General features: G+C 41.2%; 2 protein-coding genes across 2 annotated transcripts; one reads left to right on the top strand and one right to left on the bottom strand.

The window, feature by feature from the left end:
• Nucleotides 1–2,132: 2,132 nt before the first annotated feature.
• Nucleotides 2,133–86,318, bottom strand: LOC115149614 (zinc finger protein 2 homolog; the record flags this gene model as incomplete). Its single annotated transcript, XM_029692566.1, has 4 exons — nt 86,268–86,318; nt 81,405–82,271; nt 77,039–77,681; nt 2,133–2,803 (listed from the first exon to the last, which is right to left on the bottom strand). Coding segments are annotated over exons 1-4 (2,232 nt in total), but the record flags the coding sequence as incomplete, so codon positions are not given.
• A 3,592-nt stretch (nt 86,319–89,910) lies between these two features.
• LOC115149615 (zinc finger protein 850-like) lies at nt 89,911–138,476 on the top strand (the record flags this gene model as incomplete). Its single annotated transcript, XM_029692567.1, has 3 exons — nt 89,911–90,672; nt 116,698–117,625; nt 137,807–138,476. Coding segments are annotated over 3 exons (2,325 nt in total), but the record flags the coding sequence as incomplete, so codon positions are not given.
• Nucleotides 138,477–144,179: the final 5,703 nt, after the last annotated feature.

Below are 144,179 nucleotides of genomic sequence, written 5' to 3' on the forward strand. Positions count from 1 at the left end.
CAAACGAGCTAGACGTGCTAACGAGCTAGACGCGCTAACGGGCTAGACGTGCAAACGAGCTAGACGTGCTAACGAGCTAGACGGGCTAGACGTGCTAACGTCTACGAGCTAGACGTGCTAACGAGCTAGACGTGCTAACGAGCTAGACGTGCTGACGAGCTAGACGTGCTAACGGGCTAGACGTGCTAACGGGCTAGACGTGCAAACGAGCTAGACGTGCAAACGAGCTAGACGTGCTAACGAGCTAGACGCGCTAACGAGCTAGACGCGCTAACGAGCTAGACGTGCTAACGAGCTAGACGAGCTAACGGGCTAAAGTCCAAACTCAAAACATAAATGGAAAAAACAAAGACAGTAACACCGTAAGAGAATTTTTGTTGGACAAGTTTGCTCACCACCAACAGAAAGCTTCGATTTGACATTATAATCAACTACAATGCTTCACCTCCTACAATATAAACATGGTGTCTACTGACTGTCAACAATTAAAAACAGGAAAAAACATATTTCTAAATATATATTTTTCTACAACCTTATTTTTTTAAAAACTCACTAGCTTCTAGAACTCTCATCACCCCAATCAGGAACCAAGTCGTCCAAAAAAGGAAAACACAAAACTATTTAACTGCCCACCCTTGAGACAATCAGAAACCAAGTTGTCCTCACCACGGACATGTCTGATTTCAAGAGGAAACTCCTGCAATATCCGTAGTAACTTTCCACCTCACTGCAGAGCTTCTCTCCCTTTTCAGGGTTCACTAGATAGGCATGTTGTTGGATCGAGGCCCAGTCCCCAATGTCATGCTCTAGTACATTTGGGTTGGCACATCTGAGAATGAACCCTGATATTCTAAAAGCAGGGCAGCAATGTCAATATTATTCTACCCAAAAATTGTCAGTTGGTTGCATGAATAATTTTCATTACCAAATGTTACATGTAAATATGAAATATTTGATTGTCTTATTTTCAATGACATGTTGCTAGGTGGGATATCCCCAATGTCAAAACACAGTTTTAACGTGTCCAAATCAACAACCAATATCCAGAAACAGTTTGTGATAAATTGAAAACCTAAACATAAAATGTGCTATGTACACAAACATCTGCCACAATAATCATATTACTTGGATTTTTTAAACAAGCACTTTATAAACTGCACAAGCACCAGAAACGCTGTTGTTTTGACAAGTAGCAATAAATCACTGATATCCATTAGGGGGAAATCAGATTGTACGTGCTGTTGAAACTAACACAACTAAACAAACACATGGAAATGGGAGATATATTTTATCTCACTGGTTACATGGCAACCTGCAGAAGATAGTCAGCTACATTTTGGAGTGATGCATTTAAATGAAGGGGTCGCTAAACAAAGGAACGCAACACTTACTTGTCATCACTCATCGATATCACGTTGAAATCAATTGCGCAAGAGGAGGGAGATGAGGTTGCACGTCCTGTAAAAACTAACAGCTCAAAAACCACACGGAATCTAGGAATAATGTGTACATCCCTGGTTAGAGGACAATTTGTAGAAAACAGCTAGCTACATTTTGATTCAAGTGGGTCACCAATGCTGTAAATGTAACACAGCTCTTTTTTTGTTAGTCACTTTTTGTTAAATCTCATAAATAGTTCTCCTCCAATTCAGAGCCTGGATTTTCCCCCTGAGGCTAATATCCATATCATGTTGAAATCAATAGAACAGGGGACAAACGTTTAGGGTTCTACATTGTGACATAATTAAAATATATTGATATCATTTCACAACTCCTTCATGTATTTTCTGATATTTGATCAGAGGCCTTTTATCAGATTATCTCTGGTCACAGCTATAAGATTTCTCTCCTGTGTGTGTTCTCTTGTGTACTGTCAGCGCTCCAGATCGACCAAAACTCTTCCCACATTGATTACAGCTATAAGGTTTCTCTCCTGTGTGTATTCTCTGGTGCACTGTCAGCTCTCCAGATCGACCAAAACTCTTCCCACACTGATCACAGCTAAAAGGTTTCTCTCCTGTGTGTGTTCTCTGGTGTCGAGTCAGTGTGCTTGGTGCAGCAAAACTCTTCCCACATTGACCACAGCTATAAGATTTCTCTCCTGTGTGTGTTCTCTGGTGTAAAGTCAGAGAGCCAGACATACTAAAACCCTTCCCACATTGATCACAGCTATAAGATTTCTCTCCTGTGTGTGTTCTCTGGTGCACTGTCAGATCTCCAGATTGACCAAAACGCTTCCCACACTGATCACAGATATAAGATTTCTCTCCTGTGTGTATTCTCTGGTGTCGAGTCAGTGTGCTAGGTGCAGCAAAACTCTTCCCACATTGATCACAGCTATAAGGTTTCTCTCCTGTGTGTGTTCTCTGGTGCACTGTCAGATCTCCAGATTGACCAAAACGTTTCCCACACTGATCACAGCTATAAGGTTTCTCTCCTGTGTGTGTTCTCTGGTGCACTGTCAGACCTCCAGATCGACCAAAACGCTTCCCACACTGATCACAGATATAAGATTTCTCTCCTGTGTGTGTTCTTTGGTGTAATGTCAGCTGGCCAGATTGAACAAAACTCTTCCCACATTGACCACAGCTATAAGGTTTTTCTCCTGTGTGTGTTCTGTGGTGTGATATCAGGCTGGTTGACTGAGTAAACCTCTTCCCACATTGACCACAGCTATAAGATTTCTCTCCTGTGTGTGTTCTCTGGTGTTGAGTTAAATGGCCAGATGTAGTACATCTCTTCCCACATTGAGTACAGCTATAAGGTTTCTCTCCTGTGTGAATTATCTGATGAATTTTAATGCCTGATGAGGTGAATCTCTTCCCACAGTCAGAGCAGCAGTGAGTTCTCTTCCCTGTGGATCTCTGCAGGTGTTTCTTGAGGTGTTCTGATCTGGAGAGACTCTTCTCTGCCTCGTCAGCATCATGAGGTTGTTGAGGCTCCCCAGAGGATCCAAGATAGTGAAGTATCTCTCCTGTGTGAAAAACAAAGTCAGACAGATGATTTAAAGGCCCACAACAGCAGAAATCCACTGTAAAATGTGATGCCAACAGCATAGCCATGATGTTATACAACAATTGATATCTGTAATGAATGTTAACATGATTTAACAATTGTCTTAAAATGAGCAAGAACATTCATATTTTGTCTTGTTTTCACATTAGTAGTAACATCTAAGATTGTAGGCTAGAAATAAGTTATTCATGTTGTTGAAACTCTAAGCAGTGTGCCAGACGACTTTTGGTCTCCAATATTGGCCCCTTTCTGTTTTTCCTAAAATTGCAGCACGAGGGCGATGCGCATGCAATTTGATTGCAGAAACTCCTCCCTGCTAATGAGGAAACCGATAGTTATGGATGTAGTATATCTGCCTGGAGCAAAAATGGTGAGCAAAGATTTTAGTTTTTCACAATGTATTCTGAATGTGAATGGGGGAAAACTCAGGGGAGTAACATCCATTTCCAGGTTGCTTATGAGTGCATTTCACACTACTTTGGATTATAATTGTAAAGCTCGCTTGAATGTCCTGCTTAATATAATGTTTGCTACAGTATTAAGAACCGAGTTAATGACAGTATCCATTTGGGTGTTGTCAATAAAGTTATGATTTTTTAAATGTATTTTTAATTACATTTTGTTTTTCACCTTTATTTAAGCAGGTAGGCCAGTTGAGAACAAGTTCTCATTTACAACTGCGACCTGGCCAAGATAAAGCAAAGCAGTGCGACACAAACAACACAGAGTTACACATGGGATAAACAAGCATACAGTCAATAACACAATAGAAAAATCTATATGCAGTTGTGCAAATGGAGTAAGGAGGTAAGGCAATAAATAGGCCATAGTAGCGAAGTAATTACAATTTAGAAAATGAACACTGGAGTGATAGATGAGCAGATGATGATGTGCAAGTAGAAATACTGGTGTGCAAAAGAGCAAAAAAGTAAATAAAAACATGGGGATGAGGTAGGCAGTTGGATGGGCTATTTACAGATGGGCTGTGTACAGCTGCAGTGATCGGTAAGCTGCTCAGATAGCTGATGCTTAAAGTTAGTGAGGGAGATATATGTCTCCAACTTCAGCGATTTTTGCAATTCGTTCAAGTCATTGGCAGCAGAGAACTGGAAAGAAATGTGTCCAAAGTAGGTGTTGGCTTTGGGGATGACCAGTGAGATATACCTCTTTGAGTGCGTGCTATGGGTGGGTGTTGCTATGGTGACCTGTGAGCTGAGTGAAGGCGGCCTAGCAAAGACCTATAGATGACCTGGAGCCAGTGGGTTTGGCGACGAATATGTAGAGAAGGCCAACCAACGAGAGCTTACAGGTCGCAGTGGTGGGGGGTATATGGGGATTTGGTGACAAAACGGATGGCACTGTGATAGACTGCATCCAGTTTGCTGAGTAGAGTGTTGGAGGATATTTTGAAAATGACATCGCCGAAGTCAAGGATCGGCAGGAAAGTCAGTTTAACGAGGGTATGTTTGGCAGCGTGAGTGAAGGAGGCTTTGTTGCGAAATATGTAGGGGGCAGTGTTTTCACGTCCGGATGAAAAGCATGCCCAGAGTAAACTGCCTGCTACTCAGGCCCAAAAGCTAGAATATGCATATAATTAGTAGATTTGGATAGAAAACACTGAAGTGTCTAAAACGGTTTGAATAATGTCTGTGAGTATAACAGAACTCATATGGCAGGCAAAACCTTAGAAAAATCCAACCAGGAAGTGTGGAAATCTGAGGTTTGTAGTTTTTCAAGTGATTGCCTATTTAACACACAATATACATCCAATATACAGTGTCTATGGGGTCATATTGCACTTCCAAAGGCTTCCACTAGATGTCAACAGTCTTTAGAACGTTGTTTCAGGCTTCTACTGTGAATGGGGAGAGAATAAGAGCTGATTGAGTCAGGTGTCTTATTTTAGTTACGTGCGCAGCCATGAGCACGAGCTCAGTTCTCTTTCCTTTATGAAGACAAAGGACTTGTCCGGTTGGAATATTATGGAAGATTTATGATAAAAACATCCTAAAGATTGATTCTACACATCGTTTGACGTGTTTCTACAAACTGTAATAGAACTTTTTTGACTTTTCGTCTGGACTTTAGTGCGCGCGCCTTCTGCATTTGGAATAGTGAACCTAACACGCGAACAAAATGGAGGTATTTGGACATAAACATGAACTTTATCGAACAAATGTACATGTATTGTGGAACTGGGATTCCTGGGAGTGCATTCCGATGAAAATCATCAAAGGTAAGTGAATATTTATAATGGTATTTCTGACTTCTGTTGACTCCACAACATGGCGGGTATCTGTATGGCTTGTTTTGGTGTCTGAGCGCTGTACTCAGATTATTGCAAAGTGTGCTTTCGCCGTAAAGCTTTTTTGAAATCTGACACAGCGGTTGCATTAAGGAGAAGTATATCTTTAATTCTATGCATAACAGTTGTATATTTTATCAACGTTTATGATGAGTATTTCTGTAAATTGATATGCTCATTCACCAGGGGTTTTGGAGGCAAAACATTTCTGAACATTACATGCCAATGTAAAATGGGGTTTTTGGATATAAATATGAACTTTATCGAGCAAAACATACATATATTGTGTAACATGAAGTCCTATGAGTGCCATCTGATGAAGATCATCAAAGGTTAGTGATTAATTTTAGCTGTATTTCTGGTTTTTGTGACGCCTCTCCTTGCTTGGAAAGTGGCTGTGTGGTTTTTCTTGTCTAGGTGGTGTCCTAACATAATCTAATGCTATGCTTTCGCCGTAAAGCGTTTTTGAAATCGGACACTGTGGTTGGATTAATGAGAAGTGTATCTTTAAAATGGTGTATAATACTTGTATGTGTGAGAAATTTGAATTATGAGATTTTTGTTGTTTTGAATTTGGCGCCCTGCTATTTCAATGGCTGTTGGCGAGGTGGGACGGTTGCGTCCCACCTACCCCAGAGAGGTTTTAACATGCCGGTACATACTGCTGTAATAACATGCAAGCAAATTGTCAGCCAAAATATTGTGTAAGGTAACTTACTTGAAAAGAAATGTCTTTATTACATTGCTTAACATGTTCTTAACATTTGTCATAATTAGTTAAAGCAATGAATTTGTTTCGGCTCTCGTTGGACTTCTGGCTGCATATTTTCCGCCATTTTCTTCAAATCTGAAAATGTTGTGAAGCTACGTCCATTTCATGAAGAATTGCATTATGGGCCCTAAAGTACTGCGTGTATACGTCGTATTTTGGCAAATTTAGTACGACATCCGGGAACTTTTGGCATACTAACTACATCAACGACATCATAACCGCCATCGATAAGAGACATTACTGTGCAGCCGTATTCATCGACCTGGCCAAGGCTTTCGACTCTGTCAATCACCACATTCTTATTGGCAAAATCGACAGCCTTGGTTTCTCAAATGATGGCCTCGCCTGGTTTACCAACTACTTCTCTGATAGAGTTCAGTGTGTCAAATCGGAGGGCCTGTTGTACGGGCCTCTGGCAGTCTATGGGGGTGCCACAGGGTTCAATTCTCGGGCCGACTCTCTTCTCTGTATACATCAATGTTGTCGCTCTTGCTGCTGGTGAGTCTCTGATCCACCTCTACGCAGATGACACCATTCTGTATACTTCTGGCCCCTCTTTGGACACTGTGTTAACTAACCTCCAAACGAGCTTCAATGCCATACAACTCTCCTTCAGTTGCCTCCAACTGCTCTTAAACGCAGGTAAAACTAAATGCATGCTATTCAATCGATCACTGCCCGCACCTGCTCGCCCGTCCAGCATCACATCACAGCAGCAGGTATATCTCACTGGTCACCCCCAAAGCCAACACCTAAAATTGCGACAAGGGCGATGCGCACACAATTTGATTGCAGAAATACCTCCCTGCTAATGCAGAAACCGCTAGTTATGGATGTAGTATATCTGCCTGGAGCAAAAATGGTGAGCAAGTGGCCTAAGCTGTGCCATTAGAGATTCTGGGTTCGAGTCCAAGCTCTGTTGCAGCCGGCCGCGACCGGGAGGCCCATGGGGCGACGCACAATTGGCCCACCGTCGTCCGGGTTAGGGGAGGGTTTGGCCGGCAGGGATATCCTTGTCTCATCGCGCACTAGCAACTCATGTGGCGGGCCGGGCGCAGTGCACACTGACCAGGTCGCCAGGTGTACGGTGTTTCCTCCGACACATTGGTGCTGCTGGCTTCCGGGTTGGATGGGCATTGTGTCAAGAAGCAGCGCGGCTAGGTTGGGTTGTGTTTCAGAGGACGCATGGCTCTCGACCTTCGCCTCTCCAGAGTCCGTATGGGAGTTGCAGCGATGAGACAAGACTGTAAGTACCAATTGGGGAGAAAAAAGGGGTGAAAAAAATATATCTATTTAAAAAATGGTGAGCAAAGATTAGTTTTCAATGTATTCTGAATATTACAGCACTAGATCAGGAGTGCTACTCAAGGAAACTCACATTAAGCTCTGTGTCTATTCACTAATTCACCACCGTGGGGGAAAACTCAGGAGAGTTCTCATAGGCTGACAGCAAATATAGCCTCCATTTACTGGTTGATTATGATTATTATTATCATCATTTGACACTACTTTGGATTATAATTGTAAGGCTCGTTTGAATGTCCTGATTTAATATAATGTTTGTGTTATTGTCAAATGTACTACTTTATATTTAAAAACGACTTCAACCAGTAAAATGCTCATTGGCTAGTTTTCCATCAGCCTGACAATGAGGTTTTGTCCATTAAGTGTATGCCAAAATGGTCTATAATCTCACCTAACAATAACATAGACCTACTGTAGGACCCATAACTTCACCTAACAACAACATAGACCTAGGACTATAAATCATTTAATATTTCAGGTGAAACATGGAAACTAAAATGTCTTTGTCATGACATTTCATAACCGGATCACCAGATCATTTTGTGAATAATCCCACTAGGCTACTCTGTAATGTGTTGTCATTCTAAATGTCCCGAATGAAGGAAAATAGCTCTGTGTGTTGTACAATAGCCTATCCATCAAGGAACAGTTCTCTACACATTATGAGCTAAGTATCTCCGTTTCCAAACGGACTAACGAGACCCTACTGTAAATCAAGTAAACAATAACACATTATAAATATCGATTTGTTTGGGATGTTGGATCCAACGTGGAGCACGGCATAACTGTCTTTACCGGTGTAATGAATGAAGAACTACATTTGACTGGCATGCAGAAAATGATTTCCTGGATCAGCTGATGATAGTTGAACATGTGACTGTAACTAAACAGCTACAGTATTAAGTATTATGTGTAATTATTGAAGAACCGCATTAATGACAGTATCCATTTGGGAGTTGTCAATAAAGTTAAGGTGACTCTCGGTTAGAACCATTGGATTTAGTAAACTGAAATGATTTAGGATTTCTGTGCCCATGAAAACTGTTTTCCCAGCGTAATATAAGGAAACACTAAAATTTACGTAGTTAGAGAGCATTTCAGAGATCTGAATACAAAAAACTGTCCGACAGCAAGATCCAGTATTTAAGTTAAAGTTCATCATATGACAAGCTTAACATTATGACTATAACTACTGTTCCCTGAAGGAGGGAAACTAGGTACCCAGGTCTGCCCACGTATTCTCGCATACCCCTAGAGCATCGAGCCAGCGGGGTGGTGGCACTGGAATCCTCATCTCTCCCAAGTGGACATTCTCTCTTTCTCCCCTGACCCATCTGTCTATCTCCTCATTTGAATTCCATGCTGTCACAGTTACCAGCCCTTTCAAGCTTAACATCCTTATCATTTATCGCCCTCCAGGTTCCCTTGGAGAGTTCATCAATGAGCTTGACGCCTTGATAAGTTCCTTTCCTAAGGATGGCTCACCTCTCACAGTTCTGGGTGACTTTAACCTCCCCACGTCTACCTTTGACTCATTCCTCTCTGCCTCCTTCTTTCCACTCCTCTCCTCTTTTGACCTCACCCTCTCACCTTCCCCCCCTACTCACAAGGCAGGCAATACGCTTGACCTCAGCCGAGCGGAAATGGAGGAAAACTCGCCTCCCTGCGGACCTGGCATCCTTTCACTCCCTCCTCTCTACATTCTCCTCTTCTGTCTCTGCTGCTAAAGCCACTTTCTACCACTCTAAATTCCAAGCATCTGCCTCTAACCCTAGGAAGCTTTTTGCTACCTTCTCCTCCCTCCTGAATCCTCCTCCCCCTCCCCCCCCTCCTCCCTCTCTGCGGATGACTTCGTCAACCATTTTGAAAAGAAGGTTGACGATATCCGATCCTCGTTTGCTAAGTCAAACGACACCGCTGGTCCTGCTCACACTGCCCTACCCTGTGCTTTGACCTCTTTCTCCCCTCTCTCTCCAGATGAAATCTCGTGTCTTGTGACGGCCGGCCGCCCAACAACCTGCCCACTTGACCCTACCCCCTCCTCTCTTCTCCAGACCATTTCCGGAGACCTTCTCCCCTACCTCACCTCGCTCATCAACTCATCCTTGACCGCTGGCTACGTCCCTTCCGTCTTCAAGAGAGCGAGAGTTGCACCCCTTCTGAAAAAACCTACACTCAACCCCTCCCATGTCAACAACTACAGACCAGTATCCCTTCTTTCTTTTCTCTCCAAAACTCTTGAGCGTGCCGTCCTTGGCCAGCTCTCCTGCTATCTCTCTCAGAATGACCTTCTTGATCCTAATCAGTCAGGTTTCAAGACTGGGCATTCAACTGAGACTGCTCTTCTCTGTGTCACGGAGGCTCTCCGCACTGCTAAAGCTAACTCTCTCTCCTCTGCTCTCATCCTTCTAGACCTATCTGCTGCCTTTGATACTGTGAACCATCAGATCCTCCTCTCCACACTCTCCGAGTTGGGCATCTCCGGCGCGGCCCACGCTTGGATTGCGTCCTACCTGACAGGTCGCTCCTACCAGGTGGCGTGGCGAGAATCTGTCTCCGCACCACGCGCTCTCACCACTGGTGTCCCCCAGGGCTCTGTTCTAGGCCCTCTCCTATTCTCGCTATACACCAAGTCACTTGGCTCTGTCATATCCTCACATGGTCTCTCCTATCATTGCTATGCAGACGACACACAATTAATCTTCTCCTTTCCCCCTTCTGATAACCAGGCGGCGAATCGCATCTCTGCATGTCTGGCAGACATATCAGTGTGGATGACGGATCACCACCTCAAGCTGAACCTCGGCAAGACGGAGCTGCTCTTCCTCCCGGGGAAGGACTGCCCGTTCCATGATCTCGCCATCACGGTTGACAACTCCCTTGTGTCCTCCTCCCAGAGTGCTAAGAACCTTGGCGTGATCCTGGACAACACCCTGTCGTTCTCCACTAACATCAAGGCGGTGACCCGATCCTGTAGGTTCATGCTCTACAACATTCGCAGAGTACGACCCTGCCTCACACAGGAAGCGACGCAGGTCCTAATCCAGGCACTTGTCATCTCCCGTCTGGATTACTGCAACTCGCTGTTGGCTGGGCTCCCTGCCTGTGCCATTAAACCCCTACAACTCATCCAGAACGCCGCAGCCCGTCTGGTGTTCAACCTTCCCAAGTTCTCTCACGTCACCCCGCTCCTCCGCTCTCTCCACTGGCTTCCAGTTGAAGCTCGCATCCGCTACAAGACCATGGTGCTTGCCTACGGAGCTGTGAGGGGAACGGCACCTCCATACCTTCAGGCTCTGATCAGGCCCTACACCCAAACAAGGGCACTGCGTTCATCCACCTCTGGCCTGCTGGCCCCCCTACCTCTGAGGAAGCACGGTTCCCGCTCAGCCCAGTCCAAACTGTTCGCTGCTCTGGCACCCCAATGGTGGAACAAGCTCCCTCACGACGCCAGGACAGCGGAGTCAATCACCACCTTCCGGAGACACCTGAAACCCCACCTCTTTAAGGAATACCTGGGATAGGATAAAGTAATCCTTCTAACCCCCCCCCCTTAAAAGATTTAGATGCACTATTGTAAAGTGGTTGTTCCACTGGATATCATAAGGTGAATGCACCAATTTGTAAGTCGCTCTGGATAAGAGCGTCTGCTAAATGACTTAAATGTAATGTAATGTAAATGTACAACATACTATTAAATCCACTGGCTTAATGGTGTTCTTCCATGCCATCCATGGGAGGGGTGCGTCACTTGAGTGGGTTGAGTCACTGACGTTGTCTTCCTGTCTGGGTTGGCGCCCCCCCTTGGGCTGTGCCGTGGCGGAGATCTTTGTGGGCTATACTCGGCCTTGTCCCGGGATGGTATGTTGGTGGTTGGAGATATCCCTCCAGTGGTGTGGAGGCTGAGCTTTGGCAAAGTGGGTGGGGTAATATCCTACCTGTTTGGCCCTGTCCGGGGGTTTCATCGGATGGGGCCACAGTGTCTCCTGACCCCTCCTGTCTCAGCCTCCAGTATTTATGCTGCAGTAGTTTATGTGTCGGGGGGCTAGGGTCAGTCTGTCACATCTGGAGTATTTCTCTTGTCTTTTCCGGTGTCCTGTGTGAATTTAAATATGCTCTCTCTAATTCTCTCTTTCGGAGGACCTGAGCCCTAGGACCATGCCTCAGGACTACCTGGCTTGATGACTCCTTGCTGTCCCCAGTTCACCTGGCCATGCTGCTGCTCCAGTTCAAACTATTCTGCCTGCAGCTATGGAACCCTGACCTGTTCACCGGACGTGCTACCTGTCCCAGACCTGTTGTCCCAGACCTGCTGGAACCCTGACCTATTCACCGGACGTGCTACCTGTCCCAGACCTGCTGTTTTCAACTCTCTAGAGAGCAGGAGCGGTAGAGATACTCTCAAAGATCGGCTATGAAAAAGCCAACTGACACTTACTCTTGTGTCACCCTCGACAACTACTATGATTATTATTATTTGACAATGCTGGTCATTTATGAACATTTGAACATCTAGGCCATGTGCTGTTATAATCTCCACCCGGCACAGCCAGAAGAGGACTGGCCACCCCTCATAGCCTGGTTCCTCTCTAGGTTTCTTCCTAGGTTTTGGCCTTTCTCGGGAGTTTTTGCTAGCCACCGTGCTTCTACACCTGCATTGCTTGCTGTTTGGGGTTTTAGGCTGGGTTTCTGTACAGCACTTTGTGATATCAGCTGATGTAAGAAGGGCTATATAAATACATTTGATTTGATTTGTGACTATAATTACTGTTCCCTGAAGGAGGGAAACTAGGTACAACATACTATTAAATCCACACCTCGCTGGAAGCCCCGCATTCCACAGGTGATGAGCGTGAGACTCGGATATATTCCTTAAATGATTTAATCCTTAAATTTAATACCTCACTTCACCGACCCAGGAAGTGGCGGAGCCAAACAGGTGTTGTAACTCGTTCATAACTGGCACGCAGATCGGTAGAAATGGTAAGATAAATTGGCACTTCAAACGGAAATGGAAAAAGTTTGCCTATTTTACCGGAAACTCCAGGAGCATAACGTCAGAATTAACTAAGGCCAGCAGCAGGTGGGGAATTGGTTATTTTCTTCTGGTTATATTGACCTCTGGCTTCCTCAAGTCATTTGTGTGTGTTAATTATTTAATCAAACGCTTGAAGCATCAGTTCAGTTCAAGTTCTGCACATACAGTTGATTTTATTAAACACATGGGGTGTGTCTATATGAACAAATACACGTCATAAAATTTCAACCAATCAATTGGTAGAAAGAAAATACTATTTTTAAAACAAAATCTGCCCTAGAACATACATGCATTCAGACCCCTTCCCTTTTTACACATTTGGTTATTATAATATATATATATTTTTTTTTTCAATTATCAATTTTCAGACAATACCTCATAAACACATCACAATACCCCATAAAAGTGAGAAAAAAAAAGTTTAGAAATGCTTGATATATATATATATATATATATATATATATATATACACACACACACACACACATCTCTCTCTCTCTAGGTCATGCCAGTAGGCTACAGTAGGTTTGATCTCTCTAGGTCATGCCAGTAGGTTACAGTAGGTTGTATCTCTCTAGGTCATGCCAGTAAGCTACAGTAGGTTGTAACTCTCTAGGTCATGCCAGTAGGTTACAGTAGGTTGTAACTCTCTAGGTCATGCCAGTAGGCTACAGTAGGTTGTAACTCTCTAGGTCATGGCAGTAGGTTACAGTAGGTTGTAACTCTCTAGGTCATGCCATTAGGTTACAGTAGGTTGTAACTGTCTAGGTTATGCCAGTAGGTTACAGTAGGTTGTAACTCTCTAGGTCATGCCAGTAGGTTACAGTAGGTTGTAACTCTCTAGGTCATGCCAGTAGGTTACAGTAGGTTGTATCTCTCTAGGTCATGCCAGTAGGTTACAGTAGGTTGTAACTCTCTAGGTCATGCCAGTAGGTTACAGTAGGTTGTAACTCTCTAGGTCATGCCAGTAGGTTACAGTAGGTTGTAACTCTCTAGGTCATGCAAGTAGGCTACAGTTGGTTGTATCTCTCTAGGTCATGCCAGTAGGTTGTATCTCTCTAGGTCATGCCAGTAGGCTACAGTAGGTTGTAACTCTCTAGGTCATGCCAGTAGGTTACAGTAGGTTGTAACTCTCTAGGTCATGCCAGTAGGTTACAGTAGGTTGTATCTCTCTAGGTCATGCCAGTAGGCTACAGTAGGTTGTAACTCTAGGTCATGCCAGTAGGTTACAGCAGGTTGTATCTCTCTAGGTCATGCCAGTAGGTTACAGTAGGTTGTAACTCTCTAGGTCATGCCAGTAGGTTACAGTAGGTTGTATCCAAGTGGAAACAATTATCAACCCAATGTGGAAAGTGTTGAATTTCGTCAACAACAAAACGAATGGCTTATTTGCTACGTGAGGTTTACTTGATCCAACAGAAGTTTCGTACTGATTAAGTTGTTATGTGGACACGTGACATACCGACAACTTTGATAAAACACTATAGGAGTTGTCTCCAGATCGCTATGCATATTCATGCTAGTAGCTAAGCATCTCTCTCCATTGAATACAGGCGGTTGACGTCAACAACCCTCATAGAATATAAACAATAGATTACAATAATAAGATGTATCCACCAATCCAAAGACAGGATAGGTGGGAGATAGACAACCCACAGTGCAGCTTTGTGGACAACGACTCCCCTTGTTAGGACGGAGAGACATCTTGTCAGTATATCCATAATCTTTGGTGTAGCCAACCCAACTCTCACATGGCTCTATTGGGGCGCACGGTGTGTAGTAAAACATCACTACATTAAAATCACTACATGCCGTGGCCCCCCAGTCTGCGGTCAGCAGATAGATCCTTCTCAAATATATATGTTAAGTCACTTTTTGGAAACGGAACGGAGAAAACAAGGGGTAGCTTGTTCTCTACGTCGTCTGATTCTAGACATATCAGTCATCATCCCAGGACCCTCCGTTGAAGAGGTATTGACGAGCCAACTCCGAATATCCAAAGTTAAAAACTAATTGAAGGCGGTACTTACTGGTGTTACTCAGATCTCCTGTCTCCTCCTCTTCATCTTCCAATGTGACAGTAATCTCTCCTTCCTTCTTCACTCCAAAAACAGCATCCTCCTCTTCTTCCTCTTGTTTAACTGAAACGTCTTTCTCTTCATCTTTCACTGTAACAGCCTCACCCTCTACTTCTTGTTTTACTGTAACATCCTCCTCTTCCTTCTCCTCTTTCACGACAATGTTCAGCCCCAGAGCTTCTTTCTCCGTCCAGCAGACCTCCTCTTGTTTAACAGGAGGGGAGTAGTTTAGGGAGCTCATGTTCGGGGATGTTAGCTAGCTAGCTATCATTAGCGACTAGGCTAATGCTAACTTAACCAGCCAGCTACTATAGCTGACTAATACAAAATAACGTAATATTAAATTAAATAGGTTAACAAGTAGATACGACAGAAGTGTGTCTAAAACACAGTAGGTAATATAGACCGAAAGCGTATAAATAGGTTGAATCTTTCGGCTATGTTGGCTAGCAAGCTACCGAGGTGGTTGACGAGCTGTTTATGAAGAACCGTCCACTAGATTATACGTCACGCTGCAGCATCGCCTGAAAGACGCACATCGCCGTCTGCTGACTGGAGGGAAACGCAGTTGAGGATCACATTTTATTTTCAGACAAAGATTATTTTACATGGATTTAATTAAATAATACTATTGAGACATACAAAGACAGGAATGTGTTGGTTGATTAGTGAGAATAAAAAAACGTTTACTACAGCACATTTAAGGCAGTTTCACTAAGTCAAACTAAATCTAAATAAGTAGCCAGCTACTGTAGGTCTATACTGCTCCTACATGGTGTAACAATACATCATGTAGATGTATATAATGAACAGACTAGGTCTATACTGCTCCTACATGGTGTAACAATACATCATGTAGATGTATATAATGAACAGACTAGGTCTATACTGCTCCTACATGGTGTAACAATACATCATGTAGATGTATATAGTGAACAGACTAGGTCCATACTGCTGCTACATGGTATAATAATACATCATGTAGATGTATATAATGAACAGACTAGGTCTATACTGCTCCTACATGGTGTAACAATACATCATGTAGATGTATATAATGAACAGACTAGGTCTATACTGCTCCTACATGGTGTAACAATACATCATGTAGATGTATATAATGAACAGACTAGGTCTATACTGCTCCTACATGGTCTAACAATACATCATGTAGATGTATATAATGAACAGACTAGGTCTATACTGCTCCTACATGGTGTCACAATACATCATGTGGGGCTTTAAATAGATGTTAGTGTGACGTATAATATAGTGGACGGATATTGTGTCATCACGGAGTATTGTGTCATCACGGGGTATTGTATCATCATGGAGTATTGTATCATCATGGGGTATTGTATCATCATGGAGTATTGTATCATCATGGGGTATTGTATCATCATGGAGTATTGTATCATCATGGGGTATTGTATCATCATGGAGTATTGTATCATCATGGGGTATTGTGTAATCATGGTGTATTGTGTCATCATGGTGTATTGTGTCATTATGGGGTATTGTGTCATTATGGGGTATTTTGTCATCATGGGATATTGTGTCGTTATGGGGTATTGGGTCGTTATGGGGTATTGGGTCGTTATGGGGTATTGGGGTATTGTGTCATTATGGGGTATTGTGTCATCATGGGGTATTGTATCATCATGGGGTATTGTGTCATCATGGGGTATTGTGTCATCATGGGGTATTGTGTCATCACGGAGTATTGTGTCATCATGGGGTATTGTATCATCATGGGGTATTGTATCATCATGGAGTATTGTATCATCATGGGGTATTGTGTAATCATGGTGTATTGTGTCATTATGGGGTATTGTGTCATTATGAGGTATTTTGTCATCATGGGGTATTGTGTCGTTATGGGGTATTGGGTCGTTATGGGGTATTGGGTCGTTATGGTGTATTGGGTCGTTATGGGGTATTAGGGTATTGTGTCATTATGGGGTATTGTGTCATTATGGGGTATTGTGTCATTATGGGGTATTGTGTCGTTATGGGGTATTGTGTCGTTATGGGGTATTGGGTCGTTATGGGGTATTGTGTCATTATGGGGTATTGTGTCATTATGGGGTATTGTGTCATTATGGGGTATTGGGTTGTTATGGGGTATTGGGTCGTTATGGGGTATTGGAGTATTGTGTCATCATGGGGTATTGTGTCATCATGGGGTATTGTGTCATCATGGGGTATTGTGTCATCATGGAGTATTGTGTCATCATGGGGTATTGTGTCATCATGGAGTATTGTGTCATCATGGAGTATTGTGTCATCATGGGGTATTGTATCATCATGGGGTATTGTATCATCATGGAGTATTGTATCATCATGGGGTATTGTGTAATCATGGTGTATTGTGTCATCATGGGGTATTGTGTCATCATGGGGTATTGTGTCATCATGGGGTATTGTGTCATCATGGAGTATTGTGTCATCATGGGGTATTGTGTCATCATGGAGTATTGTGTCATCATGGAGTATTGTGTCATCATGGGTTATTGTGTCATCATGGGGTATTGTGTCATCATGGGGTATTGCGTCATCATGGGGTATTGTGTCATCATGGGGTATTGTGTCATCATAGGGTATTGTGTCATTATGGGGTATTGTGTCATTATGGGGTATTGTGTCATTATGGGGTATTGTGTCGTTATGGGGTATTGTGTCATTATGGGGTATTGGGTCGTTATGGGGTATTGTGTCATTATGGGGTATTGTGTCATTATGGGGTATTGTGTCATTATGGGGTATTGTGTCATTATGGGGTATTGTGTCGTTATGGGGTATTGTGTCATCATGGAGTATTGTGTCATTATGGGGTATTGTGTCATCATGGGGTATTGTGTCATTATGGGGTATTGTGTCATCATGGGGTATTGTGTCATCATGGAGTATTGTGTCATCATGGGGTATTGTATCATCATGGGGTATTGTATCATCATGGAGTATTGTATCATCATGGGGTATTGTATCATCATGGGGTATTGTGTAATCATGGTGTATTGTGTCATTATGGGGTATTGTATCATCATGGAGTATTGTATCATCATGGGGTATTGTGTCATCATGGGGTATTGTGTAATCATGGTGTATTGTGTCATTATGGGGTATTGTGTCATTATGGGGTATTTTGTCATCATGGGGTATTGTGTCGTTATGGGGTATTGGGTCGTTATGGGGTATTGGGTCGTTATGGGGTATTGGGGTATTGTGTCATTATGGGGTTTTGTGTCATCATGGGGTATTGTATCATCATGGGGTATTGTGTCATCATGGGGTATTGTGTCATCATGGGGTATTGTGTCATCACGGAGTATTGTGTCATCATGGGGTATTGTATCATCATGGGGTATTGTATCATCATGGAGTATTGTATCATCATGGGGTATTGTGTAATCATGGTGTATTGTGTCATTATGGGGTATTGTGTCATTATGGGGTATTTTGTCATCATGGGGTATTGTGTCGTTATGGGGTATTGGGTCGTTATGGGGTATTGGGTCGTTATGGTGTATTGGGTCGTTATGGGGTATTAGGGTATTGTGTCATTATGGGGTATTTTGTCATTATGGGGTATTGTGTCATTATGGGGTATTGTGTCGTTATGGGGTATTGTGTCGTTATGGGGTATTGGGTCGTTATGGGGTATTGTGTCATTATGGGGTATTGTGTCATTATGGGGTATTGTGTCATTATGGGGAATTTTGTCATCATGGGATATTGTGTCGTTATGGGGTATTGGGTCGTTATGGGGTATTGGGTCGTTATGGGGTATTGGGGTATTGTGTCATTATGGGGTATTGTGTCATCATGGGGTATTGTATCATCATGGAGTATTGTGTCATCATGGAGTATTGTATCATCATGGGGTATTGTATCATCATGGTGTATTGTATCATCATGGTGTATTGTGTCATCATGGTGTATTGTGTCATCATGGTGTATTGTATCATCATGGTGTATTGTGTCATCATGGTGTATTGTATCATTATGGGGTATTGTGTCATTATGAGGTATTTTGTCATCATGGGGTATTGTGTCGTTATGGGGTATTGGGTCGTTATGGGGTATTGGGTCGTTATGGTGTATTGGGTTGTTATGGGGTATTAGGGTATTGTGTCATTATGGGGTATTGTGTCATTATGGGGTATTGTGTCATTATGGGGTATTGTGTCGTTATGGGGTATTGTGTCGTTATGGGGTATTGGGTCGTTATGGGGTATTGTGTCATTATGGGGTATTGTGTCATCATGGGGTATTGTGTCATTATGGGGTATTGGGTTGTTATGGGGTATTGGGTCGTTATGGGGTATTGGAGTATTGTGTCATCATGGGGTATTGTGTCATCATGGGGTATTGTGTCATCATGGGGTATTGTGTCATCATGGAGTATTGTGTCATCATGGGGTATTGTGTCATCATGGAGTATTGTGTCATCATGGAGTATTGTGTCATCATGGGGTATTGTATCATCATGGGGTATTGTATCATCATGGAGTATTGTATCATCATGGGGTATTGTGTAATCATGGTGTATTGTGTCATCATGGGGTATTGTGTCATCATGGGGTATTGTGTCATCATGGGGTATTGTGTCATCATGGAGTATTGTGTCATCATGGGGTATTGTGTCATCATGGAGTATTGTGTCATCATGGGTTATTGTGTCATCATGGGGTATTGTGTCATCATGGGGTATTGCGTCATCATGGGGTATTGTGTCATCATGGGGTATTGTGTCATCATAGGGTATTGTGTCATTATGGGGTATTGTGTCATCATGGGGTATTGTGTCATCATGGGGTATTGTGTCATCATGGAGTATTGTGTCATCATGGGGTATTGTATCATCATGGGGTATTGTATCATCATGGAGTATTGTATCATCATGGGGTATTGTGTAATCATGGTGTATTGTGTCATTATGGGGTATTGTGTCATTATGGGGTATTTTGTCATCATGGGGTATTGTGTCGTTATGGGGTATTGGGTCGTTATGGGGTATTGGGTCGTTATGGGGTATTGGGGTATTGTGTCATTATGGGATATTGTGTCATCATGGGGTATTGTATCATCATGGGGTATTGTGTCATCATGGGGTATTGTGTCATCATGGGGTATTGTGTCATCACGGAGTATTGTGTCATCATGGGGTATTGTGTCATCATGGGGTATTGTATCATCATGGGGTATTGTGTAATCATGGTGTATTGTGTCATTATGGGGTATTGTGTCATTATGGGGTATTTTGTCATCATGGGGTATTGTGTCGTTATGGGGTATTGGGTCGTTATGGGGTATTGGGTCGTTATGGTGTATTGGGTCGTTATGGGGTATTAGGGTATTGTGTCATTATGGGGTATTGTGTCATTATGGGGTATTGTGTCATTATGGGGTATTGTGTCGTTATGGGGTATTGTGTCGTTATGGGGTATTGGGTCGTTATGGGGTATTGTGTCATTATGGGGTATTGTGTCATTATGGGGTATTGTGTCATTATGGGGTATTGTGTCGTTATGGGGTATTGTGTCATTATGGGGTATTGGGTCGTTATGGGGTATTGTGTCGTTATGGGGTATTGGGTCGTTATGGGGCATTGTGTCATTATGGGGTATTGTGTCATTATGGGGTATTGTGTCATTATGTCATTATGGGGTATTGTGTCATTATGGGGTATTGTGTCGTTATGGGGTATTGTGTCGTTATGGGGTATTGTGTCGTTATGGGGTATTGGGGTATTATGGGGTATTGTGTCATTATGGGGTATTGTGTCATTATGGGGTATTGTGTCATTATGGGGTATTGTGTCATTATGGGGTATTGGGTCGTTATGGTGTATTGGGTTGTTATGGGGTATTAGGGTATTGTGTCATTATGGGGTATTGGGTCATTATGGGGTATTGTGTCGTTATGGGGTATTGTGTCGTTATGGGGTATTGTGTCATTATGGGGTATTGGGTCGTTATGTTGTATTGGGTCGTTATGGGGTATTAGGGTATTGTGTCATTATGGGGTATTGGGTCATTATTGGGTATTGTGTCATTATGGGGTATTGTGTCGTTATGGGGTATTGGGTCGTTATGGGGTATTGTGTCATCATGGGGTATTGGGTCATCATGGGGTATTGTGTAATCATGGAGTATTGTGTCATCATGGGGTATTGTATCATCATGGGGTATTGTGTCATCATGGGGTATTGTGTCATTATGGGGTATTTTGTCATCATGGGATATTGTGTCGTTATGGGGTATTGGGTCGTTATGGGGTATTGGGTCGTTATGGGGTATTGGGGTATTGTGTCATTATGGGGTATTGTATCATCATGGGGTATTGTGTCATCATGGGGTATTGTGTCATCATGGGGTATTGTGTCATCACGGAGTATTGTGTCATCATGGGGTATTGTATCATCATGGGGTATTGTATCATCATGGAGTATTGTATCATCATGGGGTATTGTGTAATCATGGTGTATTGTGTCATTATGGGGTATTGTGTCATTATGGGGTATTTTGTCATCATGGGGTATTGTGTCGTTATGGGGTATTGGGTCGTTATGGGGTATTGGGTCGTTATGGGGTATTGTGTCATTATGGGGTATTGTGTCATCATGGGGTATTGTATCATCATGGGGTATTGTGTCATCATGGGGTATTGTGTCATCATGGGGTATTGTGTCATCACGGAGTATTGTGTCATCATGGGGTATTGTATCATCATGGGGTATTGTATCATCATGGAGTATTGTATCATCATGGGGTATTGTGTAATCATGGTGTATTGTGTCATTATGGGGTATTGTGTCATTATGAGGTATTTTGTCATCATGGGGTATTGTGTCGTTATGGGGTATTGGGTCGTTATGGGGTATTGGGTCGTTATGGTGTATTGGGTCGTTATGGGGTATTAGGGTATTGTGTCATTATGGGGTATTGTGTCATTATGGGGTATTGTGTCGTTATGGGGTATTGTGTCGTTATGGGGTATTGGGTCGTTATGGGGTATTGTGTCATTATGGGGTATTGTGTCATTATGGGGTATTGTGTCATTATGGGGTATTGGGTTGTTATGGGGTATTGGGTCGTTATGGGGTATTGGAGTATTGTGTCATCATGGGGTATTGTGTCATCATGGGGTATTGTGTCATCATGGGGTATTGTGTCATCATGGAGTATTGTGTCATCATGGGGTATTGTGTCATCATGGAGTATTGTGTCATCATGGAGTATTGTGTCATCATGGGGTATTGTATCATCATGGGGTATTGTATCATCATGGAGTATTGTATCATCATGGGGTATTGTGTAATCATGGTGTATTGTGTCATCATGGGGTATTGTGTCATCATGGGGTATTGTGTCATCATGGGGTATTGTGTCATCATGGAGTATTGTGTCATCATGGGGTATTGTGTCATCATGGAGTATTGTGTCATCATGGAGTATTGTGTCATCATGGGTTATTGTGTCATCATGGGGTATTGTGTCATCATGGGGTATTGCGTCATCATGGGGTATTGTGTCATCATGGGGTATTGTGTCATCATGGGGTATTGTGTCATTATGGGGTATTGTGTCATCATGGGGTATTGTGTCATCATGGGGTATTGTGTCATCATGGAGTATTGTGTCATCATGGGGTATTGTATCATCATGGGGTATTGTATCATCATGGAGTATTGTATCATCATGGGGTATTGTGTAATCATGGTGTATTGTGTCATTATGGGGTATTGTGTCATCATGGGGTATTTTGTCATCATGGGGTATTGTGTCGTTATGGGGTATTGGGTCGTTATGGGGTATTGGGTCGTTATGGGGTATTGGGGTATTGTGTCATTATGGGGTATTGTGTCATCATGGGGTATTGTATCATCATGGGGTATTGTGTCATCATGGGGTATTGTGTCATCATGGGGTATTGTGTCATCACGGAGTATTGTGTCATCATGGGGTATTGTATCATCATGGGGTATTGTGTCATCATGGGGTATTGTATCATCATGGGGTATTGTATCATCATGGAGTATTGTATCATCATGGGGTATTGTGTAATCATGGTGTATTGTGTCATTATGGGGTATTGTGTCATTATGGGGTATTTTGTCATCATGGGGTATTGTGTCGTTATGGGGTATTGGGTCGTTATGGGGTATTGGGTCGTTATGGTGTATTGGGTCGTTATGGGGTATTAGGGTATTGTGTCATTATGGGGTATTGTGTCATTATGGGGTATTGTGTCATTATGGGGTATTGTGTCGTTATGGGGTATTGTGTCGTTATGGGGTATTGGGTCGTTATGGGGTATTGTGTCATTATGGGGTATTGTGTCATTATGGGGTATTGTGTCATTATGGGGTATTGTGTCGTTATGGGGTATTGTGTCATTATGGGGTATTGGGTTGTTATGGGGTATTGTGTCGTTATGGGGTATTGGGTCGTTATGGGGCATTGTGTCATTATGGGGTATTGTGTCATTATGGGGTATTGTGTCATTATGTCATTATGGGGTATTGTGTCATTATGGGGTATTGTGTCGTTATGGGGTATTGGGTCGTTATGGGGTATTGTGTCGTTATGGGGTATTGGGGTATTATGGGGTATTGTGTCATTATGGGGTATTGTGTCATTATGGGGTATTGTGTCATTATGGGGTATTGTGTCATTATGGGGTATTGGGTCGTTATGGTGTATTGGGTTGTTATGGGGTATTAGGGTATTGTGTCATTATGGGGTATTGGGTCATTATGGGGTATTGTGTCGTTATGGGGTATTGTGTCGTTATGGGGTATTGTGTCATTATGGGGTATTGGGTCGTTATGGTGTATTGGGTTGTTATGGGGTATTAGGGTATTGTGTCATTATGGGGTATTGGGTCATTATGGGGTATTGTGTCGTTATGGGTATTGTGTCGTTATGGGGTATTGTGTCATTATGGGGTATTGGGTCGTTATGTTGTATTGGGTCGTTATGGGGTATTAGGGTATTGTGTCATTATGGGGTATTGGGTCATTATTGGGTATTGTGTCATTATGGGGTATTGTGTCATTATGGGGTATTGTGTCGTTATGGGGTATTGGGTCGTTATGGGGTATTGGGTCGTTATGGGGTATTGTGTCGTTATGGGGTATTGGGGTATTGTGTCGTTATGGGGTATTGGGTCATTATGGGGTATTGGGTCGTTATGGGGTATTAGGGTATTGTGTCGTTATGGGGTATTGTGTCATTATGGGGCATTGTGTGTAGATTGATGAGGAGAAAAATGTATTTAATCCATTTTAGAATAAGGCTGTAATGTAACAAAATGTTGGAAAAAGGGAAGGGGTATGAATACTTTCCGAATTTACTGTATATTTAAAACCAAATTTAACTATCCATTGTTTTGCAAAGTTGGTTTCTGTTAAAGTGTTTGGTCCTGTTCGTGCGGGTCAAACAGAAACACCCTGATGATTGGTTGACAATAGAACCTTCCACAATGCAGCCAATGGCTGTAAGTTACAGCTGGTGATGAGGAACTGTCTGCAGTTGACTTTATGATCTTTGATCAAATGGTTGATTTAAAGTTCATGTAGTCAACATGTAGGCGCAAGTTGGACACTTTTTATCCCCATAATGCGTCACAATTTGAAAGCCGGTGACTTGACAAAAGTGGCCCGCTCGAACGAGCCCATTGCTATGACGTGCAAATATCTGTCCAAGCGTTGTAATATCTGTCAGGCGTCAGCAACGTCTGAGCAGAGAAACGCGTCTAGACTGCCCCTTTCAGGTTGATTGAGGTGTGGCAACCAAAAATGCTGTGTTCGTAACCAAGTGGGAGGTCGGGATTTTCCAGTTGTGAAGTCGTAAATACCAGTTGGATGGCCGTTCATGTGAATTTTTCACAGTCGTATGTGGTAAATTCCCACTTGGTTATGAATGCAGCGTACTGATAATTAATCCCAGATGTGTCATTGGCGTTGTTTCCAATGAGAGAAGTTGTATCGTGCCTCACATTCATCACACATGACATAGCTACCATCTTGCTCTTTCAGCACTTCAGCAAATCTTTCTCAAACATTACTTTTGTGGTCCTCCCTTCTTTATTTTCAACTCTCCATTTCGCACATTTTCTTAATAAATTAAAAAACAATTATCTGTTTGTTTGACTGAGTGACGAAATATTGCAGATGTGAAGTGGTATAGTATGTTTTAAATTGTCATGAAGTCTAATCAATCAACACCTGCTTGCTTCTCTTTGTACATGTCAATATAATATTAGTATCTAATGAAATAAATGATATATATAAAAAAAACGTTCTGAAAATTAAATAAACGTATGACACCAGTCAGCAGATGACGATGTGCTTCTTTGAGGCGACGCTACCAGCGTGACGTGTAATCTAGAAGACGGGACGCTTCTTCAACAACAGCAGCTAGTCAGCCACCTCCATCCAGTAGCTTGCAATTTAAACATATATATTTAACCTTTAACTAGGCAAGTCGGTTAAGAACAAATTCTTATTTACCAAGACGGCCTACCAAAAGGCCTCCTTCGGGACGGGGGCTGGGATTAAAAATAAACGAGATAAAAGAAAAATATAGGACAAAACACACATCTCGACAAGAGAGGCAACACAACACTACATAAAGAGAGAAATAAGACAACAACATAGCATGGCAGCAACACATGACAACATATCATGGTAGTAACACAACATGACAGCAGCACAAAAACATGGTATAAACATTATTGGGCACAGTCAACAGCACAAAGGTCAAGAAGGTAGAGACAACAATACATCACACAAAGCAGCCAGATCTGACAATTGACATTATATTGTCAAGATTTGAGTTAAGTCCTTAGCTAGGACACTAAAAAAAAATCTGAATTTATTAACATTTTATTAATTAAGCAGACGCAGATCGACTTACATTAGTGTGTGCATACATTTTCGTACTGGTCCCCCGTGAGTATCAAACCAACAACCCTCGCGTTGCGTGCGCCATGCTTTACCAACTGAGCTACACGGAACTATTCTAACAGTATGTATTCATAATGTTCATATTCACATGTAGCTACAGGTCTGCATTATTAAACTATTCTAACAGTATGTATTCATAATGTTCATATTCACATGTAGCAACAGGTCTGCATTAAACTATTCTAACAGTATGTATTCATAATGTTCATATTCACATGTAGCTACAGGTCTGCATTAAACTATTCTAACAGTATGTATTCATAATGTACATATTCACATGTAGCTACAGGTCTGCATTAAACTATTCTAACAGTATGTATTCATAATGTTCATATTCACATGAAGCTACAGGTCTGCATTAAACTATTCTAACAGTATGTATTCATAATGTACATATTCACATGTAGCTACAGGTCTGCATTAAACTATTCTAACAGTATGTATTCATAATGTACATATTCACATGTAGCTACAGGTCTGCATTAAACTATTCTAACAGTATGTATTCATAATGTTCATATACACATGAAGCTACAGGTCTGCATTAAACTATTCTAACAGTATGTATTCATAATGTTCATATTCACATGTAGCTACAGGTCTGCATTAAACTATTCTAACAGTATGTATTCATAATGTTCATATTCACATGTAGCTACAGGTCTGCATTAAACTATTCTAACAGTATGTATTCATAATGTTCATATTCACATGTAGCTACAGGTCTGCATTAAACTATTCTAACAGTATGTATTCATAATGTTCATATTCACATGTAGCTACAGGTCTGCATTAAACTATTCTAACAGTATGTATTCATAATGTACATATTCACATGTAGCTACAGGTCTGCATTAAACTATTCTAACAGTATGTATTCATAATGTTCATATTCACATGAAGCTACAGGTCTGCATTGACGAACGTTTTGGCTGTAAGAAGTCAGACAAAACATATTTGCTCATCTTTAAATGAATAAACAATGTAGTGAATATTTTTTCTAAACTGCGTTACCCATTCCAGTCAGCTGACGGCGATATGCGTCTTCAGATGGTGACGTCATATCTAGTGGACTAATCGACACCGGATGCTGTTTCAACAACACGGATACTGACTCATTCAACCACCTCCGTAGCCTGGTAGCCAACATACAACCGAAAACAAGCTCTTTGGACCATTTTTGTGTATATTGATCTCGGTGTTTTTAACACAATCCTCTTTACGTATCTACTATTTAACTTAAAGTAATTTGCTTGTTAAATGTACAAATGTGTTGATTATACTAAGTCTAGCACTAAGCTTATCGCTAATGCTAGCTAGCCCGGCCATGAGGTCGCTAAGCTACTCTCCTCCTGATGAAGAAGAGGTCTGCTGCACGGAGAAAGAAGCTATGGGGCTGAACATTGTCATGAAAGAAGATGAGGAGGATATTACAGTAAAAGGAGAGGAAGAAGCTTTCAGAATGAAAGAGGAGGATGAGGAGGCGATCAGTATCACATTGAAAGAAGAGGATGTTACAGTGAAAGAAGAGAAAGAACCTTTTAGAGTCAAAGAAGAGGAGGGGATAGAGGCTGTCACAGTGGAAGAAGATGAGGAGGATATTACAGTGAAAGGAGAGGAAGAAGCTTTCAGAATGAAAAAGGAGGAAGAGGAGGATGTTATAGTGAAAGAAGAGGAAGAACCTTTTAGAGTGAAAGAAGCTATGGGGCTGAACATTGTCATGAAAGAAGATGAGGAGGATATTACAGTGAAAGGAGAGGAAGAAGCTTTCAGAATGAAAGAGGAGGAAGAAGAGGCTATCAGTATCACATTGAAAGAAGAGGATGTTACAGTGAAAGGAGAGAAAGAACCTTTTAGAGTCAAAGAAGAGGAGGGGATAGAGGCTGTCACAGTGGAAGAAGATGAGGAGGATATTACAGTGAAAGGAGAGGAAGAAGCTTTCAGAATGAAAAAGGAGGAAGAGGAGGATGTTATAGTGAAAGAAGAGGAAGAACCTTTTAGAGTGAAAGAAGAGGAGGGGATAGAGGCTGTCACAGTGGAAGAAGAGGAGGAGGATATTACAGTGAAAGGAGAGGAAGAAGCTTTCAGAATGGAAGAGGAGGAAGAGGAGGATGTTAGAGTGAAAGAAGAGGAGGGGATAGAGGCTGTCACAGTGGAAGAAGAGGAGGAGGATATTACAGTAAAAGGAGAGGAAGAAGCTTTCAGAATGGAAGAGGAGGATGTTATAGTGAAAGAAGAGGAAGAACCTTTTAGAGTGAAAGAGGAAGAGAGGATAGAGGCTGTCACAGTGGAAGAAGAGGAGGAGGATATTACAGTGAAAGGAGAGGTAGAAGCTTTCAGAATGAAAAAGGAGGCCATCACATTGATAGAAGAAGAGGAGGATGTTTTGGGAGATGAAGGAGAGGAAGAGGAGACTGAAGATCTGATTAACACCAGTAAGTACTGTCTTAAAAACACAGCCAGAAACTCTGCAGTTGTTGAACTAATGTGTGGTTTGAAAGCCAAAGGGTCATTGCACTGAAATGTGCTCCTCACCAGAACCCCAAATATGAGCTTGTAAAACTCCCGTTGTGTGTAAACAATGCAAATGTAAACAAACACTGTATTTGACTCAAAACGTGGTTAAAACAATCATTTTGATCTCATTATTGGTCCTTGCATCACAGCTCTGTCTATGAATTAGAGTTGTTCCATTTCTTCACATCCTCAGCTACTCTCCCCTATCTGTTTATTAGGACAGTGGAGATATAAAACGTTTAAGTACCAATAAGGTGTATGATATTTATGGCTCTACCTTTCTCACTCATTATTATTCATGATCCATTCATGATTATCCCCACCAAAAAAATATTTGTATTTTATTTAACCAGGCAAGTCAGTTAAGAACAGATTGTTATTTACAATGACAGCCTACCGGGGAACAGTGGGTTGTTCAAGGGCAGAAGGGCGGGCAGAACGACAGATTTTTAACTTGTCAACTCGGGGATTCGACCCAGCAACATTTCGGTTACTGGCCCAACGCTCTAACCACTAAGCTACCTACCGAACCCATCATGTTAGCATCCACAAAGTGTTAAGAAACATATTCTATTCTTGTGTGACTCGTATGACACAATACATTATTTACCGTTGTTAGGTTCTAATTCTCAGAGTGAAAACCCAACGGAAAAAGCTGAACCAGTTTATTCTTCCCAGAGGATCAATCCAGTTGGATTAGACAAAAAAAACTCCTCCTGCACATCTGTACAAACATTGTATTTTTACTGCACTTTACTTCACTTTACTGGACACTAAATAATACAGGCCATAAACTTTTCTTCCTCCCTTAACGTGACCTGACCTCGACCCCCCTTCATCACTAATCCGTGGCTCTCTCCCCTTATCAATGCCTGCCACATGTGACCGCTTCCCTGCACTCAGTCTTTCAATAGGATCCCTGATATAATGTAAACATTATACATTACTTCCTCCCTTAACGTGACCTGACCTCGACCCCCCTTCATCACTAATCCGTGGCTCTCTCCCCTTATCAATGCCTGCCACATGTGACCGCTTCCCTGCACTCAGTCTTTCAATAGGATCCCTGATATAATGTAAACATTATACATTACTTCCTCCCTTAACGTGACCTGACCTCGACCCCCCTTCATCACTAATCCGTGGCTCTCTCCCCTTATCAATGCCTGCCACATGTGACCGCTTCCCTGCACTCAGTCTTTCAATAGGATCCCTGATATAATGTAAACATTATACATTACTTCCTCCCTTAACGTGACCTGACCTCGACCCCCCTTCATCACTAATCTGTGGCTCTCTCCCCTTATCAATGCCTGCCACATGTGACCGCTTCCCTGCACTCAGTCTTTCAATAGGATCCCTGATATAATGTAAACATTATACATTACCCTCTCGCCCTCATGTTCATGAATAAGTATATTTCATATTCTCAGAACCCAACACCATTCATTTCTATTGGGTACAACATCATCTGAAACACAACCAAAACAAACTGCAAATGTATCCAACAAGTTTGTAGAGTCACAAGCTTGATGTAGTCATTGCGTTCTAGGAATATGGGACCAAATACTTTAATTCACATAAAAGTGAATTTATCCAAATACTTATGACGCATTCAAATGGGGGGACTAGATACATGAAGTGATTTTATTTCTAAATGGTAAAACAGATGCCCTGAAAATACCCTCAAATAAAAGGTGATGTTCTGTACTGTCTCATATGAAACATTTGATCTAAAATGCTGGAGTACAGAGCCACATTAAACGGTTTATCTTCCCTGTCCAGATAAATACATAGAGGAGTACAGAGCCACATTAAATGGTTTATCTTCCCTGTCCAGATAAATACATAGAGGAGTACAGAGCCACATTAAACGGTTTATCTTCCCTGTCCAGATACATACGTAGGGGAGTACAGAGCCACATTAAACGGTTTATCTTCCCTGTCCAGATAAATACGTAGAGGAGTACAGAGCCACATTAAACGGTTTATCTTCCCTGTCCAGATAAATACATAGAGGAGTACAGAGCCACATTAAACGGTTTATCTTCCCTGTCCAGATACATACGTAGAGGAGTACAGAGCCACATTAAACGGTTTATCTTCCCTGTCCAGATAAATACATAGAGGAGTACAGAGCCACATTAAACGGTTTATCTTCCCTGTCCAGATACATACGTAGGGGAGAACAGAGCCACATTAAACGGTTTATCTTCCCTGTCCAGATAAATACGTAGGGGAGAACAGAGCCACATTAAACGGTTTATCTTCCCTGTCCAGATACATACGTAGAGGAGTACAGAGCCACATTAAACGGTTTATCTTCCCTGTCCAGATACATACGTAGAGGAGTACAGAGCCACATTAAACGGTTTATCTTCCCTGTCCAGATAAATACGTAGAGGAGTACAGAGCCACATTAAACGGTTTATCTTCCCTGTCCAGATAAATACGTAGGGGAGTATAAATAGTTTAAGCAATAAGGCCCGTATACCACAGGTATGACAACCTGATCTACATGAATGCAGCTTCCACTTCATTAAAGCCGTTAGATGCAGTTTATCGTAGCGCTCTTCGTTTCATCACAGGTGACAGGTTTTGCACTCCACCGCTCGCTCTATCAGAAAGTAGGATGACCCTCTTTGACCTCACGTAGGTTGAAACACTGCATTTTATTCATTTATAAAGCCCAACACTTGCAACGAGATTGGTCAAGTATAACTTGTGTGCAGTGTTCAGTGCCTCTTTGTATGTAGTCTGGTGATATACCAGGGACTGGGGATGCAGTTAGGTTTGTACAGTCTGGTGATATACCAGGGACTGGGGATGTAGTTAGGTTTGTACAGTCTGGTGATATACCAGGGACTGGGGATGTAGTTAGGTTTGTACAGTCTGGTGATATACCAGGGACTGGGGATGTAGTTAGGTTTGTACAGTCTGGTGATATACCAGGGACTGGGGATGTAGTTAGGTTTGTACAGTCTGGTGATATACCAGGGACTGGGGATGTAGTTAGGTTTGTACAGTCTGGTGATATACCAGGGACTGGGGATGCAGTTAGGTTTGTATACAGTCTGGTGATATACCAGGGACTGGTGATGCAGTTAGGTTTGTATACAGTCTGGTGATATACCAGGGACTGGGGATGCAGTTAGGTTTGTACAGTCTGATGATATACCAGGGACTGGGGATGCAGTTAGGTTTGTATACAGTCTGGTGATATACCAGGGACTGGTGATGCAGTTAGGTTTGTACAGTCTGATGATATACCAGGGACTGGGGATGCAGTTAGGTTTGTATGCAGTCTGATGATATACCAGGGACTGGGGATGTAGTTAGGTTTGTACAGTCTGGTGATATACCAGGGACTGGGGATGTAGTTAGGTTTGTATACAGTCTGGTGATATACCAGGGACTGGGGATGCAGTTAGGTTTGTACAGTCTGGTGATATACCAGGGACTGGGGATGTAGTTAGGTTTGTACAGTCTGGTGATATACCAGGGACTGGGGATGTAGTTAGGTTTGTATACAGTCTGGTGATATACCAGGGACTGGGGATGTAGTTAGGTTTGTATACAGTCTGGTGATATACCAGGGACTGGGGATGTAGTTAGGTTTGTATACAGTCTGGTGATATACCAGGGCCTGGACATGCAGTTAGGTTTGTTTTCCTCTAGCTATTCTCCAGTTTGCTCCCAGCAGCGTTCATAGAACATAGATCCCTGTTAAACTAGGCTGCAGAGTTCCTAGTTTGACAGATAATTCAACCAGTGTGTGACCAGTGTTTTTTTTTAAATGAATGAATATCAAACTGCCTTAAATACAGATGTGAAGCACAGTATGTTTTAAATTCTCACTCAAAATATGCACTGCTCTTTTTGAACGTCTCAATATAATTGTATTATTTAATGAAAGGAATGAAAATACATTTGTCCGCAAAAAAAATAAGTATCTTAACGCCGCGGTTCCGTCCCTCTCTTCGCCCCAACCCGGGCTCGAACCAGGGACCCTTGCACAGGGTATTTCTGACACCCACCGAAGCATCGTTACCCATCGCGCCACAAAAACCACGGCTTAAATCCGATCCTCAACTGCGTTTCCCTCCAGTCAGCAGAAGGCGATGTGCGTCTTTCAGGCGATGCTGCAGCGTGACGTATAATCTAGTGGACGGTTCTTCATAAACAGCTCGTCAACCACCTCGGTAGCTTGCTAGCCAACATAGCCGAAAGATTCAAGCTATTTATACGCTTTCGGTCTATATTAGCTACTGTGTTTTAGACACACTTCTGTCGTATCTACTTGTTAACCTATTTAATTTAATATTACGTTATTTTGTATTAGTCAGCTATAGTAGCTGGCTGGTTAAGTTAGCATTAGCCTAGTCGCTAATGATAGCTAGCTAGCTAACATCCCCGAACATGAGCTCCCTAAACTACTCCCCTCCTGTTAAAGAAGAGGAGGTCTGCTGGACGGAGAAAGAAGCTCTGGGGCTGAACATTGTCGTGAAAGAGGAGAAGGAAGAGGAGGATGTTACAGTAAAACAAGAAGTAGAGGGTGAGGCTGTTACAGTGAAAGATGAAGGGAAAGACGTTTCAGTTAAACAAGAGGAAGAAGAGGATGATGCTGTTTTTGGAGTGAAGAAGGAAGGAGAGATTACTGTCACATTGAAAGATGAAGAGGAGGAGACAGGAGATCTGAGTAACACCAGTAAGTACCGCCTTCAATTAGTTTTTAACTTTGGATATTCGGAGTTGGCTCGTCAATACCTCTTCAACGGAGGGTCCTGGGATGATGACTGATATGTCTAGAATCAGACGACGTAGAGAACAAGCTACCCCTTGTTTTCTCCGTTCCGTTTCCTAAAAGTGACTTAACATATATATTTGAGGAGGGTCTATCTGCTGACCGCAGACTGGGGGGCCACGGCATGTAGTGATTTTAATGTAGGGATGTTTTACTACACACCGTGACCCCCAATAGAGCCATGTGAGAGTTGGGTTGGCTACACCAAAGATTATGGATATACTGACAAGATGTCTCTTCGCCCTAACAAGGGGAGTCGTTGTCCACAAAGCTGCACTGTGGGTTGTCTATCTCCCACCTATCCTGTCTTTGGATTGGTGGATACATCTTATTATTGTAATCTGTTGTTTATATTCTATGAGGGTTGTTGACGTCAACCGCCTGTATTCAATGGAGAGAGATGCTAAGCTACTAGCATGAATATGCATAGCGATCTGGAGACAACTCCTATAGTGTTTTTATCAAAGTTGTCGGTATGTCACGTGTCCACATAACGACTTAATCATTACGAAACTTCTGTTGGATCAAGTAAACTTCAAGTAGCAAATAAGCCATTCATTTTGTTGTTGACCAAATTCAACACTTTCCACATTGGGTTGATAATTGTTTCCACTTGGATACAACCTACTGTAACCTACTGGCATGACCTAGAGAGTTACAACCTACTGTAACCTACTGGCATGACCTAGAGAGTTACAACCTACTGGCATGACCTAGAGAGATACAACCTACTGTAACCTACTGGCATGACCTAGAGAGATACAACCTGCTGTAACCTACTGGCATGACCTAGAGAGATACAACCTAATGTAACCTACTGGCATGACCTAGAGAGATACAACCTACTGTAACCTACTGGCATGACCTAGAGAGATACAACCTACTGTAACCTACTGGCATGACCTACAGAGATACAACCTACTGTAACCTACTGGCATGACCTAGAGAGTTACAACCTGCAGTAACCTACTGGCATGACCTAGAGAGATACAACCTACTGTAGCCTACTGGCATGACCTAGAGAGATACAACCTACTGTAACCTACTGGCATGACCTAGAGATACAACCTACTCTAACCTACTGGCATGACCTAGAGAGTTACAACCTACTGGCATGACCTAGAGAGATACAACCTACTGTAGCCTACTGGCATGACCTAGAGTTACAACCTACTGTAACCTACTGGCATGACCTAGAGAGATACAACCTACTGTAGCCTACTGGCATAACCTAGAGAGATACAACCTACTGTAACCTACTGGCATGACCTAGAGAGATGTAACCTACTGGCATGACCTAGAGAGATACAACCTACTGTAGCCTACTGGCATGACCTAGAGAGTTACAACCTACTGTAACCTACTGGCATGACCTAGAGAGTTACAACCTACTGTAACCTACTGGCATGACCTAGAGAGTTCCAACCTACTGTAGCCTACTGGCATGACCTAGAGAGATACAACCTACTGTAACCTACTGGCATGACCTAGAGAGTTACAACCTACTGTAGCCTACTGGCATGACCTAGAGTTACAACCTACTGTAACCTACTGGCATGACCTAGAGAGATACAACCTACTGTAGCCTACTGGCATGACCTAGAGAGATACAACCTACTGTAACCTACTGGCATGACCTAGAGAGATGTAACCTACTGGCATGACCTAGAGAGATACAACCTACTGTAGCCTACTGGCATGACCTAGAGAGTTACAACCTACTGTAACCTACTGGCATGACCTAGAGAGTTACAACCTACTGTAACCTACTGGCATGACCTAGAGAGTTCCAACCTACTGTAGCCTACTGGCATGACCTAGAGAGATACAACCTACTGTAACCTACTGGCATGACCTAGAGAGTTACAACCTACTGTAACCTACTGGCATGACCTAGAGAGTTACAACCTACTGTAACCTACTGGCATGACCTAGAGAGATACAACCTACTGTAACCTACTGGCATGACCTACAGAGATACAACCTACTGTAACCTACTGGCATGACCTAGAGAGTTACAACCTACTGTAGCCTACTGGCATGACCTAGAGAGATACAACCTACTGTAACCTACTGGCATGACCTAGAGAGGTACAACCTAATGTAACCTACTGGCATGACCTAGAGAGATATAACCTACTGTAGCTTACTGGCATGACCTAGAGAGATACAATCTACTGTAACCTACTGGCATGACCTAGAGAGATACAACCTACTGTAACCTACTGGCATGACCAAGAGAGATACAACCTACTGTAACCTACTGGCATGACCAAGAGAGATACAACCTACTGTAACCTACTGGCATGACCTAGAGAGATACAACCTACTGTAGCCTACTGGCATAACCTAGAGAGATACAATCTACTGTAACCTACTGGCATGACCTAGAGAGATACAACCTACTGTAGCCTACTGGCATGACCTAGAGAGATACAACCTACTGTAACCTACTGGCATGACCTAGAGAGATGTAACCTACTGGCATGACCTAGAGAGATACAACCTACTGTAGCCTACTGGCATGACCTAGAGAGTTACAACCTACTGTAACCTACTGGCATGACCTAGAGAGTTACAACCTACTGTAACCTACTGGCATGACCTAGAGAGTTCCAACCTACTGTAGCCTACTGGCATGACCTAGAGAGATACAACCTACTGTAACCTACTGGCATGACCTAGAGAGTTACAACCTACTGTAGCCTACTGGCATGACCTAGAGTTACAACCTACTGTAACCTACTGGCATGACCTAGAGAGATACAACCTACTGTAGCCTACTGGCATGACCTAGAGAGATACAACCTACTGTAACCTACTGGCATGACCTAGAGAGATGTAACCTACTGGCATGACCTAGAGAGATACAACCTACTGTAGCCTACTGGCATGACCTAGAGAGTTACAACCTACTGTAACCTACTGGCATGACCTAGAGAGTTACAACCTACTGTAACCTACTGGCATGACCTAGAGAGTTCCAACCTACTGTAGCCTACTGGCATGACCTAGAGAGATACAACCTACTGTAACCTACTGGCATGACCTAGAGAGTTACAACCTACTGTAACCTACTGGCATGACCTAGAGAGTTACAACCTACTGTAACCTACTGGCATGACCTAGAGAGATACAACCTACTGTAACCTACTGGCATGACCTACAGAGATACAACCTACTGTAACCTACTGGCATGACCTAGAGAGTTACAACCTACTGTAGCCTACTGGCATGACCTAGAGAGATACAACCTACTGTAACCTACTGGCATGACCTAGAGAGGTACAACCTAATGTAACCTACTGGCATGACCTAGAGAGATATAACCTACTGTAGCTTACTGGCATGACCTAGAGAGATACAATCTACTGTAACCTACTGGCATGACCTAGAGAGATACAACCTACTGTAACCTACTGGCATGACCAAGAGAGATACAACCTACTGTAACCTACTGGCATGACCAAGAGAGATACAACCTACTGTAACCTACTGGCATGACCTAGAGAGATACAACCTACTGTAGCCTACTGGCATGACCTAGAGTTACAACCTACTGTAGCCTACTGGCATGATCTAGAGAGATACAACCTACAGTAGCCTACTGGCATGACCTAGAGAGATACAACCCACTGTAACCTACTGGCATGACCTAGAGAGTTACAACCTACTGTAGCCTACTGGCATGACCTAGAGAGTTACAACCTACTGTAACCTACTGGCATGACCTAGAGAGATACAATCTACTGTAACCGACTGGCATGACCCAGAGAGATACAACCTACTGTAACCTACTGGCATGACCTAGAGAGTTACAACCTACTGTAGCCTACTGGCATGACCTAGAGAGTTACAACCTACTGGCATGACCTAGAGAGATACAACCTACTGTAGCCTACTGGCATGACCTAGAGATACAACCTACTGTAACCTACTGGCATGACCTAGAGAGATACAACCTAATGTAACCTACTGGCATGACCTAGAGAGATACAACCTACTGTAGCCTACTGGCATGACCTAGAGAGATACAACCTACTGTAGCCTACTGGCATGACCTAGAGAGTTACAACCTACTGTAGCCTACTGGCATGACCTAGAGAGATACAACCTACTGTAACCTACTGGCATGACCTAGAGAGTTACAACCTACTGTAACCTAATGGCATGACCTAGAGAGTTACAACCTACTGTAACCTACTGGCATGACCTAGATAGATACAACCTACTTTAGCCTACTGGCATGACCTAGAGAGTTACAACCTACTGTAACCTAGTGGGATGACCTAGAGAGATACAACCTACTGGAATCTACTGGCATGACCTAGAGAGTTACAACCTACTGTAACCTACTGGCATGACCTAGAGAGATACAACCTACTGTAACCTACTGGCATGTCCTAGAGAGATACAACCTCCTGTAGCCTACTGTCATTACCTAGAGAGATACAACCTACTGTAACCTACTGGCATGACCTAGAGAGTTACAACCTACTGTAGCCTACTGGCATGACCTAGAGAGATACAAACTACTGTAGCCTACTGGCATGACCTAGAGAGTTACAACCTACTGTAGCCTACTGGCATGACCTAGAGAGATACAAACTACTGTAACCTACTGGCATGACCTAGAGAGATACAACCTACTGTAGCCTACTGGCATGACCTAGATATATGTATATGTGTGTGTATATATATATATATATCACAGGTGATGAGCGTATATATACACAAGCATTTCTAAACTTTTTTTCTCACTTTTATGGGGTATTGTGATGTCTTTATGAGGTATTGTCTGAAAATTGATAATTGGGGAAAAAAAATCAATTTTATAATAACCAAATGTGTAAAAAGGGAAGGGGTCTGAATGCATGTATGTTCTAGGGCAGATTTTAAAAAAAATATATATTTTCTTTCTACCAATTGATTGGTTGAATTGTTATGACGTGTATTTGTTCATATAGACACACCCCGTGTGTTTAATAAAATCAACTGTATGTGCAGAACTTGAACTGAACTGATGCTTCAAGCGTTTGATTAAATAATTAACACACACAAATGACTTGAGGAAGCCAGAGGTCAATATAACCAGAAGAAAATAACCAATTCCCCACCTGCTGCTGGCCTTCGTTAATTCTGACGTTATGCTCCTGGAGTTTCCGGTAAAATAGGCAAACTTTTTCCATTTCCGTTTGAAGTGCCAATTTATCTTACCATTTCTACCGATCTGCGTGCCAGTTATGAACGAGTTACAACACCTGTTTGGCTCCGCCACTTCCTGGGTCGGTGAAGTGAGGTATTAAATTTAAGGATTAAATCATTTAAGGAATATATCCGAGTCTCACGCTCATCACCTGTGGAATGCGGGGCTTCGAGCGAGGTGTGGATTTAATAGTATGTTGTACCTAGTTTCCCTCCTTCAGGGAACAGTAGTTATAGTCATAACGTGTGGATTTAATAGTATGTTGTACCTAGTTTCCCTACTTCAGGGAACAGTAGTTATAGTCATAACATGTGGATTTAATAGTATGTTGTACCTAGTTTCCCTCCTTCAGGGAACAGTAGTTATAGTCATAACGTTAAGCTTGTCATATGATGAACTTTAACTTAAATACTGGATTTTGCTGTCGGACATTTTTTTTGTATTCAGATCTCTGAAATGCTCTCTAACTACGTAACATTTAGTGTCTCCTTATGTTACGCTGGGAAAACAGTTTTCATGAGCACAGAAATCCTAAATCATTTCAGTTTACTAAATCCAATGGTTCTAACCGAGAGTCACCTTAACTTTATTGACAACTCCCAAATGGATACTGTCATTAATGCGGTTCTTCAATAATTACACATAATACTTAATACTGTAGCTGTTTAGTTACAGTCACATGTTCAACTATCATCAGCTGATCCAGGAAATCATTTTCTCCATGCCAGTCAAATGTAGTTCTTCATTCATTACTCTGGTAAAGACAGTTATGCCGTGCTCCACGTTGGATCCAACATCCCAAACAAATCGATATTTATAATGTGTTATTGTCTACTTGATTTACAGTAGGGTCTCGTTAGTCCGTTTGGAAACGGAGATACTTAGCTCATAATGTGTAGAGAACTGTTCCTTGGTGGATAGGCTATTGTACAACACACAGAGCTATTTTCCTTTATTCAGGACATTTAGAATGACAACACATTACAGAGTAGCCTAGTGGGATTATTCACAAAATTATCTGGTGATCAGGTTATGAATTGTCATGACAAAGACATTTTAGTCTCCTTGTTTCACCTAAAATATTAAATCATTTATAGTCCTAGGTCTATGTTATTGTTAGGTGAAGTTATGGGTCCTACAGTAGGTCTATGTTGTTGTTAGGTGAAGTTATGGGTCCTACAGTAGGTCTATGTTGTTGTTAGGTGAAGTTATGGGTCCTACAGTAGGTCTATGTTATTGTTAGGTGAGATTATAGACCACATACACTTAGTGGACAAAATCTCATTGTCAGGCTGATGGAAAACTAGCCAATGATCATTTTACTGGTTGAAGTCGTTTTTAAATATAAAGTAGTACATTTTCGACAATAACACAAACATTATATTAAATCAGGACATTCAAACGAGCCTTACAATTATAATCCAAAGTAGTGTCAAATTATGATAATAATAATCATAATCAACCTGGAAATGGAGGCTTTATTTGCTGTCAGCCTATGAGAACTCCCCTGAGTTTTCCCCCACGGTGGTGAATTAGTGAATAGACACAGAGCTTAATGTGAGTTTCCTTGAGTAGCACTCCTGATCTAGTGCTGTAATATTCAGAATACATTGTGAAAACTAATCTTTGCTCACCATTTTTTAAATATATATATTTTTTTCACCCCTTTTTTCTCCCCAATTGGTACTTAGTCTTGTCTCATCGCTGCAACTCCCATACGGACTCTGGAGAGGCGAAGGTCGAGAGCCGTGCGTCCTCCGAAACACAACCCAACCTAGCCGCGCTGCTTCTTGACACAATGCCCATCCAACCCGGAAGCCAGCAGCACCAATGTGTCGGAGGAAACACCGTACACCTGGCGACCTGGTCAGTGTGCACTGCGCCCGGCCCGCCACATGAGTCGCTAGTGCGCGATGAGACAAGGATATCCCTGCCGGCCAAACCCTCCCCTAACCCGGTTCAATTGTGCGTCGCCCCATGGGCCTCCCGGTCGCGGCCGGCTGCAACAGAGCTTGGACTCGAACCCAGATCTCTAATGGCACAGCTTAGGCCACTTGCTCACCATTTTTGCTCCAGGCAGATATACTACATCCATAACTAGCGGTTTCTGCATTAGCAGGGAGGTGTTTCTGCAATCAAATTGTGTGCGCATCGCCCTTGTCGCAATTTTAGCAAACACAGAAAGGTGCCTATATTTGAGAACAAAAGTCGCCTGGCACACTGCTTAGGAGTTCAACACCTTTTACTTATTTCTAGTTACTACTAATGTGAAAACAAGACTAAATATGACTATTGTTGCTCACTTGACTGTCTTAAGACAATTGTCAAGTAATTTTAACATTCATTACAGACGTCAATTGTTGTACAGTATCATGGCTACGCTGTTGGCATCACCTTTTTCAGTGGATTTCTGCTGTTGTGAGCCTTTAACTATCTGTCTGACTTGTTCACACAGGAGAGAGACGTGACTATCATGGATCCTCTGGGGAGCCTCAACATCATGATGCTAACGAGTCAGAGAAGAGTCTGTCCAGATTCTATCATCTCAAGAAACACCAGCAGAGACCCACAGGGAAGAAATCTATCTGCTGCTCTGACTGTGGAAAACATTGCAAATCTTCATCAGAACTTAAAATACACCAGCGAACACACACAGGAGAGAAATCTCACCACTGTTTTGATTGTGGGAAGAGTTACTTAAGATTAAAAGCACTAAAAGTACACCTGAGAATTCACACTGGAGAGAAACCTTATAGCTGTGATCAATGTGGGAGGAGTTTTACTACATCTTTCTCTCTGACTCTACACCAGAGAATACACACAGGAGAGAAACCTTATAGCTGTACTCAATGTGGGAAGAGTTTTACTCAGTCAAGCAACCTGTTATCACACCAGAGGATACACACAGGAGAGAAATCTTTTAGTTGTAATCAATGTCTGAAAAGTTTTATTTCATCTAGTTACCTGACTGTACACCAGAGAACACACACAGGAGAGAAACCTTATAGCTGTGATCAATGTGGGAAGACTTATATTTCATCTTGCCATCTGACTAGACACCAGCGAGTACACACAGGAGAGAAATCTTATAGCTGTAATCAATGTGGGAAGAGTTTTACTCGGCCAGACAGCCTGATATCACACCAGAGAACACACACAAGAGAGAAATCTTATAGCTGTGATCAATGTGGGAAGACTTATATTTCATCTTGCCATCTGACTAGACACCAGCGAGTACACACAGGAGAGAAACCTTATAGCTGTGATCAATGTGGGAAGAGTTTTGCTGCATCTGTCTCTCTGACTCTACACCAGAGAAGACACACAGGAGAGAAACCTTATAGCTGTGGTCAATGTGGGAAGAGTTTTACTACATCTGGCTATCTTACTCTACACCAAAGAACACACACAGGAGAGAAACCTTATAGTTGTGGTCAATGTGGGAAGAGTTTTACTACATCCGGCTCTCTGACTAGATACCAGAGAAGACACACAGGAGAGAAATCTTATAGCTGTGGTCAATGTGGGAAGAGTTTTACAACATCTGGCTGTCTCTCCAGATCAAAACACCTCAAGAAACACCTGCAGAGATCCACAGGGAAGAGAACTCACTGCTCCTCTGACTGTGGGAAGAGATTAACCTCTTCATCAGGCATTAAAATTCATCAGAGAATCCACACAGGAGAGAAATATTTTAGCTGTGGTCAATGTGGGAAGAGTTTTACTAGGTCAACCAGCCTCATATCACACCAGAGAATCCACACAGGAGAGAAACCTTTTAGCTGTACTCAATGTGGGAAGAGTTTTACTTCATCTAGCCATCTGACTCTACACCAGAGAATACACACAGGAGAGAAACCTTATAGCTGTGATCAATGTGGGAAGAATTTTGCTGCATCTGGCTGTCTGACTCGACACCAGAGAACACACACAGGAGAGAAATCTTATAGCTGTGATCAGTGTGACAAGAGATTCTCCGGTAAAAGACATCTGATCAAACATCAGAAAATACATGAAGGAGTTGTTTCATGATATCAATGAATTAATGTCACAATGTAGAATGTTTTAACATTGTAGTAGGAGTATTTTAATGATGTCACAATGTAGAACCCTAAACGTTTGTCCCCTGTTCTATTGATTTCAGCATGATATGGATATTAGCCTCAGGGGGGAAATCCAGGCTCTGAAATGGATGAGTACTATTTATGAGAGTACTATTTATGAGATTTAATAAAACTTGAATCAAAACACAACACTTCAAAATGTTTAGGTTTTCAATATATCGCCAACTGTTTCTGCTTATTGGTTATTGATTTGATTATAAGATTTGTGTTTTGCGTTTAGCCAGTGCTTTGCCATGGATCTTTATTTATTTTTACTGCACGTTTTTCCTATTGGAGATGAATTTTGTTTGGGCTCGTTCCAAGGGGACGAGAATTCTAGAAGCTAGTGGGATTTAGAAAGAGGAGAGTTCTAGAAGCTAGTGGGATTTAGGAAGACGAGAGTTCTAGAAGCTAGTGGGATTTAGAAAGAGGAGAGTTCTAGAATCTAGTGAGTTTTAGGAAGACTTGAGTTCTAGAAGCTAGTGAGTTTTAGGATTCTATAGAAAGAAAAATGAGAAAAATAACTATTATAATACTATTGTATATTATTATTTAGAAATACGTGTTTTTTTCTTGTTTTTAATTGTTGACAGCCAGTGATTATATTGTAGAAGGTGAATCATTGTAGTTGATTATCATGTGAAATGGAAGTTGTTTTCTGTTGGTGGTGAGCAAACTTTTCCAACAAAAATATAGGATATATTTGTTGTCTTAAGGGGGAAGGTGTTACAGGCTTTGGTTTTTCCATTTATGTTTTGAGGTTGGACTTTAGCACGTCTAGCCCGTTAGCACGTCTAGCCCGTTAGCACGACTAGCTCGTTAGCACGTCTAGCTCGTTAGCACGTCTAGCTCGTTAGCACGTCTAGCTCGTTAGCACGTCTAGCTCGTTAGCACGTAGGACGCACTGATTGGTGTCACCTCGTTAGTCAGTATGTGTTACACCTGTGCTGGCTTGTCCATCTCGTTAGTGGGAAGGTGTTTCACCTGAGCTGGTCCAGGTTCTATTTAAGAGTGTCTGGCCCAGTGCTCCAGTTGTCTTGATACATGTGGAGAGTCAACACCTTTAGTTGCTCCACCTTTTTGGTTTGCTTCCTGTTTTTAAAAGACACCCACCATGAGACCCACTAAATCTGCCCAAGAAGAGGCAAACAAAATAAAAACCCACACGGTCCCAGTTGTTGTTACTAGTCAACTTTCAGTGGACACCCCCATAGTGTCTTTCAGAGACCCTCCTAAAAAACAAGTTATATTTTGGGTTGGATATTGCATCATATTGTTGATATTTTAATCAATGGCATTTCCTTACAATGCTCATTAGTCTTTCAGTTGTTATTATTGTTTTTTATCCTCATATTTGTGTACTAAATATTTCTGATTATTTTCATCGTTTTTTCCTGTGAAGCCATTGTGTTGCATCCATGTCTGACATGTGCTGTATAAATAAAGCTTGATTTGATTTGAACATATTGTAAAACAAATTAACCCAATGACTGACCAATCAACAAACTCTTGGTCCACCTTAGTATGAAAAACTGTATCAATCCCACTTTTCCAGCCTGCTGAAGGCGTGGTGGAGTGGTAAACACCACCCCCGGCTCTACCAGGGGCTTGAGGTGGTCTCCCACAGCTCTGCTTATGTCATGTTCTGTGGCCTTGCTGTTCCATTTATTGACTGTCCCTGCAACACAGAAACACATTTAGTCATATTATATAAAACACTCAAAGTAATGGATATGGAGCATCTATGGCCTCAGTTACACCTGGCACCTAAATGTGACTTCTGTCATCTGATCACACCAAGCTGCATTAGGTTCAGATCTACCAGGATGGGCCTTTGACACAGTCAGGCCACTGATTATGCATCAGGAATGTAAAGAGATGGGGTGAATGAGGGGAAAAGTAAATTTGACACAAATTACCTTCATAAATCAAATCAAATGTTGTTGGTCACATACAGGTGTTCAGCAGATGTTATTGCAGGTGTAGTGAAATGCTTGTCCTTCTAGTTCCCACAGTGCAGCAATATCTAACAATTAATATCTAACAATTTCACAACAAATACCTAATACACACAAATCTAAGTAAAGGAATGGAATTAGGAATATATAAATATATGGATAAACAATGTCAGAGCAGCATAGACTGAGATACAGTGGGGGGGAAAGTATTTGATCCCCTGCTGATTTTGTACGTTTGCCCACTTACACTTTCACTGACAAAGATATGATCAGTCTATCATTTTAATTGTAGGTTTATTTGAACAGTGAGAGACAGAATAACAACAACAAAAAATCCTGAAAAACGCATGTCAAAAATGTTATAAATTGATTTGCATTTTAATGAGTGAAATAAGTATTTGACCCCTTTAACTTGTTGTCTGAAGATAAAATGTACATTTTACTGAACCGAGTCCAGTCAGCAGATGGACTAGATGCCTCTTAGGCCGCCCATTGTGACTCCATCAAGAATTCAGCAGAGCAAGTTTGTATGAAGGTCTGGTTCTTAAATGGGTACATAGTTCAATAGTAATATCCTCTAAAACGCTCTGGTGACAAACTTTACTGCCCTGTTTCCAGTTGTCCACATGGCTGGAAGAACCTATTCAAGTAAGTAAATATATTTTGAAAATGTAAAAAAACGATGTATTATTAGCTAACTAGCTACATTGCAGGCTAACTCAAATGAGCTGCTAAATGAGCTATCTAGCCAACTTCAAATACTGTATAGATAGATAGCTAGATAGAATTAAATATCGCCAGCTACCTAACTTCTTATTAGCTAGCTGTCTTGATGTATTTATCACTGTAAAAAACAAACTCCAAATGCATTTGTAGGTAGCTAGCTAACAGCCATGGAGGAGGGTGAAAGGATAGCAGCCCCAACTGTCAGTGAGAGGAGGCTATTCTGGATAGGGCAGGTACTTTTGTGTTGTTCCTGTCCCTATAAGTGAGGACGGAGATAATAGTAACATAATATTCAGTGTGGTGTAATTTGACTATAATGAAGTCTGTTTCTTGTGAGGTTTTCTGTCCTCAGATAAAGAGCTCTATGAAAGCCAGTCTACATATGAAGAGGTCCCAATGAAGAGCAGTGGTTCTCAGTCCTGGGGACTCAAAGGGGGGCACATTGTTGTTTTTGCCTTCACACTGCACAGCTGATTCAAATGATCAACTCATCATCAAGCTTCAAGTGGTATTTATGTATTCATTTGTGATGCCGTCCTTGATATGATCCTGTTATTGTCACATGCTACACATGTACATATGTGTGCTCATGCATCTATCAATCCAATGTTATCATGATTTGTTATCAGGGATATTATACTTTAGTAATCCACAATGACCTGGTGATGTAACAGTCTAATAATTACATTGTCTTCCATATTCCTACAGAGACCCTGTAACTGGAGATTCCTTCAAAACGATTGCCTACAGTTACCTTGTAGGGCACTGCAAGGTTGGGTGACCAGGGTCATCTGGGACTGTCTCCTGGAGGAATTCAGGTGTGTGAAGGCTACCTGTGTCCTGCGTAACTTCATGAGGATGGACACGAGGACCCTAGACTACACTATGCACAACCAAAGGCTCTTTTAAGAGCCATTCACATTGCAATAAGAATATTCTTCCATTTACTGAGCTATGTCAACTGCAGTTATTCAATTCATAGTTTCTCTCCCTTTGATTTCTACTTCTCAGGTGAGGGTGCTGTTTAGATAAGGGTGTGATGTCTGTGCAAAAACAAAACAGGCTATTTTAAATCACCCATATTGAAAAAAATTTGAACAATTAGACACCCTATAACCCACACCTATACACTCATGAATCAATCTGATTGATGGATTGTGTTGTGCAGTAAACAGGCTCAGGTGTATAACTGTGGATCCTTCCACCATCAAAGAATAGGCAAGAGGGCCAACCATGGAGAATAGTAAGACACTTCATTATTTCTATAACTACGTTATATTGTTTGTCCTTGTTGGTCCGTTCATGTTTTTCAGCATAAAGTACTCTGCAGCCACTTAGTGTGGTGTGGACACCAGGTGAGGCCACACAGAGATTCCTGTTGAACACTGTCACTTTAACTACCTTATTTTCTCAATAACAGTCTCTCTCCTTCACTTCATCCCTCTCTCCTCTTCTCCCTAAATCCTCTAGGTTATATCAGCTGTGTCGGTGAACCCCTCCTGCATCTGAACTGGCTACATAGAGGGCACAGCATGATCAGAGGTGAGAGGTCACTTGGTCAGGTCAACAGGAAGTATTATTAAAGAGATGCTTTACATTGAAATACAGATAGAGATGCAGTAGTCCCAGAGTTAATGATCCAAGGTCAGTTTTTTATTTCACCTCCTGATTGATGACTAACAATGTTAGAATAAAAAATAAAAACACAAGGTTTAAACATGCTCTCTCTCTCCATCTGTCTCTCGTCTGCAGGTATGTTTTGATGTGAGAGGATGCCAACCCCCAGTCCCATCATCGCCACCTCACCTGCTTTTAAGAACCTTTGGGCCGACGAGAGACACTATGCAATTGTGATGAACTGAGAGAATATTTAGGTAGCACTGTGATTCATTAATCATGTGCTACCTTTCCTGCTCCTATGTGCTTACCTCTTTCCCTTTCTGTCTTTTACACCTCTCTCACCACCTCCTCTTTCTTCCTCTGTTTTTATAATGCACAACAGATGTGCATTGAAGGACAGATTAAACTTGTATTTATAACACTTGGATAATGAGCTTTTCAATAAAGCGTTTCACATTCTCTACTGGTTGAAATGAAGTGTAATGTGATGAAATACTCCACCTATCCTGTGTTTATCAGATCAATGCAGATGAAGGACATTAGATGTTGAGATGAACCAGTGTTAGAGTATTTACATGATGCATAGGAAGTGTAGTGTTCTGTTTTTTAAAATCTATTTCAGTATATATGAATTAACTAGTTAAATCCTGTTTCTAGTCTATTAGTTACAATGTGTAACCATTGATGTCCCAGGACCAAGATTGGTAAACACTGTTGAAGTGTATAATTGTAATCCATACACGCAGACACAGCGTCATTCAAAGACTGGAATTTGATACTCCTGGAATTGGATATGACTGAAAAATAATCTCAAAGACATTCATACCTAAACTGTACCTTTATTTGCCAAGGTAGAGTACATGATCAGTGAATATATTAAATGTACAGGCTACAATGTGGGGATCTCATGCATGGTAATAACTACATGTATATACGACTTGCATCCTTGGCACAACATGATATTATATTCTACTCAATCCATAGGCTTCATTAATGTCATTCAGGCTGTTTTGAAGTTGATACAACTGGCTATGATAGCTGAGGTTCATAGGTTCTGAACTAATATGTATACCAAACGTTTGGGTCCATACACAGATCGGCTAGATAGCTAGGTACACATCCATAGGCATACAGGTATTTTAAATAATCCACTGCACAATATGCAAGAACATAGCTAGCTACGTTATTTCATCTATCTGCATGGCAAATATCAGCAAGGCAAGCTAACACAATTGTACATTCAATTTGCAGTAAATTCTTCAGCTAGCTAGATTCTATACATCCACTGTTTCGCAAAACGACAGCCTGGTTTGCTGGTTGTTTCAGGAGTCCCTAAAACAACCAGAATGACAATTTCATACTCATGTCACAACACCCATAAAGCTAGTCAGCTAGCTGGCTAATGTTAGCTAGTCAGCTAGCTGGCTAATGTTAGCTAGTCAGCTAGTTGGTTAATGTTAGCTAGTCAGCTAGCTGGCTAATGTTAGCTAGTCAGCTAGCTGGCTAATGTTAGCTAGTCAGCTAGCTGGCTAATGTTAGCTAGTCAGCTAGCTGGCTAATGTTAGCTAGTCAGCTAGCTGGCTAATGTTAGCTAGTCAGCTAGCTGGCTAATGTTAGCTAGTCAGGTACATTTACATTTACATTTAAGTCATTTAGCAGACGCTCTTATCCAGAGCGACTTACAAATTGGTGCATTCACCTATAATACCCAGTAGAACAAACACTTTACAAACACTTTACAATAGTGCATCTAAATCCTTTAAAGGGGGGGGGGGGTAAGAAGGATTACTTTATCCTATCCCAGGTATTCCTTAAAGAGGTGGGGTTTCAGGTGTCTCCGGAAGGTGGTGATTGACTCCGCTGTCCTGGCATCGTGAGGGAGATTGTTCCACCATTGGGGTGCCAGAGCGGCGAACAGTTTTGACTGGGCTGAGCGGGAACTGTGCTTCCTCAGAGGTAGGGAGGCGAGCAGGCCAGAGGTGGATGAACGCAGTGCCCTTGTTTGGGTGTAGGGCCTGATCAGAGCCTGAAGGTACGGAGGTGCCGTTCCCCTCACAGCTCCGTAGGCAAGCACCATGGTCTTGTAGCGGATGCGAGCCTCAACTGGAAGCCAGTGGAGAGAGCGGAGGAGCGGGGTGACGTGAGAGAACTTGGGAAGGTTGAACACCAGACGGGCTGCGGCGTTCTGGATGAGTTGCAGGGGTTTGATGGCACAGGCAGGGAGCCCAGCCAACAGCGAGTTGCAGTAATCCAGACGGGAGATGACAAGTGCCTGGACCAGGACCTGCGCCGCTTCCTGTGTGAGGCAGGGTCGCACTCTGCGAATGTTGTAGAGCATGAACCTACAGGATCGGGTCACCGCCTTGATGTTAGTGGAGAACGACAGGGTGTTGTCCAGGATCACGCCAAGGTTCTTAGCACTCTGGGAGGAGGACACAAGGGAGTTGTCAACCGTGATGGCGAGATCATGGAACGGGCAGTCCTTCCCCGGGAGGAAGAGCAGCTCCGTCTTGCCGAGGTTCAGCTTGAGGTGGTGATCCGTCATCCACACTGATATGTCTGCCAGACATGCAGAGATGCGATTCGCCACCTGGTTGTCAGAAGGGGGAAAGGAGAAGATTAATTGTGTGTCGTCTGCATAGCAATGATAGGAGAGACCGTGTGAGGATATGACAGAGCCAAGTGACTTGGTGTATAGCGAGAATAGGAGAGGGCCTAGAACAGAGCCCTGGGGGACACCAGTGGTGAGAGCACGTGGTGCGGAGACAGCTTCTCGCCGCGCCACCTGGTAGGAGCGACCTGTCAGGTAGGACGCAATCCAAGCGTGGGCCGCGCCGGAGATGCCCAGCTCGGAGAGGGTGGAGAGGAGGATCTGATGGTTCACAGTATCAAAGGCAGCAGATAGGTCTAGAAGGATGAGAGCAGAGGAGAGAGAGTTAGCTTTAGCAGTGCGGAGAGCCTCCGTGACACAGAGAAGAGCAGTCTCAGTTGAATGCCCAGTCTTGAAACCTGACTGATTAGGATCAAGAAGGTCGTTCTGAGAGAGATAGCAGGAGAGCTGGCCGAGGACGGCACGTTCAAGAGTTTTGGAGAGAAAAGAAAGAAGGGATACTGGTCTGTAGTTGTTGACATCGGAGGGATCGAGTGTAGGTTTTTTCAGAAGGGGTGCAACTCTCGCTCTCTTGAAGACGGAAGGGACGTAGCCAGCGGTCAAGGATGAGTTGATGAGCGAGGTGAGGTAGGGGAGAAGGTCTCCGGAAATGGTCTGGAGAAGAGAGGAGGGGATAGGGTCAAGTGGGCAGGTTGTTGGGCGGCCGGCCGTCACAAGACGCGAGATTTCATCTGGAGAGAGAGGGGAGAAAGAGGTCAAAGCACAGGGTAGGGCAGTGTGAGCAGGACCAGCGGTGTCGCTTGACTTAGCAAACGAGGATCGGATGTCGTCAACCTTCTTTTCAAAATGGTTGACGAAGTCATCCGCAGTGAGGGAGGAGGGGGGGGGAGGGGGAGGAGGATTCAGGAGGGAGGAGAAGGTAGCAAAAAGCTTCCTAGGGTTAGAGGCAGATGCTTGGAATTTAGAGTGGTAGAAAGTGGCTTTAGCAGCAGAGACAGAAGAGGAAAATGTAGAGAGGAGGGAGTGAAAGGATGCGAGGTCCGCAGGGAGGCGAGTTTTCCTCCATTTCCGCTCGGCTGCCCGGAGCCCTGTTCTAGCCCGGAGCCCGGAGCCCTGTTCTAGCTTGCTAAATCGCGATTTTCGTAAATTAACTGATCCAGTTCAGTTCTGTGTAGGGGTACCCCTCTCTCCTAGTATTTCTGTCCGCCATCTTTGATCCAGTTCAGTTCTGTGTAGGGGTACCCCTCTCTCCTAGTATTTCTGTCCGCCATCTTTGATCCAGATCAGTTCTGTGTAGGGGTACCCCTCTCTCCTAGTATTTCTGTCCGCCATCTTTGATCCAGTTCAGTTCTGTGTAGGGGTACCCCTCTCTCCTAGTATTTCTGTCCACCATCTTTGATCCAGTTCAGTTCTGTGTAGAGGTACCCCTCTCTCCTCGTATTGCTGAAGAAAGTCTAACAGTCACTAGTGCAGCAGCAGCCTCCCCTGGTCCTAGTGTCGGCCTGGTAGGAAGTTTAAGATGCGATGGAACGGTTGACGAAAAAAATAAATCACAGAAAAAATATATTGACTGATATTCATTTATTTAGGGGGGGGGGGGCTAATGAATATTTTAGTACCAGCGATGTCCCTTATTCCTACCCTTTAACTTTTTGTCTGACAATAAAATAAACATTTTACTCAACTGCGTTACCCACTCCAGTCAGCAGATGGCGGTCTGGGAATTTAAGGCGATGCTGTTGGTGTGACGTATAATCTAGTGGACGGAACTCTTCTTTCAACAGTAGCAACAGTTATTCAGCCACCTCGGTAGCTTGCTAGACAAAATAGCCGAAACAATAAAGCTCTTTAGACGTTTTCGAGTATATTAGCAACTGTGTTTTAAAACCACTTCTGTCGTCTAGTTAGTTATCAGATTTAATTTCATATTTACGGTGTTGTTGTTACTAGTCAGCTAGCATTAGCATAGCTAACATCCCTGACCATGAGTTCACTAAGCTACTCTCCTGCTAAAGAAAATGAGGATATCACAGTAAAACAAGAAGTAGAGGGTGAGGCCGTTACTGTGAAAGAAGAGGAAGACGCGTTCAGAGTGAAAGAGGATGAGGATATCACAGTAAAAGAAGAGGAGGATGCAGTTTATGGAGTGAAAAAGGAGGAGGAGGAGATGACCGTTACATCGATAAAGGAGGAAACTGGATATCTGGGCCCGGTTTCCCAAACACATCTTAAGGCATCCAATGGTTCTAACGGTGAACTTAGACATAAGACCTGTTCCCTGATTAACACTAGTAAGTACTGTCTTAAATACAGAGGCACAAACTCTGCAGTTGTTGAACTGATGTTTGGTGTTAAATCGGAAATCTGAAATTGCTACATCCATATTGTGACTTTTAAATTATTTATTTATAGCCATTGATTCTTGAAGAATATAACACATGCCTCATGAGCTTAGTTCAACTGTAGTACCCCATCAGAACCCCAAATAAGCTTTTTTTTTACTCCAATGTTTAGAAATGTAAACCAACACTGTATAGCCTCAACATGGTTAAAACTATAATGTTGATATCATGGATGGTCAGTCCTTGCATCCATAGGTCTGTCTATGAATTTTGAAAGTAGTTACATTTCTCCAGCCCCATAGTCATCTTATAACCAAAACAGTGGAGGAATGACAGATTTGTTATTGTTTGAACTGCAGATTGCTGGGTTGTGTGGGTTTTTTAAACAGCAACAAAATGGCTGCCCAGAGGCTTGGCTTGGTAAACAGCTGAGGGATGGGGGAAGGAGAAGTGTAACCACTCTCAAATTCATAGAGAAAGCTATTGTAGCAACCGTAACCAAACACCTAGCGACCTCTTCAAGAAGTTCAGACATCTTGGCGTAACAGTTATAAGGTGTTGGCTTGACAGTTGCTGGACCCAGGTTTGCGTTCAGCTCAGGGCAACCCCCTGAATTCACTACACTATGAATACAAGGACTGGCCCTCCATGATGTCATAATGATAGTTTAACCAGGTTTCTAGGCTATATAGTATATTCTAGAATTCATCCATGATGTCATAATGATAGTTTAACCAGATTTCTAGGCTATATAGTATATTCTAGAATTCATCCATGATGTCATAATGATAGTTTAACCAGGTTTCTAGGATATATAGTATATTCTAGAATTCATCCATGATGTCATAATGATAGTTTAACCAGGTTTCTAGGCTATATAGTATATTCTAGAATTCATCCATGATGTCATAATGATAGTTTAACCAGGTTTCTAGGATATATAGTATATTCTAGAATTCATCCATGATGTCATAATGATAGTTTAACCAGGTTTCTAGGCTATATAGTATATTCTAGAATTCATCCATGATGTCATAATGATAGTTTAACCAGGTTTCTAGGCTATATAGTATATTCTAGAATTCATCCATGATGTCATAATGATAGTTTAACCAGGTTTCTAGGCTATATAGTATATTCTAGAATTCATCCATGATGTCATAATGATGGTTTAACCAGGTTTCTAGGCTATATAGTATATTCTAGAATTCATCCATGATGTCATAATGATAGTTTAACCAGGTTTCTGGGCTATATAGTATATTCTAGAATTGCCAGTGTAGATTTCCTGTGGAGGCAAATTATTAGAGCTGTTGATAAGTCATTGTATAATATTCAGCCAATTGTTTTTCATGCCATTACATTAAAGGCAAGACAGACCTAGATTCAATTACATTCATGAATTGGTTTGAAACCTTTGTTTTAAACCCGTCTCAAAATTGGTGCCTTGCCGGATTTGTAAAAAATGGTTTGTCATGAAACTCTATTTTTTAAATGTATTTAAATGTAACCTTTATTTAACTAGGCAAGTCAGTTAAGAACAAATTCTTATTTACAATGACTGCCTACCCCGGACAACGCTGGGCCAATTGTGCGCCGCACTATGGGACTCCCAATCACGGCCGGTTGTGATACAGCCTAGATTTGAACCAGGGTGTCTGTAGTGACGCCTCAAGCACTGAGATGCAGTGTCCGCTGTGCCACTCTGGAGCCCCAAAATCATGTTCTAGTGCTGTCCACTCTGGAGCCCCAACATCATGTTCTAGTGCTGTCCACTCTGGAGCCCCAACATCATGTTCTAGTGCTGTCCACTCTGGAGCCCCAACATCATGTTCTAGTGCTGTCCACTCTGGAGCCCCAAAATCATGTTCTAGTGCTGTCCCCAACTAAAATACATCTTGGTCAACCAAGAGTCATCTGTTCTTTCTACCAATCACCCCATGTGTTTTTATAAAATCTGTATGTACTGAACTTGTCTGATGCTTTAAGCACGTTGTTTGATTAAATAAATAAGACACACAAATTACGAGGGAGCCAGTCGTCAACATAACCTGACTGGAGGGAGCCAGTCGTCAACATAACCTGACTGGAAAGAGCCGACCAGTTCTGAAAGCCTTTTGCCGTACCCTCATCCTACTCCTCGGGTGATGTAGACGTTATCCCAGGCCCTGTGTGTCCCCAGGCGCTCTCATTTGTTGACTTCTGTAACCGTAAAAGCCTTGGTTTCATGCATGTTAACATCAGAAGCCTCCTCCCTAAGTTTGTTTTACTCACTGCTTTAGCACACTCCGCCAACCTTGATGTCCTTGCCGTGTCTGAATCCTGGCTTTGGAAGGTCACCAAAAATTCTGAAATTTCCATCCCCAACTACAACATTTTCCATCAAAATGAGAGGAGTTGCAATCTACTGCAGAGATGGCCTGCAATGTTCTATCATACTTTCCAGGTCTAAGCACAAACAGTTCGAGCTTTTAATAAAAAAAATGAATCTCTCCAGAAATAAGTCTCTCACTGTTGCCGCCTGTTACAGACCCCCCTCAGCTCCCAGCTGTGCCCTGGACACCATATGTGAATTGATTGGCCCCCATCTATCTTCAGAGTTTGTTCTGTTAGGTGACCTAAACTGGGATATGCTTAACCTCTCTAGGGGGTGTGGGATGCTACCGTCCCACATGGCCAACATCCAGTGAAATTGCAGAGCACCAAATTCAAAAACAGAAATACTCATTATAAGAATTCATAAAACATACAAGTGTTATACATCGGTTTAAAGATTAACTTCTTGTTAATCAAACCACGGTGTCAGATTTCAAAAAGGCTTTACCGTGAAAGCATACCATGCGATTATCTGAGAACAGCGCCCAGCAGACAAATCATTACAAACAGTTACCAGCCAAGTAGAGGAGTTACACAAGTCAGAAATAGCGATAAAATGAATCACTTACTTTTGATGATCTTCATATCGTTGCACTCGCAAGACTCCCATTTACAGCCTAAACACATAGTCACAGTACAATAATCAATTATATGAACAATCCTACATCACTCCAGTATTTATTTACAACATTCATGTGTTAATTGTCTTTATTCCACTACTGAAGAAGCATGACTCAAATCACCTCATATTTCAAACATCCAGCCTGACAAAAAATACATCTTCTGTTTTTTATCCTCTTATGTTTGTGTACTGAATATTTCTGTTTATTTTAAATGTTTTTTTAAATCTTTTTCCTGTGAAGCCATTTTGTTGCATCCATGTCTGAAATGTGCTGTATGAATAAAGCTTGATTTTATTTGAACATATAATAAAACAAATGAACCCAATGACTGACCAATCAACAGACTCTTGGTCCCTCTTAGTATGAAAAACAGTATCAATCCCACTTTTCCAGCCTGCTGAAGGCGTGGTGGAGTGGTAAACACCACCCCCGGCTCTACCAGGGGCTTGAGGTGGTCTCCCACAGCTCTGGTTATGTCATGTTCTGTGGTCTTGCTGTTGCATTTCTTGACTGCCCCTGCAACACAGAAAGAAACACATTTAGTCATATTATATAAAACACTCAAAGTAATGGAACTGGAGCATCTAGGGCCTCAGTTACACCTGGCACCTAAATGTGACTTCTGTCATCTGATCACTCCAAGCTGCATTAGGTTCAGATCTACCAGGATGGGCCTTTGACATAGTCTGGATGCAGTCAAGCCTCCAAATATGCATAAGCAATGTAAAGAGATGGGGTGAATGAGTGGGGAAAGGTACATTTGACACAAATTACCTTCATAATATCAAAGAACATATGTGTGTGTCTGAGGGGAAATTAACTTTCATTCAGCCAAAAGGGGTGAGAAATTACACCAATATCAGTGGACAGTTTGCACTAATGTAAATAAACATAGATGATGGAACATATTCCCTTTAGCTGACGTGATGAACCACTAAGGGGACATAAATATTTACCATCTAAACCATGTGTGACCTCTCACCTCTCTGGCTGTAGAAGTGTTCTTCCTAACCAGTCCCTCAACAGCTCTCTGACTGAGCTCCACCCTCACTGGGTCTTCAGAGGAGAGGAAGGCTGAGGAGGGATGGAAGGATGAATGGATCAGTCAATAAAGTGTAGAGCTGCTGTCTATGCTGTCTGACAAAATCACTATTTTAGTAGTTTATTAAAGTAAATTAGGCTTTATGACTGCTGAATACCAACTATCAATCACTTAGATCATGTATTTTCAGGTAGAGATACATCCTTGGGACGTCCCTAGCCCGTTGAAGTTAACATTTAAAATGGTTAAGGTAGGGGTTAAGGTTAGGGTTTAGGATTGGGATGTCCCAAGGATCCCAGATAGCATTGACCATTGTGCATTCTTCTGTCTCTTTTACATAGCAGGTGATGGGCTCTGACTTCTGACTTCTGAACTTGAAAATATGAAATATCCTCATTCATGTCACTGTTTGAGAGAAGGGGATGTAGAACGTTTACATTCTGTCAGAATGTGTTATTGTTAGATGTCAGGGATCCTACGGAAGGAGAAGGGCCACGGTCTGGAACAAGTCAACAGGACAGCCGTGAGGTGGGGAGGAGAAGGGCCCCAGTCTGGAACAAGTCAACAGGACAGCCGTGAGGTGGGGAGGAGAAGGGCCACAGTCTGGAACAAGTCAACAGGACAGCCGTGAGGTGGGGAGGAGAAGGGCCACAGTCTGGAACAAGTCAACAGGACAGCCGTGAGGTGGGGAGGAGAAGGGCCACAGTCTGGAACAAGTCAACAGGACAACTGTGAGGTGGGGAGGAGAAGGGCTACAGTCTGGAACAAGTCAACAGGACAGCCGTGAGGTGGGGAGGAGTGAGGAATTTAGGCCGAGGTCAGGTCAGATGAAGTGAGGAAGAACTGATACCACAAAAGTTCTGCCTAGCAACAGAGGTGTAAGGAGGAGACTCAGCATAAAGGGTTAAATACCAGTAAGGAGGAGACTCAGCATAAAGGGTTAATACCAGTAAGGAGGAGACTCAGCATAAAGGGTTAATACCAGTAAGGAGGAGACTCAGCATAAAGGAGGAGACTCAGCATAAAGGGTTAATACCAGTAAGGAGGAGACTCAGCATAAAGGGTTAAATACCAGTAAGGAGGAGACTCAGCATAAAGGGTTAATACCAGTAAGGAGGAGACTCAGCATAAAGGAGGAGACTCAGCATAAAGGGTTAATACCAGTAAGGAGGAGACTCAGCATAAAGGGTTAATACCAGTAAGGAGGAGACTCAGCATAAAGGGTTAAATACCAGTAAGGAGGAGACTCAGCATAAAGGGTTAATACCAGTAAGGAGGAGACTCAGCATAAAGGAGGAGACTCGGCATAAAGGGTTAATACCAGTAAGGAGGAGACTCAGCATAAAGGGTTAATACCAGTAAGGAGGAGACTCAGCATAAAGGGTTAAATACCAGTAAGGAGGAGACTCAGCATAAAGGGTTAATGCCAGTAAGGAGGAGACTCAGCATAAAGGGTTAATACCAGTAAGGAGGAGACTCAGCATAAAGGGTTAATACCAGTAAGGAGAAGACTCAGCATAAAGGGTTAATACCAGTAAGGAGGAGACTCAGCATAAAGGGTTAATACCAGTAAGGAGGAGACTCAGCATAAAGGGTTAATACCAGTAAGGAGGAGACTCAGCATAAAGGGTTAAATACCAGTAAGGAGGAGACTCAGCATAAAGGGTTAATACCAGTAAGGAGGAGACTCAGCATAAAGGGTTAATACCAGTAAGGAGGAGACATCGGCATAAAGGGTTAAATACCAGCAGCTTGTGTGAATATGTCTTGGTCTTTTGCAGCTGTGACTCAGTGGGTAAATAAACTTGGTTTGAGCTTCACTTATCATCTGAGTTTTTACTCTTTATTTAGAACTTAACACAGGTGTAAAAGAAACACAGACAAGACAAGTAGGCGCTCAGTGGATTATGGTCATTGTAGTTAATTACAAAGTTTTATGCGCTAAACTATGTAGAATATTGGCCTGTTGGAAACTACAACTCTACTATATCGCACAGTTCAGTCTGGGTCTGATTTATCTCTAGAGAAACTACAACTCCCTACTACATCACACAGTTCAGGCTGGGTCTGATTTATCTCTAGACTTGCTCTAGACACTCGCTTGCTTTTCCCAATTCGGGGAACCGTTGATCTACTTCAGAGGAACTGTGTCTAGAGTGATTTCCTGTTGTTTTGACACCTCACTAGAAGACTAGAATAACTAGCTGTTGCTACAGAACGAGACGACTAATTCACAGTTAGTCTGTGTCTCGTTCTCCACACACGTACACATACCAAGATCACGTGTTTTCTATATGCACAAGATAGTTTGACTATATAAGGCTTCTGAACTCCTTGTGTCATCGAGCTCTCGGCCTTCCACCTCAGAGTGTAAGGCTGACCAGCTACATTATTGCAATTCTTATCAAATAAAGGTTGATTGTTTGAAGAAATGACAAAGTCTCTCCTGATTGGTTAGAATTTCCACCACAATGTGCAGTAACAATGACAGACCAGACTCATATCAGTTCACCGTCTCACCTCATACTGTATTGGAGCAGCAGCAGCTGACTGCCCAGTTCAACATCAGTTCACCGTCTCACCTCATACTGTATTGGAGCAGCATCAGCTGACTGCCCGGTTCAACATCAGTTCACCGTCTCACCTCATACTGTATTGAAGCAGCAGCAGCTGACTTGATCGTTGATGCTAATCATCATGTTTGAATCTGAGAGTAAATAGAGCCGACTACACTCTAAAAATGAAGGGTTCAACTGGAGTTGTTCTCAGATCCCCTAAGAACCGTAGGATTCTTGGTCAATAAAAAACAGCCCCAAAAGGTTCTTCAAAGAACTTGTTTGAAGGTGGGTTCATCGAGGAACCTCCGTTGTTGCTGGACTTCTTCCGGGAACTTCGCAATTACAACTGAAAACGATGGTGACAAGTTTGGATGCTGTTTGAATTTTAAATGACGAGACAGAGGCATGGATGCGAGTAACCAGTCTTGTTCAGTATGTTGCAATACATCCGGGTATTTCAAGCACACCGGTAAAACACTGGAGGTATTATTATTAACATTTACCAACGGATGGCATCACTGTGCCATCTTACACCCATAACAGATAAAAGAGTTAAAAAGGTTAAGTTGGGTTAATGTTTGGCTCTGAATATGTCTCGAAATAATTTATTATAATAATATAACATACTAATAATGAATATCGAAGACAATTCTGGTTTTCTGTGAATATCTTCCATAACGTTACTATAGTTAATTAACGTAAATATTAGAAAGCCGGGTTTGACCGTTGGCGTTGTATGAGCTACAGTACAGTACCGTTAGCTAGCTAGCTAACGTTATGTCCTAACTAGGCACAACTAGGTTTGGATTATTTCCTCAACTATATTCTTTCCCATATATTGTATATCGTTTCCATAAAGCCAACATGGCTTTACACTCATTAATGTAAGTTTCCAATCTAGAGCAGTTCTCACTTTTGTGATTATGAACTAGCTAACGTTAGCTTCGTTAACTAACTAACTAACTAAGGACGTTATATGTACAATACTATCCCATTTTGGAAACGTTACATGGACAATACTATCCCATTTTGGAAACGTTACATGTACAATACTATCCCATTTTGGAAACGTTACATGGACAATACTATCCCATTTTGGAAACGTTACATGTACAATACTATCCCATTTTGGAAACGTTACATGTCCGCCCCCTTGTGGAGGGAAATTAATATCTTAGATGGTAGCTGTAGATGGGATTCAAATGCATAATGGTATTAATACAGTGTCTAGACTACCTCTTTTGTATAAATGCCCTTCAGAATCCCAACACAGTATTGCCACGCAGCAAAATGTTGCATATAATATATAACACTTACTCTTACTCTTGAGTTGCTGACTTGTTGCACCCTTGACAACTACTATGATTATTATTATTTGACCATGCTGGCCATGTTCTGTTATAATATCCACCCGGCACAGCCAGAAGAAGACTGTCCACACCTCATAGCCTGGTTCCTCTCTAGGTTTCTTCCTAGGTTCTGGTCTTTCTAGGGAGTTTTCCCTAGCCTCCGTGCTTCTACACCTGCATTGCTTGCTGTTTGGGGTTTTAGGCTGGGTTTCTGTACAGCACTTTGAGATATCAGCTGATGTAAGAAGGGCTTTATAAATTCATTTGATTGATTGATTGTACAACTGAATGCATTCAACTGAAATGTGTCTCAGCGAACTGATTGGTGTCACCTCGTTAGTCAGTATGTGTTACACCTGTGCTGGCTTGTCCATCTCGTTAGTGGGAAGGTGTTTCACCTGAGCTGGTCCAGGTTCTATTTAAGAGTGTCTGGCCCAGTGCTCCAGTTGTCTTGATACATGTGGAGAGTCAACACCTTTAGTTGCGCCACCTTTTTGGTTTGCTTCCTGTCTTTAAGTTTGGTGTGGGTTTTTCTTTTGTTTTCCTCTTCTTGGGCAGATTTAGTGGGTCTCATGGTGGGTGTCTTTTAGGTCCCAGTTGTTGTTACTAGTCAACTTTCAGTGGACACCCCCATAGTGTCTTTCAGAGACCCTCCTAAAAAACAAGTTATATTTTGGGTTGGATATTGCATCATATTGTTAATATTTTAATCAATGGCATTTCCTTACAATGCTCATTAGTCTTTCAGTTGTTATTATTGTTTTTTATCCTCATATTTGTGTACTAAATATTTCTGATTATTTTCATAGTTTTTTCCTGTGAAGCCATTGTGTTGCATCCATGTGTGACATGTGCTGTATAAATAAAGCTTGATTTGATTTCAACAAATGAACCCAATGACTGAACAATTGACAGACTCTTGGTCCCTTTTAGTATGTATCAATCCCACTTTTCCAGCCTGCTGAAGGCGTGGTGGAGTGGTAAACACCACCCCCGGCTCTACCAGGGGCTTGAGGTGGTCTCCCACAGCTCTGCTTATGTCATGTTCTGTGGCCTTGCTGTTCCATTTCTTGACTGCCCCTGCAACACAGAAATAAACACATTTAGTCATATTATATAAAACATTCCAAGTAATGGATATGGAGCATCTATGGCCTCAGTTACACCTGGCACCTAAATGTGACTTCTGTCATCTGATCACTCCAAGCTGCATTAGGTTCAGATCTACCAGGTTGGGCCTTTGACAGTCTGGATGCAGTCAGGCCACTGAATATGCATCAGCAATGAGTGGGGAAAAGTACCTTTTACACAAGTGACCTTCATAATAAATCAAATCAGATGTTATTTGTCACATACATGTGTTTAGCAGATATTGCAGGTGTAGCGAAATGCTTGTGTTCCTTGCTCCAACAGTGATATCTAACTAAATGCTTGTGTTCCTTGCTCCAACAGTGCAGTAATATCTAACAATTTCACAGCAAATACCTTATACACACAAATCTAAGTAATGGAATAAGAATATATAAATATATGGACGAGCAATGTCAGAGCGGCATAGACGGATACAGTAGATAGTATAGAATACAGTATATACATATGAGATGAGTAATACATAGACTAAGATACAGTAGAATAGTATAGAATACAGTATATACATATGAGATGAGTAATACATAGACTAAGATACAGTAGATAGTATAGAATACAGTATATACATATGAGATGAGTAATACATAGACAGATACAGTAGAATAGGATAGAATACAGTATATACATATGAGATGAGTAATACATAGACTAAGATACAGTAGAATAGGATAGAATACAGTATATACATATGAGATGAGTAATGCCAGATATGTAAACATTATTAAAGTGACTAGTGTTCCATTCCTTAAAGTGACCAATGATTTCAAGTCTGTGTATGTAGGCAGCAGCCTCTGTGTTAGTGATGCTATTTAACAGTCTGATGATCTTGAGATTGAAAAACAGCTTCTGTCTCTCAGTCCCAGCTTTGATGTACCTGTACTGACCTCGCCTTCTGGATGATAGCAGGCTGAACAGGCAGTGGCCCGGGTAATAACAAAGAACAAATGTGTGTGTCTGATGGGAAATTAACTTTCATACAGCCAAAAGGGGTAAGAAATTACCCCAATATCAGTGGACAATTTGCACTAATGTAAATAAACATGGATGGAACATATTCCCTTTTGCTGACGTGATGAACCACTAAGGGGACATAAATATTTACCATCTAAACCATGTGTGACCTCTCACCTCTCTGGCTGTAGAAGTGTTCTTCCTAACCAGTCCCTCAACAGCTCTCTGACTGAGCTCCACCCTCACTGGGTCTTCAGAGGAGAGGAAGGCTGAGGAGGGATGGAAGGATGAATGGATCAGTCAGTCAATAAAGTGTAGGGCTGCTGTCTATGCTGTCTGACAAAATCACTATTTTAGTAGTTTATTAAAGTAAATAAGGCTTTATGACTGCTGAATACCAACTATCAATCACTTAGATCATGTATTTTCAGGTAGAGATACATCCTTGGGACGTCCCTAGCCCATTGAAGTTGACATTTAAAATGGTTAAGGTAGGGGTTAAGGTTAGGGTTTAGGGTAGAGATGTCCCAAGGATCCCAGATAGCATTGACCATCATACATTCTTCTGTCTCATTTACATAGCAAGTGTAAAATAAACAGACAAGACAAGTAGGCATTATGGATTATGGTCATTGTAGTTAATTAGGACACGGTTGATTGGCTATCAGACAAGGTTCATTACACTGCTAGCTGGTAGGACTGCTTTGCTGGATTATACTATAGCTGAGATCCCAATACCCATGTAAACATAGCTTACTGACAGATCAATGAGGTTAGATCCCAATACCCATGTAGACATAGCTTACTGACAGATCAATGAGGTCAGATCCCAATACCCATGTAGACATAGCTTACTGACAGATCAATGAGGTTAGATCCCAATACCCATGTAGACATAGCTTACTGACAGATCAATGAGGTCAGATCCCAATACCCATGTAAACATAGCTTACTGACAGATCAATGAGGTCAGATCCCAATACCCATGTAAACATAGCTTACTGACAGATCAATGAGGTTAGATCCCATGTAGACATAGCTTACTGACAGATCAATGAGGTCAGATCCCAATACCCATGTATTGCGAACAGGTTGATTATAGCGGTAGTTGTTTCGATAGTGAAGTACTTTACAGTTATTTTGACCGCGGTGGTTATTGGAGTCGTGGTTTCCTGGAAGAAACCGTTGTTGTGCATCATCTTTCAACGCTCCAATATCTGATAATGACCAAAAATGTAGAGGCTATTTGGGAATTAAACTTTTATTAACCTGAAAGCGTTGCTTCATAGTGGAAACATCTGTTGGGTTGGTAGAATGTGGAAAGACCCACCTCATTGGTTAATATTCACTGTAGTAGAAACATCTGTTAGGTTGGTAGAATGTGGAAAGACCCACCTCATTGGTTAATATTCACTGTAGTAGAAACATCTGTTGTGTTGGTAGAATGTGGAAAGACCCACCTCATTGGTTAATATTCACTGTAGTATTACCATCTGTTGGGTTGGTAGAATGTGGAAAGACCCACCTCATTGGTTAATATTCACTGTAGTATTACCATCTGTTAGGTTGGTAGAATGTGGAAAGACCCACCTCATTGGTTAATATTCACTGTAGTAGAAACATCTGCTGGGTTGGTAGAATGTGTAAAGACCCACCTCATTGGTTAATATTCACTGTAGTATTAACATCTGTTGGGTTGGTAGAATGTGGAAAGACCCACCTCATTGGTTAATATTCACTGTAGTATTAACATCTGTTGGGTTGGTAGAATGTGGAAAGACCCACCTCATTGGTTAATATTCACTGTAGTATTAACATCTGTTGGGTTGGTAGAATGTGGAAAGACCCACCTCATTGGTTAATATTCACTGTAGTAGAAACATCTGTTGGGTTGGTAGAATGTGGAAAGACCCACCTCATTGGTTAATATTCACTGTAGTAGAAACATCTGTTGTGTTGGTAGAATGTGGAAAGACCCACCTCATTGGTTAATATTCACTGTAGTAGAAACATCTGTTGGGTTGGTAGAATGTGTAAAGACCCACCTCATTGGTTAATATTCACTGTAGTATTACCATCTGTTGGGTTGGTAGAATGTGTAAAGACTCACCTCATTGGTTAATATTCACTGTAGTATTACCATCTGTTGTGTTGGTAGAATGTGGAAAGACCCACCTCATTGGTTAATATTCACAGAAGTAGAAACATCTGTTGTGTTGGTAGAATGTGTAAAGACCCACCTCATTGGTTAATATTCACTGTAGTATTACCATCTGTTGTGTTGGTAGAATGTGGAAAGACCCACCTCATTGGTTAATATTCACTGTAGTAGAAACATCTGTTGGGTTGGTAGAATGTAGAAAGACCCACCTCATTGGTTAATATTCACTGTAGTAGAAACATCTGTTGGGTTGGCAGAATGTGGAAAGACCCACCTCATTGGTTAATATTCACTGTAGTAGAAACATCTGTTGGGTTGGTAGAATGTAGAAAGACCCACCTCATTGGTTAATATTCACTGTAGTATTACCATCTGTTAGGTTGGTAGAATGTGTAAAGACCCACCTCATTGGTTAATATTCACTGTAGTAGAAACATCTGTTGGGTTGGTAGAATGTGGAAGAAGGTTATTATTACTTATTACAAATCTGCAGTTGTCTGACTATTATATTATTATTTAATGAAATAAATGTAAAAATGCACTTTTTGTCTGGAAATAAAATCAACATTTATCTGCGTTTCCCTCCAGTCAACAGACGGAGATGTGCGTCTTTCAGGCGATGCTTTCAGCGTGATGTATAATGTAGTGGACGGAACACTTCTTCAACAACATCTAGTCAGACACCTCGGTAGCTTCCTAGCCGAATCATTCAAGCTGTTCAGACTGCTTCGGTGTATATTTGTCACTGTATTTTAAACATAATTCTGTCTTATAACTATTTTCTCCATTTAATGTCATATTTCCGTTTAGTCAGGTAACGGTAGCTGGCTTGATAAATTAGCCTATCACTAGGCTAGTCGCGAGGGGGCGCTGAAGATGGCGGCGAGTGCAGACGAGATTCCAGCTTGCTCCGAGTAACCTTAACTTTTATCCCTCTCAAACTTACTTAAATGTAACGGAACTTGGCTTATAGTAAACACAATAGAGAACAACACTTAGTTGACCGATAATTTGATTCATAACTTTGAGAAATGGAAGGAAAAAATGTGCGAAAGAGCAAAGGGAGGAGAAGGCAGTTGCTAGCTGAGCACTCATACGGTGGAGAAAAACCGCCACCTGACTCCTCAGGAGAAGAAATGGAGGATTCTGGACATTCGGTTGATTCTGAAAATGCAGTCAATAGTCCTGCACCCAAAAAGACACAGAAAGAATTGTCTTTGCGCGAACTACAGATCAACATAATCGATGCTGTAAACGAAAGAGCCGACGGTCTGGAGAAAATGATACGCGAAAACACATCAAAAATAGTTGACCTCGAGACCTCTCTGAATCATGCATACAAGAGTATCGAAGCGCTTAAACTTGCAAACACTGCTACGTCTGAGAAATGCACTGCTCAGGAGAAGACCATCGCAGACATGCAAGAGCGCTTATCTGAAGCAGAGCGATACCGGAGAAGGTGGGGGCTACGGCTTTACAGTGTCCCCGAGGACCAGGATGAGAATGTGAAGCGCTTAGTAAGAGACATCTGTAACCGTGTGGCACCGGACTTTCCCGATGGATATATGGATATGGCTGTGGATGTCGCTCATCGTATTGGGAAGAAACAAGATGCCATCGTCAGCCGATCGATCATCATCCAGTTTGCTTTTCGCACAGCGAGAGATGCAGTTTGGAAGAAAGCAAAGGAAAGCGCCTTTCTGAAAGAGAGAAAACTTAGATTCGGGGAGGATTTGACTGTAGCAGACAAGGCAGCAAAGGCAAAATTGTGGCCTCTCGTACAACAGCCCCGAAATCAAGGAAACGGTGGATACTACAGGGGAATCAGAGCCTTTTTCGCCAACGGTAAAGAAATACGACCGGGGTGATTTGTTCTGTCGGTAGGTTTACAAGGTAGTTCCTCCCTCACTGCAAACTGAACGTTCTACTTTTGAAACACGGTGTTACTATTTTACAAGTTAAGACTTCTGTTAATTACTACATATATGAAGCAACTTTTTATAGAGAGGGTAAAGTTGAGATTGCATAGGATTTTTCTTTCTATTCTATAGATATGGACTTGAAGTTTATGTCAATCAATGCCAGGGGGATACGTAACCTGTTGAAGAGAAAATACTTTTTTTTGTTTTGTAAGGACTGCAACGCAGATCTTGTATTTGTTCAAGAAACACATTCATGCAAAGAGGACTATAATTATTGGAAAAATCAGTGGGGCAGTGACATTTTTTTGGGCCCAAGGGACTAATCATTCAGCTTGGGTTGCAATTTTAGCACACAATTTCAAAGGGAAATTTTTGTTTACTCAAATGGACTCCAATGGACATTGGCTAGTAGCGGTCATCAACCACATGGACAGATTATTTGTGTTGTGTAATGTATATGGATACTGTTCTAGTCCTCCAAATAACTTACTTCTAGAGGAAATTGAAGAAATTCTTAAAAATCTTCTGAGAAAATTTCCATCCAGTCAGATAATAGTTGGTGGAGATTTTAATATGGTTTATTCTAATGAGACTGATAGATTGCCTCATAGGCCTAACATTGGTGTGAACAAGTTGGTGAATTTCTGCCAAAGCCTGGACTTAATTGACATATGGAGAGTAAAAAACCCTGGAGAGATACAATACACATGGAGTAATAGAGATCGTTCCTTACAATCAAGAATTGATTTGTGGGTGATAACCTCTAGTCTTGTGCCCAACACTGTAGAGGTAAAAATACTGCCTGCAGTCCTGACGGATCATAAAGTCATATGGTTGACTGTAAGAATGTGCAGTAATGATGGTAAGAAATACTCTGCTGGTTATTGGAAACTAAATAACTCATTGTTATTGCATGATGATTTAAAAAATGTGATTAAGAATCTAATCTCTGTTTACTGGAGTTTAGCTACATCTAATGCAGATTATGGGAAATATTGGGAACTGCTGAAATTTAAAATCCGCTCAGCCTGTATTACTTATGGAAAACGGCTTGCTTTAAGAAGGAGATGTGAGGTAGCTGAACTCTCTAAGACAATTGCCGATATCACAGAGATTGAGCATCTTGATCTTAATGAGAAAGCTAAATTGAATGATTTACAGAATCAACTAGATACATTGTATGAGGAAAAGGCTAGAGGAGCTTTCATAAGATCTAGAAAACAATGGCTTGAAAAAGGCGAAAAGAACAGTAGATACTTTTTTAATTTGGAGAAGAGGAGAGGGGAACTCAACACACTTCGGAAACTTAAGATTAATGGGGTTACCACTGAGGATAGAGAGTTGTTATCAGAATTTACCACTAAATTTTATGAAATCTTTACTCCTTAGATAACAATTTGAGTGACTCTAAGGATCTCCTTGATTCTATAGAGAATGTTAATTCGATTAGTGAAGAACTCAATCAGTCTTGTTGCCAAGATTTATCCATTATGGACATCCAGTATGGGGTTGCTCAGTTAAAAAATAACAAATCTCCAGGTTGTGATGGATTAACCTCTGAATTTTACAAAACCTTCTTTGAAGAAATAGCACCTTTTTTACTTGAAACCTTTAAGGAGGCTATAAAGAAGGGAGAACTACCTGCCTCTCTGAAGCAAGGGGTTATTACTCTTATACCTAAACCACACAAGGATCTCCTAAGTATTGATAATTGGTGTCCAATCACACTCCTAAATAACGACTACAAAATTATAGCCTTAATCTTTGCAAAAAGATTAAAGTCTTGCTTAAATGATCTGATTGATGAATGTCAATCAGGGTTTATGAAAGGGCGCCATATATCTAATAATCTCAGGCTGGTGTTAGACTTGGTTGAGTATTGTGATCTATTAGATGACTTCCCTGTTATCCTATTTTTGGATTTTCAGAAAGCATTTGATACAGTAAGTCACAATTTTATCTTTGATTGTCTTAAGCATTTGAAATGTTGTCGTTTTTTGTTGATGCTATTAGAACTCTGTATAATGGTGGCAATAGCTGTATCAAACTCTGTCATGGAACATCCTCGAGGTTAAACATTTACAAAGGAATACGACAAGGTTGTCCAATTTCACCTTTTTTATTTTTGTTAGTATCTGAAATGCTATGCTCATTAGTTCATGAAAGTCAATTTGAAGGCATTACATTCCAGGCCAGAGAGATCAAGATATCCCAACTGGCGGATGACACCTCACTTTTTTTGAAAAATGTGTCTCAAGCTAGATCAGCATTGGATATCGTGAAGCAGTTCTCCAAAATCTCAGGTTTGGTTTTAAATCTTTCCAAATGTGAGATATTTGTTTTGAAAGGAGCTGTCAATCCAGCAGATTGTAACATCTCTGAAAAAGATACTGTAACCTACCTCGGTGTAAAGATCACCAAAAATCTTAAGGCTATGAAAGATCTTAATTTGAACCCTGTAACTGAATCTGTCAAAGAAAATTATCCTCATGCTTAGGGAGGGATTTAAGTCTTCAAGGAAGGGTGCTTTTATCCAAAGCTGAGGGGCTATCTCGTGCATCCTATCTTTTTTCATCTATTGACATTCCCAAATCCACTTGCTGTACCTTAGATAGGCTTATGTACAACTTCATATGGAAAAACAAGCCACATAAGATAAAAAGAGATGTTATCAACAACAGGGTTTATGATGGCGGTCTAAATGTCTTAGATTTCACTCTCTTCAATCAGATATCAAAGGTCAACTGGATTAAAAGGTACATTAAAAATCCTCATAGCTTCTGGAATATTATACCTCATTTTGTTTTTCAGAAGTTCGGCGGGCTTAATTTTTTACTACAATGTCCATATATTGTGGGTAAAATTCCTGTGAAACTGGCGGTTTTTCACAAGCAGGCTTTAATGTGCTGGGCTTTGTTGTATAAACACAACTTTTCACCTCATAAATGTTTTATATGGAATAATGGGTCAATATTACATAGAAATAAGATGTTATTTAACCATAAATGGTTCTCGAAAAACATTGTTTTTGTCAGCCAATTGGTTAATAACAGTGGGAATCTATTTACAAGGAGAGAATTTATGGAAATATACAACTTTGAGGTTTCAAGCAAGGAATATGACACTGTTATTAAAGCTATACCTAGTGGGATAAAAACTTTACTTCAGAATAATGCATATTTTGGAATATCTCCGATTGTAAGCGATATTCAGGTGAATGGCATTGGTCTACTAGATACAAAATTCAACAATCGTTTAAAAAGGGATATTTTCTACAGGAAGTCTATTCCCTCTGCGATATTTTGTTGGGCTTCATCATTTGATGTAAACTGGCGCCGTGCTTGGCTCACTCCACACAGATTTATGGTGACCAATAAAGTAAAGGAGATCTCCTTTAAGATAATCCATAGATGCTATCCGTGTAATAGCTTGATTTCTAAATATATATTTGACGTTACCAGTGAATGCAGTTTTTGTGAACTAGAAACTGAATCTTTTGAACACTTATTCTGTAATTGTTTATATAGTGAAGTGTTCTGGACTGATGTAAAACTATATCTTAGCCGCAAATTGCATACAACCATTGATATTACTAAGTTTGACATATTATTTTACTACACTGATTCCACAATTGGACGTGAGTATGTCATAAATCTCTTTATTTTATTAGGAAAATCTTTCATCCATAAATCAAAATTTATGAAGAAAAAGCCCCTTTTCTTAATTTTTTAATCTGATTTGGAACAGTACGTAGAATGTATTCGATATATGTCTGTATTTGATTTGATATAATAGTTTTTTTTATTTTTCTCTAATTTCTTTGGATTCCCTCTGGCTGTTATGTTATGTTATGTTATGTTTATGTTTTGCATGTTACTGTTATTTACAACAAGTTAAATAAAGATTTGTGCAAAAAAAAAAGAAAAAAAAAGAAGTGTTCCGTCCACTACATTATACATCACGCTGAAAGCATCGCCTGAAAGACGCACATCTCCGTCTGTTGACTGGAGGGAAACGCAGATAAATGTTGATTTTATTTCCAGACAAAAAGTGCATTTTTACATTTATTTCATTAAATAATAATATAATAGTCAGACAACTGCAGATTTGTAATAAGTAATAATAACCTTCTTCCACATTCTACCAACCCAACAGATGTTTCTACTACAGTGAATATTAACCAATGAGGTGGGTCTTTCCACATTCTACCAACACAACAGATGTTTCTACTACAGTGAATATTAACCAATGAGGTGGGTCTTTCCACATTCTACCAACCCAACAGATGGTAATACTACAGTGAATATTAACCAATGAGGTGGGTCTTTCCACATTCTACCAACACAACAGATGTTTCTACTACAGTGAATATTAACCAATGAGGTGGGTCTTTCCACATTCTACCAACCCAACAGATGGTAATACTACAGTGAATATTAACCAATGAGGTGGGTCTTTCCACATTCTACCAACACAACAGATGTTTCTACTACAGTGAATATTAACCAATGAGGTGGGTCTTTCCACATTCTACCAACACAACAGATGTTTCCACTACAGTGAATATTAACCAATGAGGTGGGTCTTTCCACATTCTACCAACCCAACAGATGTTTCTACTACAGTGAATATTAACCAATGAGGTGGGTCTTTCCACATTCTACCAACCCAACAGATGTTTCTACTACAGTGAATATTAACCAATGAGGTGGGTCTTTCCACATTCTACCAACCCAACAGATGGTAATACTACAGTGAATATTAACCAATGAGGTGGGTCTTTCCACATTCTACCAACACAACAGATGTTTCTACTACAGTGAATATTAACCAATGAGGTGGGTCTTTCCACATTCTACCAACACAACAGATGTTTCTACTACAGTGAATATTAACCAATGAGGTGGGTCTTTACACATTCTACCAACACAACAGATGTTTCTACTACAGTGAATATTAACCAATGAGGTGGGTCTTTCCACATTCTACCAACCCAACAGATGTTTCTACTACAGTGAATATTAACCAATGAGGTGGGTCTTTCCACATTCTACCAACCCAACAGATGTTTCTACTACAGTGAATATTAACCAATGAGGTGGGTCTTTCCACATTCTACCAACACAACAGATGTTTCTACTACAGTGAATATTAACCAATGAGGTGGGTCTTTCCACATTCTACCAACACAACAGATGGTAATACTATGAAGCAACGCTTTCAGGTTAATAAAAGTTTAATTCCCAAATAGCCTCTACAGGTTTGGTCATTATCAGATATTGGAGCGTTGAAAGATGATGCACAACAACGGTTTCTTCCAGGAAACCACGACTCCAATAACCACCACAGTCAAAATAACTGTAAAGTACTTCACTATCGAAACAACTACCGCTATAATCAACCTGTTCGCAATACATGGGTATTGGGATCTAACCTCATTGATCTGTCAGTAAGCTATGTCTACATGGGTATTGGGATCTAACCTCATTGATCTGTCAGTAAGCTATGTCTACATGGGTATTGGGATCCAACCTCATTGATCTGTCAGTAAGCTATGTCTACATGGGTATTGGGATCTGACCTCATTGATCTGTCAGTAAGCTATGTCTACATGGGTATTGGGATCTGACCTCATTGATCTGTCAGTAAGCTATGTCTACATGGGTATTGGGATCTAACCTCATTGATCTGTCAGTAAGCTATGTCAACATGGGTATTGGGATCTGACCTCATTGATCTGTCAGTAAGCTATGTTTACATGGGTATTGGGATCTGACCTCATTGATCTGTCAGTAAGCTATGTTTACATGGGTATTGGGATCTGACTTCATTGATCTGTCAGTAAGCTATGTTTACATGGGTATTGGGATCTGACCTCATTGATCTGTCAGTAAGCTATGTTTACATGGTATTGGGATCCAACCTCATTGATCTGTCAGTAAGCTATGTTTACATGGGTATTGGGATCTAACCTCATTGATCTGTCAGTAAGCTATGTTTACATGGGTATTGGTATCTGACCTCATTGATCTGTCAGTAAGCTATGTCTACATGGGTATTGGGATCTGACCTCATTGATCTGTCAGTAAACTATGTTTACATGGGTATTGGGATCTAACCTCATTGATCTGTCAGTAAGCTATGTCTACATGGGTATTGGGATCTGACCTCATTGATCTGTCAGTAAACTATGTCTACATGGGTATTGGGATCTGACCTCATTGATCTGTCAGTAAACTATGTCTACATGGGTATTGGGATCTGACCTCATTGATCTGTCAGTAAGCTATGTTTACATGGGTATTGGGATCTGACCTCATTGATCTGTCAGTAAGCTATGTTTACATGGGTATTGGGATCTAACCTCATTGATCTGTCAGTAAGCTATGTCTACATGGGTATTGGGATCTGACCTCATTGATCTGTCAGTAAGCTATGTCTACATGGGTATTGGGATCTGACCTCATTGATCTGTCAGTAAGCTATGTCTACATGGGTATTGGGATCTAACCTCATTGATCTGTCAGTAAGCTATGTCAACATGGGTATTGGGATCTGACCTCATTGATCTGTCAGTAAGCTATGTTTACATGGGTATTGGGATCTGACCTCATTGATCTGTCAGTAAGCTATGTTTACATGGGTATTGGGATCTGACTTCATTGATCTGTCAGTAAGCTATGTTTACATGGGTATTGGGATCTGACCTCATTGATCTGTCAGTAAGCTATGTTTACATGGTATTGGGAGCCAACCTCATTGATCTGTCAGTAAGCTATGTTTACATGGGTATTGGGATCTAACCTCATTGATCTGTCAGTAAGCTATGTTTACATGGGTATTGGTATCTGACCTCATTGATCTGTCAGTAAGCTATGTCTACATGGGTATTGGGATCTGACCTCATTGATCTGTCAGTAAACTATGTTTACATGGGTATTGGGATCTAACCTCATTGATCTGTCAGTAAGCTATGTCTACATGGGTATTGGGATCTGACCTCATTGATCTGTCAGTAAACTATGTCTACATGGGTATTGGGATCTGACCTCATTGATCTGTCAGTAAACTATGTCTACATGGGTATTGGGATCTGACCTCATTGATCTGTCAGTAAGCTATGTTTACATGGGTATTGGGATCTGACCTCATTGATCTGTCAGTAAGCTATGTTTACATGGGTATTGGGATCTAACCTCATTGATCTGTCAGTAAGCTATGTCTACATGGGTATTGGGATCTGACCTCATTGATCTGTCAGTAAGCTATGTCTACATGGGTATTGGGATCTGACCTCATTGATCTGTCAGTAAGCTATGTCTACATGGGTATTGGGATCTAACCTCATTGATCTGTCAGTAAGCTATGTCTACATGGGTATTGGGATCTAACCTCATTGATCTGTCAGTAAGCTATGTTTACATGGGTATTGGGATCTCAGCTACAGTATAATCCAGCAAAGCCGTCCTACCAGCTAGCAGTGTAATGAACCTTGTCTGATAGCCAATCAACCGTGTCCTAATTAACTACAATGACCATAATCCATTCTGCCTACTTGTCTTGTCTGTTTATTTTACACTTGCTATGTAAATGAGACAGAAGAATGTATGATGGTCAATGCTATCTGGGATCCTTGGGACATCTCTACCCTAAACCCTAACCTTAACCCCTACCTTAACCATTTTAAATGTCAACTTCAATGGGCTAGGGACGTCCCAAGGATGTATCTCTACCTGAAAATACATGATCTAAGTGATTGATAGATGGTATTCAGCAGTCATAAAGCCTAATTTACTTTAATAAACTACTAAAATAGTGATTTTGTCAGACAGCATAGACAGCAGCTCTACACTTTATTGACTGACTGATCCATTCATCTTTCCATCCCTCCTCAGCCTTCCTCTCCTCTGAAGACCCAGTGAGGGTGGAGCTCAGTCAGAGAGCTGTTGAGGGACTGGTTAGGAAGAACACTTCTACAGCCAGAGAGGTGAGAGGTCACACATGGTTTAGATGGTAAATATTTATGTTCCCTTAGTGGTTCATCACGTCAGCAAAAGGGAATATGTTCCATCTATGTTTATCTACATTAGTGCAAATTGTCCACTGATATTGGTGTAATTTCTCAACCCTTTTGGCTGTATGAAAGTTAATTTCCCCTCAGACACACACATTTGTTCTTTAATATTATGAAGGTCATTTGTGTAAAATGTACTTTTCCCCTCATTCACCCCATCTCTTTAAATTTTTTATGCATATTCAGTGGCCTGACTGTGCCAAAGGCCCATCCTGGTAGATCTGAACCTAATGCAGCTTGGAGTGATCAGATGACAGAAGTCACATTTAGGTGCCAGGTGTAACTGAGGCCATAGATGCTCCATATCCATTACTTTGAGTGTTTTATATAATATGACTAAATGTGTTTCTGTGTTACAGGGGCAGTCAATGAATGGAACAGCAAGGCCACAGAACATGACATAAGCAGAGCTGTGGGAGACCACCTCAAGCCCCTGGTAGAGCCGGGGGTGGTGTTTACCACTCCACCACGCCTTCAGCAGGCTGGAAAAGTGGGATTGATCTGGTTGATCCATTTGTTTGTTTCCGTTTTCAGTAGTTGAATCCTTTGATGTAAACATTTCATTTTCAACAAATTAACTGGGTTGGTTGAAAAGTGATACTAAACGTACATATCATGCACTATTTTGAGATAGTGGAAGAAATACTGAATTTATACTAAGATGGACCAAGATATGTGTTACTTTTGCACAGATTTGTTCATTGGTTTGACAAGAGTTTGTTGATTGGTCATTGGGTTCATTTGTTTCACAATATGTTCAAATCAAGCTTTATTTAAACAGCACATTTCAGACATGGATGCAACACAATGGGTTTACAGGAAAAACCAAATAAATGAAAATAAACAAATATATGATAAAAAACAGAAGACTAACAATTCAAAGACTAGTGAACATTCTAAGGAAATGCCATTGATTAAAATATTAACAATTGGATGCAACATCCAACCCAAAATATCAGCTTGTTTTACTACATTGTTTGTTACATTCCCGAGCAAGAAAATCAGAAATGTCCCTTAAACAGAAGAGGGAACAAACAAAGAGTCACTGACAACAACAAAAACTAAACAGGTGGGGTTTTAGGAGGGCTCTGAAAGACACTATGGGGGTGTCCACTGAAAGTTGACTAGTAACAACAACTGGGACCTAAAAGACACCCACCATGAGACCCACTAAATCTGCCCAAGAGGAAAACAAAAGAAAAACCAACACCAAACTTAAAGACAGGAATCAAACCAAAAAGATAAAACAACTAAAGGTGTTGACTCTCCACATGTATCAAGACAACTGGAGCACTGGGCCAGACACTCTTAAATAGAACCTGGACCAGCTCAGGTGAAACACCTTCCCACTAACGAGATGGACAAGCCAGCACAGGTGTAACACATACTGACTAACGAGGTGACACCAATATGTGCCCAAGGCACATTTCAGTTGAATGTGTTCAGTTGTACAATCAATCAATCAAATGTATTTATGAAGCCCTTCTTACATCAGCTGATGTCACAGAGTGCTGTACAGAAACCCAGCCTAAAACCCCAAACAGCAAGCAATGCAGGGGTAGAAGCACGGTGGCTAGGAAAAACTCCCTAGAAAGACCAGAACCTAGGAAGAAACCTAGAGAGGAACCAGGCTCTGAGGGGTGGCCAGTCCTCTTCTGGCTGTGCCGGGTGGAGATTATAACAACATGGCCAAGATGTTCAAATGTTCATAGGTGATCAGCAGGGTCAAATAATAATAATCACAGTGGTTGTAGAGGGTGCAACAGGTCAGCACCTCAGGAGTAAATGTCAGTTGGCTTTTCATAGCCGATCATTCAGATCTCTACAGCTTCCATTTCACTTAATGCTTCACAATGCTTCACCTTCTACAATATAAACATGGTGTCTACTGGCTGTCAACAATTAAAAACACGTATTTCTAAATAATAATTTACAATTGCATAATTTTTAAGATCCATTTTCTTTCCATAGAATCCTAAAACCCACTAGCTTCTAGAACTCTCGTCTTCCTAAAACTCACTAGCTTCTAGAACTCTCGTCCCCTTGGAACGAGCCCAAACAAAACTAATCTCCAATACGGAAAACGTGCAGTCAAAATAAATTGTGATCCATGCTTTAAGCACTGGTTAAATGCACAACACAAGTCTTTTTGACTGCCCACCCTTGAGACAATCAGCAACCAAGTTGTCCTTATCATGGACATGTCTGATTTCAAGAGGAAACTCCTGCAATATCCATAGTATCTTTCCACCTCACTGCGGAGCTTCTCTCTCTTTTCAGGGTTCACTAGATAGGCATGTTGTTGGATCGGGGCCCAGTCCCCAATGTCATGCTCTAGTACATTTGGGTTGGCACATCTGAGAATGAACCCTGATATTTTAAAAGCAGGGCAACAATGTCAATATAATTGTACCAAAAATTGTCAGTTGGTTACATTAATAATAATCATTACTATATGTTCCATGAAATGTAAATATGAAATATTTGGTTGCATAGTCTTATTTTCAAAGTCTTTTCAATGACATGTTGCTAGGTGGGATAGCCCCAATGTCAAAACACAGTTTTAACGTGTCCAAATCAATAACCAATATGCAAAAACAGTTTCTGATAAATTGAAAACGTAAACATAAAATGTGCAATAAACACAAACATCTGCCACAATAATCATATTACTTGGATTTTTTTTAAACAAGCACCTTTATAAAACTGCACAAGTAGCAATAAATCACTGATATCGATTAGGGATTAAATCAGGTTGTTCGTGCTGTTGAAACAACAACAAAAAACACACGGAAATGGGAGATATATTTAACCTCACTGGTTAGAGGACAACCAGCAGAAGACAGTCAGCTACATTTTGGAGTGATGCATTTCAATTTAGGGGTCGCTAAACAAAGGAACACAACACTTATTTGTCATAACTCATCGATGTCATGTTGAAATCAATTGTGCGAGAGGGAGATGAGGTTGCAAGTCCTGTTAAAACTAACAGCTCAAAAACCACACGGAATCTACGAATAATGTGTACATCACTTGTTAGAGGACAATTTATAGAAAACAGCTAGCTACATTTTGAAGTGTTGCATTGTGATTCCAGTGGGTCACCAACGTGGTAAGTGTAACAACTCTTTTTTTGTTAATCACTTTTTGTTAAATCACATAAACAGTTACTCTCTCAATTCAGAACCTGGATTTTTCCCCTGAGGCTAATATCCATATCATGTTGAAATCAATAGAACAGGGGACAAACGTTTAGGGTTCTACATTCTGACATCATTAAAATTCTCCTTCTACAATGATAAAACATTCTACATTGTGACATTAATTCATTGATATCATGAAACAACTCCTTCATCTATGTATTTTCTGATATTTGATCAGAAGTCTTTTATCAGATTATCTCTGGTCACAGCTATAAGATTTCTCTCCTGTGTGTGTTCTCTTGTTTACTGTCAGACAGCTAGATGAAACAAAACTCTTCCCACATTGACCACAGATATAAGGTTTCTCTCCTGTGTGCGTTCTCTGGTGTGAAGTCAGGTAGCAAGATGTAGTAAAACTCTTCCCACATTGATCACAGCTATAAGGTTTCTCTCCTGTGTGTATTCTCTGGTGTCGTGTCAGAGTTCTAGATGTAACAAAATTCTTCCCACATTGACCACAGCTATAAGTTTTCTCTCCTGTGTGTATTCTCTGGTGTTGAGTCAGAGTGATAGATGCAGCAAACCTCTTCCCACATTGACCACAGCTAGAAGGTTTCTCTCCTGTGTGTGTTCTCTGGTGTGATACCAGATGGTGAGATTGACCAAAACTCTTCCCACATTGACCACAGCTATAAGGTTTCTCTCCTGTGTGTATTCTCTTGTGTACTGTCAGATGGCTAGATGAAACAAAACTCTTCCCACATTGATTACAGATATAAGGTTTCTCTCCTGTGTGTATTCTCTGGTGTAGAGCCAGATAGCTAGATTGACTAAAACTCTTCCCACATTGATCACAGCTACAAGGTTTATCTCCTGTGTGCGTTCTCTGGTGCATTGTCAGACAGCTAGATGAAACAAAACTCTTCCCACATTGATTACAGCTATAAGGTTTCTCTCCTGTGTGTTCTCGTTGGTGTGTAGTCAGATAGCTAGATTGACTAAAACTCACCCCACATTGAGTACAGCTAAAAGATTTATCTCCTGTGTGTGTTCTCTGATGAATTGTAATGCCTGATGAGGAGGTGAATCTCTTCCCACAGTCAGAGTAGCAGTGAGTTCTCTTCCCTGTGCATCTCTGCAGGTGTTTCTTGAGGTGTTCTGATGTGGAGAGACTCTTCTCTGCCTCTTCAGCATCATGAGGTTGTTGAGGTTCCCCAGAGGATCCACAATAGTTAAGTTTCTCTCCTGTGTGAACAACAAAGTCAGACAGATGATTGAAGGCCCACAACAGCAGAAATCCACTGTAAAAGGTGATGCCAACAGCGGCGCCATAATGTTGGACAACAATTGACGTCTGTAATGAATGTTAAAATTATTTGACAATGGCTGCGGATAATTTGAGAAAGAGAGGGTCCAGATTGTCTAGCCCAGCTGATTTGTACGGGTCCAGGTTTTGCAACACTTTCAGAACATCAGCTATCTGGATTTGGATGAAGGAGAAGCTGGGGAGGCTCGGGCAAGTAGCTGCGGTGGGTGGGGAGCTGTTGGCCGGGGTTGGGGTAGCCAGGAGGAAAGCATGGCCAGCCGTGGAGAAATGCTTATTGAAATTCTCGATTATCGTGGAGTTATCGGTGGTGACAGTGTTTCCTAGCCTCAGTGCAGTGGGCAGCTGGGATGAGGTGCTCTTATTCTCCATGGACTTTACAGTGTCCCAAAACGTTTGGGAGTTAGAGCTATGCAAATGTACATTTCTGTTTGAAAAATCTAGCTTTTGCTTTCCTATCTGACTGTGTGTATTGGTTCCAGACTTCTCTGAAAAGTTGCATATCGCGGGGACTATTCGATGTTAGTGCAGTACGCCACAGGATGTTTTTGAGCTGGTCGAGGGCAGTCAGGTCTGGAGTGAACCAAGGGCTATATCTGTTCTTAGTTCTACATTTTCTGAAAGGGGCATGCTTATATAAGGTGGTGAGGAAATTACTTTTAAACAACAACCAGGCATCCCAGTTTAGGTCACCTAACAGAACGAACTCTGAAGATAGATGGGGGGAAATCAATTCACATATGGTGTCCAGGGCAGCTGGGAGCTGAGGGGGGTCTATAACAGGCGGCAACAGTGAGAGACTTATTTCTGGAGAGATTCATTTTTAAAATTAGAAGCTCGAACTGTTTGGGCTTAGACCTGGAAAGTATGATAGAACTTTAATCTCTGCAGTAGATTGCTCCTCCTGATTCAGACACATCAAGGACATCAAGGTTGGCGGAGTGTGCTAAAGCAGTGAGTAAAACAAACTTAGGGAGGAGGCTTCTGATGTTAACATGCATGAAACCAAGGCTTTTACGGTTACAGAAGTCAACAAATGAGAGCGCCTGGGGACACACAGGGCCTGGGATAACCTCTACATCACCAGAGGAATAGGATGAGGGTACGGCTAAAGGCTTTCAGAACTGGTCGGCTCCCTCCCTCTAGTCAGGTCACGTTGACGACTGGCTCCCTCCCTCTAGTCAGGTCACGTTGACGACTGGCTCCCTCCCTCTAGTCAGGTCACGTTGACGACTGGCTCCCTCCAGTCAGGTCACGTTGACGACTGGCTCCCTCCAGTCAGGTCACGTTGACGACTGGCTCCCTCCAGTCAGGTCACGTTGACGACTGGCTCCCTCCCTAGTCAGGTCACGTTGACGACTGGCTCCCTCCCTCTAGTCAGGTCACGTTGACGACTGGCTCCCTCCCTCTAGTCAGGTCACGTTGACGACTGGCTCCCTCCCTCTAGTCAGGTCACGTTGACGACTGGCTCCCTCCCTCTAGTCAGGTCACGTTGACGACTGGCTCCCTCCCTCTAGTCAGGTCACGTTGACGACTGGCTCCCTCCCTCTAGTCAGGTCACGTTGACGACTGGCTCCCTCCCTCTAGTCAGGTCACGTTGACGACTGGCTCCCTCCCTCTAGTCAGGTCACGTTGACGACTGGCTCCCTCCCTCTAGTCAGGTCACGTTGACGACTGGCTCCCTCCCTCTAGTCAGGTCACGTTGACGACTGGCTCCCTCCCTCTAGTCAGGTCACGTTGACGACTGGCTCCCTCCCTCTAGTCAGGTCACGTTGACGACTGGCTCCCTCCGGTCAGGTTATGTTGACGACTGGCTCCCTCCGGTCAGGTTATGTTGACGACTGGCTCCCTCTAGGTCAGGTCATGTTGACGACTGGCTCCCTCTAGGTCAGGTCATGTTGACGACTGGCTCCCTCCGGTCAGGTCATGTTGACGACTGGCTCCCTCCGGTCAGGTCATGTTGACGACTGGCTCCCTCCGGTCAGGTTATGTTGACGACTGGCTCCCTCCGGTCAGGTCATGTTGACGACTGGCTCCCTCTGGTCAGGTCATGTTGACGACTGGCTCCCTCTAGTCAGGTCATGTTGACGACTGGCTCCCTCTAGTCAGGTCATGTTGACGACTGGCTCCCTCTAGTCAGGTCATGTTGACGACTGGCTCCCTCTAGTCAGGTCATGTTGACGACTGGCTCCCTCCAGTCATTTGTGTGTTTTAATTATTTAATCAAATAGCATGCTTAAAGCATCAGACAAGTTCAGTACATATAGATTTTATAAAAACACATGGGGCGAATGGTAGAAAGAACAGATGACTCTTGGTTGACCAAGATGTATTTTAGTTGGGGACAGCACTAGAACATGATTTTGGGGCTCCCGAGTGGCGCAGCGGTCACTGCATCTCAGTGCTTGAGGCTTCACTACAGACACCCTGGTTCAAATCCAGGCTGTATCACAACCGGCCGTGATTTGGAGTCCCATAGGGCGGCGCACAATTGGCCCAGCGTTGTCCGGGGTAGGCAGTCATTGTAAATAAGAATTTGTTCTTAACCGACTTGCCTAGTTAAATAAAGGTTACATTTAAATACATTTAAAAAATTGAGTTTCATGACAATCCATTTTTTACAAATCCGGCAAGGCACCAATTTTGAGAAGGGTTTAAAACAAAGGTTTCAAACCAATTCATGAATGTAATTGAATCTAGGTATGTCTTGCCTTTAATGTAATGGCATGAAAAACAATTGGCTGAATATTATACAATGACTTATCAACAGCTCTAATAATTTGCCTACACAGGAAATCTACACTGGAAATTCTAGAATATACTATATAGCCTAGAAACCTGGTTAAACTATCATTATGACATCATGGATGAATTCTAGAATATACTATATAGCCTAGAAACCTGGTTAAACTATCATTATGACATCATGGATGAATTCTAGAATATACTATATATCCTAGAAACCTGGTTAAACTATCATTATGACATCATGGATGAATTCTAGAATATACTATATATCCTAGAAACCTGGTTAAACTATCATTATGACATCATGGATGAATTCTAGAATATACTATTTAGCCTAGAAACCTGGTTAAACTATCATTATGACATCCTGGATGAATAAATTTGAGTGGTTACACTCCTCCTTCCCCCATCCCTCAGCTGTTTACCAAACCAAGCCTCTGGGCAGCCATTTTGTTACTGTTGAATAAACCCACACAACCCAGCAATCTGCAGTTCAAACAACAACAAAGCTGTCATTCCACCACTGTTTTGGTTATAAGATGATTATGGGGTTGGAGAAATGTAACTACTTTCAAATTCATAGACAGACCTATGCATGCAAGGACTGACCATCCATGATGGAGGTGCTGGGGGTGTCCTGTTGAGGGTTGATGGGGATGATGGAGGTGCTGGGGGTGTCCTATTGAGGGTTGATGGGGAGGGTGGAGGTGCTGGGGGTGTCCTGTTGAGGGTTGATGGGGATGATGGAGGTGCTGGGGGTGTCCTGTTGAGGGTTGATGGGGAGGGTGGAGGTGCTGGGGGTGTCCTGTTGAGGGTTGATGGGGAGGGTGGAGGTGCTGGGGGTGTCCTGTTGAGGGTTGATGGGGATGATGGAGGTGCTGGGGGTGTCCTATTGAGGGTTGATGGGGAGGGTGGAGGTGCTGGGGGTGTCCTGTTGAGGGTTGATGGGGATGATGGAGGTGCTGGGGGTGTCCTGTTGAGGGTTGATGGGGAGGGTGGAGGTGCTGGGGGTGTCCTGTTGAGGGTTGATGGGGAGGGTGGAGGTGCTGGGGGTGTCCTGTTGAGGGTTGATGGGGAGGGTGGATGTGCTGGGGGTGTCCTGTTGAGGGTTGATGGGGAGGGTGGAGGTGCTGGGGGTGTCCTGTTGAGGGTTGATGGAGAGGGTGGAGGTGCTGGGGGTGTCCTATTGATGGTTGATGGAGAGGGTGGAGGTGCTGGGGGTGTCCTGTTGAGGGTTGATGGGGAGGGTGGAGGTGCTGGGGGTGTCCTGTTGAGGGTTGATGGGGAGGGTGGAGGTGCTGGGGGTGTCCTGTTGAGGGTTGATGGGGAGGGTGGAGGTGCTGGGGTGTCCTGTTGAGGGTTGATGGGGAGGGTGGAGGTGCTGGGGGTGTCCTGTTGAGGGTTGATGGGGAGGGTGGAGGTGCTGGGGGTGTCCTGTTGAGGGTTGATGGGGAGGGTAGAGGTGCTGGGGGTGTCCTATTGATGGTTGATGGAGAGGGTGGAGGTGCTGGGGGTGTCCTATTGATGGTTGATGGGGAGGGTGGAGGTGCTGGGGGTGTCCTACTGAGGGTTGATGGGGAGGGTGGAGGTGCTGGGGGTGTCCTATTGAGGGAGAAGGGACCTATTGGGGAGGGGATTCTTCATGGAGGCACATTCAGTCATAGTTTTGTTTATGATATTATTATACATTTATTTATTGTTGTTTGTCTATTATTATAACAGTTTACTGTGATTATGGATATGCACTCATGTTGACTTATATATTTGAACATTCTTTTTCGCCCAGAGTACAAATATTAGATGTATTATTGTTATTATTATTTTATTATTACTACTGTACCTACATTCTTAAAACCTAAGACAGAAAAAGTGTACTTTTTGTTGTCGTAGGAAGAGCCATAAGAGGGAAAAGCAGGATGGGATGGGGGTTTGGGGGATGGGTAGAGAGAACAATAGAGGGCTCTGAAACTATTATTTCTGAAATAACCACTTCCTAATGTGACTAGAGTCTAATACTTCCTGTGGCACATCAGAGGGCATGATAGCTCACCAAAAATGATTCTGAAGTGTGCCAGGCCTTGCAGTCCCAAGATAGAATTCCAACAGGCCCTTCCCTATGGCTCAGTTGGTAGAGCATGGTGTTTGCTACGCCAGCATGGTGTGTGCAACGCCAGGGTTGTGGGTTCGATTCCCACGGGGGGCCAGTACGAAAAAAATAAAATTACCATTTTTTGGGGAATGTCTGCATTCACTACTGTAAGTCGCTCTGGATAAGAGTGTCTGCTAAATGACTAAAATGTAAAAATAGACTTGCTGAAATCCCCCCCCCCCTTTAATTTTGTGGCTAGAGTCAAATACTTTCTATAGCACAAACTTCACATCAGGATAGGCAACCGAAATGAATCATTAATAGACTAATACACTTGAAACACATAGCCAAACCGAAAACTGCAGACATTACTAGTGCCTCCCCACGATCAAACCGTCATGAAAAATAAAATGAAACGCAGCCTGACGTGATAAGAAACTTCAACTAGCAAGCAAGTCGCAGCAATGAAGAATTCGGCACAACACCGAAGCCAAAATAAATAAAAAAAATTACTACACTGCGTTACCCACTCCAGTCAGCAGATGGCGGAAGAAGAATTGAGTGCGTGCGCGTTCACGCGAAGGGGGGCCAAAAAGGCTTCTCAACAGCTTTTACCCCCAAGCCATAAGACTCCCGAACAGGTAATCAAATGGCTACCCGGAGTATTTGCATTGTGCCGCCCCCCCAACCCCTATTTTACGCTGCTGCTACTCTCTGTTTATCATATATGTATGTCACTTTAACTATACATTCATGTATATACCACCTCAATTAACCTGACTAACCGGTGCCTGTATATAGCCTCCCTACTGAAAATAAAATATACATTTTACTCAACTGCGTTACCCACTCCAGTCAGCAGATGGCGGTCTGGGAATTTAAGGTAATGCTGTTGGTGTGACGTATAATGTAGTGGACGGAACTCTTCTTTCAACAGCAGCTAAAGTTACTCAGCCACCTCGGTAGCTTGCTAGACAAAATAGCCGAACCAATAAAGCTCTTTAGACGCTTTAGTGTATATTAGCCACTGTGTTTTAAACCCTCTTCTGTCGTCTAGTTAGGTATCCGATTTAATTTCATATTTACGGTGTTGTTATAATTATTCAGCTAGCGGGCTGGTTACGTTAGCATTAGCCTAGCTAGCTAACATCTCCGACCATGTGGTCACTGAGCTACTCTTCTCCTGCTAAAGAAGATGAGTCCTGCTGGACGGAGAAAGAGGGTCTGTGGCTGAACGTTGTCGTGAAAGAGGAGGAAGAGGATGTCACAATACAAAAACAAGTAGAGGGTGAGGCTGTTACAGTGAAAGAAGAAGAGAAGGACGCATTCAGAATGAAAGAGGAGGAAACTGGATATTTGGGCCCGGTTTCCCAAACGCATCTTAAGGCGTCCAATGGTTCTAACGGTGAACTTAGCCATAAGATGGTTTTGAGAAACCGTTCCCTGATTAACACTAGTAAGTACTGTCTTAAAAACAGAGGCACAAACTCTGCAGTTGTTGAAATCTGCATTTGCTACATCCATATTTGGACTTTAAATTATTACTTTATAGCCATTGATTCTTGAAGAATATAACACATGCCTCATGAGCTTAGTTCAACTATTGTACCCAATCAGAACCCCAAATAAGCTTTTTTTACTCCAATGTTTAGAAACAATGTAAATCAACACTGTATAGCCTCAACATGGTTAAAACTATAATGTTGATATCATGGATGGTCAGTCCTTGCATCCATAGGTCTGTCTATGAATTTGAAAGTAGTTACATTTCTCCAACCCCATCATCTTATTACCAAAACAGTGTTTGAACTGCAGATTGCTGTGTGGGTTTTTTCAACAGTAACAAAATGGCTGCCCTGAGACTTGGTTTGGTAAACAGCTGAGGGATGGGGGATGGAGAAATGTAACCACTCTCAAATTCATAGAGAAGCTATTGTAGCAACCGTAACCCAAAACCTAGCGACCTCTCAAGAAATTAAGACATCTTGACGTAAGTTATAAAGTGTTGGCGAAACATACTTAGATTCAATTATATTAATGAATTGTTTTGAACCCTTCTCATAGTTGGTGCCTTGACGGATTTGTAAAAAACAGTTTGTCATAAAACACAATTTTTTATTTATTGAAATGTAACATTTGATTAACTAAGCAAGTCAGTTAAGAATAAATTCTTATTTAGAATGACTGCCTACCCCGGAGGACGCTGGGCCAATTGTCGATTCCCACAGGGGGCCAGTACGGAGAAAGAAGAATGTATGAAATGTATGTAAGTTGCTCTGGAAAAGAGCGTCTGCTGAATGACTAAAATGTAAATGTTCTTTCTACCAATCGCTCCATGTGTTTTAATAAAATCAACTATATGTACATAACATGTCTGATGCTTTAAGCATGCTGTTTGATTAAATAATTACAGATACACAAGTTACTCGAGGGAGCCAGTCATCTATATAACCTAACCAGAAGAAGAAGAAATTCTTCCCGACTGCCGTTATGCTCCTGAAGTTTTCAGTAATTAACTACACCAGCGGTCATCAAACTTTTTCCATTTAGACTTTTTCCATCTGCGTGCCAGTTATGATTTTCATATCAACATTTTTGTGGAACAGTTTAATTTAATTTATAATAGTATCTCAAAATCATTGTCTGTGATTAATCTACATTCTATCTAAATCTAAATGAAAATTATACAAATCTAAAAGTAACTTTTATTGCCATTGCCAACTATGTAAAAAAATAGCCTACATAACAAATAAAAACATTGCATTCTGCAGGTAGAAAATATCCTGATAAAAATAAATATCCTATTAATCACATTGCCTGCACATGGCCTGTCTACAACGAACTTGAAACATTGTATCAACTGGATCCTCCGAAACTTGTTTAGACTTTTTAAAGCTTGCTACATTGTATAAAATATTCTGGGCCCTCAGTTTCCTGCGCCAGTGAGTTCTGGACAGACACAGCTGTTGGCTATTTGTGCAAAGGATAAAAGTAATCAGGTCTTTTATGACATTTCCACTGGATCAGAGCATTATTTTTCCCTTTTATGCTGAGTGGTTATCGAAAGGACGAGAGCTGGAAATATTTTACGAAAATACTTTGAGGAACTATTGCCATTCACAAATGATTTTGATTAGACTTTGTTTACTTGCTGTTTGAGGTGAAGAAAAATGTATTTGCGAAGCTCCACAGCTCATTAGTGGTGGTGCATTAAGACAATCAGAAATACTATCTGACATCACCAAATGGGCACATTTATAGGCCTACATTTGCACACAGGCCAGGTAGACTAGTCCTACTTCTATATGTGTAATCAGGTGTGCGTCCTTACTCAACATTGACAGGAGTGTTTCAAACAAAAGACAATTAATAAACTGACAAACCTGACGTATCTTGCGGGTCAGGTCTGGGTGGTCTGCCAGGGGCCGTTTCATTTAGTATCTGTTTGGGTCGGCATTGAGAATGATTGTATTTCCCCATAGTATGTTGTACCGAAGTTGACCAACTGAAAGGGAGTGTAACTTTATGACTATTGTTGGATTCGGGCTAAACTAGGCCTTCCCTGTGGCTCAGTTGGTAGAGCATGGTGTTTGCAATGCCAGCATGGTGTGTGCAACACCAGGGTTGTGGGTTCGATTCCCACGGGGGGCCAGTACAAAAAAAAAAATGCATGAAATGGAATGTATGCATTCACTACTGTAAGTCGCTCTGGATGAGAGCGTCTGCTAAATGACAAAAATGTGAAATGTAACTCCAAAAAGTTATGGGACACTGTAAAGTCCATGTAGAATAAGGGCACCTCCTCCCAGCTGCCCACTGCACTGAGGCTAGGAAACATTGTCACCACCGATAACTCCATGATAATCGAGAATTTCAAGAAGCATTTCTCTACAGCTGGCCATGCTTTCCTCCTGGTTACCCCGGCCAACAGCTCCGCAGCTACTTGCCCAAGCCTCCCCAGCTTCTCCTTCACCCAAATCCAGATAGCTGATGTTCTGAAAGAGCTGCAAAACCTGGACCTGTACAAATCAGCTGGGCTAGACAATCTGGACCCTCTCTTTCTAAAATTATTTGCCGCCATTGTGGCAACCCTTATTACTAGTCTGTTCAACCTCTCTTTCGTATCGTCTGAGATTCCTAAAGATTGGAAAGTTGCTGCGGTCATCCCCCTCTTCAAAGGGGGTGACACTCTAGACCCAAACTGTTACAGACCTATATCCATCCTGCCCTGCCTTTCTAACGTCTTCGAAAGCCAAGTTAACAAACAGATCACTGACCATTTTGAATCCCACCGTACCTTCTCCGCTGTGCAATCCGGTTTCCGAGCTGGTCACGGGTGCACCTCATCCATGCTCAATGTACTAAACGATATCATAACCGCCATCGATAAAAGACAGTACTGTGCAGCCGTCTTCATCAACCTGGCCAAGGCTTTCGACTCTGTCAATCACCGTATTCTTATTGGCAGACTCATCAGCTGATAAGAACAACCGATCAATCAACAGCCTTCCCTGTAGCTCAGTTGGTAGAGCATGGTGTTTGCAACACCAGGGTTGTGGGTTCGAGTCCCACGGGGGGCCAGCACAGGGAAAAAAAAAAAAAAAAATGTATGAAATTGTATGAAATGTATGCATTCACTACTGTAAGTTGCTCTGGATAAGAGCGTCTGCTAAAATGTAAAATGTAATTAAACAACCGATCGCTGCCTACACCCGCCCGACTAGCATCACTACTCTGGATGGTTCTGACTTAGAATATGTGGACAGCTACAATACCTAGGTGTCTGGTTAGACTATAAAATCTCCTTCCAGACTAATATTAAAATATTAAGCATCTCCAATCCAAAATGAAATCTAGAACCGGCTTCCTATTTCGCAACAAAGCCTCCTTCAGTCACGCTGCCAAACATACCCTCGTAAAACTGACTATCCTACCGATCCTTAACTTCGGCGATGTCATTTACAAAATAGCCTCCAACACTCTACTCAGCAAACTGGATGCAGTCTATCACAGTGCCATCCGTTTTGTCACTAAAGCCCCATATACCACTGCGACCTGTATGCTCTTGTCGGCTGGCCCTCGCTACATATTCGTCGCCAAACCCACTGGCTCCAGGTCATCTATAAGTCTTTGCTAGGCCGCCTTAACTCAGCTCACTGGTCACCATAGCAACACCCACCCATAGCACGCGCTCCAGCAGGTATATCTCACTGGTCATCCCCAAAGCCAACACCAACTTTGGCAGCCTTTCCTTCCAGTTCTCTGCTGCCAATGATTGGAACGAATTGCAACAATCGCTGAAGTTGGAGACTTATATCTCCCTCACTAACTTTAAGCATCAGCTATCTGAGCAGCTTACCGATCGCTGCAGCTGTACACAGCCCATCTGTAAATAGCCCACCCAACTGCCTACCTCATCCCCATGTTTTTATTTACTTTTTTTGCTCTTTTGCAGACCAGTATTTCTACTTACACATCATCATCTGCACATCTATCTCTCCAGTGTTAATTTGCTAAATTGTAATTACTTCGCTACTATGGCCTATTTATTGCCTTACCTCCGTACTCCATTTGCACACACTGTATATAGATTTTTCTATTGTGTTATTGACTGTACGTTTGTTTATCCCACGTGTAACTGTTGTTTGTGTCCCACTGCTTTGCCTTATCTTCACCAGGTCACAGTTGTAAATGAGAACTTGTTCTCAACTGGCCTACCTGGTTAAATAAAGGTCAATATATATATATATATATATATATATCGTAACTTTATTGACACCCAAATGGATACTGTCATTAATGCGGTTCTTCAATAATTACACATAATAATTAATACTGTAGCTGTTTAGTTAGTGACATGTTCAACTATCATCAGCTGATCCAGGAAATCATTTTCTGAATGACAGTCACATGACAAACATCACGACATGCAACAACAACCAAAGTGCTTCTTCTTTCATTACTCTGGTAAAGACAATTATGCCGTGCTCCATGTTGGATCCAACATTCTTACTTTGGTCATAGAGATACTTGATACACAGAGATACTTAGCTCATGTGTAGAGAACTGTTCCTTGATGGATAGGCTATTGTACAACACAGAGCTATTTTCCTATATTTGTTGTTAGGTGATGTTATGGGCAAATTTTGCAAACAAACAGTGTACAAACCCTCATTGTCACCTTGATGGAAAAGCCAAAGAGCATTTTGTTCTGGTTGAAGTGTTTTTTTAAGTACAAAGCAGTTGATTTGCAACAATAACGCAAACATATTAAGCAGGAGATTCAAACGAGCCTTACAATTATAATCCAAAGTAGTGTGAAATGAACTCATAAGCAACCTGGAAATGGATGTTACTCCCCTGAGTTTCCCCCATTCACATTCAGAATACATTGTGAAAAACGAAAATCTTTTCTCATCATTTTTGCTCCAGGCAGATATAGTACATCCATAAATATCGGTTTCCTCATTAGTGGGGAGGAGTTTCTACAACCAAATTGCATGTGCATCGCCCTCATGCCGCAATTTTAGCTAACACAGAAAGGGGCCTATATTGGAGACCAAAAGTCGTCTGGCACACTGCCTAAGAGTTTCAACAACATGAATAAACTTATTTCTAGCCTACAATCTTAATGTTACTACTAATGTGAAAACAAGACAAAATATGACTATTCTTGCTCATTTTAAGACAAATGTCAAATAATTTTAACATTCATTACAGACGTCAATTGTTGTCCAACATCATGGCTATGCTGTTGGCATCACCTTTTACAGTGGATTTCCGCTGTTGTGGGCCTTTAACCATCTGTCTGACTTTGTTGTTCACACAGGAGAGATACTTCACTATCTTGGAGCCTCTGGGGAGCCTCAACAACCTCATGATGCTGACAAGGCAAAGAAGAGTCTCTCCAGATCAGAACACCTCAGGAAACACCTGCAGAGATGCACAGGGAAGAGAACTCACCGCTGCTCTGAGTGTGGGAAGAGATTCACCTCATCAGGCATTAAAATGCATCAGAGAACACACACAGGAGAGAAATCTTACAGCTGTGATCAATGTGGGAATAGTTTTGGTCAATCTTGCCATCTGGTATCACACCAGAGAACACACACAGGAGAGAAATCTTATATCTGTGATCAATGTGGGAAGAGTTTTACTATATCTAGCTCTCTGACTGTACACCAGAGAATACACACAGGAGAGAAACCTTATAACTGTGATCAATGTGGGAAGAGTTTTGGTCGATCTGGAGCGCTGACAGTGCACCAGAGAATACACTCAGGAGAGAAACCTTATAGCTGTGATCAATGTGGGAAGAGTTTTGGTACGTCTAGCCATCTGGTATCACACCAGAGAACACACACAGGAGAGAAACCCTATAGCTGTGATCAATGTGGGAAGAGTTTTGGTCAATCTGGAGCGCTGACAGTGCACCAGAGAATACACTCAGGAGAGAAACCTTATAGCTGTGATCAATGTGGGAAGAGTTTTGGTATGTCTAGCCATCTGGTATCACACCAGAGAACATACACAGGAGAGAAACCTTATAGCTGTGATCATTGTAGGAAGAGTTTTACTACATCTGGCTCTCTGACTGTACACCAGAGAACACACACAGGAGAGAAACCTTATAGCTGTGGTCAATGTGGGAAGAGTTTTGGTCAATCTGGAGCGCTGACAGTGCACCAGAGAATACACTCAGGAGAGAAACCTTATAACTGTGATCAATGTGGGAAGAGTTTTGTTTCATCTAGCCAGCTGACTATACACCAGAGAACACACACAGGAGAGAAATCTTATAGCTGTGACCAGAGATAATCTGATTAAAGATCTCTGATCAAACATCAGAAAATACATGAAGGAGTTGTTTCATGATATCAATGAATTAATGTCACAATGTAGAATGTTTTAACATTGTAGTAGGAGTATTTTAATGATGTCACAATGTAGAATGTTTTAACATTGTAGTTGGAGTATTTTAAGGAATTTCACAATGTAGAACCCTAAACGTTTGTCCCGTGTTCTATTGATTTCAACATGATATGGATATTAGCCTCAGGGGGAAAATCCAGGCTCTGAAATGGAAGAGTTACTATTTATGAGATTTAACAAAAAGTGACTAACAAAAAAAGAGCTGTGTTACACTTACCACGTTGGCGACCCACTTGAATCAAAATGCAACACTTCAAAATGTAGCTAGCTGTTTTCTACAAGTTGTCCTCTAACCAGGGATGTACACATTATTCCCAGATTCCGTGTGGTTTTTGAGCTGTTCGTTTTAACAGGACTTGCAACTTCATCTCCCTCCTGTCACACAAATGATTTTAGCATGATATCGATGAATAAGTGTTGTGTTCCTTTGTTTAGCGACCCCTACATTTAAATGCATCACTCCAAAATGTAGCTGACTGTCTTCTGCAGGTTGTCCTCTAACCTGTGAGGTAAAATATATCTCCCATTTCCATGTGTTTTTTTAGTTGTGTTAGTTTCAACAGCATGTACAACCTGATTTTCCCCCTAATTGATATCAGTGATTTATTGCTACTTATCAAAACAACAGCTGTTTTGGTGCTTGTGCAGTTTATAAGGAGCTTGTTTAAAAAAATACAAGTAATATGATTATTGTGGCAGATGTTTGTGTATATAGCACATTTTATGTTTAGGTTTTCAATTTATCACAAACTGTTTCTGCATATTGGTTATGGATTTGGACACGTTAAAACTGTGTTTTGACATTGGGGCTATCCCATCTAGCAACATGTCATTGAAAAGACTTCGAAAATAAGACTTGGCAACCAAATATTTCATATTTACATTTCATGTAACATTTAGTAATAATTATTTATGTAACCAACTGACAATTATATTGACATTGTTACCCTGCTTTTAGAATATCAAGGTTCATTCTCAGATGTGCCAAACCAAATGTACTAGAGCATGACATTGGGGACTGGGCCCTGATCCAACAACATGCCTTTCTAGTGAACCCTGAAAAAAGAGAGAAGCTCCGCAGTGAGGTGGAAAGTTACTACGGATATTGCAGGAGTTTCCTCTTGAAATCAGACATGTCTGTGGTAAGGACAACTTGGTTGCTGATTGTCTCAAGGGTGGGCAGTCAAAAAGTTTTGAGTTTTGCATTTAGCCAGTCCGTTGCCATTTATTTTGACTGCACGTTTTTTCCGTATTGGAGATGAGTTTTGTTTGGGCTCGTTCCAAGGAGATGAGAGTTCTAGAAGCTAGAAGGGTTTTTTCTTTTGTTTGCCCCTTCTTGGGCAGATTTAGTGGGTCTCATGGTGGGTGTCTTTTAGGTCCCAGTTGTTGTTACTAGTCAACTTTCAGTGGACACTGTGAGCAAAACTGCAAGATTATGTTATAATACTTTTATTGAATCAAATGGTTGTTTTATGCAACAGAATAGAGGGTTCTTATAACTATTGTGTCCTGTGGTTCTACTGAGGATGGGCCTCTGGGAGAAACACTGACAGGAGATTTACAATGTCTTTTGGGTGATAAAACCTAAAGAGACTGCATTCCAGAACATGAGTTAATGTTTCTGTTCTATATGGTACCAGGGAGAGATGACCTCAGGGCCAGACCCTGGTCTCTACACAAAGAGTACTGTTTTTTACAGCAAGATACGGTCTGCTGAGAATTATAGGTGTCTTTCATACAAGTCTTAACCTTGTGACCCGTTCTATACATCTGTTGTTGGTCATGTAGGTTAAAGGGGTGTATCTGGCTGTAAAAGACCTTGTACTTTTGTCTCGGGGCTCTCAACGAATCTGGGGGTGATTCATCTCTCAATGAATCATCTGGGGGGTGATTCATCTCTCAATGAATCATCTGGGGTGATTCATCTCTCAATGATCATCTGGGGGTGATTCATCTCTCAATGATCATCTGGGGGTGATTCATCACTCAATGAATCATCTGGGGGTGATTCATCACTCAATGAATCATCTGGGGGTGATTCATCTCTCAATGAATCATCTGGGGGTGATTCATCGACCCAGCCATCACATGATCGTAGGGCACTCAATTGATTGACTTTATTTGTGTGTTGTATTGACCTGCTCCCTTATAAGTGAATAAAGATTTAGTTTAAGAATAACTCTGACTTGTGTGATAAGTTTGTCATCATTTGATATTAAAGAAATTACCACCACATTTGGCGACGGGGATGTGAAATCTTCACATTGGTGACCGCTCCTGATACCTGGGTAAAGACCATGGCTCCCTGATGACCTGGGTAAATGACCTGGCTCCTGCCGACCTGGGTAAATGACCTGACTCCTGGTGACCTGGGTAAATGGTGCACGAGGGATCCCTCTAACCTTGGGATCTCAGGGGAGACCACACTTCAGGAACGGAGCAGATGAACCCCACCTTTGATCTGATGAGGCAGCGAGCCGAGTGGATACCATCAGTATAGTATATATAGTGGATACCATCAGTATAGTATATATAGTGGATACCATCAGTATAGTAATATATAGTGGATACCACATCTCCAACGTAGTTTAAAAAGGAAGAGGTGAGCGAAAGACGCAAAGTGGAGTTTTAGAAAATCCTTGTAGGCTCTGAGTGTGTATTCCTGTTGGAGGTGTAAACAGGGACCAGTCAGTAGGCTCTGAGTGTGTATTCCTGTGTGGAGGTGTAAACAGGGCCCAGTCAGTAGAATCTGAGGCTGAGTCAGCTATCTGTGCAAACTGGATGAAAAACTAGAATCTGTGTTTCAAGTTAAGACCATTTATGATAGTATAAGATAGTAAGGTGCACCTGTAATTGTTTTAAACCTGGACCCCATTTTAGAAGTATTGAAAGATGTAAATGTATTTGATTCATTATCCTAGGAACTAACTATGAGATACAAATTAGAAAATATTCCTGCAGGTTAAAATATTGTTGAAAAACAACTCATTGATTAGGTATGTTTGTGAATAGCACTGTGTGACTGTGATATGAGAGTTGTGTGACTGTGATATGAGAGTTGTGTGACTGAGTCTTAATCTGATGTTTGGATAATAACATAGAGATCTATAGTTCCTCCTAGAGATCTGTAGTTCCTCACAGAGATCTATAGTTCCTCCTAGAGGTCTATAGTTCCTCCTAGAGATCTATAGTTCCTCCTAGAGGTCTATAGTTCCTCCTAGAGATCTATAGTTCCTCACAGAGATCTATAGTTCCTCCTAGAGATCTATAGTTCCTCCTAGAGATCTATAGTTCCTCCTAGAGATCTGTAGTTCCTCTCAGAGATCTGGACTGCCAAAATAGCAGGATGATGTCCTCACCCCTGCCTCGCCTCTCTACCTCTGCTAGTCCTTATTCTCTTGTTGTCTATATCCATTCCATGGACTTTATTCATTTCTGAGAAGATAATTTGCACACATTTGTATGCTAATAGATTTCAGTTTGTATTGACTGCTATGTAGGTTAAATGTACACTTCAAATGCAGCTGTCCTACAACATATCTGTACCTTCTTGATCCCAATTGCATTGTGTCCATGTTCTGTCCTATAAGAATTTCAAAGGAAGAGAAAATGTGTCAAAGAATAGTCTTACAAGCATTAAAAGATATGTATAAAATAAATATTGAAATATAAATATTGAAAGATATATGGCATCAACATACAATGTAATGCAAAATAGAAGAACATATTGGAGAAAGCACTAGCCAATACAGTACTGCCATACAGTAACAGTACTGCCATACAGGCCTAATATCACATTTCAAGATATCTTTGTACACAAATTGTTCAATATTTTATCAGGCTGACTTGAAAGATTATACACAACATTTTGCTGCGTGGCAATACTGTGTTTGGATTCTGAAGAGCATTTATACAAAAGAGGTAGTCTAGACACTGTATTAATACCATTATGCATTTGAATCCCATCTACAGCTACCATCTAAGATATTAATTTCCCTCCACAAGGGGGCGGACATGTAACATTTCCAAAATGGGATAGTATTGTACATGTAACGTTTCCAAGATGGGATAGTATTGTACATGTAACGTTTCCAAAATGGGATAGTATTGTACATGTAACGTTTCCAAAATGGGATAGTATTGTACATGTAACGTTTCCAAAATGGGATAGTATTGTACATGTAACGTTTCCAAAATGGGATAGTATTGTACATGTAACGTTATTCCCCCTTGTGAGTTAATAGTATTGCATGCTGTAGCAGGCTATATAAAGAGGAAGACCTCCATTGACGATTCAGTTCGTTGTAACATCTCGTCTGGACAGGTCACCGTCCTTAGTTAGTTAGTTAACGAAGCTAACATTAGCTAGTTCATTATCACAAAAGTGAGAACTGCTCTAGATTGGAAACTTACGTTAATGAGTGTAAAGCCATGTTGGCTTTATGGAAACGATATACAATATATGGGAAAGAATATAGTTGAGGAAATAATCCAAACCTAGTTGTGCCTAGTTAGGACATAACGTTAGCTAGCTAGCTAACGGTACTGTACTGTAGCTCATACAACGCCGACGGTCAAACCCGGCTTTCTAATATTTACGTTAATTAGCTATAGTTACGTTATTGAAGATATTCACAGAAAACCATCATTGTCTTCGTTATTCATTATTAGTATGTTATATTATTATAATAAATTATTTCGAGACATATTCAGAGCCAAACATCAACCCAACTTAACCTTTTTAACTGTTGTCGCATCCAAACTTGTCGCCATCGTTTTCAGTTGTAATTGCGAAGTTCCCGGAAGAAGTCCAGCAACAACGGAGGTTCCTCGATGAACCCACCTTCTAACAAGTTCTTTGAAGAACCTTTTGGGGCTGTTTTTCATTGACCAAGAACCCTACGGTTCTTAGGGGATCTGAGAACAACTCCTGTTGAACCCTTCATTTTTAGAGTGTAGTCGGCTCTATTTACTCTCAGATTCAAACATGATGATTAGTATCAACGATCAAGTCAGCTTCTGCTGCTCCAATACAGTATGAGGTGAGACGGTGAACTGATGTTGAACCGGGCAGTCAGCTGCTGCTGCTCCAATACAGTATGAGGTGAGACGGTGAACTGATGTTGAACCAGGCAGTCAGCTGCTGCTGCTCCCAATACAGTATGAGGGTGAGACGGTGAACTGATGTTGAACCAGGCAGTCAGCTGCTGCTGCTCCAATACAGTATGAGGTGAGACGGTGAACTGATGTTGAATCATAATGATTAAGTTAATTAAAATGAATTAGTGAAACTGTTAAAAAATAGTACATGTCATATTCAATATTTGACTCTATTGTTATCATATAGAAACATAATGGAATATTGTACATCATATTAAATATATTATTGTATTGTTATCATATAGAAACATAATGGAATATTGTACATCATATTAGCATCAACATACATTATTGTTTCATTCAATTTCACATAATAAAGATATTTCATATTTTCAAGTTCAGAAGTCAGAACCCATCACCTGCTATGTAAAAGAGACAGAAGAATGCACAATGGTCAATGCTATCTGGGATCCTTGGGACATCCTACCCTAAAACCCTAACCTTAACCCTACCTTAACCATTTAAATGTTAACTTCAACGGGCTAGGGACGTCCCAAGGATGTATCTCTAACCTGAAAATACATGATCTAAGTGATTGATAGTTGGTATTCAGCAGTCATAAAGCCTAATTTACTTTAATGAACTACTAAAATAGTGAGTTTGTCAGACAGCAGCTCTACACTTTATTGACTGACTGATCCATTCATCCTTCCATCCCTCCTCAGCCTTCCTCTCCTCTGAAGACCCAGTGAGGGTGGAGCTCAGTCAGAGAGCTGTTGAGGGACTGGTTAGGAAGAACACTTCTACAGCCAGAGAGGTGAGAGGTCACACATGGTTTAGATGGTAAATATTTCTGTCCCCTTAGCGTTCATCATCGTCAGCAAAAGGGAATATGTTCCATCATCCATGTTTATTTACATTAGTGCAAATTGTCCACTGATATGGGTGTAATTTTTCACCCCCTTTTGGCTGTAGAAAGTTCATTTCCCCTCAGACCCACACATTTGTTCTCTTGATATAATGAAGGTCATTTGTGTCAAATGTACCTTTCCCCACTCCTTCACCCCATCTCTTTACATTGCTGATGCATATTCAGTGGCCTGACTGTGTCAAAGGCCCATCCTGGTAGATCTGAACCTAATGCAGCTTGGAGTGATCGGATGACAGATGTCACATTTAAGTGCCAGGTGTAAACTGAGGCCATAGATGCTCCATATACCATTACTTGAGAGTTTTTTTATAATATGACTAAATGTGTTTCTGTGTTGCAGGGACAGTCAAGAAATGGAACAGCCAAGGCCACAGAACATGACATAAGCAGAGCTGTGGGAGACCACCTCAAGCCCCTGGTAGAGCCGGGGGTGGTGTTTACCACTCCACCACGCCTTCAGCAGGCCTGGAAAAGTGGGATTGATACTGTTTTTCATACTAAGATGGACCAAGAGTCTGTTGATTGGTCATCATTGGGTTCATTCAATAGCTTTATTTATACAGCACATGTCAGACATGGATGCAACACAATGGCTTCACAGGAAAAAACTATGAAAATTAAACAGAAATATTTAGTACACAAATATGAGGATAAAAAACAATAATAACAACTGAAAGACTAATGAACATTCTATGGAAATGCCATTGATTACAATATTAATTGGATGCAACATCCAACCCAAATATAAGCATGTTTTTTAGGAGGGGTTCTGAAAGACACCATGGGGGTGTCCACTGGAAGTTGACTAGTAACAACAACTGGGACCTAAAAGACACCCACCATGAGACCCACTAAATCTGCCCAAGAAGAGGCAAACAAAAGAAAATCCCACACCAAACTTAAAGACAGGAAGTAACCAAAAAGGTGGAGCAACTAAAGGTGTTGACTCCCCACATCTATCAAGACAACTAGAGCACTGGGCCAGACACTCTTAAATAGAACCTGGACCAGCTCAGGTGAAACACCTTCCCACTAACGAGATGGACAAGCCAGCACAGGTGTAACACATACTGACTAACGAGGTGACACCAATCAGTGCACCCAACACACATTTCAGTTGAATGCATTCAGTTGTACAATCAATCAATCAAATGTATTTATAAAGCCCTTCTTACATTAGCTGATGTCTCAAAGTGCTGTACAGAAACCCAGCCTAAAACCCCAACAAGCAGCAATGCAGGCGTAGAAGCACAGGTGGCTAGGAAAAACTCCCTAGAAAGGCCAAAACCAAGGAAGAAAACCAGGCTATGAGGGGTGGCCAGTCCCTCTTTTGGCTGTGCCGGATGGAGATTATAACTGAAACATGGCCAAGATGTTCAATGTTCATAGATGACCAGCAGGGTCAAATAATAATAATCACAGTGGTTTGTCGAGGGTGCAAACAGGTCAGCACCTCAGGAGTAAATGTCAGTTGGCTTTCATAGCCTATCATTCAGAGTATCTCTACAACTTCCATTTCACATAATCATCTACAAAGCTTCACCTTCTACAATATAAACATGGTGTCTACTGGCTACACGTATATTTCTAAATAATAATATACAATTATACTTTTTTATCCTTTCTCTTTCTATAGAATCCTAAAACTCACGAGCTTCTAGAACTCTCGTTCCCTTGGAACGAGCCCAAACAAAACTCATCTCCAATACATTTATTGTATATATACAATACAGTGTGTTCTCTGGTGTAATGTCAGCTGGCTAGATTGACCCAAACTCTTCCCACATTGATCACAGCTATAAGATTACTCCCCTGTGTGTGTTCTCTGGTGCACTGTCAGATTGCCAGATTGACAAAAACTCTTCCCACATTGACCACAGCTATAAGGTTTCTCTCCTGTGTGTGTTCTCTGGTGTAATGTCAGCTGGCTAGATTGACCAAACTCTTCCCACATTGACCACAGCTATAAGGTTTCTCTCCTGTGTGTATTCTCTGGTGTAAAGTCAGCTGGCTAGATGTAGTAAAACGCTTCCCACATTGATTACAGCTATAAGATTTCTCTCCTGTGTGTATTCTCCGGTGTAAAGTCAGAGAGCCAGATGTAGTAAAACTATTCCCACACTGATCACAGCTGTAAGGTTTCTCTCCTGTGTGTATTCTCTGGTGTTGAGTCAGATGGCAAGATCGACCAAAACTCTTCCCACATTGATCACAGATATAAGATTTCTCTCCTGTGTGTGTTCTCTGGTGTAGATTCAGAGAGCCAGATGTAGTATAACTCACCCCACATTGATCACAGCTGTACGGTTTCTCTCCTGTGTGTGTTCTCTGGTGCACTGTCAGCTGTCCAGAATGACCAAAACTCTTCCCACATTGACCACAGCTATAAGTTTTCTCTCCTGTGTGTATTCTCTGGTGCACTGTCAGCTCTCTAGATTGACCAAAACTCTTCCCACATTGTTCACAGCTATAAGATTTCTCTCCTGTGTGTATTCTCTGGTGTTGAGTCAGATGGCAAGATTGGCCAAAACTCTTCCCACATTCATCACAGCTATAAGGTTTCTCTCCTGTGTGTATTCTCTGGTGTTGAGTCAGATGGCAAGATTGACCAAAACTCTTCCCACATTGATCACAGCTATAAGGTTTCTCTCCTGTGTGTGTTCTCTGGTGTAGATTCAGAGAGCCAGATGTAGTAAAACTCTTCCCACATTGATCACAGCTGTAAGGTTTCTCTCCTGTGTGTGTTCTCTGATGAATTTTAATGCCTGATGAGGTGAATCTCTTCCCACAATCAGAGCAGCAGTGAGTTCTCTTCCCTGTGGATCTTTGCAGGTGTTTATTGAGGTGTTCTGATCTGGAGAGACTCTTCTCTGCCTCTTCAGCATCATGAGGTTGTTGAGGCTCCCCAGAGGATCCACGATAGTGAAGTTTCTCTCCTGTGTGAACAATAAAGTCAGACAGATGATTAAAGGCCCACAACAGCGGTAATCCACTGTAAAAGGTGATGCCAACAGCGTAGCCATGATGTTGGACAACAATTGACGTCTGTCATGAATGTTAAAATTATTTGACAATTGTCTTAAAATGAGCAAGAATAGTCATATTTTGTCTTGTTTTCACATTAGTAGTAACATAGATGATTGTAGGCTAGAAATAAGTTATTCATGTTGTTGAAACTCTAAGCAGTGTGCCAGACGACTTTTGGTCTCCAATATAGGCCCCTTTCTGTGTTTGCTAAAATTGCAGCACGAGGGCAATTTGATTGCAGAAACTCCTCCCTGCTAATGAAGAAACCGATAGTTATGGATGTAGTATATCTGTCAGGAGCAAAAATGGTGAGCAAAGATTTTAGTTTTTTCACAATGTATTTCTGAATGTGAATGGGGGAAACTCGGGGGGAGTAACCTCCATTTCCAGGTGATGATGAGTTAATTTCACACTACTTTGGATTATAATGTAAGGCTCGTTTGAATGTAATGTTTAATATAATATTTGCTACAGTATTATGAATTGTGTGTAATTATTAAAGAACCGTGTTAATGACAGTATCCATTTGGGTGTTGTCAATAAAGTTAAGATTTTATTTTTTATTTAACCAGGTAGGCCAGTCGAGAACAAGTTCTCATTTACAACTGCGACCTGGCCAAGACCAAAGCAAAGCACTGCGACGAAAAAAACAACAGAGTTACACGTGGGATAAACAAAAGTACAGTCAATAACACAATAGAAAAATCTGGAGTACGGAGGAAAAGCAATAAATAGGCCATAGTAGCGAAGTAATTACAATTTAACCTCTCTAGGGTCGGCGGGACGAAATCGTCCCACCTACTCAACAGCCAGTTGAATCCCGTGGCGCGTTATTCAAATACCTTAGAAATGCTATTACTTCAATTTCTCAAACATATGACTATTTTACACCAATTTAAAGACAAGACTCTCGTTAATCTAACCACACTGTCCGATTTCAAAAAGGCTTTACAACGAAAGCAAAACATTAGATTATGTCAGCAGAGTACCCAGCCAGAAATAATCAGACACCCATTTTTCAAGCTAGCCTATAATGTCACATAAACCCAAACCACAGCTAAATGCAGCACTAACCTTTGATGATCTTCATCAGATGACAACCCTAGGACATTATGTTATACAATACATGCATGTTTTGTTCAATCAAGTTCATATTATATCAAAACCAGCTTTTTACATTAGCATGTGACGTTCAGAACTAGCATACCCACCGCAAAACTTCGGTGAATTTACTAAATTACTCACGATAAACGTTCACAAAAAACATAACAATTATTTTAAGAATTATAGATACAGAACTCCTTTAATATCCTCTGTTTGTTCGTGCGTTCAAGGACACTATCCGAAGGGTGACGAAGGGTGACGCGCCCGAACGCGTTTCGTGACAAAAAAATGTCAAAATATTCCATTACCGTACTTCGAAGCATGTCAACCGCTGTTTAAAATCAATTTTTATGCGATTTTTCTCAGTAAAAAAGCGATAATATTCCGACCGGGAGTCGTTGTTTTCGTTCAAAGACGAAAGAATAAAAACATGGGGTCGCCTTGTGCACGCGCCTCCAGTCTCTGTTCTCTGATCGACCACTATCAAAATGCGCTGTTTTTTCAGCCAGGGCCTGCAAAGCCACCATTCAGCTTGTTGCCGCCTTCTGAGTGCCTTTTCTATCCAAAGCTAATAATTATATGCATATTCTAGTTTCTGGGCAGGAGTAATAATCAGATTAAATTCGGGTACGTTTTTTATCCGGACGTGAAAATACTGCCCCCTATCCATACAGGTTAAAATAAATTTTTTATGCGATTTTTCTCATAAAAAAGCGATACTATTCCGACCGGGAAACCCTGTTTCGTTCAAAGACGAAAAAAAATAAAAACATGGGGTCGCCTCGTGCACGCGCCCCCAGTCCTCATTGTTCTCAGATCGACCACTATCCAAATGCGCTACTGTTTTTCAGCCATGGCCTGCAAAGTCACCATTCACCGTTCTGGCGCCTTCTGAGAGCCTATGGGAGCGTTAGAAAATGTTACGTTATGCCAGAGATCCCCTGTTTTGGTTAGAGATGATAAAGAAGGCCAAGAAATAGTCAGAGAGAGCGCTTCCTGTAAGGAATCTTCTCAGGTTTTGGCCTGCCAAATGAGTTCTGTTATACTCACAGACACCATTCAAACAGTTTTAGAAACTTTAGGGTGTTTTCTATCTATACGTTTTTTTATCCGGCCGTGAAAATACTGCCCCCTATCCCCAACAGGTTAAGCACCAGCTGTCAGAGCAGCTCACAGATCACTGCACCTGTACATAGCCCATCTATAATTTAGCCCAAACAACTACCGCTTCCCCTACTGTATTAATTTATTTATTTTGCTCCTTTGCACCCCATTATTTCTATTTCTACTTTGCACTTTCTTCCACTACAAATCTACCATTCCAGTGTTTTACTTGCTATATTGTATTTACTTCACCACCATGGCCTTTTTTGCCTTTACCTCCCTATTCTCACCTCATTTGCTCACATTGTATATAGACTTCTTTTTCTACTGTATGTTTGTTTTACTCCATGTGTAACTCTGTGTTGTTGTATGTTGTCGAACTGCTTTGCTTTATCTTGGCCAGGTCGCAATTGTAAATGAGAACTTGTTCTCAACTTGCCTACCTGGTTAAAATAAAGGACTTGTTCTCAACTAGCCTACCTGGTTAAATAAATGACTTGTTCTCAACTGGCCTACCTGGTTAAATAAAGGACTTGTTCTCAACTAGCCAACCTGGTTAATTAAAGGACTTGTTCTCAACTAGCCTACCTGGTTAAATAAAAGGTGAAATAAATATAAAGTCTCATCAGAGTAGGAGCTCAGACCTAGGAACAGATCCCACCTGTCCATCTAAAACTGATCTGAGACCTGCCTTCCTACTGAGACGCTTGATAAGAGTAGGAGCGCTGACCTAGGAACAGATCCCACCTGTCCATCTAAAACTGATCCGAGACCAGCCTTCCTAGTGAGACGCTTGATAAGAGTAGGAGCTCTGACCTAGGAACAGATCCCACCTATACATCTAAAACTGATCTGAGACCAGCCTTCCTACTGAGACGCTTGATAAATACAGCCTTCGAATGGGATTCTTCTTCTACATGTCAGATGTTCTACAATGATAGATTTATGTCTGGATGAACGGCCGTGTTTGAGAGCATCAAAACTGATGTATCATGGGTAAATTGCGACTGACTGATGTACAAATAATATCAAGCAGTTATACACACGATGCAAGGTGATCAGTCAGTTGACTCAACTTTAAAAAATAAAAAAGTTGGCCGCCATGTCGAACGAACCCAACGTTAATCAACACAGTATGGACCCAACAGACCCATCAGAACAGGGTTTCCTGACCCTCTACTCAGGGACCAGAACCAAATGTTAATCAACACAGTATGGACCCAACAGACTGGTTAAATAAAGGTGAAATAAAAATAAATAAAATAAAAGATCAATGTTCCTGTTTTATTAGATAGTACTCACTGTATTTACTGGTGTTAATCAGATCAATGTTCCTGTTTTATTAGATAGTACTCACTGTATTTACTGGTGTTAATCAGATCAATGTCCCTGTTTTATTAGATAGTACTCACTGTATTTACTGGTGTTAATCAGATCAATGCCCCTGTTTTATAAGATAGTACTCACTGTATTTACTGGTGTTAATCAGATCAATGTCCCTGTTTTATAAGATAGTACTCACTGTATTTACTGGTGTTAATCAGATCAATGTCCCTGTTTTATTAGATAGTACTCACTGTATTTACTGGTGTTAATCAGATCAATGTCCCTGTTTTATTAGATAGTACTCACTGTATTTACTGGTGTTAATCAGATCAATGTCCCTGTTTATAAGATAGTACTCACTGTATTTACTGGTGTTAATCAGATCTCCAGTCTTCTCTTCTTCGTCCTCCTCTAATGTGACAGTAATCTCCCCCTCTTCATCCTTCATTCCAAAAACGTCTTCCTCTTCTTTCACTGTAACGTCTTTCTCTTCTTCTTTCACTGTAACAGCCTCACCCTCTACTTGTTTTTGTATTGTAACAGCCTCCTCTTCCTCCTCCTCTTTCACTAGACCTTCTTTCTCCGTCCAGCAGACCTCTTCTTTAGCAGCAGGAGAGTAGTTTAGTGAACTCATGGTCGGGGATAATAGCTAGTTAGCATTAGCGACTAGACTAGTGCTAACTTAACCAGCCAGCTAGCTGACTTACAACGTAAATATTAAATTAAATGTAGTACTATGTTTAAATCACAGCGGCAATTAAACCACGAAATTGTCCAAACAGCTTGAAAGTTACGACTTTGTTGGCTAGCGAGCTACCGAGGTGGCTGCAGTTGTTGAGGAAGCGTTCCGTCCACTAGATTATACGTCACACTAGAAACATCGCCTGAAAGACACATATCGCCATCTGCTGTCTGGAGGGAGGAAACGCAGTTGAGGAGGAACAACTATTTTTCTTCTTCATTGAATTATAATATTATAAAGCAGTTTAGGGAAACGTTTTTTTTCTCTCCATTAAATATTAATATTATATCAACACGTATAAAGAGCAACAAGTGTTGTTTGATTAGTTCAGATTTTTTTATGAGAATTTAAAACAAACTTAACCTCTACTTCACATCTGTATTTCTGATTAAGAAGCAAATGATTATATATCAAAATAAGCACCTAGTTATTGATACCCTTGATAAAGATGAGCAAAAATTACTGTATGAAATAAATAAATTAACTTTACCAGGATATTTTAGCCCAAAACCTGGTTACCTCTCTGCTAGGAGGCTGAAACTTGGCCATAAGTGGATCTTCCAGCAAGACACATCAACATCCATGAAGAAATGGTTAATTGGGCACAAAAGCAACATTTTCAATGGCTTTCTCAGACTTCGGACTTGAACTCCATTGAAAACCTGTGGTTTGAATTGAACAGGGCAGTACATAAGCGCAGACTAAATCAATCAAGGACCTGGAGAGATTCTGTATGTGTTCTCTAATCTCATAAAACATTTCAGTGTCATTATCCTCCCAAGGGGAGAGTGCTGGAGAATTAAAAACATGGGTGGCAATAATTCAGACCCCTACATTTTGAGAATTACATGTTAAACTAAATCTCTTTCTCTGAGCAATTGTATTAGTATAAAATGATATAATTTCCCTTTATTTTGGTGACACAATACATCATATTGATGTCTATAATGAACAGACTAGGTCTATACTGCTGCTACATGGTGTAACAATACATCATGTAGATGTATATAATGAACAGACTAGGTCTATACTGCTCCTACATGGTGTAACAATACATCATGTAGATGTATATAATGAACAGACTAGGTCTATACTGCTCCTACATGGTGTAACAATACCTCCTACATGGTGTAACAATACATCATGTAGATGTATATAATGAACAGACTAGGTCTATACTGCTCCTACATGGTGTAACAATACATCATGTAGATGTATATAATGAACAGACTAGGTCTATACTGCTCCTACATGGTGTAACAATACATCATGTAGATGTATATAATGAACAGACTAGGTCTATACTGCTCCTACATGGTGTAACAATACATCATGTAGATGTATATAATGAACAGACTAGGTCTATACTGCTTTCTACATGGTGTAACAATACATCATGTAGATGTATATAATGAACAGACTAGGTCTATACTGCTCCTACATGGTGTAACAATACATCATGTAGATGTATATAATGAACAGACTAGGTCTATACTGCTCCTACATGGTGTAACAATACATCATGTAGATATATACTACTGTTCAAAAGTTTGGGATCACTTAGAAATGTCCTTGTTTTTTAAAGAAAGCACATTTTTCATCCATTAAAATAATAATACAATTGATCAGAAATACAGTGTAGACATTGTTAATGTTGTAAAAAATATTACAATTTTTTTTTTTTAACAAATTCACCTTTATCTAACCAGGTGACCAGTTGAGAACAAGTTCTCATTTACATCTGCGACCTGGCCAAGATAAAGCAAAGCAGTACGACACAAACAACAACTTGTTCTTTAACAAAGCTTTTGTAAACAGTGTTGTTGATAACAATCAGGCAGTTAGAACAACAATAATCATCACCCTCTTGACCAATCTTCCCTCCCCTTAACATTGGGTTGTGATTCAGACCCTGTCAGTGTACCAGGTGGACATTGGGTTGATTTCAGACCCTGTCAGTGTACCAGGTGGACATTGGGTTGATTCAGACCCCTGCCAGTGTACCAGGTGGACCATTGGGTTTTGATTCAGACCCTGCCAGTGTACCAGGTGGACATTGGGTGGATTCAGACCCTGTCAGTGTACCAGATGGACATTGGGGTTGATTCAGACCCTGTCAGTGTACCAGGTGGACATTGGGTTTGATTCAGACCCTGCCAGTGTACCAGGTGGACATTGGGTTTGATTCAGACCCTGTCAGTGTACCAGGTGGACATTGGGTTTAATTCAGACCCTGCCAGTGTACCAGGTGGACATTGGGTTTGATTCAGACCCTGCCAGTGTACCAGATGGACATTGGGTTGATTCAGACCCTGCCAGTGTACCAGGTGGACATTGGGTTTGATTCAGACCCTGCCAGTGTGCCATGTGGACATTGGGTTTGATTCAGACCCTGTCAGTGTGCCAGGTGGACATTGGGTTTGATTCAGACCCTCCCAGCATGGCCAGAAATGTATTCCAAGGTCAGTAACTTATAACCACAGAACCACCCCAGACCTTTCATGCATCACTAAAAACACCTAAGTATTAGATTTACTGCCATGGTCTAGTATGTCACTGCATCAGACACCAGTCACAATGCTGGCTGAGGTACTAGTAAAACATGACATATTATTTCCTAACCATTCACAATGCTGGCTGAGGTACGAGTAAAACATGACATATTATTTCCTAACCATTCACAATGCTGGCTGAGGTACGAGTTAAAACATGACATATTATTTCCTAACCATTCACAATGCTAGCTGACGGTACGAGTAAAACATGACAATAATTATTGTCCTAACCATTCACAATGCTGGCTGAGGTACGAGTAAAACATGACATATTATTTCCTAACCATTCACAATGCTGGCTGAGGTACTAGTAAAACATGACATATTATTTCCTAACCATTCACAATGCTGGCTGAGGTACGAGTAAAACATGACATATTATTTCCTAACCATTCACAATGCTGGCTTGAGGTACGAGGTAAAACATGAAATATTATTTCCTAATTGTAAAAAAATCCCCACTCCTTAATCAACTAGTCTCCCACTGTTTAACCAGAATAACAGGAGTTGTGTCCTTCAAACTGTTAGATTGTTAGTCCAAAAGAATATTCAGCTACTTAGATGTCATGTATTGTCATGTTATGCTCACTATAAGAAGTCCTGAATGTATTTTAATGCCTGGAGGGGATGTGTTAATTCATAACCCATCATTTATACCTGTTAATTCATTTCCCATCATGTATACCTGTTAATTCATTTCCCATCATTTATACCTGTTAATTCATAACCCATCATTTATACCTGTTAATTTATAACCCATCATTTATACCTGTTAATTCATAACCCATCATTTATACCTGTTAATTCATAACCCATCATTTATACCTGTTAATTCATAACCCATCATTTATACCTGTTAATTCATTACCCATCATTTATACCTGTTAATTCATAACCCATCATTTATACCTGTTAATTTATAACCCATCATTTATACCTGTTAGTTCATAACCCATCATTTATACCTGTTAATTCATAACCCATCATTTATACCTGTTAGTTCATAACCCATCATTTATACCTGTTAGTTCATAACCCATCATTTATACCTGTTAATTCATAACTCATCATTTATAGCTGTTAATTCATAACCCATCATTTATACCTGTTAGTTCATAACCCATCATTTATACCTGTTAATTCATAACTCATCATTTATAGCTGTTAATTCATAACCCATCATTTATACCTGTTAATTCATAACCCATCATTTATACCTGTTAATTCAGGGGCGGTTCAGGCAGGCTGGCACGCTCCCTAACCATACTCGGCAGGAACTCATGGGGATCCATAATAAACCCCAGGAAGAGTAGCTGCTGCCTTGACAGGAACTAATGGGGATCCATAATAAACCCCAGGAAGAGTAGCTGCTGCCTTGGCAGGAACTAATGGGTATCCTAAATAAACCCCAAGAAGAGTAGCTGTTGCCTTGACAGGAACTAATGGGGATCCATAATAAACCCCAGGAAGAGTATCTGCTGCCTTGGCAGGAACTCATGGGGATCCATAATAAACCCCAGGAAGAGTAGCTGCTGCCTTGGCAGGAACTAATGGGGATCCATTATAAACCCCAGGAAGACTAGTTGCTGCCTTGGCAGGAACTAATGGGGATCAATAATCAATACAAATACTTGTATAAATATATTTGTGTCTCTTTACTCTCGGATTCTAAAATGCTAATTAGCATCAAAGTAGATGACATGCAAGACTACAAATCCCTGCAAGCTCCTGCATGTCATCTCTAGCCGACTCCTTTCACAGAACAGTTCACTGAATTGTCCATTGAAATACATTTTGACAATTTAATCATTGCTACATTAAGGCCTGATTGCTGGAGTGCTGTATAGATGGTTGTCCTTCTGGAAGGTTCTCCCATCTCCACAGAGGAACTCTGGAGCTCTGTCAGAGTGAACATCAGGTTCTTGTTCACCTCCCTGACCAAGGCCCTTCTCCCCCGATTTCTCAGTTTGGCCGGGCGGCCGGCTCTAGGAAGAGTCTTGGTGGTTCCAAACTTCTTCCATTTAAGAATGATGGAGGCCAGTGTGTTCTTGGGTACCTTCAATGCTGAAGACATTTTTTGGTTCCTTTCCCCAGATCTGTGCCTTGACACAATCCTGTCTCAGAGCAATATGGACAATTCCTTTGACCTCATGGCTTGGTTTTTGCTCTGACATGCACTGTAAACTGTGGGACCTTATATAGACAGTTGTGTGCCTTTCCAAATCATGTCCAATCAATTGAATTTACCACAAGTGGACTCCAAGTTGTAGAAACATTTCAAGGAAGATCAATTGAATCAGGATGCATCTGAGCTCAATTTCGAGTCTCATAGCAAAGGGTCTGAATACTTAAGTAAATACATTTGTAAAAATGTTTTTTTTTAAATGATTTTGTTTTGTCATTATGGGTTATTGTGTTGTCATTAAGGGGTATTGATTATTCAATTATAAAATTATTCAACTTTAGAATAAGGCTGTAATGTAACTAAATGTTTAAAAAGTGAAGGGGTCTGAATACTTAATGAATGCACTGTATACCCCTTGCAGATTTGTACACAGTCATGTGATACGTGGTATAGAAGAGTCCAATCTTAGGAGAGTACATGGGAGGCACTATACTGTGTGTCTGCATGTGTCTATCTGGTTAAAACCACTGTTACAGGAGCCCCTCCACCCTCTGGTGGGGTGGATCATGTCTACAGAGAAACCTAGATTCAAATACTTAGATTTGTGTGTATTGGGTATATGTTGTGAAATTGTTAGATATTACTTATTAGATATTACTGCACTGTCGGAGCTAGAAACACAAGCATTTCACTACACCCACAAAAACATCTGCTAAACACGTGTATGTGACCAATAAAATGTGATTTTGTTTTGAAATAAACGTCCTATTTATCAAAGATGCTTTTGGCTGGAGTCAAACTGGCTCCAAAGGATTTGAATTTGTTAAAAGTCCATATTGATACAGAAACACTAAACCATGATATAGATTTCTTAAGAACAAGTTGATTGACAAAGTCATGAAAATTTGGAAGAATTGAATAAACCACATTTTGTCTATGATAAAAGATATGCCTCTGGGGTCAAAATGATCCATGTCAGAAGTATGGTTCAATGCAAATATGAAGTGGGTGTAAAGTTTGTTTTAATTTCTCACTCATTGAAAACGAATCAATCAACACATGCTTCTCTTTGAACGACTTAATATAATATTAAACTTTTATGAAATAAATGAAAAATAAACGTTTGGTTCCTCAACTGCGTTGCCCTCCAGTCAGCAGATGGCGATGTGCGTCTTTTAGGTTCAGGCGATGCTGCCAGTGTGACGTATAATCTAGTGGACGGGACGCTCCTTCAACAACAACAGCTAATCAGACACCTCGGTAGCTTTCTAGCAAACATAGCAACAACATTCACGCTCTTTACACTGTTTTGGTGTATATTAGTCGCTGTGTATTAAACACATGTACTTGTATGTATGTACTTGTTGGCCCATTTAATTCTATATTTACGTTGTTTGTCAGCTAGCTGGTTTGCTAAGTTAGCTTAGAAGTAGGCTAGTCGCTAATGCTAGCTAGCTAACATACCCGACCATGAGTTCACTAAGCTACTCTCCTCCTGCTAAAGAAGCGGAGGTCGGCTGGACGGAGAAAGAAACTCTAGTGAAATAGGAGGAGGAAGAGAAAGATGTTACAATACAAAAACAAGTAGAGGGTGAGGCTGTTACAGTGAAAGAAGAAAAAGACGTTTCAGTGAAAGAGGAGGAGGATCTTACTGTACAAAAAGAGGAGGCTGCTGTTTTTGGAGTGAAAGAGGAGGAGGGGGAGATGACTGTCACATCCAAAAAGGAGGAAGAAGAGGAGGAAACTGGATATCTGGGCCCGGTTTCCCAAACGCATCTTAAGGCGTCCAATGGTTCTAACGGTGACCTTAGCAATAAGATGGTTTTGAGAAACCGTTCCCTGATTAACACTAGTAAGTACTGTCTTAAAAACAGAGGCACAAACTCTGCAGTTGTTGAACTGATGTGTGGTGTTAAAGCGGAAATATGTAATTGCTACATCCATATTTGGACTTTAAATTATTTATTTATAGCCATTGATTCTTGAAGAATGTAACACATGCCTCATGAGCTTAGTTCAACTGTTGTACCCCATCAGAACCACAAATAAGCTTTTTTTACTCCAATGTCTAGAAACAATGTAAATCAACACTGTATAGCCTCAACATGGTTAAAACTATATTGTTGATATCATGGATGGTCAGTCCTTGCATCCATAGGTCTGTCTATGAGTTTGAGAGTAGTTACATTTCTCCAACCCCATCATCTTATTACCAAGACAGTGATGGAATTACAACTTTGTTATTGTTTCAACTGCAGATTGATTGTTGTGTGGCTTGTTTAAAGGGGCAACCTAGTTTTAAACAGAAACAAAATGGCTGCTCAGAGACTTGGTTTGGTAAACATCTGATGGATGGGGGCTGTAGAAATGTAACCACTCTCAAATTCATAGAGGAAGCTATTGTATCAACCTTAATCCAAAACCTAGCGACCTCTTCAAAAAGTTCAGACATCTTGGTGTAACAGGTGTTGGCTTGACAGTTGCTGGACCCAGGTTTGAGTCCAGCTCAGGGCTACCGCCTGAATTGACTACACTATAAATACAAGGACTAGCCACCCATGAGGTCAAAATTATAGTTTTAACCTGATTTCAAGGCTATATAGTATATTCTATAATTGGCAGTTAAGATTTGCTGTGGGGGTCAAATTGTTGTCAAATTGGAAGTTTACATACACTTATGTTGGAGTCATTAAAACTCGTTTTTCAACCACTCCACACATTTCTTGTTAACTAACTGTAATTTTGGCAAGTCGGTTAGGACATCTACTTTGTGCATGACACAAGTAATTTTTTCAACAGTTGTTTACAGACAGATTATTTCACTTATAATTCACTGAATCACAATTCCAGTGGGTTTGAAGTTTACATACACTAAGTTGACTGTGCCTTTAAACAGCTTGGAGAATTCCAGAGAATTATGCCATGGCTTTAGAAGCTTCTGATAGGCTAATTGACATCATTTGAGTCAATTGGAGGTGTACCTGTGGATGTATTTCAAGGCCTACCTTCAAACTCGGTGCCTCTTTGCTTGACATCATGGGAATATCAAAAGAAATCCGCCAAGACCTCAGTCTGGGTCATCCTTGGGAGCAATTTCCAAACGCCTGAAGGTACCACGTTCATCTGTACAAACAATAGTACGCAAGTATAAACACCATGGGACCACGCAGCTGTCATACCGCTCAGGATAGAGACGCGTTCTGTCTCCTAGAGATTAACGTACTTTGGTGCGAAAAGAGCAAATCAATCCCAGAACAACAGCAAAGGACATTGTGAAGATGCTGGAGGAAACAGGTACAAAAGTATCTATATCCAAAGGTAAACGAGTCCTATATCTGAAAGGCCGCTCACCAAGGAAGAAGCCACTGCTCCAAAACTGCCATAAAAAAAGCCAGACAACGGTTTGCAACTGCACATGGGGACAAAGATCGTACATTTTGAAAAAATTTCATCTGGTCTGATTATACAAAAATAGAACTGTTTGGCCATAATGGCCATCGTTATGTTTGGAGGGAAAGGGGGAGGCTTGCAAGCCGAAGAACACCATCCCAACTGTGAAGCACAGGGGTGGCAGCATCATATTGTGGGGGTGCTTTGCTGCAATAGGGACTAGTGCAGTTCACAAAATAGATGGCATCATGAGGAAGGAAAAGTATGTCGATATATTGAAGCAATATCTCAAGACATCCGTCAGGAAGTTAAAGCTTGGTTGCAAGTGAGTCTTCCATATGGACAATGACCCCAAGCATACTTCCAAAGTTGTGGCAAAATGGCTGAAGGACAACAATGTATTGGAATGGCCATCACAAAGCCCTGACCTCAATCCTATAGAACATTTGTGGGCAGATCTGAAAAAGCGTGTACGAGCAAGGAGACCTACAAACCTGACTCAGTTACACCAACTCTGTCAGGAGGAATGGGCCAAAATTCACCCAACTTATTGTGGGATGCTTGTGGGAGGCTACCCAAAACGTTTGGGTAGCACCAGTTAGCCTCGAGCCAGGTGCATCTCCCGGCTAGCAAACAAAATTACTCCAGCTACAATACCTCTTTTGCCAATTGGCCTGGACCCTTTGTCGACACGGAGCCCTGCCGATCCATCATGACTGGTCTGCCGACGTAATTCCGTCCGGTGTGCACTCAACCGGCCTTTGCCGGACGTCGGTGACGCACTTGTCTCGAAGTTAGCACCAGTTTACCTCGAGCCAGGCGCATCTCCCGGCTAGCGTAGTAACGACTACCTAACGGCTTCCCTGTTTCATATATTGCTGTTCACTGGACCCTATGATCACTTGGCTACATAGCTGATGCCTGCTGGACTGTTCATTAATCACGGTACTCCATTTTGTTTGTTTTGTTTATCTGTCGGCCCCAGCCTAGAATTCAGGCCCTGTATGTATTTAACTGACCCTCTCTGCCCATGCATCGCCATTTTACCAGTTGTTGTTGTCTTAGCTGATGAATTGTTGTTGTCTTACCCGTTGTTGTCTTTGCTAGCTCTCCCAATCAACACCTGTGATTGCTTTATGCCTTGCTTTATGTCTCTCTAATGTCAATATGCCTTGTATACTGTTGTTTAGGGTAGTTATCATTGTTTTATTTTACTGCGGAGCCCCTAGTCCCACTCAACATGCCTCAGAGAGCTCTTTTGTCCCACCTCCCACACATGCGGTGACCTCACGATATTCAAAAACCTTAAAAATGCTATAACTTCAATTTCTCAAACATATGACTATTTTACACCATTTTAAAGATAAGACTCTCGTTAATCCAACCACATTGTCCGATTTCAAAAAGGCTTTACAATGAAAGCAAAACATTAGATTATGTCAGCAGAGTACCCAGCCAGAAATAATCAGACACCCATTTTTCAAGCTAGCATATAATGTCACAAAAACCAAAACCACAGCTAAATGCAGCACTAACCTCTGATGATCTTCATCAGATGACACTCCTAGGACATTATGTTATACAATACATGCATGTTTTGTTCAATCAAGTTCATATTTATATCAAAAACCAGTTTTTTTCATTAGCATGAGACGTTCAGAACTAGCAAACATACCGAAAACTTCCGGTGAATTTACTAAATTACTCACGATAAACGTTCACAAAATACATAACAATTATTTTAAGAATTATAGATACAGAACTCCTTAATGCAATCGTGGTGTCAGATTTTAAAATAGCTTTTCGGCAAAAGCACATTTTGCAATATTCTGAGTAGATAGCGCGGCCATCACAGGCTAGCTATTTTGACACCCACCAAGTTTGGTACTCACTAGTAGAAAAATTGGATTACCTTTGCTGTTCTTCGTCAGAATGCACTCCCAGGACTTCTACTACAACACCAAATGTTGTTTTGGTTCAAAATAATCCATAGTTATGTTCAAATATCCTCTGTTTTGTCAGTGCGTTCAGGTCCCTATCCGAACGGTGACGCGAGGACGCATGTCGTGACAAAAAAATTCAAAATATTCCATTACCGTACTTCGAAGCATGTCAAACGCTGTTTAAAATCAATTATTATGCTATTTTTCTCGTAAAATAGCGATAATATTCCAACCGGGCAAAGTTGTTTTCATTCAAAGGCTGAAAGAAAAACATGGCCACTTCTCGATATTGTATTCATTCAAACTGGTGAAGAAAAACATGGAGTACTCTCGTGGCTGCGCATCTCCTGTCTCTGAGCCACCAGCCTGACCCCTCACACAAACAGCGCTCCTGTACCTAGCCCAGAGACAGCAGAGATCTCATTCCATTTTCTGGCGCCTTCAGAGAGCCTATGGGAGCCTTAGAAATTGTCACGTTACAGCAGAGATCCTCTATTTTCCATAAAGAGGCTATAGAAGGCCAAGAAATAGTCAGAGAGGGCACTTCCTGTATGGAATCTTCTCAGGTTTTTGCCTGCCATATGAGTTCTGTTATACTCACAGACACCATTCAAACAGTTTTAGAAACTTTAGGGTATTTTCCATCCAAATCAAATAATTATATGCATATTTTAGTTTCTGGAAAAGAGTAGTAACTAGTTTAAATCGGGTACGTTTTTTATCCGGCCGTGAAAATACTGCCCCCTACCCTAGAGAGGTTAATGCTGTAGCAAACATTATATTAAACAGGACATTCAAATGAGCCTTACAATTATAATCCAAAATAGTGTGAAATGAACTCATCATCAACCTGGAAATGGAGGTTACTCCCCTGAGTTTTCCCCCATTCACTTTCAGAATACATTGTGAAAAACTAAAATCTTTGCTCACCATTTTTGCTCCAGGCAGATATACTACATCCATAACTAGTGGTTTCCTCATTACCAGATATACTACATCCATAACTAGTGGTTTCCTCATTACCAGATATACTACATCCATAACTAGTGGTTTCCTCATTACCAGATATACTACATCAATGACTAGTGGTTTCCTCATTACCAGATATACTACATCCATAACTAGTGGTTTCCTCATTAGCAGATATACTACATCCATAACTAGTGGTTTCCTCATTACCAGATATACTACATCCATAACTAGTGGTTTCCTCATTACCAGATAAACTACATCCATAACTAGTGGTTTCCTCATTACCAGATATACTACATCCATAACTAGTGGTTTCCTCATTACCAGATATACTACATCCATAACTAGTGGTTTCCTCATTACCAGATATACTACATCCATAACTCGTGGTTTCCTCATTACCAGATATACTACATCCATAACTAGTGGTTTCCTCATTAGCAGATATACTACATCCATAACTAGTGGTTTCCTCATTACCAGATATACTACATCCATAACTAGTGGTTTCCTCATTACCAGATATACTACATCCATAACTAGTGGTTTCCTCATTACCAGATATACTACATCCATAACTAGTGGTTTCCTCATTACCAGATATACTACATCCATAACTAGTGGTTTCCTCATTACCAGATATACTACATCCATAACTAGTGGTTTCCTCATTAGCAGATATACTACATCCATAACTAGTGGTTTCCTCATTACCAGATATACTACATCCATAACTAGTGGTTTCCTCATTAGCAGATATACTACATCCATAACTAGTGGTTTCCTCATTAGCAGATATACTACATCCATAACTAGTGGTTTCCTCATTAGCAGATATACTACATCCATAACTAGTGGTTTCCTCATTACCAGATATACTACATCCATAACTAGTGGTTTCCACATTAGCAGATATACTACATCCATAACTAGTGGTTTCCTCATTAGCAGATATACTACATCCATAACTAGTGGTTTCCTCATTACCAGATATACTACATCCATAACTAGCGGTTTCCTCATTAGTGGGGAGGAGTTTCTGCAATCAAATTGCATGTGCATCGCCCTCATGCCGCAATTTTATTAAACACAGAAAGGGGCCTATATTGGAGACCAGACGTCGTCTGGCACACTGCTTAGGATTTCAGCAACTTTAACTTATTTCTAGCCTACAATCATCGATTTCACTAGTAATGTGAAAACAAGACAAAATATGACTATTCTTGCTCATTTTAAGACATTTGTCCAACAATTTTAACATGACATTACAGACGTCAATTGTTGTACAACAACATCATGGCTCCGCTGTTGGCATCACCTTTTACAGTGGATTTCTACTGTTGTGGGCCTTTAATCATCTGTCTGACTTTGTTGTTCACACAGGAGAGAGACTTGACTATCGTGGATCCTCTGGGGAGCCTCAACAACCTCATGATGCTGAAGAGGCAGAGAAGAGTCGCTCCAGATCAAAACACCTCAAGAAACACCTGCAGAGATGCACAGGGAAGAGAACTCACTGCTGCTCTGACTGTGGGAAGAGATGCACCTCATCAGGCATTAAAATTCATCAGAAAATCCACACAGGAGAGAAACCTTATAGCTGTGATCAATGTGGGAAGCGTTTTTGTCAATCTGGACAGCTGACACTACACCAGAGAATACACACAGGAGAGAAACCTTATTGCTGTGATCAATGTGGGAAGCGTTTTTGTCAATCTGGACAGCTGACAGTGCACCAGAGAACACACACTGGAGAGAAATCTTATAGCTGTGATCAATGTGGGAAGAGTTTTACAACATCTGGCCATCTGACTAAACACCAGAGAATACACACAGGAGAGGAATCTTATAGCTGTGATCAATGTGGGAGGAGTTTTACTACATCTGGCCATCTGACACAACACCAGAGAATACACACAGGAGAGAAACCTTATTGCTGTGATCAATGTGGGAAGCGTTTTTGTCAATCTGGACAGCTGACAGTGCACCAGAGAACACACACAGGAGAGAAACCTTATAGCTGTCATCAATGTGGGAAGAGTTTTGCTACATCTTGCCATCTGACAAGACACCAGAGAACACACACAGGAGAGAAATCTTATAGCTGTGATCAATGTGGGAAGAGTTTTACTACATCTGGCTCTCTGACTCTACACCAGAGAATACACACAGGAGAGAAACCTTATAGCTGTGGTCAATGTGGGAAGAGTTTTGCTGCATCTGGCTCTCTGACTCTACACCAGAGAATACACGCAGGAGAGAAATCTTATAGCTGTGATCAATGTGGGAAGACTTTTATAACATCTGGCTCTCTGACTGTACACCAGAGAACACACACAGGAGAGAAATCTTATAGCTGTGGTCAATGTGGGAAGAGTTTTGGTCAATCTGGCTCTCTGACTCTACACCAGAGAACACACACAGGAGAGAAACCTTATAGCTGTGATCAGTGTGACAAGAGATTCACCGATAAAAGACATCTGATCAAACATCAGAAAATACATACATGAAGAAGTTGTTTCATGATATCAATGAATTAATGTCACAATGTAGAATGTTTTAACATTGTAGTAGGAGTATTTTAATGATGTCACAATGTAGAAGCCTAAACGTTTGCCATTTATCAATTGATTTCAGCATGATATGGTTATTAGCCTCAGGGGGAAAATCCAGGCTCTGAAATGGAAGAGTACTATTTATGAGATTTAACAAAAAGTGACTAACACAAAAAGAGAGTTGTGTTACACTTACCATGTTGGTGATGCACTTGAATCAAAATGTATCTGGCTGTTTTCTACAAATTGTCCTCTAACCAGGAATGTACACATTATTCCCAGATTCCGTGTGATTTTTGAGCTGTTAGTTTTAACAGGATGTGGAACCTCATCTCCCTCCTCTCGGTACAATTGATTACAACATGATATCGATGAGTTATGACAAATAAGTGTTCCTTTGTTTAGCGACCCCTACATTTAAATGCATCACTCCAAAATGTAGCTGACTGTCTTCTGCAGGTTGTCCTCTAATCAGTGGGATAAAATATATCTCCCATTTCCATGTGTTGTGTTAGTTTCAACAGCATGTACAACCTGATTTCCCCCCTTATCGATATCAGTGATTTATTGCTACTTGTCAAAACAACAGCGTTTCTGGTGCTTGTGCAGTTTATAAGGTGCTTGTGTCACGGTTGTCGTCTTCGTCTTCCGACGATATAACGAAATCGTCGTCTGAAAATGTAGACCAATACGCAGCAGGTACGTGTATGCTCATTTTGACTTTTATTTAAATTATCACAAGAGCACTCCAAAACAACAAAACACAAAAACGAACGAACAACTAAACAGTCTGGCAAAGCCTAGTGCTGAACACAGAACAATCACCCACAAATCACAAACACACCCTCATATATGAGACTCTCAATCAAAGGCAGATAGACAACACCTGCCTTCAACTGAGAGCCCCAATCAACCAAACATAGAAAAACACACACTAGATTCCACATAGAACTACCTAGACATAAACCAAAACCCGGACATACTAAATCAAACACCCTTTACACAAACACACCACCCCGAACCACATAAAACAAATACCCTCTGTCACGCCCTGACCAAACTACAAAACAATTAACCTTATATACTGGCCAGGACGTGACAGCTTGTTTAAAAAAATACAAGTGATATGATTATTGTGGCAGATGTTTGTGTATATAGCACATTTTATGTTTAGATTTGGACATGTTAAAACTGTGTTTTGACATTGGGGATATCCCACCTAGCACAATGTCGTTGAAAATAAGACTTTGCCCGACATTCAATATAAGTTTGGTTTTAGTTGAAAGTTGAAAAGAAACAATTTAATTTCAACGTACTTACCTCAACACATAGTCGCAGTAAAATAAATTGGTCTATAATCAATTTTATGAACAATCCTACATCACTCCAGTATTTATTGACAACATTCAAATGCTAATTGTCTTTATTCCACTACTGAAGAAGCATGACTCAAATCACCTCATATTTCAAACATTCAGCCTGACAAAAGATACATGTTTTATTATTCCATGCCTCACCATTAAGTTAATTATTGCCAATACATATTAACCAAGGGGTGTACATTTGGTTTTTATATTTCATGTTTAATATTCATGTAAGATTTAGTAATCATAATTATTTATGCAACCAACTGACAATTTTTGGGTACAATTATATTGACATTGTTGCCCTGCTTTTAGAATATCAGGAATCATTCTCAGATGTGCCAACCCAAATGTACTAGAGCATGACATTGGGGACTGGGCCCCGATCCAACAACATGCCTTTCTAGTGAACCCTGAAAAGAGAGAGAAGCTCTGCAGTGAGGTGGAAAGCTACTACGGATATTGCAGGGGTTTCCTCTTGAAATCAGACATGTCTGTGGTAAGGACAACTTGGTTTCTTGGTTTGTCTCAAGGGTGGGCAGTCAAAACGTTTTGTGTTTTGCGTTTAGCCAGTGCGTTGCCATGGATCACAATTTATTTTGACTGCACGTTTTTCCGTATTGGAGATGAGTTTTGTTTGGGCTCGTTCCAAGGGGACGAGAGTTCTAGAAGCTAGTGAGTTTTAGGAAGAGGAGAGTTCTAGAAGCTAGTTAGTTTTAGGAAGACGAGAGTTCTAGAAGCTAGTGGGTTTTAGGAAGACGAGAGTTCTAGAAGCTAGTGAGTTTTTGGAAGAGGAGAGTTCTAGAAGCTAGTGAGTTTTAGGAAGACGAGAGTTCTAGAAGCTAGTGGGTTTTAGGAAGACGAGAGTTCTAGAAGCTAGTGAGTTTTTGGAAGAGGAGAGTTCTAGAAGCTAGTTAGTTTTAGGAAGACGAGAGTTCTAGAAGCTAGTGAGTTTTAGGATTCTATAGAAAGAAAAAGGAGAAAAGATACTATTGTATATTATTATTTAGAAATACGTGTTTTTTGTTGTTTTTAAATGTTGACAGCCAGTAGACACCATGTTTATATTGTAGAAGGTGAAGCATTGTAGTTGATTATAATGTGAAATGGAAGTTGTTTTCTGTTGGTGGTGAGCAAACTTGTCCAACAAAAATATAGGATATATTTGTTGTCTTGAAGGGGAAGGTGTTACAGGCTTTGGTTTTTCCATTAATGTTTTGAGGTTGGACTTTAGCACGTCTAGCTCGTTAGCACGTGTCTAGCTCGTTAGCACGTCTAGCCCGTTAGCACGTCTAGCCCGTTAGCACGTCTAGCTCGTTAGCACGTCTAGCTCGTTAGCTCGTTAGCACGTCTAGCTCGTTAGCACGTCTAGCTCGTTAGCACGTCTAGCTCGTTAGCACGTCTAGCCCGTCTAGCTCGTTAGCACGTCTAGCTCGTTAGCCCGTCTAGCTCGTTAGCCCGTCTAGCCCGTTAGCACGTCTAGCTCGTTAGCCCGTCTAGCTCGTTAGCCCGTCTAGCTCGTTAGCACGTAGGACGCACTGATTGGTGTCACCTCGTTAGTCAGTATGTGTTACACCTGTGCTGGCTTGTCCATCTCGTTAGTGGGAAGGTGTTTCACCTGAGCTGGTCCAGGTTCTATTTAAGAGTGTCTGGCCCAGTGCTCCAGTTGTCTTGATACATGTGGAGAGTCAACACCTTTAGTTGCTCCACCTTTTTGGTTTGCTTCCTGTCTTTGAGTTTGGTGTGGATTTTTCTTTTGTTTGCCTCTTCTTGGGCAGATTTAGTGGGTCTCATGGTGGGTGTCTTTTATGTCCCAGTTGTTGTTACTAGTCAACTTTCAGTGGACACCCCTGTAGTGTGTTTCAGAGCCCCTCCTAAAAAACAAGCTTATATTTTGGGTTGGATATTTTAACATTTTAATCAACGGCATTTCCTTAGGGTGCTCATTAGTTTTTAAGTTATTATAGTTTTTTTTATCCTTTTATGTTTGTGTACTAAATATTTCTGTTTATTTTCTCCTGTGAAGCCATTGTGTTGCATCCATGTCTGAAATGTGCTGTATAAATAAAGTTTGATTTGATTTGAACAAATTAACCCAATGACTGACCAATCAACAGACTCCTCTTAGTATGAAAAACAGTATCAATCCCACTTTTCCAGCCTGGTAAACACCACCCCCCGGCTCTACCAGGGGCTTGAGGTGGTCTCCCACAGCTCTGCTTATGTCATGTTCTGTGGCCTTGCTGTTCCATTTCTTGACTGTCCCTGCAACACAGAAACACATTTACTCATATTATATAAAACACTCAAAGTAATGGATATGCAGCATCTATGGCCTCAGTTACACCTGGCACCTAAATGTGACTTCTGTCATCTGATCATTCCAAGCTGCCAGGATGGGCATTGTGTTCAGAATTTGAGTAAGGCCACCGAATATGCATCAGCAATGTAAAGAGATGGGGTGAATGAGTGTGGAAAAGTACATTTGACACAAATGACCTTCATAATAACAAAGAACAAATGTGTGTGCCTGAGAGGAAATTAACTTTCATACAGCCAAGAGGGGTGAGAAATTACACCAATTGTGAGTGAGCCTCTAGGCCATATATTATCACAGGATAAGTACGAGATCTAAGAGAGGACATACAACGGTCCATTTACTGCCATAATCCTCCCCACAATAAAGAAAAGGTGGGAGTGACTTGCTCACAGACATTATGGAGACAAGTCATTGGTTCCCCATTAATCACGCATCCCTTCACATGGTTTAAGAATAGGTAAAGACACATTCCCATGACGACAAGTCTGACCTCTCCCCTCTCTGGGCCCCAAGTGTCTGAGCCCCAGCTAAGGTAGACATGCAACTGAAAAGACACCAGAGTCCAATGGACACTTTCTAATGACAAGTACCTCAAATAAGCATATTATACAAATAAAACATCTTAATTATCTATGTTACCCAACTAATTCTGATTCGTCCACGACAGAACCCCTCCTGCATCTGAACTGGCTACATAGAGGGCACAGCATGATCAGAGGTGAGAGGTCACTTGGTCAGCTCAACAGGAAGTATTATTAAAGAGATGCTTTACATCTAAAAACACAAGGCTTAAACATGCTCTCTCTCTCCATCTGTCTCTCGTCTGCAGATGTAGTAGAGTTAAAAAGGTTATTCCAGCAAACTTCAAATTATTAGAATAGTACACAACGCAGAACAGAACAATCAGGTTGAGGGTCAGTGGCCAAAGCCCGCGAACAGGAATATTCCAAGTTCAGACAGAAGGGGGGAGTCAGATCGCCAGGAACTTTACTTTTGGTTTCTAATTTTAATTGTTACGCTACTGGTGATGCCTGTTGATGTTAGGTAGGCAGCTACAGTAGCTGAATGATGTTAACATCTTCAGGTTTTGTTTCATTAAATGTATTTTATTTTATCTGGGTGCTTACGTCACCTACTAACACCCTGGTACTACCCTTAGCTCCCGCTCTCCTCAGTCTGAGAAAAACACTGAGAGAGAAAGGTACGGGTTGCAGATTACTCCTTTGTAGAAGTCCGTAACGTGAAATAAATAAAACGTCCCAAGGTTAATGCTGTAGATATTGTTATAAGGGGATGTGAGACTATCGAAACACGTAACTTCCAGAGTTTTATTGTTGTTATTAATATAGTTACAGAGTGCTAAAAGTGTTGCTAGCTAGCATGACTTTCTGTGATGCAGAAGGCTAGCTCAGCTGCCGACTAGTGATTGTGGTGCATTATGGGGGATGTAGTTTTTGCCCTCTAAGGCGATTTTACGTTGTAACTTGTTTGTGTTGCAGTGGTTTTGTACATGAGTTGTTGTATTTTGCTACTATCAACACTGAAAGCACCTAGCAATGTATTGGGGATGTGAGACAGGATATGTGTTTTACCTTTCTTCATGCTCCTGTGTAGAACAACTTGTCAGGCGTTGCATTGGAGACTGATGTGTTCCTGTCCTGTCTTTTCATAATACTATTGCAGGTATGGTTCTATTGTCTAAGAATTAAGATTATACATTCTTTGTATTAAGGACTGGTTATTATTTTATACTATACATTATGGCTTTATGTATGAGTGTGATTGTGAGAGTCTGAGAAAACACTGAGAGAGAAAGAACAACTTGTCAGGCGTTGTATTGGAGACTGATGTGTTCCTGTCCTGTCTTTTCATAATACTATTGCAGCAGATCAACATAAAAGCTTTAAAGACAGCCGTGGTGTCGCTCTTCAATTCTGGGTTCTCCTGTGGTGCATAGATGTATATAATGAACAGACTAGGTCTATACTGCTCCTATATGGTGTAACAACACATCATGTAGATGCATATAATGAACAGACTAGGTATATACTGCTCCTACATGGTGTAACAATACATCATGTAGATGTATATAATGAACAGACTAGGTCTATACTGCTCCTATATGGTGTAACAATACATCATGTAGATGCATATAATGAACAGACTAGGTCTATACTGCTCCTACATGGTGTGACAATACATCATGTAGATGTATATAATTGTCACGTCCTGACCAGCAGATGGAGCTAGTGTTTTAGTTTTGGGGTCAGGACGTGGCATGTTTGTGTTGGTTAAATGTTGGGTGGATGATTTGGACTTCCAATTGAAGGCAGGTGTGTATAGTTGCCTTTGATTGGAAGTCCTATATAGGTGTGTGTGTTTTTCTTTGGGGTTGTGGGTGGTTGTTTTTGCACTGCGTTTCTAGCCTGCAGAACTGTAGCTGTTGTCACTTTGTTTGTATTGTTAAGTGGATGATTTACTCCTTTATTTTAATTAAAGATGAGTATTCACATACCTGCTGCGCCTTGGTCTTCTCTCCATGACAACTTGCGTTACAATAATGAACAGACTAGGTCTATACTGCTGCTACATGGTGTAACAATACATCATGTAGATGTATATAATGAACAGACTAGGTCTATACTGCTCCTACATGGTGTAACAATACATCATGTAGATGTATATAATGAACAGACTAGGTCTATACTGCTCCTACATGGTGTAACAATACATCATGTAGATGTATATAATGAACAGACTAGGTCTATACTGCTCCTACATGGTGTTACAATACATCATGTAGATGTATATAATGAACAGACTAGGTCTATACTGCTCCTACATGGTGTAACAATACATCATGTAGATGTATATAATGAACAGACTAGGTCTATACTGCTCCTACATGGTGTTACAATACATCATGTAGATGTATATAATGAACAGACTAGGTCTATACTGCTCCTACATGGTGTAACAATACATCATGTAGATGTATATAATGAACAGACTAGGTCTATACTGCTCCTACATGATGTAACAATACATCATGTAGATGTATATAATGAACAGACTAGGTCTATACTGCTCCTACATGGTGTAACAATACATCATGTAGATGTATATAATGAACAGACTAGGTCTATACTGCTCCTACATGGTGTAACAATACATCATGTAGATGTATATAATGAACAGACTAGGTCTATACTGATCCTACATGGTGTAACAATACATCATGTAGATGTATATAATGACCAGACTACGTCTATACTGCTCCTAAATGGTGTAAGAATACATCATGTAGATGTACACAGTTCAACAGTTTGGGGTCACTTAGAAATGTCCTTGTTTTTGAAAGAAAAGCTTTTTTTTGTAAACAGTGTGCCAGCCTTCTTGTTCTTTGACAAAGCTTTTGTAAACAGTGTTTTTGAATGCAGCAATTCAACCATGAAGGCCTGATTCACGCAGTCTCCTCTGAACAGTTGATGTTGACATGTGTATGTTACTTGAACTCTGTGAAGCATTTATTTGGGCTGCAATCTGAGGTGCGGTTAACTCTAATGAACGTATCTTCTGCAGCAGAGGTAACTCTGGGTCTTCATTTCCTGTGGCAATCCTCATGAGAGCCACCCATACCTTGTCACAACACAACTGATTGGCTCAAATGCATTAAGAAGGAAAGAAATTCCACAAATCAACATTTAACAAGGCACACCTGTTAATTGAAATTAATTCCAGGTGACTACCTCATGAAGCTGGTTGAGAGAATGCCAAGAGTGTGCAAAGCTGTCATCAAGGCAAAGGGTGACTACTTTGAAGAATATTTCAGTTGTTGTTTTTTTTTTTTTACATTTGAAACATTTATAAAAATCTGTTTTCACTTTTCCATTATGGGGTATTGTGATGTCATTATGGGGTATTGTGTGATTGATGAGGATTTTTTATTTTTTTTAATACATTTTAGAATAAGGCTGTAACGTATCAAAATGTGGAAAAAGTGAAGGGGTCTGAATACTTTCCGAATGCACGGTATATATAGTGGCAGTACTCAGTGACATCACTTCCTGAAACAGGAGGTACAAATATATAACATAGGTTCACAATATCAACATTCAATGTATCAAAATATATGACCAAGCTGGAAGTGTAAACGCCAGCCCAGCCACAATCCTAGAGGTTCACTGATGATCAACCTCCTCCTTCACATCTGACTCCTGATGATCAACCTCCTCCTTCACATCTGACTCCTGATGATCAACCTCCTCCTTCACATCTGACTCCTGATGATCAACCTCCTCCTTCACATCTGACTCCTGATGATCGACCTCCTCCTTCACATCTGACTCCTGATGATCAACCTCCTCCTTCACATCTGACTCCTGATGATCAACCTCCTCCTTCACATCTGACTCCTGATGATCAACCTCATCCTTCACATCTGACTCCTGATGATCGACCTCCTCCTTCACATCTGACTCCTGATGATCAACCTCCTCCTTCACATCTGACTCCTGATGATCAACCTCCTCCTTCACACCTGACTCCTGATGATCAACCTCCTCCTTCACATCTGACTGCTGATGATCAACCTCCTCCTTCACATCTGACTCCTGATGATCAACCTCCTCCTTCACATCTGTCTCCTGATGATCAACCTCCTCCTTCACATCTGACTCCTGATGATCAACCTGTTCCTTCACATCTGACTCCTGATGATCAACCTCCTCCTTCACATCTGACTCCTGATGATCAACCTCCTCCTTCACATCTGACTCCTGATGATCAACCTCCTCCTTCACATCTGACTCCTGACGATCAACATCCTCCTTCACATCTGACTCCTGATGATCAACCTCCTCCTTCACATCTGACTGCTGATGATCAACCTCCTCCTTCACATTTGACTCCTGATGGTCAACCTCCTCCTTCACATCTGACTCCTGATGATCAACCTCCTCCTTCACATCTGACTCCTGATGATCAACCACCTCTTTAACATCAGACTCCTGACGATCAACCACCTCTTTAACATCAGACTCCTGATGATCAACCACCTCTTTAACATCAGACTCCTGATGATCAACCTCCTCCTTCACATCTGACTCCTGATGATCAACCACCTCTTTAACATCAGACTCCTGATGGTCAACCTCCTCCTTCACATCTGACTCCTGATGATCAACCTCCTCCTTCACATCTGACTCCTGATGATCAACCACCTCTTTAACATCAGACTCCTGATGATCAACCACCTCTTTAACATCTGACCAGCTAGATATCTATTTATCACTGTAAAAAACAAACTCCAAATGTAGAACAGCCATGGAGGAGGGTGAAAGGATAGCACTGTCAGTGAGAGAGGAGGCTATTCTGGATAGGGCAGGTACTTTTGTGTAGTTCCTGTCCCTAGAAGTGAGGATGGAGATAATAGTAACATAATATTCAGTGTGGTGTAATTTGACTATAATGAAGTCTGTTTCTTGTGAGGTTTTCTGTCCTCAGATAAAGAGCTCTATGAAAGCCAGTCTACATATGAAGAGGTCCCAATGAAGAGCAGTGGTTCTCAGTCCTGGGGACTCAAAGAGGCACATTGTTGTTTTTGCCGTCACACTGCACAGCTGATTCAAATGATCAACTCATCAAGCTTCAAGTGGTATTTATGTATTCATTTGTGATGCCATGCTTGATATGATCCTGTTATTGTCACATGCTACACATGTACATATGTGTGCCCATGCATCTATCAATCCAATGTTATCATGATTTGTTATCAGGGATATTATACTTTAGTAATCCACAATGACCTGGTGATGTAACAGTCTAATAATTACATTGTCTTTCATATTCCTACAGAGACCCTGTAACTGGAGATTCCTTCAAAACGATTGCCTACAGTTACCTTGTAGGACACTGCAAGGTTGGGTGACCAAGGACCAGGAGGGGATCTGCAGCTCGCCGCCGTGTGCCAGAGGAGGAGTCTGCTGCTCTGCAGGATGTTTCAAGGATGGGGTCCAACAACGCAGCAAGAGAGGCAATCCGTGTGCAGGAGATCTTCACCTCCTACTTCTTCAAAGAGGGTGCTGTTCCCTGGCAACACCATAGACTACACTATGCACAACCAAAGTTAAGAGCCTTTCACATTGCAATAAGAGTATTCTTCCATTTACTGAGCTATGTCAACTGGAGTTATTCAATTCACAGTTTCTCTCCCTTTGATTTCTACTTGTCAGGTGAGGGTGCTGTGTAGGTAAGGGTGTGATGTCTGTACAAAAACAAAACAGACTATTTTAAATCACCCATATTGAAAAAATGTAGAACAATTAGACACCCTATAACCCATGTATCAATCTGATTGATGGATTGTGTTGTGCAGTAAGCAGGTTCAGGTGTATAACTGTGGCTCCTTCCACCTTCAAAAAATAGGCAAGAGGGCCAACCATGGAGAATAGTAAGACACTTCATTATTTCTATAACTACACTATATTGTTTGTCCTCATGTGTCCATTCATGTTTTTCAACATAAAGTCTCTGCAGCCACTTAGTGTGGTGTGGACACCAGGTGAGGCCACACACAGATTCCTGTTGAACACTGTTGCTTTAACTACCTTATTTTCTCAATAATAGTCTCTCTCCTTCACTTCATCCCTCTCTCCTCTTCTCCCTAAATCCTCTAGGTTATATCAGCTGTGTCGGTGAACTCCTCCTGCATCTGAACTGGCTACATAGAGGGCACAGCATGATCAGAGGTGAGAGGTCACTTGGTCAGGTCAACAGGAAGTATTATTAAAGAGATGCTTTACATTGAAATACAGACAGAGATGCAGTAGTCCCAGAGTTAATGATCCCAGGTCAGTTTATATTATACAGGAAGTATTATTAAAGAGATGCTTTACCTTGAAATACAGATAGAGATGCAGTAGTCCCAGAGTTAATGATCCCAGGTCAGTTTATATTATACAGGAAGTATTATTAAAGAGATGCTTTACCTTGAAATAAAGATAGAGATGCAGTAGTCCCAGAGTTAATGATCCAAGGTCAGTTTTGCATTTCACTTCCTGTTTGATGACTAACAATGTCAGAATAAAAAATAAAAACACAAGGTTTAAACATGCTCTCTCTCTCCATCTGTCTCTCGTCTGCAGATATGTTTTGATGTGAGAGGATGCCAACCCCCAGTCCCATCATCGCCACCTCACCTGCTTTTAAGAACCTTTGGGCTGACGAGAGACACTATTATGTAATTGTGATGAACTGAGAGAATATTTATGTAGCACTGTGATTCATTAATCATGTGCTGCCTTCCCTGCTCCTATGTGCTTACCTCTTTCCCTTTCTGTCTTTTACACCTCTCTCACCTCCTCCTCTTTCTTCCTCTGTTTTTATAATGCACAACAGATGTGCATTGAAGTACAGATTAAACTTGTATTTATAACACTTGGATAATGAGCTTTTCAATAAAGCGTTTCACATTCTCTACTGGTTGAAATGAAGTGTAATGTGATGAAATACTCCACCTATCCTGTGTTTATCAGATCAATGCAGATGAAGGGCATTAGATGTTGAGATGAAGCAGTGTTAGAGTATTTACATGATGCATAGGAAGTGTAGTGTTCTGTTTTTTAACATTATATTTCTGTATATATGAATTAACTAGTTAAATCCTGTTTCTAGTCTATTAGCTACAATGTGTAACCATTGATGTCCCAGGACCAAGATTGGTAAACACTGTTGAAGTGTATAATTGTAATACATACATGCAGACAAAGCGTCATTCAAAGACTGGAATTTGATACTCCTTGTATTGGATATGACTGAAAAATAATCTCAGACATTCATACCTAAACTGCACCTTTATTTGCCAAGGTAGAGTACATGATCAGTGAATATATTAAATGTACAGGCTACAATGTGGGGATCTCATGCATGGTAATAACTACATGTATATACGACTTGCATCCTTGGCACAACATGATATTATATTCTACTCAATCCATAGGCTTCATTAATGTCATTCAGGCTGTTTTGAAGTTGATACAACTGGCTATGATAGCTGAGGTTCATAGGTTCTGAACTAATATGTATAGCAAACGTTTGGGTCCATACACAGATCGGCTAGATAGCTAGCTACACATCCATAGTCATACAGGTATTTTAATCATCCACAGCACAATATGCAAGAACATAGCTAGCTACGTTATTTCATCTATCTGCATGGCAAATATCAGCAAGGCAAGCTTACACAATTGTACATTCAATTTACAGTAAATTCTTCAGCTAGCTAGATTCTATACATCCACTGTTTCACAAAACGACAGCCTGGTTTGCTGGTTGTTTCAGGAGTCCCTAAAACAACCAGAATGACAATTTCATACTCATGTCACAACACCCATAAAGCTAGCCCAGCTAGCTGGCTAATGTTAGCTAGTCAGCTAGCTGGCTAATGTTAGCTAGTCAGCTAGCTGGCTAATGTTAGCTTTTCTGCTAGCTGGCTAATGTTAGCTAGTCTGCTAGCTGGCTAATGTTAGCTAGTCTGCTAGCTGGCTAATGTTACCTAGTCAGCTAGCTGGCTAATGTTAGCTAGCCAGCTATCTGGCTAATGTTAGCTAGTCAGCTAGCTGGCTAATGTTAGCTAGTCTGCCAGCTGGCTAATGTTAGCTAGCCAGCTATCTGGCTAATGTTAGCTAGTCAGCTAGCTGGCTAATGTTAGCTAGTCAGCTAGCTGGCTAATGTTAGCTAGTCAGCTGGTGGCTAAATCGCAATTTTCGTAAATGAACTTTACGATAAAAAAAGCATAATCGTTTGTCTCTACATTAACTAACATTCCTGTCAACTGTACATGTTTTTGCGTGATTCGTTATGATGTTATAATCCCTTACATTTGCTTCCATCCTAGTATTTCTGTCCGCCATCTTTGATCCAGTTCAGTTCTGTGTAGGGGTACCCCTCTCTCCTAGTGTTTCTGTCCTCCATCTTTGATCCAGATCAGTTCTGTGTAGGGGTACCCCTCTCTCCTAGTATTTCTGTCCTCCATCTTTGATCCAGTTCAGTTCTGTGTAGGGGTACCCCTCTCTCCTAGTATTTCTGTCCTCCATCTTTGATCCAGTTCAGTTCTGTGTAGGGGTACCCCTCTCTCCTAGTATTTCTGTCCGCCATCTTTGATCCAGATCAGTTCTGTGTAGGGGTACCCCTCTCTCCTAGTATTTCTGTCTGCCATCTTTGATCCAGTTCAGTTCTGTGTAGGGGTACCCCTCTCTCCTAGTGTTTCTGTCCGCCATCTTTGATCCAGTTCAGTTCTGTGTAGGGGTACCCCTCTCTCCTAGTATTTCTGTCCTCCATCTTTGATCCAGTTTAGTTCTGTGTAGGGGTACCCCTCTCTCCTAGTATTTCTGTCCTCCATCTTTGATCCAGTTCAGTTCTGTGTAGGGGTACCCCTCTCTCCTAGTATTTCTGTCCGCCATCTTTGATCCAGTTCAGTTCTGTGTAGAGGTACCCCTCTCTCCTAGTATTTCTGTCCACCATCTTTGCTGAAGAAAGTCTAACAGTCACTAGTGCAGCAGCAGCCTCCCCTGGTCCTAGTGCCGCCCGGTAAGAAGTTTAAGATGCGATGGAACGGTTGACGAAAAAAAGAAATCACAGAAAAAATATATTGACTGATATTGATTTATTTAGAGTGGTTAATGAATATTCTAGCAACGTCCCTGATTCCTACCCTTTAACTTTTTGTCTGAAAATTAAATAAACATTTTACTCAACTGCGTTACCCACTCCAGTCGGCAGATGGCGGTCTGGGAATTTAAGGTAATGCTGTTGGTGTGACGTATAATCTAGTGGACGGAACGCTTCTTTCAACAGCAACAACAGTTCGTCAGCCACCTCGGTAGCTTGCTAGACAAAATAGCCGAACCAATAAAGCTCTTTAGACGCTTTCGTGTATATTAGTAACTGTGTTTTAAACCCACTTCTGTCGTCTAGTTAGTTATCCGATTTAATTCCATATTTACGGTGTTGTTATTAGTCAGCTAGCATTAGCTTAGCTAGCTAACATCTCCGACCATGAGTTCACTAAACTACTCTCCTGCTGCTAAAGAAGAGGTCTGCTGGATGGAGAAAGAAGAGGCTGTTGAAATACAAAAACAAGTAGAGGGTGAGGCTGTTACAGTGAAAGAAGAAGAGAAAGACATTACAGTGAAAGAAGAGGAAGACGCGTTCAGAGTGAAAGAGGAGGAGGATGTTACAGTAAAAGAAGAGGAGGATCCAGTTTATGGAGTGAAAGAGGAAGAGGGGGAGATGACTGTCACATCGAAAAAGGAAGAGGAGGAAACTGGACATCTGGGCCCGGTTTCCCAAACGCATCTTAAGGAATCCAATGGTTCTAACGATGAACTTAGCCATAAGGTGGTTTTGGGAAACCATTCCCTGATTAACACTAGTAAGTACTGTCTTAAATACAGATGCACAAACTCTGCAGTTGTTGAACTGATGTTTGGTGTTAAAGCGGAAATCTGCAATTGCTCCATCCATATTGTGACTTTAAAATTATTTATTTATAGCCATTGATTCTTGAAGAATATAACACATGCCTCATGAGCTTAGTTCAACTGTTGTTCCCCATCAGAACCCCAAATAAGCTTTTTTTTTTTACTCCAATGTTTAGAAACAATGTAAATCAACACTGTATAGCCTCAATATGGTTAAAACTATAATGTTGATATTATGGATGGTCAGTCCTTGCATCCATAGGTCTGTCTGTCTGTAGTTACATGTCTGTAGTTACATCATCATCTTATTACCAAAACAGTGGTGGAATGACAGATTTGTTATTGTTTGAACTGCAGATTCCTGGGTTGTGTGTTTTTTTTTAAACAGCAACAAAATGGCTGCCCAGAGACTTGGTTTGGTAAACAGCTGAGGGATGGGGGAAGGACGAGTGTAACCACTCTCAAATTCATAGAGAAAGCTATTGTAGCAACCGTAACCCAACACCTAGAGACCTCGTCAAGAAGTTCAGACATCTTGGCCTGACAGTCGCTGGATCCAGGTTTGAGTTCATGTAACCGATGTGAAATGGCTAGTTAGTTAGCGGTGGTGGGCGCTAATAGCGTTTCAATCAGTGACGTCACTCGCTCTGAGACTTGAAGTAGGGTTTCCCCTTGCGTTGCAAGGGCCGCGGCTTTTGTGGCGCGATGGGTAACGATGCTTCGTGGGGTGTCAGTTGTTAATCTGTGCAAGGGTCCCTGGTTCGGGTTGGGGCGAAGAGAGGGACAGAACCTACACTGTTACATTCAGCTCAGGGCTACCCTCTGAATTCACCACACTATGAATACAAGGACTGGCCATCCATGATGTCATAATGATAGTTTAACCAGTTTCTAGGCTATATAGTATATTCTAGAATTCATCCATTATGTCATAATGACAGTTTAACCAGGTTTCTAGGCTATATACACTGCTCAAAAAATTAAGACTGTTAAACAGCCATCACTAACATTGAGTGGGTGCTGCCAACATACTGACTCAAATCTCTAGCCACTTTAATAATAAAAAATTGGATGTGATAAATGTATCACTAGTCACTTTAAACAATGTCACTTTATACACTGCTCAAAAAAATAAAGGGAACACTTAATCAACACAATGTAACTCCAAGTCAATCACACTTCTGTGAAATCAAACTGTCCACTAAGGAATCAACACTGATTGACAATAAATTTCACATGCTGTTGTGCAAATGGAATAGACAACAGGTGGAAATTATAGGCAATTAGCAAGACACCCCCAATAAAGGAGTGGTTCTGCAGGTGGTGACCACAGACCACTTCTCAGTTCCTATGCTTCCTGGCTGATGTTTTGGTCACTTTTGAATGCTGGTGGTGCTTTCACTCTAGTGGTAGCATGAGACGGAGTCTACAACCCACACAAGTGGCTCAGGTAGTGCAGCTCATCCAGGTTGGCACATCAATGCGAGCTGTGGCAAGAAGGTTTGCTGTGTCTGTCAGCGTAGTGTCCATAGCATGGAGGCGCTACCAGGAGACAGGCCAGTACACCAGGAGACGTGGAGGAGGCCGTAGGAGGGCAACAACCCAGCAGCAGGAACGCTACCTCCGCCTTTGTGCAAGGAGGAGCAGGAGGAGCACTGCCAGAGCCCTGCAAAAGGACCTCCAGCAGGCCACAAATGTGCATGTGTCTGCTCAAACGGTCAGAAACAGACTCCATGAGGGTGGTATGAGGGCCCGACGTCCACAGGTGGGGGTTGTGCTTACAGCCCAACACCGTGCAGGACGTTTGGCATTTGCCAGAGAACACCAAGATTGGCGAATTTGCCACTGGCGCCCTGTGCTCTTCACAGATGAAAGCAGGTTCACACTGAGCACGTGACAGAGTCTGGAGACGCCGTGGAGAACGTTCGGCTGCCTGCAACATCCTCCAGCATGACCGGTTTGGCGGTGGGTCAGTCATGGTGTGGGGTGGCATTTCTTTGGGGGGCCGCACAGCCCTCAATGTGCTCGCCAGAGGTAGCCTGACTGCCATTAGGTACTGAAATGAGATCCTCAGACCCCTTGTGAGACCATATGCTGGTGCGGTTGGCCCTGGGTTCCTCCTAATGCAAGACAATGCTAGACCTCATGTGGCTGGAGTGTGTCAGCAGTTGCTGCAAGAGGAAGGCATTGATGCTATGGCCTGGCCCGCCCGTTCCCTAGACCTGAATCCAATTGATGATTGACATGATGAATCCAATTGACATGATGATGTCTTGCTCCATCCACCAACGCCACGTTGCACCACAGACTGTCCAGGAGTTGGCGGATGCTTTAGTCCAGGTCTGGGAGGAGATCCCTCAGGAGACCATCCGCCACCTTATCAGGAGCATGCCCAGACGTTGTAGGGAGGTCATACAGGCACGTGGAGGCCACACACACTACTGAGCCTCATTTTGACTTGTTTTAAGGACATTACATCAAAGTTGGATCAGCCTGTAGTGTGGTTTTCCACATTAATTTTGAGTGTGACTCCAAATCCAGACCTCCATGGGTTGATCAATTGGATTTCCATTGATTATTTTTGTGTGATTTTGTTGTCAGCACATTCAACTATGTAAAGAAAAAAGTATTTAATAAGATTATTTCTTTCATTCAGATCTAGGATGTGTTGTTTAAGTGTTCCCTTTTTTTTGTTGAGCAGTATAGTATATTCTAGAATTCATCCATGATGTCATAATGATAGTTAAACCAGGTTTCTAGAGTGTATATTGTACATTTCATCCATGATGTCATAATGATAGTTTAACCAGGTTTCTAGGCTTTATAGTATATTCTAGAATTCATCCATGATGTCATAATGATAGTTTAACCAGGTTTCTAGGCTATATAGTCGACACCCCGTTTGGCGAAGTTGGCTGTCTTTGTTTGGAAGAAATAGTATTCACACAGTTCGCAACGAGCCAGGTGGCCCAAACTGCTGCATATACTCCAACTCTTTTCTCTGTATACATCAATGATGTCGCTCTTGCTGCTGGTGAATCTCTGATCCACCTCTACGCAGACGACACCATTCTGTATACTTCTGGCCCTTCTTTGGACACTGTGTTAACAACCCTCCAGACGAGCTTCAATGCCATACAACTCTCCTTCCGTGGTCTCCAACTGCTCCTAAACACAAGTAAAACTAAATGCATGCTCTTCAACCGATCGCTGCCTGCACCTGCCCGCATCACTTCTCTGGACGGTTCTGACTTAGAATTTGTGGACAACTACAAATACCTAGGTGTCTGGTTAGACTGTAAACTCTCCTTCCAGACTCACATCAATCATCTCCAATCCAAAGTTAAATCTAGAATTGGCTTCCTATTTCGCAACAAAGCATCCTTCACTCATGCTGCCAAACATACCCTCGTAAAACTGACCATCCTACCAATCCTCGACTTCGGTGATGTCATTTACAAAATAGCCTCCAATACCCTACTCAACAAGCTGGATGCAGTCTATCACAGTGCCATCTGTTTTGTCACCAAAGCCCCATATAATACCCACCACTGCGACCTGTACGCTCTCGTTGGCTGGCCTTCGCTTCATAATCGTTGCCAAACACATTGGCTCCAGGTCATCTACAAGACCCTGCTAGGTAAAGTCCCCCCTTATCTCAGCTCGCTGGTCACCATAGCAGCACCCACCTGTAGCACGCGCTCCAGCAGGTATATCTCTCTGGTCACCCCTAAAGCCAACTCCTCCTTTGGTCGTCTCTCCTTCCAGTTTTCTGCTGCCAATGACTGGAACGAACTACAAAAATCTCTGAAACTGGAAACACTTATCTCCCTCACTAGCTTTAAGCACCAGCTATCAGAGCAGCTCCCAGATCACTGCACCTGTACATAGCCCATCTATAATTTAGCCCAAACTACTACCTCTTCCCCTACTGTATTTATTTATTTAATTTATTATTTTGCTCCTTTGCACCATATTATTTATATTTTAACTTTGAACTTTCTTCAAATTACAAATCTACCATTCCAGTGTTTTACTTGATATACTTTATTTACTTTGCCACCATGGCCTTTTTTGCCTTTACCTTATCTCACATCATTTGCTCACATTGTATTTAGTCTTATTTTTTTTCTACTGTATCATTGATTGTATGTTGTTTTACTCCATGTGTAACTCTGTGTTTTTGTATGTTGTCGAACTGCTTTGCTTTATCTTGGCCAGGTCGCAATTGTAAATGAGAACTTGTTCTCAACTTGCCTACCTGGTTAAATAAAGGACTTGTTCTCAACTAGCCTACCTGGTTAAATAAAGGTGAAATAAAATAAATAAAAAATATACCCTGACTCTGTTGCAGAGGTGACATACTTTCCCTAGTTAAAAGAAATTCAATATTAACTAAATATGCAGGTTTAAAAAAGATATACTTGTGTATTGATTTTTAGAAAGACATTGGTATGTCTTTATGGTTAGGTACACGTTGTAGCAACGACAGTCCTTTTTCGCGAATGCGCACCACATCGATTATATGCAACGCAGGGCAGGCTAGATAAACTAGTAATATCATCAACCATGTGTAGTTAACTAGTGATTATGATTGATTGATTGTTTTATATAAGATAAGTTTAATGCTAGCTAGCAACTTACCTTTGCTTCTTACTGCATTCGCGTAACAGGCAGGCTCCTCTTGGAGTGCAATGTAAAGCAGGTGGTTAGAGCGTTGGACTAGTTAACCGTAAGGTTGCAAGATTGAATCCCCAAGCTGACAAGGTAAAAATCTGTCGTTCTGCCCCTGAACAAGGCAGTTAACCCACCGTTCCTAGGCCGTCATTAAAAATAAGAATGTGTTCTTAACTGACTTGCCTGGTTAAAAAATATGTATTAAATTTTTTATTTTTTTTTAATCGGTGGCCAAAAATACCTATTACCGATTGTTATGAAAACCATCCATAACTAGTGTTTTCCTCATTACCAGATATACTACATCCATAACTAGTGGTTTCCTCATTACCAGATATACTACATCCATAACTAGTGGTTTCCTCATGACCAGATATACTACATCCATAACTAGTGGTTTCCTCATTACCAGATATACTACATCCATAACTAGCGGTTTCCTCATTACCAGATATACTACATCCATAACTAGCGGTTTCCTCATTAGCAGGAAGGAGTTTCTGCAACCAAATTGTGTGTGCTTTGCCCTCGTGCTGCAATTTTAGCAAACACAGAAAGGGGCCTATATTGGAGACCAAAAGTCGTCTGGCACAGTGCTTGGAGTTTCAACAACATGAATAACTTATTTCTAGTCTACAATCTTAGATGTTTCTACTAATGTGAAAACAAGACAAAATATGGCTTTTCTTGCTCATTTTAAGTCAAATAATTTTAACATTCATTACAGACGACAATTGTTGTACAACATCATGCCTACGCTGTTGGCATCACCTTTTACAGTGGATTTCCGCTGTTGTGGGCCTATAACCATCTGTCTGACTTTGTTGTTCACACAGGAGAGAGACGGGACTACCATGGGTCCTCTGGGGAACCTCAACAACCTCATGATGCTGAAGAGGCAGAGAAGAGTCTCTCCAGATCAGAACACCTCAAGAAAAACCTGCAGAGATCCACAGGGAAGAGAACTCACTGCTGCTCTGACTGTGGGAAGAGATTCACCTCCTCAGCAGGCATTACAATTCATCAGACAATCCACACAGGAGAGAAATCGTATAGCTGTGATGAATATGGGAAGAGTTTTACTTATTCATCCAGCTTGATAACACACCGGAGAACATACACAGGAGAGAAACATTGTACCTGTGATCAATGTGGGAAGAGTTTTGGTAGTTCTAGCTGTCTGAAGAGACACCAGAGAACACACACAGGAGAGAAACTTTATATCTGTACTCAATGTGGGACGAGTTTTGATACATCCAGCCATCTTATTGTACACCAGAGAATACACACAGGAGAGAAACCTTTTAGCTGTGATCAGTGTGGGAAGAGTTTTGTTCAATCTAGCCATCTGAAGATACACCAGAAAACACACACAGGAGAGAAGCCTTTTAGCTGTGATCAATGTGGGAAGAGTTTTGTTCAGTCTAGTGATCTGACAGTACACCAAAGAACACACACAGGAGAGAAATCTTATAGCTGTGATCAATGTGGGAAGAGTTTTGTTACATCTAGCAGTCTGACTATACACCAGAGAACACACACAGGAGAGAAACCTTATAGCTGTAATCAATGTGGGAAAAGTTTTACTCAGCAAAGCAACCTGATATCACACCAGAGAACACACACAGGAGAGAAACCTTTTAGCTGTGATCAGTGTGGGAAGAGTTTTGTTCAATCTAGCCATCTGAAGAGACACCAGAGAACACACACAGGAGAGAAACCTTTTAGCTGTACTCAATGTGGGAAGTGTTTTGTTCAATCTAGTGATCTGACAGTACACCAGAGAACACACACAGGAGAGAAACCTTATAGCTGTAATCAATGTGGGAAGAGTTTTGTTCATTCTGGAAATCTGACGTTGCACCAGAGATCACACACAGGAGAGAAATCTGATAGCTGTGACCATTGATAATCTGATAAAAGATCTCTGATCAAATATCAGAAAATGTATACATGAAGGAGTTGTTTCATGATATCAATGAATTAATGTCACAATGTAGAATGTTTTAACATTGTAGTAGGAGTATTTTAATGATGTCACAATGTAGAACCCTAAACGTTTGTCCCCTGTTCTATTGATTTCAACATGATATGGATATTAGCCTCAGGGGGAAAATCCAGGCTCTGAATTGAGAGAGTACTATTTATGAGATTTAACAAAAATAGAGTTGGGTTAGGTTAGGTTTTCAATATATCCCAATCTGTTTCTACATATTGGTTATTGATTTGGACTCGTTAAAACTGTGTTTTTACATTGCACTATTCCCATTTAGCAAAATGTAATTTAAAAGATGTTGAAAATAAGACTATGTCCGACTTCCAATATGTGTTAGGTTGTAGTTGAAAGTGAAAGTTGAAGATGTATTTTCTGGTCGTTTTGTCAATGACTTGAAAACAACTTCATTTCAACGTACTTGCTGCCTATACACATGGACACAGTATAATAAATTGGTCTATAATCAATTTTATTAACAATCATACATCACTCCAGTATTTCTTTACAACATTCAAATGCTAATTGTCTTTATTCTACTACTGAAGAAGCATGACTCAAATCACCTCATATTTCAAACATTCAGCCTGACAAAAGATACATGTTTTATTATTCCATGCCTCACTATTAAGTTAATTATTACCAATACATATTAACAAAGGGGGGTATATTTGGTTTTGATATTTCATATTTACAATTCATGTAACATTTAGTAATCATAATTATTTATGCAACCAACTGACAGTTTTTGGGTACAATTATATTGACATTGTTACCCTGCTTTTAGAATATCAGGGTTCATTTTCAGATGTGCCAACCCAAATGTACTAGAGCATGACATTGGGGACTGGGCCCTGATCCAACAACATGCCTATCGAGATATTGCAGGAGTTTGCTCTTGAAATCAGACATGACTAATACAATTTGATTTGAGTTTCGTTTGGGCTCGTTCCAAGGGAAGGGAGTTCTAGAAACTAGTGGGTTTTAGGATTCTATAGAAAGAAAAAGGAGAAAAAAATTATGATTGTATATTATTATTTAGAAATACTTGTGTTTTCTTGTTTTTAATTGTTGACAGCAAGTTGTTTTCTATTGGTGGTGAGCAAACTTGTCCAACAAAAATATAGGATATATTTGTTGTCTTAAGGGGGAAGGTGTTACAGGCTTTGGTTTTTTCATTTATGTTTTGAGGTTGGACTTTAGCACGTCTAGCTCGTTAGCACGTCTAGCTCGTTAGCACGTCTAGCTCGTTAGCACGTCTAGCCCGTTAGCACGTCTAGCCCGTTAGCACGTCTAGCCCGTTAGCACGTCTAGCCCGTTAGCACGTCTAGCCCGTTAGCACGTCTAGCTCGTACTGATTGGTGTCACCTCGTTAGTCAGTATGTGTTACACCTGTGCTGGCTTGTCCATCTCGTTAGTGGGAAGGTGTTTCACCTGAGCTGGTCCAGGTTCTATTTAAGAGTGTCTGGCCCAGTGCTCAAGTTGTCTTGATACATGTGGAGAGTCAACACCTTTAGTTGCTCCACCTTTTTGGTTTGCTTCCTGTCTTTAAGTTTGGTGTGGATTTTTCTTTTGTTTTCCTCTTCTTGGGCAGATTTAGTGGGTCTCATGGTGGGTGTCTTTTAGGTCCCAGTTGTTGTTACTAGTCAACTTTCAGTAGACACCCCCATAGTGTCTTTCAGAGCCCCTCCTAAAACCCCACCTGTTTAGTTGTGGTTGTTGTCAGTGACTCTTTGTTAGTTCCTCTTCTGTTTGAGCAACATTTTAGATTTTTCTTGTAGGGGAACGTAACAACAAACAATGTAGTAAAACAAGTTATATTTTGGGTTGGATGTTGCATCCAATTGTTAATATTTTAATCAATGGCATTTCTTTAGGGTGCTCATTAGTCTTTCAGTTGTTAATCTTGTTTTTTATCCTCTGTTTGTTGTGTACTAAATATTTCTGTTTTCATAGTTTTTTTCCCCTGTGAAACCATTGCGTTGCATCCATGTCTGAAATGTGCTGTATAAATAAAGCTTGATTTGATGTAAACATATTGTAAAACAAATGAATCCAATGACCAAACCAATGAACAAATATGTGTAAAAGCAACACATTTCTTGGTCCCTTTTAGTATGAAAATCCGTATCAATCCCACTTTTCCAGTCTGCTGAAGGCGTGGTGGAGTGGTAAACACCACCCCCGGCTCTACCAGGGGCTTGAGGTGGTCTCCCACAGCTCTGCTTATGTCATGTTCTGTGGCCTTGCTGTTCCATTTCTTGACTGCAACACAGAAATAAACACATTTAGTAATATTATATAAAACACTCAGGGCTGGTTTCACAGACAAGGCTTAAGCTTAGTCCCAGACTAAAATGCTTGTTTGAGCTGTCTTAAGTCTGTGCATGTCGCTTTGAGTTATCTTACAATAGTCGTAGATTTAGCTGTTCTGGACTAATCAAAGCCGATTGCAAGAGGGAGGATTAGAGCTACTCCAGGACTAAATGGAAGATTAAATGAATCTTTCAAAGAGGCAGGTTTAACTTCTGCTTATTGCTGTTTGTGAGGGAGCCTGGACTATGAAGACCAACATGCACTACAGAGGCCAGCCAGACCAGTACTTGTGGATAGGTAATCCATTACATTACTTTGAGACTGCTTTCGTATGTACAAAGAAAATGCATTGGAGATAATATCTCTCCTTGAACATAGACTTTCCTCTGTCTCAAAGAGGAAGGCCTTCACCCAATTCTCTCCAAGTTCTAATCACTGAGGTTTTTGGCATCTGGAATCTTTCATTGTGAAACTGGTGATTTGTGTCGGTGCCAGTGAAGCAACTGTGTGTTTAATAGTTCACAATGTCTGCAGGAGGAGTCTTTACATCTAGTTTCCTGATGCTGCTGGTCAAGCCAACTATAAAGTCTGCAGGAGGACTCTTTACATCTAGTTTCCTGATGCTGCTGGCCAAGCCAACTATAAAGTCTGCAGGAGGAGTCTTTACATCTAGTTTCCTGATGCTGCTGGCCAAGCCAACTATAAAGTCTGCAGGAGGAGTCTTTACATCTAGTTTCCTGATGCTGCTGGCCAAGCCAACTATAAAGTCTGCAGGAGGACTCTTTACATCTAGTTTCCTGATGCTGCTGGTCAAGCCAACTATAAAGTCTGCAGGAGGAGTCTTTACATCTAGTTTCCTGATGCTGCTGGTCAAGCCAACTATAAAGTCTGCAGGAGGAGTCTTTACATCTAGTTTCCTGATGCTGCTGGTCAAGCCAACTATAAAGTCTGCAGGAGGAGTCTTTACATCTAGTTTCCTGATGCTGCTGGCCAAGCCAACTATAAAGTCTGCAGGAGGAGTCTTTATATCTAGTTTCCTGATGCTGCTGGTCAAGCCAACTATAAAGGGTAATTCTCTGAATATGGGCAGTTCCCAGGAGTGATTGGCTGGTTAGATGGATGTCATGTTCCCATCAAGTGTCCATCAACTCCTGATGCTGAGGTGTAGCGTAACCATAACAACTGGTTTTCCATCAACTCCTGATGCTAAGGAGTACTGTAACCATAACAACTGGTTTACCATCAACTCCTGATGCTGAGGTGTACCGTAACCATAACAACTGGTTTTCCATCAACTCCTGATGCTAAGGAGTACTGTAACCATAACAACTGGTTTACCATCAACTCCTGATGCTGAGGAGTACCGTAACCATAACAACTGGTTTTCCATCAACTCCTGATGCTGAGGAGTACCGTAACCATAACAACTGGTTTACCATCAACTCCTGATGCTAAGTACCGTAACCATAACAACTGGTCAACCATCAACTCCTGATGCGGAGGTGTACCGTAACCATAACAACTGGTTTACCATCAACTCCTGATGCGGAGGAGTACCGTAACCATAACAACTGGTCAACCATCAATGTTCAGGGTGGATGCTAATCCTCATTTAGAGTTCTCAAACATTGTTGCCCGTTGGAAATGTGCAACTCACGATTTGAAGGACTTCCCTCAACTCTTCATTGTGCTCAGTTTCAGAGATGGCCATTTCGATTAAGACATTCATGAGCGAGCTAAGACTGACATAGTCAATATAACTATATAGCACTTTTGAAATGTACAGCGACAGAATTCAGTACATGGGCCGTTCTTACAGTGTCCTCCCTGTACACCAAGTCAGAACCGTAGGATAAATTAATGGGGCATATAAGCAGACAATGAAAGCTCTTACAATATTCAATGATTACATTTCTCTAAGACAGGTTATAGGCTACAGGTGCACCACCAAGTCAGAACAGTAGGCAAAATTAAGAGGGGAAAATAGACCAAATTATTAGGGTGAGACACATGGTCTACTAATAGTTACTACATAGTAACATGGTATACTAATAGTTACTACATAGTAACATGGTCTACATTACTACATAGTAATATGGTCTACTAATAGTTACTACATAGTAATATGGTCTACTAATAGTTACTACATAGTAATATGGTCTACTAATAGTTACTACATAGTAACATGGTCTACTAATAGTTACTACATAGTAATATGGTCTACTAATAGTTACTACATAGTAACATGGTCTACTAATAGTTACTACATAGTAATATGGTCTACTAATAGTTACTACATAGTAACATGGTCTAATAGTTACTACATAGTAATATGGTCTACTAATAGTTACTACATAGTAATATGGTCTACTAATAGTTACTACATAGTAATATGGTCTAATAGTTACTACATAGTAATATGGTCTACTAATAGTTACTACATAGTAATATGGTCTAATAGTTACTACATAGTAATCTGGTCTACTAATAGTTACTACATAGTAATATGGTCTACTAATAGTTACTGCATAGTAATATGGTCTACTAATAGTTACTATATAGTAACATGGTCTACTAATAGTTACTGCATAGTAATATGGTCTACTAATAGTTACTGCATAGTAATATGGTCTACTAATAGTTACTACATAGTAATATGGTCTACTAATAGTTACTACATAGTAACATGGTCTACTAATAGTTACTACATAATAATATGGTCTAATAGTTACTACATAGTAACATGGTCTACTAATAGTTACTACATAGTAATATGGTCTACTAATAGTTACTACATAGTAATATGGTCTACTAATAGTTACTACATAGTAATATGGTCTACTAATAGTTACTACATAGTAATATGGTCTACTAATAGTTAATACATAGTAATACATAGTAATATGGTCTAATAGTTACTACATAGTAATATGGCCTACTAATAGTTACTACATAGTAACATGGTCTACTAATAGTTACTACATAGTAACATGGTCTACTAATAGTTACTACATAGTAATATGGTCTACTAATAGTTACTACATAGTAATATGGTCTACTAATAGTTACTACATAGTAATCTACTAATAGTTACTACATAGTAACATGGTCTACTAATAGTTACTACATAGTAACATGGTCTACTAATAGTTACTACATAGTAACATGGTCTACTAATAGTTACTACATAGTAACATGGTCTACTAATAGTTACTACATAGTAACATGGTCTACTAATAGTTACTACATAGTAACATGGTCTACTAATAGTTACTACATAGTAACATGGTCTACTAATAGTTACTACATAGTAATATGGTCTACTAATAGTTACTACA

The sequence above is a fragment of the Salmo trutta genome, chromosome 15 (assembly GCF_901001165.1).
Source record: "Salmo trutta chromosome 15, fSalTru1.1, whole genome shotgun sequence".
In the NCBI taxonomy this organism is placed as follows: Eukaryota; Metazoa; Chordata; class Actinopteri; order Salmoniformes; family Salmonidae; genus Salmo; species Salmo trutta.